Source organism: Abramis brama, assembly GCF_963993115.1.
Source record: "Abramis brama genome assembly, chromosome: 22".
NCBI lineage: Eukaryota > Metazoa > Chordata > Actinopteri > Cypriniformes > Leuciscidae > Abramis > Abramis brama.
The window spans coordinates 24,429,899-24,574,077 of record NC_139984.1 but is presented as its reverse complement, the minus strand read 5'-3'; the positions used below and the strand labels follow the sequence as shown (position 1 = coordinate 24,574,077).

Genomic DNA, 144,179 nt, shown 5'->3' with positions numbered 1-144,179 from the left:
ACCAGTGACGTTAGTATGCACTGATTGGGCGAACGCACGCAAAACACCAGTACCCACCATTTTTAAAAACGCAGTGTAAACACACAGATTATAGCCTATAAATTTACTCGATAGACTAAGTCTAAAAACATGGAAAACAGTGATAGATGGGCCTCTCAGCCTTTACGCTAAGGAGAAAATCCAACGCAACCAAGCGAAACATCATTATGTATTTCTGCTCAGCTAGCAACACTGGACATCAACCACACAGCATACGCTAATATGCGAATACGCTAATATACTTTCTAAGTATTATAGTTCTATTTAATAACATATTAGACAGGACTGTTAGATAGATCGTAAACTAATGAACACGGAGAATGCGAGCACTGTGTGCTCTGGCTGGCATTCTCAGCGCCATCAAAATAAAGGTCCGCTGCGCTGTCAAAATAAAAGTCACAACAACAAGCTCGGCTTACATCACTTCAGAGTTCCTACTGGCGAATGCAACCAGGAAAATGTTCATGGGGAATCATCCTGGTGGCTAGTTCCTAGAACTACACGGTGCAAAAGCCCCTTTTGTGAATGACGGCGTTTCACTTCCATAACCTTTCTGCGGAGTTCTTTGTACATAGATTCCATGTGAGCCTGATCACTGCTGGCCTAAATGCCTTTGCATAATGAATAATGGAGGTAAAATTTATATAATTTAATTACTTCTAGACTGAAGAAATAAGTATAAAAAGTGTCAAAGAACTTTCAACAGGTGGTCTGTTTGGAATTTAGTTAAATTTGCGGGGGAGAATAGCAAGGGAGGATAACTTATTTCTTAATTTTACAGACATAAACTTTGTCATGAAATGTAAGTGTCTGTTCTCCAACAGTTTTCCAAGGCACTGCCATGACTGAAGAGAATTTCCCACAGAAATGCAAGGCCTCATTATATTAGACCTGGACATCCTCCAAGGGATGTGAGCATTTAAGCTGACATTCACACCCTCCCTGAATTTGTGAAACGGACTATGGCATTCACATGCTCTCACGTAAGAAAACATTGTTTTTTTCTTTCCCCATTCACATAGACATTGCACAGATTGATTTGGTCAGTGCTTCCTCATTATCATATGACCTCAGCAGACATACTCAGACAGACAGCAAGCAGATCCTATCTCTTCCAAACACATACACACTTTGTCAGCCTCGTTTTTCTCGACACTCATTCCCAGGAGCAATGTCTCACAGTCATTTCTGTAGAAGACCCGTCACTAGCATGAACATGTGGACACTGCATTATTCTGAGCGTGTGTGTGTGTGTGTGTGTGTGTGTGTGTGTGAGAGAGAGAGAGAGAGAGAGAGAGAGAGAGAGAGAGAGAGAGTAACTAACCAGTTTCCTTCATCAATAGGAGTCTGTCTCCAGCATGGGGAGGTGGTGATGGCTTGGGCAGTAGGGTTGTAACGTCACTCGAAACGGCACCAGAAAGATTGTGGGAACTCTTTTTTTCTTTTTCCCTACAGTTGAGTCGGTCATTGTAAAGCAAGCTAAATCAGGTCTCGTGCCGACTCCCCAGGTAAGGGTCTCATTAACTCAGCTGGAAACTCGAGAACTAGACTCGAGAATTACTCAAGAACAAAATGACTTTGCTCAGGTTTACACAATGGAAAAGACATACCCACCCCTAACCAGTCAGGTCAGGGTTATGCTCCCTCCCCAAAGGAGGTGAAACAGTGGTTCTGCTTACATGCTCTTGCTCAATGTTTAGCAGTGGGACAGAGCTTTAACAACTTAATGGCATGCAGGGACCTCTAATGGGGTAATTTAAGGATAATGTAGCAATCTGAATATTTCAGCCATGCAGCCACTGTTCCCCTACTCACCTATCCTTATGTCACCCCTCCTTAATTCATATCAAAGAAACATGTGTTCAGGACACACCTGGAGAACAGTAGGGCTTAGATAAAGCACACCTGTGGAATTCAACATCTTCACCTGCTGGGAGAGACTCAGGAGCAGCTACCTTCTAATTCCCTTTTCTTTCGATCGGTCCTGATACAAAAAGAAAGAAAGAGAGCATTCATACAGCTCAGTGTGTTTTCTGTGTAGACTTTTTAAAAAGAGTTTTTAATAAAGAAATATTGCTGGTGGTGTGGGTGGAAATCATCTGGGTTTAAGGGTGTTGTTGTTATTTAAACATTCTCCATAGCAATTATCCTAACTACATAAAAAGTGAAGAACTCCATGAAAGCAGCAACTTAAGTTCAACGAGATTCAGCTTAGAGTACTAAGAGCTTCTTATCAAACGAGTAGGGACATCTCGATATTTGAGTGCGTGGTTTCGCCATGCGCAATGTGTTTTCAATCAAAAGCTCCTATTTCTCGTTCTCCTATTCAGCAAGTTGCTGAAGTAGAAGTGAGAATCTGTCTCCGTCTTGTATGTTTTTTCTTTAATTTGTCTTATTTTTCTTGCCTATCTTAAGATTTGGCTCATGTTGCATTCCTTAAGTTTTTGGGACACTACCCACATTTAGTTCTTAATATGTGAACAAGTCCTGCATACACTTTCTTAGCTCCTCTAGGCAGCGACTACATTCAAAGGTGTAGGATCCAATGCAAATAATAAGAAATAACAACTAGGTGACCTAATCCTCCCCACCGTCGCGTTCTCCAGCCTTCCCATGCGTTAATTCTGTAGCAGTCAGCACTGAGTGCACCACAACTGAGAGAGATGGAAGCAATTAGGGCCATAGGAAATCACGGAACATTTTAAAAGACTGAGCTCTCAAACGGTGGGATCAAAGCAACTCCGTCTCGTGCCTGCCAAACCATTGATCAACCGTTTGAGACTCTGTGACACATGTGAGATGGGAGGTGATGTGAACTTGAGCATGGATGAGAGGATAGATTGCTTTACTGTGGTGTGATCTGCTGTTTGGGTGGGGAACCATAAATGCCAGATGATATTACAGATGATGGAAGAACCTAAAAGACATGAATTCGAAGACTTAATGTAGATGTTATTGGAGGACAAACTACTCTGAGCTGAACAGGACAAAGGCGTACCTAGTTCTTGTGGTTGCCTGTAGTGACATGAGTAAACCTGGCTGGCCACCAGGTTTATAAACTCCCTGATTCAGATCTCCCCAAGTCCCTGAGTTATTGTTGCAATGAGCTTTACATCATGCATCATATCTCTCTCTGTAAAATTCTTCCCTGAGTTGGCCCTATCTTTTACAGTTTCCAATACTGTTCACGTCATAAATGAGTACTCTGGGCCTTCCCAAAATCCCCAGCCTCAGCTCAGGGTCTACAGCCAGAACATGGACAGGATGGGTTAGCCAAGAGTGTGTGAACGTGTACTCACACCTCACAGATTCCAGCTTAGCAACCAGCTTGCTTACACACCAAACTTCCAGCTCACTCACACGTTCCGAGCTCAGGCCAAGAGTCTAAATATTCTGTTGGGAAAAAGGGAGGGTGGTGTGTGTAACTGTAGGGGGCTGGGAGGCTTCAATTGGTGGATGAGACAGAAACAGGCGGGGTCTAAGCAATGACGGATCTCGTGGCAGTGTGAACCGCCCCAAGGGGCGCTATGCCAAATCATTAATGTAAGCCAGACCTCTGGCAAATGGGGGAGCATGACTTTTCACAGCAGAGGAAAAGAAATGAAGGATATACATAGAGGAGAGAGGAATAGTAATATGGGGTTCCTCTTGCTGTTTGCCATTTCTGAGTGGAAATCACATGCTCTAAAAGGTCATGTGGCGAGAGATCTTTACCCTAAAGTTTATTTCTCTACCTAATCCAAAGTTTTTCCAGACAATGTCACAGCTTGCCTACTCTTTTATGGCTGGAACAGTTGAACCTTTGGAAGGGAAATATGAGGTTGGTGGGATGTAGATAGGATGGCAGCCAAGTCCACTCTCTCATGAAGTGGGACCTTACATGATGTTATGCTGTCAGGCTCAGACGTTGGCTAGTACTTTAGACACCCAGTTTGAGAGCTATTTAAATCTTATCTGCCATTGTGCCAAGGTGACTGTGTGGAAGTTGAAATGAAGGGAAGTGGGTTCATAGTATACTGGCCGAAAGTAGTCATACTCAGGGCAAGGAACGGAAAGACATAGTATGTGAGAGACAAGCAGTGGGTTTGTAAATATTTCAAGCCGTAAATCATATGATTCATAATCATTTGTTTGTGACTCATATTTCCCAAGATGTTTAAGGGGATAGAACCCCCTCTCTCTCTGAACTACCCTGAACTATTATAGTCAGCTGTCATACCAGATAAAGCACAGCATTCAACTTCCAAACAACTTCATGTGATCCTGTCTGAATGGCTCCAGTTACACAGGCCTGTTATCAGCAGATCTGGGATTGCTTTCCTTTTCTGCTATTGAGATCATGTCAGAACAGACCCCACATCAACTTCTCTGGTAACCTTTATATTAGCTCTTTTGTGTTGATGGGGGGGATGATGCTACCACAGGATCACTTGATACTAGCGGTCAGGAATTATATAGATAAGCTGAGAACCATGCCTGTGTTCTGTTTGAACCTCACACTCATTGCAGTCATCATTAAGGGCACTTGAATCAGCAGTCTTAATAGCCACAGGCCTCTGGGTAATATTCAGTCCAGTGTTTGTGAGAACACAGATGGCCATACAAGGTGTTTTCTTGGTCGGTCTAGTCTAAACCGTCAGATGTTAGTGTGTTTCCCTGATGAAGGACGACGAGATGATTCACTCGTAAGAATAGATGTCTCACATCCTGTGCTTAAAAGCGAAGAGCTTTTCTGTTTGCACGAGACTTTTCATATAAAGGTTATGTTTGGCAATAAAATGATACAATAATGACCCTTCAAATGAATTACACATACAGCATGCAGTGAGTTTACAATAATTTAAAAACAAACACTCACAAAACTGCGCATGTAAACAGTCGTAAAGCATACAGACCTCATTTATAATCTCTCAAGGTTTACATGCTAAAGCAAAAATGCAATATCTAATACAAAAACAGCTCTCTCACCTAAGCAAATAATCTTAAAATATCTTTCGTACTGCATTAAAAAGTGCTCTTGTTCTTACTCAGTTTACATTAGCTGCCAATGGAACCCCTGTTACACATAGGCCTTTGTTAGGCCTAAATATACTGAGAAAGTCTACTTCTTGTTCCTTGTTCATGGCTTGTGCTGTTACAATTCTCCATACAAGGAATTAAGGTACAAAGATTTGAGAAGTTGTCATCTTTTCTGCTATGATTTTGTGTACTGGTGGATGTCTTCAGGTTTATTTGTCTTCTAATAAGGTGTCATTATCTCTAAAGTAACTGTGGTGTATTCTCACTGGCTACCAGCTGGTCTTGTTTATTCTAAATCTCTAAAGTCAAATAAACGTAAAGAGAGCATTTAAGGTGAACCGGTCCTCTTTGAAAGCCTTGATGATTTCAGCAGGTTTCGAATTTACCAGGGTTTTTTAAACTGGTGTCTGCAGAAAATGTAATATAATAAATTGTGCCAACATTGTGAATTAAAATAGCAAACAAGTTAACCTGTGTAGATCTTTCGGTTGGTCTCTTGGTCTTCTTGGGTGTTTTAGTGCAGCAGAAAACACTAAAAGACAAAATTAGTATAGTAGAGCAGCACATGCCACAGTGTTAAAGAAACAACACACATTGGGTTCACTATAGTCTATCTCTCAGCAGGAAAATCAACTGTCTCATCATTTTCCAGCTGCCTGTCAGTGGCTAAACACATTCATCAGAATTGTTTGTTTTGTTTTACGTGACATTCCTCTCTCCGATCTGTCACAAACACAAACTTTTCTCAGTCAGTCCTTCTTCTGGGAAACATGAAGATGAGCAGATGAGATTCTCATAGTAGCAGATGTTTGCATGCATCTTAGAGTCCCGTGTGGTGTCAGACTCCCTGCGGCAATCCACTGAGCTGTAAACCAAAGCCGTGTGTCATGAGAAATGGTCAGCAAACATTGTGGAAAGGAAATATGCCTTAAAGAGGGTGATTATTTAAATATAATATTTGAGTAGCTTTCAAATGATTGAAACACATTAGTTTATAGACAGGCAGCCATAAACAAGCTTCACCCCATGCTGCTCAAATCTGTACATCATGTATCATAATTTTCAACAGGGCACCATATAAAATATGCCTTTCATTGTAAGCACTGGTGATACATCACACTCTCCACAAAAAAACAAAAACAGCAACATTCCTTTCCACAATAGCAGGAAGTGATGTTCCTGTAACAACACATATAGTCCGGATTGAATGCCATAAATGGTCCACACACAATATCCCAACGGGAAACTAAGGGTACGTTTACACGACAACGATGTACTAAAAACGAAAAGTTTTGCGTACATCCAACTCCATTGTCAAAACAATCCCTGTTCATAAGGATCCGCTAAAACGACTAAAAACGTTGTACTATTCATGCCAGGCCAGTAGTTGGCAATGTCACTTTGTAAATAGAAACTACCCGCCTATAGACTAAACACGTAAAACGCATGCACATGACGTCACCGTTTTCACAAATTCGTGTTTTTGTAGTCTACACAGAGGCGATAATGGTACCGTTTTCAAAAACTTTGCACTTTGAAACCCGTTTTCAAAAGTTTGCGTTTTCAGGCCCCCAAAACGCCATTGTCGTGTAAATGAACGGCCAAAACAGATAAAAAATGTTCCTTTTTTGTTGAAAATGGTGTCGCGTAAACAGCCCCTTATTCAGCAAATCTTTCTTGGTCCACCAGCTTGATCGGCACTAAACCAGTGCTTACTAGCATAAACCAGCTTGGACCAGCATGTAAAAGGCCCTTCAAATCCAATGTTTTTGTATGTTCTATACAGACAAGAAGCTGTTATGGATGACAGCTTTGCCGTCACAGGAATAAATTAAATTTGAAAATATATTCAAATAGAAAAGAGGTATTTTAATAATACTTCTCAATATTACTGTTTTTACTATATTTTTTATTTAAAAAATGCAGCCGTGGTGAACATAAGTATCTTCTTTCACAAACAAAACTTTTTGAACTTCTTTCAAAATGTAATTATTTGTTTAATTATCAATTTTTTTTAATCAAAATAATTGTAGGTTTGTCCTTGTAGTAATAATCAACTATTATCAGGCAATTATGTTGACAATTATCCTATAAATTGCATGCATGAATATGGGAACTTCTCAACAGGTGGAGATGCCATGACAAATGGAAAATGAGCTGGCAATATTAAGGGTCAGAATATCTCAAATTACCAGCTCAACTCCAACGGTCAGCATGCCTTGGACTTCTCCATTAAAAGTAACATCTCACCCCTGCCACAAGGTTGTTTGTGAAGACAACTGTGGTTTATTTTCACAGAAACCCGACCCTGCGAAAGAGAAGAAGTGTAAACCATGCTTCATCAGTCCTGCATTTAAGAGCCACTCCAAAGTGACTCAGTTTAACTGTCTAACTGAATAAACAGTCCTCTCCACCCAACAGATATGCAAATATTGTGATCACATTCACAACCTTTATACCATCTATATAAGGTACTCTTCTGTATGTCACCTTATTTTCCCTGGAGAGTTTTATTGTGAGCATAGTCTTATAAGGAAGATCCTGTCATATTCTGGATGTCAGAGAGCGTGTTACAGGACTATTAGAAAATGCAGTGAGTCACTCCAGAGAACACTGTGTTTCATTACAGTTGGGCTGTTATGATGCTCCAGACTATGGACATTTTTATGTGAGTGCCAACAATCTAGCTCACCAAAAATGGCAGAACCATGACTGCAGGATCCAAGGAACTGGTTTCATGCAAAGGAAATGGTTTCATGTTCATGATACTTTTTGAAAATTATTTAGATACATTTTTACACAAATATGATTATCCCAGTTTCCACCACAACAAACAATTTTGCCACTAATAAAGTTTTATTCTAGTATATGGTTCAAGGCAACAGGATCAGTGGAGAGCTTGAGATGAAATTTGAGATGTCATGTGTGAAGAAAACAAAGACACAAATCTTGTGAACAGAATATTTATATTGTGCGTAATTTCAACCCGATCTCACGGGAAAACGTACAGATTCTACGAGGTGGCTAATTCGTACGAATTCATACGACCTCACTTGTACGAATTAGTACGATTTTTGCAAAATTGTACATATTTTACGAATTGCCCAATTCGTAGGAATTCATACGAATGACCTACCCCTGACCCCGCCCCTAAACCTACCCATCACGTGGGTTTAGACAAATCGTACAAATTCGTACGAGTGAGGTCGTACGAGTGAGGTCGTACGAATTCGTACGAATTAGCCAACTTTTTATCATTCGTACGAATTCGTACGAATTGGTCGTGAGATAGTGTTGGTAATTTCCAATCATTCCAAATGTAATTTCTTTTTGTAAAATTATACAAATTTTTTTATATTGCTTCACCCAGAAATGAAAATTCTGTCATTATTTACTCACTCTCAAGTTGTTCCAAACCTATATGAATTTCTTTCTTCTGCTGAACTCAAAATATGTTATTTTGAAGAATATGGGTAACCAAACAGTTGAGGGGCCCCATTGACTTCCATAGTATTTTTGTTTCCATACTATAGAAGTAAATGGGGCCCATCAACTGTTTTTCATACAGGTTTGGAACAACTTGAGGGTGAGTAAATGATGACAGAATTTTCATTTTTGGGTGAATTATCCCTTTAATATGCAGAAGTCAGCCATTTCATTCCAAAAATGCTTAAAAAGCCATTTCCGCCATTGTCATTTCCATCCATATCATGTTGTGAAAATGACTCATGGCAATCTTTCGTAGTATTTTGAATATCTTTATGTGTTAAAAATCATTTAGTTTGACCTAATCGTATTAAGATGCCTCCATAATTGGCGTTTTGAGGACTCTGAATGGCAATTAATTGAGTGTGGAGAGATGTATGGGCTACAGCAAGCAATACTTTTGAGCATAATGCTTCTATGTTTAGAAGCCCATGAATGTGGAATAACTGCACTTGTGATTTGTTTATTTATGTGTGCATGAGTATGTGTGTCGGGGGTTCAAGATAGAGGGAACAGAGTTCCCCTGTGGCATCCCCCTAAAAGCCTGATTTACTGCCTGTCTGTTCTGTGGACGCACACACCCACCAACACAAACACATTCACCCATACTCTATATTTTTTCCCCGTTGGGCCTCATGCCTGCCCCCGACTTGGTTTAACCCAATGAGAAAACACAGGAGGGGGTCAGAGGGCCACCGTTACTCTAAGAGACCAATGGACAGAGTATAAGTAAATATTAAATTGCACGCTTGGTAGAAGAACGTCAAGAGCCCATGGAAGCTGCTTCTGTATTGTTCTCTGTCAGTGCATAAAAATACCGTTTGCAAAATGAATAAATGTAAATATCACAAAAAAGGTTTAAGAGAATTTTGTTTCATTCAAACGAACCCTGTTTAAAGTAAGAATTTGGAAAATGCCAACTATGCCATTAAGTGTTTGACTCAATTGCACAAATTCAAAGGAGCTCATTAGCAAGTGACCAGAGATCGTTATAAGATTAACAGAAACTTTACAGGACAAATGTTCTCATCTTTAGCTTAAAGAGAAAAGTAAACACTAAAATGAGAAAAAAAAAGAAAAAAAGCTTTGTTCCAAAACCTAGCGTACTTCCTTTCTGGAGACTCAACAACTAAAAAAGTGATTCTAATGGATTTTGCCATTAACATGTTAATCTAACTACGCACTTTTTACAATAAAAACAGAACAAATATTGGGTAAACAGTCCATTTTTAATTATACTTAACTACCTTCAGAATTGAGTATTTTTTTTATTAAATAAATATGAATAAAGTAAATACTATTACTGCTTAAAAGTTTTGGGTCTCTAAGATTTTTTAATGTTTATAAATGAATTCTCACTGAGGCTGCATTTTCTTGACCAAAACACAGTAAAAGCAGCAGTACTGTGAAATATTATTACAATCTATAATATTTATTTTAACATATTTTAAGATTTAATTTATATTTATATTTACTCCAGTCTTCAGTGTCACATGATCCTTCAGAAATCATTTTATTATGCTGATTTAGTGCTCAAGAAATTTGTTTTATTGCTATCAATGTTGAAAACAGTTTTGCTGCTTAATAGTTTTATGGAAACCATGATTATTATTTTTTTTAGGATTATTTGATGAATAGAAAGTTTAAAAGAATAACATTTTATAAACTTCTGTATACAAAACAAATAACTTTTGTAACATTGTAAATGTCTATACTGTCACTTTTGATCATCTGAATGTATCCTCCTTACTGAATAAAAGTATATAAAAAACATTCTTTTGAACTGTTGTGTATATTTATCAATTATATTTCTCTCACTTCGTACTCCATCTTGAATTGCACAATGCATTCTTGCCTTCATTACTTAAAGTCCCCCTGTAGTCAATAATTGTATCCCTTAAAACTCATATTTGCTCACTAAAATGACATATTTAAACTTTTTGTCCTTGAAAAATATTTCTTCATGCCTTAAAATAGATTGAATGTAACTCTACACCCTTGCCTCATTTAGTATACATGGTTCTATGAATACACAAATTAGCCCCGCCTCCACTCACTCACACCAGCTCAGAGATCCACTCGGTGATGATCACACGTTGACCTGATTGGTTACAAGGTAGTTTGTGACGTCAGAAACACCAGCGATTTCAAACTGCGTTTTTTAATCTGTCTTTGGTTCACTGCAGTTTTAAGGAGAAAATACTCAGCAATGGTGTTAACCATAGACTGTAAAAAAATATGGACGTAGTGTCCGTGACGTCACCCGTAGGTTTCTGAAGAGCATTTTTGAAGCCTAAAGTAGGCGGAGCCGGCCGTCGCCATCTTGGCCTCGCGTCACTCCCGGATAACAGAAAATAGGCAATAGGCAAACAGGCGGGGCGTGAGTGGAGCTGAGGAGCCGAAATCACCTAGCTCGACGTCATAGATATAAACACTGTTTTATATCTATGATATAAAACTGTTTTATATCTATGATATAAAACTGTTTTATATCTATGATATATCTATAAACACTGTTTATATCTATGGCTCGACGTGATCGAGGTAGCTGATGATGTAAGCCAATTAAAAGTTCCTGTTTTTGTCCTTCGAAATATTATATTATAATATTTAAAAGACACGGCTACAAGTGAGACTGTGTATCGTGATTCTGTACTATTCTGCTAACGTTAGTTGAAAATGTATTATGCAGTAACTTAATATTACTCTGAGAGTGTGTGTGTGACAGTGATTTATGTGCACGTCAGTCACTCTTTATGGTCCGTCAGCACGGCATCGCTCGTCAAGTTCGTAGAGAGCTTATTCAGTCCATTTTAAATTCTGATTTTGGCCGCCTCTCAAATGGGTTATAGATATATTGCCTATGAAGTTCAAGTAAATGCGCTAGAAAATCCGCGCTCATTCATGGATGTGCATTTATAGCATGGACGGAGAAAGCGCCGACGCCTGCATGATTTCATCTGACGGTACATAAGCATATTATAATCTATATCTGTTCCGTGAGAGCAGAACGAACGAGCCTTTACTGACGTTTTTAAATCTGAAAACTCCAAAAAGCAACGAAATTGTCAGACATCCATTAGTGCATGTTCACAGAGGAAAACTGAAATACAGCGCTGGTTGTTCTCTCGAACGATACTCGACGACAACAATCCTAAGCCGTGGGCGAAGTTAACGTTACTTAATGGGTGTATTCAATTGTATGAAATAATCCCGAAAAAAAAAGCAAAAACACTGCAGAGAAAGCAAGTTCAACAGCTAACACTTGCTGAGGTGAAGTGACGGCTAGTAACAACAGACAAGCAGCTAGCATTGACATCAGCGACAACCCACCTGTCACTCAAGTGGCCACACCCTTAATTGTGCAGAACTTTAAATATTAATCAACTAAACGGATGAGTTATAAAAAAATTCACCCCCCTCACAGTTGTCATGAAGGGCAAAAATAGCTGTATAGACCAAAGCCACATACAGACACCAGGCTGTAAACACGTTTTTTTCTGCTGTAAAATTTGGCATTTTAACATGGGGGAGATACAGATTTGACTCACTTTTGACAACAGCCTCAAGCGGCCAGTCAACGAATTGCAGTTTAACTCACTTCCGTGTTGGTTTCAAGAGAGAGACGGGGAGGTTGCCGCTTGGTGTTAACTTATGAATTTGCACATGGTTTGTCTTAAAGCATATTAAAAACACCACATAGGACATATAAACAACATTAAAGGTGATGATACACAGGGCAACCTTTTGAGCAATGTTGCAGTCAACTGGCAACCAGATGAGACACAGGGCCCACGACCGATCTAAATCATCCAGATAGAAATGTATTGCCCATTTTCAATGGGAAAGTGCCCAAGCAACAATCGCTCGGCAAGATTGCCCAGCAACATTGCTCAAAAAGTTGCCCTGTGTATCATCACCTTAAAAGCTGGATTTTCACCACAGGGGGACTTTAAGATACATATGCTGCCTTCCAAGATACATGTAAATCAGCATCAGCATATTTATCCTTTGTGATGGAAGACAATCCCAGAATGCATTGCACAAGCTAAGTGAACTTACTACGTTTTGGAAAAGACTTTGCATCAGGAGAGCACTCATGGGTGATTGTGAGTGATTGTTAGGTTTGGGAACAGTTTATGTTAAACTGACGTTAACTTAAATGTTTGCTCTAAACATGCTCACCCTCTCACCTCTGCTGTCTTGTGGATTTTAGGTGACCCTGAAGGCCTTCACGTAGATCTTTTTACACTTTCTGTCAACATACCCGCTCTGCTCCTGACTCTGTCCAACCTCCCATACCTCTTCTGTGAAGTGATGTCGCACATTTTATGTGATCCCTAAACATGCATGTAAAATGGGTGCCCTGCTCAAAATGATGGTAAAATCTTAATCATACTTTCATGAAGTTGCATCTAAAATGTAGCCATTTTCATCACCTAACATGAAATTGAAAAGAATATATATATGAACAGTATTTGCATGAATGACAACTGATCCTATGCTAAGGCAACATAAGTGCGTTGTAAATGGCATGGTGGGATGTTTATGTGACTCATTAGTTGTCTGGCGAACTCTGAGCTGGAGTTCAGTGCAGAATACTACGCCTCATGTCTCAGTGTGGGATCCTAGCGGATGTGCATTAAACACAAGCACGCGTCGTGAAGCATTTTGTGGCTCTTTAAGGAAGGTTTCGGAACAATACAATCTTAGGTGTCGTCTTTGAGCGGTTTCCTGTGGTGCCAGCCTGTGTTTGGAAAAGAAAATAGCACAGTGAAACTTTAGACACAACAGATGAGAGTTAGAGTACTTTAAGACAAGGGGTCAACTGCATGTAAACACTGTATTTTCTGTTTTCTAAATTTACAACTTCTGAACTTGACCCCTAGCCTGACAAGCCAGACCTACATCAAGATGTTGGGTCTGGGAACACACCATTGGCAGGGCTCAATCCGAAGGGCGAGATAAACGGTTGTCTTTCAAATTCCCTCTGCACGCAATAGGATAGCGCTACAACCCAACCAGAGCGTTTTCCCACCAGCGGAGCTAGTTGATAGATTAAACTTTTGCCGTATCCGGTCGGCAAAACTCCGAACACATCCTCCTTTTTCAAGAATGACTTTAGTGCCGTTCTTTGGACTCCAAGTCTTCCAGAGACGCGGCCAAAGCCAATCCGCTGTTTGCCAGCAGCAGCAGCCATCTTTGTTTTCAAGTAGCTAGGAATTCACGCGGAACCGTCACAACTCTGCCATCATTATGTTAAGCCCGCCCACCGACTCTGTACACGATGTGATTGGCCTGACTAGAGTTTGTTTTTTTCAGCTCGCAAGCCAACGGAGAGTTGCTAGACGACACTGGCTGCAAAATTAAATTTAGGGCTTTAAGTAAGGCTACTTGACCCCAACTCTTGGGACAAATGCCACCACAAGGACTTTATTTTTCTCAGAATGAACAATATTCTCCTCTGTCTCCCTTAAAATAAACTTGGATGATGTGAAATGAATTCAATTAAAGTTATGTTTACTATATGCAGACAAAACAAAGCTAAATGCAAATAATAAAATGCAACTAACCATTTAATAAAAATAAATAAAAAAGGCCTATCCATTTATTTTATTGACTGATGGATTTAATGGGATAGTTCACCCAAAAATGTGTCACCAAAAAAGTGTTGTCATCACTTACTCACCCTCAAGTTGTCGTAAACCTGTATAAGTTTCTTTCTTCTGTTGAACTCAGTCATTGACTTCCATAGTAGGAAAAAAAAAGTCAATGGCTACCATCAACTGTCTGGTTACCAACATTGGCCCAGTGTTTGTTCCAGATTTAAGCTAGTAAACGTTGTTAGTAATTTTGCATATTGTGGGGTAGTTACATTTAAAGGACATATTTTGTTTTTCTTTTGCATGAGATGCAATTTTGATGCTGCATTCATCAATTCTGTCTAATTTAAAATGTAAATCTTAAAAGCAAAGCCAGTTGAGAGCCACTGCCCTAGCCTGTAATGTAATGAGGTAATGCAATAATAACACTTGGCAGGGAAATATTTTGTTAGAAATGAAAATATGACTTAAGAAGCCAGCTCTGAATTTCTCCATATCTTGGTTTCTCAAATTACCTTTCGTGACTTATGTTCTCCAAGTACCAAAGAAACATACAAGGCCGTGTTAATACCATACCTATCACCAGTAAGAAAACAACAGTGATTTCGGTGACCTTCTTTTAGACCAGAGTAATGAAATTACACAGTGTGAGAATTTATGGAGTCTGCAATGTTTCTCCAGGAGGACATAATTCTAATGAGCCTTTGAAGAGCAATGTAGTTCTGGAGCAAGTTACTCAGGGAATCTGAAAGAGATCCAAGCAACACAAACTAAACATAAAAAAACTGAGATCAGAGCACCATCTGCAACATATGCTAAATTTTATCACGAACAAGTAAAAGGACTGAAAAAATGTTTCTCGTTCACAAAACGAGATTCACATTCATAAAATTGAGATACTTTAAGATGTTTTGAAGAAAACGCAAGCAAAACTCACCACTAAGTCAGGGTGTTGCTACACTCTAAAAAATGCTGGGTTATTTTAACCCAATGTTGGGTCAAATATGGACTAACCCAACGTTGGGTTAAAAATGCAATTTAAAAATGGACAAACCCAGACGTTGGGTTACATTTTTAATGTAACCACTGCAATTTGTCCATTTTTAAATTGCATTTTTGTCCATTTTTGATTTTGTCCAAAATGCAATTTGTCCATTTTTAAACTGCATTTTTTAACCCAACGTTGGGTTAGTCCATATTTGACTCAACATTGGGTTAAAACAACCCAGCATTTTTTAGAGTGTATGCAGTTGCTAGGGCGTCCTGGGTGGTTTCCAGGTGGTTGCTTACTGGGCCAAGTCAAAACTTATTTTTGCTTTGGAGGTCATGCATCCAAAGTCAAAAAACATTTTTTTTTTTATATACAGTGACTGCAAAGTTTGGGTCTCTCTAAACTACTCCTTTCCGTAAGCCTGCTCTGCCCTGATTAGTCAGACGGCCCAGTCTGTTGCGATGGGTCAACCGCTTACAGCGCGTGTTGGAAACGAAACGCCTATTACCATATCTGAATTTCAGCTCAAGAAGTTTTCTCAGTACTTGATACAGTAATACGAACAGGAACGATGCCTTCTTTTTTCCCCCAGTATCAATTCCATCACAGGTCCTGATTCATTTGCACATCAAAGTGGATTTGCAGCGCTGAAAACAGCATCTTCTCAACATGTTGATAACACGAACCAAACTCTTTCAGTCTCAGCTACAACTACAGTTTTGAGGGCGGTTCAAAGAAGACGTTGTTCGCGGGTAGCCAATGAAGTCCATAGTTTTTACTCATTTTATCATCAGCCAGACTGTACATCAGATCACTTTAAGTAATAGTACACCTCTTCTCAGCAAACCATGTGATTTGAGATATCATTCATGTAGCTAGCACAAATGATTTATGCTTTAAAGTTTAATAATTCTGATTTGGTGAGGCAGTGTAGAGAAAAAAAATCTCTGATAGCCGAGGCACTCCTTAATTAAAATGTCTTTATTGCAAAAATGACATGTCCTAAATGGACAACTTTAAAATGCCCACGCGTAGCGGCATGGGGCCTTCTTCAGGGCATAGTGAAGCAGATAAAAAACTGATCTTATAATGACAAAGACACACAGGTAGAAGCAAACACACAGGTGCTGACAATCAGTATTGAAGGTCTGCAGGTAATTGCTAGGACACGCCTCTCACACGGTTCTCAGCACTAAAGCTATTAGTCACAATAATAAACAGAAACACAGGCAACAGATAACATGCATATATATTCATGCATACCTCTCACATGGTTCTCAACACTGAAGCTGTTGGTCACAATAATAAACAAAGAAGCAACAGATACATTCATGCATATATTACTAGGGCACGCCTCTCACATGATTCTCAGCACTAAAGCTGTTGGTCACAATGTAAGCAAAAACACAAGCAACAGGTAGCATGCATATATATGCATACACATATACATATACAATACATATGAAAAGTGAGTAGTCACAGGAAAGAACAATGTTCCAAAATCACAGAAAAGGTCTTTAATCTATCTCCTCATTTAATCCTGGATAGTCCATTGCTTTGAAACTCCATATCCAAAAGGTTTCACTTTGCAATAACTGTTTTAAAATATCACCTCCACGTATTGATTTTTTAATAATTTCAATGCCCTGAATTCTCAAAGATGAAGGGTCACTATGGTGTATTTCTTTATAGTGTTTGGCCATAGGGTAATCTTCGTTATTGACTCGAATTGCGTATTTGTGTTCATAAAACCATAGAACCTTTTAGTTCTGCCCACATAGAAACACCCACATGGGCATTGTAGGCGGTAGACCACATATTCAGAGTTACAGTTAATAAAACCATTAGTCTTAAATTCTCTCTGCGTTCTCAGATCACAAAAAGTCTTACTTTGAATGACACCCTCACAATGACTGCAAAATCCACACCTATAGGTTCCCCACAACCCTTTTTCTAGCCATGTTTTTTGTCTAGGACCTGGAAGGTAACTTCTTACAAGTTTGTCCCTTATGGATGGTGCCTTCTTGAACACAGTCATAGGCGGCTCTGGAAAAACGTCTTTCAGAATAGAATCACTTTGATTTAACCCCCAATTGGACTTAATTATTTGTTTCATTTCAGAGGCACTACTACTATATTGGGTAACAAAGACAGGTCTAGAGTTGTTTTTAGCCATGTCTTTCCTCCGCTTTTTTTTCTTTAGTAGATCAGAGCGTGTTGTGGAGCGTGCTTTCATTATTGCTTTTTCTATTATCATTGGTGAGTAGCCCCTAGCCCTGAACCTTAATGTCATATCTTGAGCCTGCATTTCGAAATCAGAGTCATTATTGCAGATTATTATTATTATTATCCTTTATTTTTCCAGGAAGGTCCCAATGAGATTAAAGAAATCTCTTCCTCCAGGGAGTCCTGGCCAAGATGACCATACTACAAGTCACACATTTACAAACATATGACACATATAAAACATTCTAGACAGTCAAAGTACAACATTCATCATAAATCAATAAATTAAGTAAAACAGCAACATGATTCATTCATTTTAGACTGCAGTAAATTTTTAAATATATTCAAAGGATGAATTGTTTCTAGTGGAACAATAGCTTGAAATTCATTCCACAGCCATGGGGCATAGTAAGCGAAAGATGATTTTCCATGCTCTGAATGTACCCTAGGTACTACTAATTTAATCCCATTAGATGATCTGGTGCTATAGTTCTTTCTACATAAACATAGAAGACTAGTGATGTAATTTGGAAGCATACCCATCAATGTCTTTACAATAAATACTAACATATGTGATTTCCTCCTTTGAAATAAAGAGGACCAACCCAAATAGTTGTACAACAAACAATGATGATGCGTCTAAGACGCTGAAATTGTCCAAAAGGAATGTTATCTTTCAGGCTCCTTAGATGGAAGCTGTCAGCCCTCAATAAAGTGTTTCTATCTGTGCTTTTCCTATATATTGTTGTGTGCAAAAGATTATTGTCATCTATGGAGATAGTCAAGTCCAAAAAATTAATAGATGTTTTTGAATGTTCAATTGATAGTTTTATATTAGGGTTAGTTGTATTGATGTACTCATGAAACGTTGAGTTATGCATATAACTACTGTTCCCAGAAGGAGGGAAACGAGGTACAACACATAAGACTATGGGATATCGCGCTCTAGCGCCATCTGCTGAAGACACCTTTATTCACGCCTGAAAGGCAAATGACGCATGACGACGTGGGCGGGGCCACCTGTCCACAGCATATAAATGTAGTCGTATGCGTCATATCCTTTGTTCAGTCCAGCTCTTCACCGAGCCTCCGACTGCGCGGGGCCCAGAGGTGTTGTACCTCGTTTCCCTCCTTCTGGGAACAGTAGTTATATGCATAACTCAACGTTCCCATTCAGTCGGTCAACTCGGTACAACACATAAGACTATGGGACATATATTCACGCCCTGCCAAGTCGCTGAACTAAACATAAGGGGCCAGCACCGCCACATGAGCCCTTTTCAAGAGAGCGAGGGTCCTTGGTCTAATGTCCCTGCAGTAAGCACAGACCGAGCCACCGTCAAAGCAGTGACATCTAGTCGGTAAAACCGAACAAATGTGTGTGGTGATGCCCAACTGGCTGCCGCACAAATATCTTCTACTGACACCCCTCTAAACAACGCCCACGACGTTGCCATGCCTCTCGTAGAATGCGCTCGCACTCCTGCTGGTGGAGCTAACCCTTTACTTTTGTATGCAATTGAAATCGCCTCTACGATCCAATGTGACAGACGCTGTTTAGACAGCGGTTTCCCACGAACTGGGTTGGCAAAACATACAAAAAGTTGGTCGGATGAACGCATTGCTTGCGTCTGCTCGATATACCTGCGTAAAATTCGCACAGGGCATAACGCATGGAGGCTCCTGTCTTCCTCCGAATCAATCGAGAGGTTTGACAGGGCTGGCAGCTCGAACGAGAGCGAACTATATGTCCCTGACATGACTTTTGGTGTATACGCCGCGTTTGGGCGCAACAGCACTTTAGACCCATCCAGTGCAAACTGGATGCATGAGGGATGCACCGATAGCGCATGAAGATCACCAACGCGCTTTGCTGACGCTAGCGCGAGCAATAGGGCTGTTTTATAAGACAGCATCCTTAGATCCAATGATTCTAAGGGCTCAAATGGAGGTTCAGACAAAGCCTCCAAGACCACAGTTAGGTCCCACGATGGTATCATCGACTTTGTGACGGGCTTCAGCCGCTTCGCTCCTTTAAGGAACCGAACGGCCAGCGGGTGCGCGCTCGGCGCGGCCCCATTAATACCCACGTGGCAGGCCGAAATGGCTGCTAAGTAAACCTTTAGTGTGGAATGTGAGCGACCTTCCTCGAACAATTCCTGCAGAAAAGTTAAAATTCCTGCGATCGGGCATTGAAAAGGTGATAATGACTTTTGTCCGCACCACTGTTCAAATATGCGCCATTTCGATGCGTAAAGCCCCCTTGTTGATGGTGCTCTAGCACTTTGTATTGTGGCCACGACATTAATTGGGAGCCCTGCTGCCAGTAGATTCACCCTCTCAGCGGGTAGGCCCAAAGACGCCATAGTTCTGGCCGGGGGTGTAGAATCTGTCCTTCTGCCTGGGACAGCAGGTCCCTGCATTGGGGAAGACACCACGGTGTTCCGGACAGTAATGTCATGATACATGCGTACCATGTTTTCGTTGGCCAGCGTGGGGCCACTAAAATTAGTGACAGACCCTCCTGACGTACTCTGTCCAGAGTGGGCTGTATCAGGTCTACCGGCGGAAATGCATACAGTAGAGTCCTGGGCCATACATGAGACAGCGCGTCCACCCCCAGCGGGGCGCTGCTGTTTATTATTGAAAAAAACAGCGGGCAGTGCGTGTTCTCCCTGGACGCAAAAAGATCGACCTCGGCCCTGCCGAACCGATCCCAAATCTGCGCCACTATTCTCGGGTGCAAACGCCATTCCCTGACCTGTGGTCCTCCCCGGGATAACAGGTCTGCTCCGCCATTCAGGTGGCCCGGGACATGCACTGCCCTGAGCGACGCTAAGTGTTCGCTGGCCCATATTAGGAGTGTCTGTGTCAGTTGCAGCAGTGGAAGAGAGCGTGTGCCCCCTTGTCTGTTTATATATGACATTACCGTCGTGTTGTCCGTTCTGACTAACACATGTTCGCCGTGCAGATGCTGCACAAAGTATTTCAGCGCCAGAAGAACTGCCCGCAGTTCCAAATAATTTATATGGCGCTCCTTCTGTGTTGACGACCATTCTCCTCTCACAGAATTCCCCCTGCATAGGGCTCCCCATCCATGTAGGGATGCATCTGTCGTCACTACCACACGTGACGTAATTCTGCCTAGAGGGATTCCCTCTGTCAATAGACTCGGGGATCCCCAAGGAACCAGAGCTCGAACGCACGTTGGCGTTATCGTTACTTGTCTGTTTAAATGCCGTGTGATATTCAGACCAGTGCTCAGTGCCCATCTCTGGAACGCACGCATAAAGAGGAGACCGAGTCGAACGACTGTTATTATTGAGGCCATCAACCCCAGCAGCCTCAACACTGTGTGAAAACGTATTCGCCTTCCTAGTTGGAAGAGGCTCAGGCAGTTGCGAAAATTCTCGGCTCTTTGAAGTGACAGCATAGCTGTGTTCTTTACCGAATCTATCTCTAAACCGAGATATGAAATCCGTTGACACGGAACTAGGGAGCTCTTCTTGAGATTTATTAAAAATCCCAGATCTCGTAGGTGGGAGACAAGGGTCTGTGTTTGCAATACTGCTTGTTCCCTGGTATCGGCGGCCAGGAGTAGATCGTCCAAATAGGCGAACACTCTCATGCCTTGATGACGAAGCGGAGTCAGTGCCGCTTCCGCACACTTCGTGAAAGTGCGCGGTGCCAGGGACAACCCAAACGGCAGGACTTGAAATTCGTATACAGTCCCCTCGAAGGAGAACCTCAGAAATTTTCTGTGATCTGGGTGGATTGTGACATGGAAGTATGCATCGGTCAAATCCACCGATGTGTACCACTCCCGGGGACGCAGAGAGGATAGCAGATGACATACTGTGAGCATTTTGAATTTGTAACGTCTGAGGTGCTTGTTCAACTGCCGTAAATCCAAAATCGGGCGTAAACCCCCACTTTTCTTTGGGAGGAGGAAGTAACGACTGTAAAATCCTTCCTCCGTTTTTCCCTGTGGAACCACCTGAATTGCAGCTTTGCTGAGAAGAACCCGAATTTCTTCCCTTAATACTGGGGAAACCTCCCCCGACACTGATGTCGTAATTACCCCGCCGAAACGGGGGGGGGCGTGAGAGGAACTGCAGCCGATAACCGCACTGAATCGTGCGAAGAACCCACGCCACCGATCCAGACTGACAGCAAGGATTCCCGGCATCACCGGGGAAACCCCCACCTCTCTTATTGAGCATTGCTGGATATTGGATATCCCTGCCTTTTCTACTTTTGACAACACATGGTCTATTTGTGAGTTTGGTGGTTTTAACACATTTTGATTGTCCTGACAAATCAATACATGAGGCATTGCATGATTGTTTTGACAAATCATAACAGGAGGCACTGAATGCTGAACACAAAGTTTCTTTATTGAAATTGAACTTAAAACTGAACCTGCTCTTTTGCAAGGTCTCTTTTTCACTGAGAGAAGAATGCGGCTGCCTCTGGGCCGATGATCCTCCCTCGTCTGCAAGCTAGGAATTCGGCCGACCCCTCCTTTCTGCGGAGAAAAATTTCCCTTTCGCTGGGGGCGGGTCTTTCTTCCCCGACCCCGCCTGCTGTTTAGGTTGTGGATACGTTCGCCTAGGTCTAGCCTCCCAAGCATTGTGTCTCGGCGCTGTTACCTCAGCCGGTCTCTTAGCTGGCTGTGGTCGAGACGACCCCCTAAACCCTGGCTGAGCAGCCGACTGTGTTGGTCTGTTAAACCTTCTAGGCATCGAACCCCTGAGAGATTCTGCCTGTTTCTTTGAATTTTCAAATCGCGCTTGAAACGCGTCAAGACCCTCTCCAAATAGACCCGTTGTAGAGATTGGTGCGCCAAGGAACGCATTCCGATCTCGTTCCGGCAGGTTCGCCAGAGTCAACCATAGATGGCGCTGAGCCACCACCGTACTGGCCATCGCATGACCTAACGATACCAACGCGCAACGTGTTGTACGCAGTATATAATCCGCTGTGGATCTTACCTCCCCCATGAGCTCATCATACGGTCTTCCCTCTGACACAGCCTCACTTAGCTCCCCCAAGCAAATAGCCTGATACGTTTGTAGCAGGGACATAGTGCTCAAGGCTCTAGCTGTGCAGGCCTGATCACTATAAATCCTGCTAAGCTGTCTGTACGAGAACCTACACGGTCCCGACGGGAGCGTGGGGATGCCCGCGATACCGCTATTTTGCATTGGAGCCAAGTAAGTTGCAAGCGAATGCTCCATTGGCGGAGCTGATATTAACCCTGCTTCTTGTGCTCCTTCGAGGTCGGTGAACTTACTCACCCCCGGCACCGGGGGAAGAGAAGACAAGGGTTTCGCCCATGAAGCTGTAAGCTCTGCCATACAATCTGGGTAAATCGGCAGATGTGTCCTTACCACCGTTTGAACCTGAGATAAATAGAACCCGCCGAAACGCGAGCTCTTTTGAACCGGGGGAGGGGCAGGCCACTCCACCGACAGCTTTGTCGCCGCCCTTCGATATAGTTCAAGGAAGGGCTCCTCCATAAACTCGCTTCCCCCCGTCGCCTCGGAGAGTGAGGGTGAAGCCGCGACCTGCTCCGGTTGAAAATTATCGCCAAAGAACTCCTCGCCCGCTTCCAGCGAGACAGAGTCCTCCTCCCGACACTCCGACGAAGCCATCAGGGGAACATTACTAAAATCCTCCACAGCCTCCCCGGCTTCCATGCGGTCGCCCCAAGTATCTGTAGCTTCCCCGAAATCGGCTAGTGCCGTATCTGGAACAGTACCTGAGGATAGAAGCGGACCGTGTCTATCCGCTGTACTCTCGAGCACTCGTTCAACAAACGCTACACGTCGCTCGAGTGTCGAACGACGAAGCTGTCGACAGTGTATACATGTCACCGTGTTGGAGAGAGCCAGCTTAGCGTGGACAATCCCCAAACATACCGGGCAGTGCTCGTGTGTATCTTTTTCAGACAACAAGTACCCACATGACATTGGGCATGTACGAGAATTCTTGTTGCTAGCCATTTTTTCCCCGAGAAAAAGACTTATTAGCTTTTAGTTAGCAATGCTAAACTTGTGCTTTTAACTTTTCTCTGTTGTGCCTTTCAATAGGAATCACCACCGTGGGCTTTTTCCTATGAAGATTGTGGCGTGATGGCGTTCTAGCAGCACGGTGAAGAGCTGAAGAACAAAGGATATGACGCATACGACTACATTTATATGCTGTGGACAGGTGGCCCCGCCCACGTCGTCATGCGTCATTTGCCTTTCAGGCGTGAATAAAGGTGTCTTCAGCAGATGGCGCTAGAGCGCGATATCCCATAGTCTTATGTGTTGTACCGAGTTGACCGACTGAATGGGAACTGCAAAAGTTCTTCCTCATTCCCAGACCAAACAAAAAGGATATCATCAATAAAGCGTCCCCAAAATACTATCTTGTCACAGAATTTGTTACTAGATCGATTATATATGTATTGCTCTTCCCAGTGACCTAAAAATATATTGGCATAATTAGGAGCAAAACATGCACCCATCGCTGTGCCCTTGAGCTGTCTAAAGAAATCGTCTTGGAAGAGGAACACATTATTGTGTAAAATCCATTCTGTGAGAGAAAGTAAAAAATGGTTGGGTGGTGACGTCTCCGACCTATGTAACAAATAATGTTGTAAGGCTGATAGGCCTTCCTGGTGGTCAATATTGGTATATAGGGAGGCTACATCTAGAGTCACCAAATAACAATTTTTGACATTTGTGATATTCATAAGTTTACATAGCACATCAGTAGTGTCTTCAATGAAAGAAGGGAGATCCCGCACTAGAGGTTTTATAAAAAAGTCCACAAATTGGGAGCAGGGCTCAGTCAAAGATCCATTGCCTGAAATAATGGGTCTACCCTCAGGTTGTTCTAAATTCTTATGGATCTTAGGCAACATGTAGAAACATGTAGAATTAAGATGTTCTACCTTGGACCGAAGAGCACCCAAATCCAGAGGCGGACAGAGTACACAGCTTCATTACTTGAGTAAAAGTACAGATACCCCTTGCTAAATTTTACTCAAGTACAAGTAAAAGTACTACAGTCAGATGTCTACTTAAGTAAAAGTACTAAAGTACTTGTTTTTAAAAGTACTTGAGTATCAAGAGTACAAGAGTACATTTTTTAAATATTGCATTACTACTGCCACAGTGCTTACATTGGTAAACACAGCAAACACTTGAAGCGAAAACTATCATTAACTTGTTCAGAAAATTGAAATAGTCTGGCGAGGTGGGGCCACGGGTTGGCACATTCCCGGGATGGACCTGCTGCGTCTTCATCCATTGTTTCGTCCATGGTTTCGTCTCTTATCTAAATCTGACCATGGAGTTGACTTTGGCGGAAAGCTGAAGGTGATTGCTGATAGGCTGTCCCAATAAGTGGCGCCTGCACAATCCAATCACGTTTGAGAGGGAAACAACAAATTGAGGGTTTCCGAGATTTTTCTTTTTTCTTTTTTCCTTTTTTTTTTAGAAGAAGTAACAGGTACTCACGGTTATGGATAGAAATGTAGTGGAGTAAAGAGTACAGTATTTGCCTCTCAAATGTACTTGAGTAAAGTCATGAGTACTCCCCAAAAATGATACTCGAGTAAAGTACAGATCCCTCAAAATTGTACTTAAGTACTGTACTCAAGTAAATGTACTCCGTTACTGTCCGGCTCTGCCCAAATCAAACTTAAAAGGAATTGAGCACGCCATTCATCTTGAATCTAAACAATTCTGATTTGGTGTTTGTTGAGATATTGATCCTTTTCTTAGCATCACAAAAACTCTATAATAATTTCACTCTGCTTCTACAGTACAATGAGAAGCCCAACTGTCCCACTAGCCAAAATCCCATTCCTTAAACTTGCATCCATCTGCTAACTCAAAATTTAACAGGTAGTCTGGAGCTATCAGCAAAATCAGCTCCCAAAACTTCCTCCCTTTCATAGTAAAAATGTTAAAGAAACACAGAATGAGGGAAAGACATTCCACGGGGTCTTTATACGTGAGAGAGGCAATAAGTTGAAGTAGCAGGAAGTGAAGGCAGGTCTTTACGTTGGTGGCATTTCCTGTCCGAGTGATGCATATCAGTTTTCTGAAGTTAGGTGAAGGGCTGTGTGACAGAGAAGGAGAAGGAACAAGAAAGCACACTTGATTGTGTATTTAGATGCTGATAAGAGATTGAGAGATTAAGGCATTCTGCCAACACAAATGTGAACAACTTCACTCTCTCAGAAAAAAAAAAGAACCTTTTCTTGTTATAACATCAAATCACTACCACATAAGAGTAATCGAGTGTGGTAGTAAAAGGGTCTCAGTTTCTTGTTCTTGCTTTTGAATTTTAAAATATCTGAACACAAGGGATTTTCTGTCTCTTTCACTTTTTTCTTTACTAAAAACTAATAAATAATTAAATTATAGATTTATGGAATGTTCAGGGTCATGAGGAAGCTGTCAAAAACAAAATCCTTGACTACAAAATACTAAAACACTAAAAAAATAAAAACTAAATTGCATTTACACTAATGCATTTATAATGGAAATCCATGGGGCAATAAATTACTTTGGGATATAATAGCTCACTAAATTACTAATACATTATTTTTCTAAATTTTTCAACCTGAACTGCAGGAAATTATATAAATGCACTCATACATAAATAAATAAATATATTTTCTGACAAAAGGAAAAAATGAGACAACTTCACTGTTTAAATAAGCACATTTTTGTACAGAAGTTTGCTTCAAAATGATTCAAATGAATCAAAATTATTGTTTGTGGTTATTGACAGCATAGCATGATAATGCTTAATTTATTCATTTAACTTAAATTAATGCATATATTTAATCTATGTAACATACATGCTAAGATCAACAATTGAAACGAAACATCACAATGTTAAATGACCTTGCAAGCGGTTATGCATTAAAGCCGTGAAATTAACCACACGTGATTTTGGCACCATGTGATTTTGAATGTCACACCTGTGTGTATATATATCCATAAATGCAAATGAGTATAATAATATTTATATGCTCTGTCTTAAAACAGCTCCCCAGCTGTTTGGAGTACAGCATGCGCCACTTACTCTATTTTTGTTGTGCTCACTATTGGTTGCCATGGCAGCATTTCACAATGTCACAATGTAAGAATGTCCCCCATCTAGAAATTTGTCCTAGTTTAAAAAAATATACAAGGTATTCATGGGCCACAATGGAAAAAAGTACTCAATTTTGAAGTGGAATCAATTCGTCCTTTTTTTGTTTAAAACCTCACAAGAAATCTTAACCTAATGTTGTTGTTTCACTGGAAACTTTAGTCTTTTTTTTTTCTGTGCTCAGTTCAATTCATGTGATTTAAAAACTTGTCATATTATTCAACTTTATCCTGTCAGATAAAGTTTTAATGAGAAGTGCTTTTTTTTTCTGTAGTGTGACAAACCTCAAGAGATGGTCTAGTGAGACACAGACATTTTGTAGTGTTTAAACTCAAAGACTCCTTGAGTGTTGTCTAGACTCCAGTCATGCATGACAAACCTCTTGACTCAGAAGAACCAACTAGGACAGCAAATTTCCACAAGTCACTTAGCTACCAAATAGTGATCCATCACTTTCTGTATAGACACATACTCCCAGCTCTTTAAATATACCCATGGCATGGTGAAAACTTAAAGGCATAGTTCACTCAAAAGAAATTCTTTTTGAAACATGTACGACTTTCTTTCATCCCTGGAAATTTGCATCTTCTATATAATGAAAGTGCGTGGGGGCTGACAAGCTCTTAAAACGACAAAAAGCAAATCATACGACTCAATATTAAAAGTCTTCTGAAGCCATATGATACCTCTGTTTGAGGAATAGACTGAAATTTAAGTTTAATCTTTGTGTTAAATCCTGCTTGACTGGCCTGTGGTCCCCATTGACTTTCACTGTATTGAGCTTGGACATTCTGCTATAAATATCTCATTTTGTGTTCCACAAAAGAAAGAAAGAAAATTTAAATTTTTGGGTGAACTATACCTTTAAGCCATCAAACCCTGTGGAAAAAGAGCACATATGTTCAAAGTAGCCTATTTGTGTTCTCTTTAGCTATTGCTGGAGGGCTTTGGAAAAAAAAGGCAGCATACCAACCTTGCATATGTAGCACCGCTTGTTAAGACATTTTTTGGCTACCACCGCCTCTTGTTAATGCCCCTTCATGTATGACAACATCCAAGCAATATCCTACAGACATAACACCCCTTTGCAGAGCCCATGAAAAGAAAAGCTGACCCACATCCAGTCCCATTACCTAATCTTTTCCTGTTATTCTAACTCAATATTTGCTATAGCAGATCTGGACAAAGGCCTCTCATACCATGGATTTAAAATAACTCCTTTACATTACCAATAAGACTTTCCTTTTTCATTTCTCTGGATGCTTTGATTTGTGGTGTGATTTGTGAAATGTACACCATGCATCCTCTTTATGTTGCCAGATGTTCAGGTGCACAGCTGATTTAATGTGTTTAGTGTCAAGAATTTAGAGTCTCTCAGGTAATAGGGAGGATAACCATCAGGCGTGGAGGGCCGACTCACAGCATGACTTACAGATCATGTAACCATTTATCTCTCTCTAAACTGTATATGTTAAAGTCTCTCTGAGGTCCTCAAACTTTTGACCCTTGTAGTGTCAGCAGGATACATAGTATATGTAAGCATCACTCTGCATCAGTATCTACATATGACAGAAATCAAGTAGGTGTAAAAAAAGGGCAGGACAAAATAAACCCAAATTACAGGTGGTGTAACTTTAGGGGTTATTTCATGAGAAAAAAACTTCATTCACCCCAATGGAAATCATGTTTACACTGTCTGAATCGTTCCCTATCCCCTAAATAGTGCACTATCTGCCATTCACCATGTAGAAAATAGTAATTGTTTGAACAAGTGACCGTTTTTATCCGCAAGTTCAGCGTCTGTTTATAATGTAGGGGGCGGGACGCTTTAGATTCTAGAGAGCATTTGATTGGACAGAAAATCTGATGAGAAGCTGAAGTGCAGCATGATGTCATCAAAATTGTTGATCCATATTGACAGAAGTGAGAGATTAAGTTTTGAATGCTCATATTTTATGCAAATTTTGTCATTGTTTTGGAGCACACTAGCTTATAGATAAAAGTAACGCTAACATACTAAAAGCCAAAAAAACTTAAATTTTGATTTCATGGGGACTTTAAAATCTAATTAACTATTACTCCCAGCAAACACAGAATGTTGGCACAACTTACCCAACCTTCTAACAACGTTTTAAAAACATGGGTTGCTATAACTACATTGTGTGGTGAAGGTTGTTACAGCATTGCGCAGTGTAGTTTGAGAACCATTCAAATCAGTGATGGGATGGGAATAATTTCCACGAATGCAGTTCTTCAGAAAGAACCGTTTCATATATTGATTCAGTGTTTATTTTAATTTTATTTTATTTAATGTCAGTCACATACAAATAATAAACATGACAATAATCCAACATATAGTGTAAAAATATTAAACAAATATAGACTACAACAAATAGAAAAAAAGAAGATTCAGTTGTTGTTTGGGCCATGACCATAAAACAAGGCCATGATGCAATTATGTGGTCCCTATCAGCGTACATGATCTAAACATAAAGCATAAAGGGATTTATGAAACATAAAAAAAAATAATTAAAAAAAACAACTTTTCAAGTTTTTAATAAAATGTTATTAACCACATCTGTTTCGTATGTATGTGTTGATAACTCAAGGTTTTGTGCATAATCGTATAGGTTTGAAAGAGATTCATTGATTCAGTGAGTTGACTCGAGCATCGCTCTCGTGAACGAATTGTTGAGATTCGTTTAGTGAACTGGTTATTTGAAAGTTCTTTGAGTTCTCGAATCGGGCATCGTTTAAAGAAATGGACAATTATTTTTTGAAATACAGATTATTGCAGCAACTGAGTTTGAGCAAGAGGAAGAAATTGTTTGAAAGTGTTGCAACGGTCCGACAGCTGTGAGCTCCCCCCTTCACACCCTACTTTCCCAAATAGAAAGCTTCTCACGGCGAGTTCCCTGTAGCCATACAGCCAAATTTGGCTCCCCATTTCAATCCCTTGGGCAGAGGCTGAATCAACTAAAACAACATTCTAATTCCAGTCTGGAGTGGCTTTTTACAGCTCGCGAAATTTCCCAGCTCCGTGAGTCCTGACGGTGTCAGATCTATAAATGGAGATTGCTCAGTGTACACGCTATTATAAACATCATTTCTCCAAATTAAAACACAGACTCACATGCGGAATTTCTAGTAGGCTATTGCTTCAATACTTCTGTGATGCTTTCGTTGTTTAAAGGGTTAATCATTTATTTAGCTATCTTTGACAACTATGCAAATAGTCCTTCAAGTGGACAGATGAACTGTTGAACATTTCACAAGTCTCACTTTTCTCCGTTTCTTGTTTAGTATTCTTTTTATTTTATTTGTAAAATTATTTTTATTTAATTTATTTATTTTTTATTTTTTATTTTAGTGAACATGATATTGTATCAGTATAAAAAAGTAGGCTACACAAGAAAATAGGCTATATATATATATATATATATTTGTGTAGCCTACTTTTTTATACTGATACAATATCATGTTATATATATATATATATATATATATATATATATAGGCCTATATATATATATATATATATATATATATATATATATATATATATTTTATTTTTTTTACAAAACCATAAATACCCTAATAAAAAAAATAAAAAAATTGTAATGCGTTTGTATAGTTCACTATTTGTCTCTTTGCTGTAGCCTATAGCCATTTTATCCTGCTGCTTTTGCAATGTATTTCCCTTCATTTGATGAAGTTATCAGTCTCAATATTGTACCGCTCTATTTCCCCACTTTGTGAATTGTGCTTAGCTCCACCTCTATGGGAGTTTGTCACGAGTGGAAGAACTGAACCTCCTCCTTCTAATACCCCTTCAATTAAGCTTGAGGGAGGACGCAGAAAGGAGAGAAGGGGACAGATAGACGGAGGCGCGTATAGAGCGCTTGGAAAAATAAGGATCAAGCTGATACACTTCATCCGAGGCATGAGATTTGCGTGAGGCAGCATCTTCAGGAGGATTCCGTTCAAGTGCCCCCTTTTGTTCTGAAAGAAGTTTAATAAAGAAGTGGATTGTGACATAACGATTACAATGGGCTCCAAAAGGCACCGTTCAAAGATTTCAGCGTCTTCACACAACCCGAAATGCTCTCCAATGGGACTTTCACTCTTGATTCTTCTACCTTTGTCTGTTGCCTTCAACTTGGATGTGGAGAACCCAGCGGTGTATAACGGACCCAACGGTAGTTACTTCGGGTACTCGGTGGACTTTTATATGACTGGGTCAAGGTAGGTTTCCTTCTTTGATTTCACATATTGAATTTGAAGAGGTTTGGCGTGCATTCAAAGAAAATTACAGCTAGACCAAGTTCACTGATCATTGCCCACCATAGAACTGTTTAATATACGAAATGTACTACCATTTAAATGCTATTTAATAACTTTAAATGCCAAACATCACTGTTGATAGGTGTTTTGTCCTCCCTGATATTGCTGCTGTACATCCTGATATTACTGTATGTATGTAATTTTTGACTCGTATGCACTTTTATCTTAAAGAATTAGAATGGGAATTAGAAATTATAATGTAGTGACACCTTTGTGTCCTCAGAACAGAGTGTTTTACCACAGTATGAAGTACAATACCATAGTATGAAGGGTTATTGTCATTCAAATCCAAGAAATGTAGCCTACTGTCTTATTTATCAATGTGATGAAAAAGACTAGGCTTTCTCTGAATGTAGCCTACTCCATGGGTCCATAGAGAAGATATAGTATGTCATAGATGGATATTTTTAACAGTTAATTGATTTATAACTTTCTAACCAATGTTTTTTGATATATTTATTATAGTAATGTTAGCTAATGTCCATAAGAAGAAGAATTCATTTGGTCCCTGGGTTGGCTGAGAGTTTGGGTTGGTGGTCTGGGTCTGTAAAGGTTGAAAACCATTGTCCTAAATTTAACCTACTTCATTCATTGATTCAATGCGTTTCTCTTACATCATGTACTACAGTCTTCTAGAGCTCAGTGTTAACACTGACCAGTCCAAGGGGCAATGAAACCAGGGGTATCCCCCAACTGTTGTTTACAATCCCAACCCAGTCTGTGCACTGCCATTTAGGTTACATCAAAGCACATCACCACAGTTGGGGAACGACAGTCCTAAAAGTGTGGTTTAGTGTTTGTGTAGTGCAAGCCTGAAGTGTTTGTGCACGTTTACATGTGAGCGGATGACAACACATGTACCTGTCAGTGGCATCGCTGGTGGTTTTTCCATTTATAGGACGTCACCAGTGGTTATTATGATGAAGTCACAGTAAGGTACCAGCTCTTCTCAAAAGGAATGCAAAGATTGCCCCCCATAATTATCTCTGATTGCACATGTTATGGTCACTTAAAGTCTTCTGAATAATCTAGCATGAGAATCTCCAACCATTCAAAGATGACCTTTGCTAGATTATGTGGGAGAAAAAGCCAAAAGTTAAATATCTCTGATCTGTAGTCATCTGCTATGTGTTCGTTTTAAACTTTTTTTTTTTTTTATGTCACACAACTCACTTTTAGAGTTTCAAAGACAAATTTAAAGTGATGCTTCATTACTCAAGCTAATATCCTGATTAACTGCTGATTCTGGGTGAGATCTTTCATGTTAAAGGAATAGTTTTTAAAATTCTGTAATTTACTCATGTTGGCAAAAATATGTATGACTTTATTTCTTCAGTAGAACACAAAATAAGATATTTCGAATAATGTTTTAACTGTTTTTGCCTATATGATAAAACCTGAAGGCATCCAAAAATAACATTGGGCCCCATTAACCTTTAATATATGGAAAGTACACACACATTTTTCATAATATCTTTTTTTGTTATCCACAGAGGAAATTAAGTGCCATGAGTAAATGACAGATTCATCAGAACTATCCCTTAAGTGCTTACTGATTAGTAATATTACCCTAGAAGTCAGTATGAGGTATACGGTGCTTTTATATGTACCCCCAAATACCGGCAGTCTGCCTTCGGCACAGTTTTGAATGGAGAATTTTGTTGAATGGAGCAGCAGTAACCGTAAATATAATCTAGCTGTGATTGAAAGACCATATGATTACCTTCAACCCATAGATATTATCTTGGCATATGAGGTGATAAATCCAAGGGGAAATCACAGAGTATGAGGCATGCCATTCAATCACACTGCTGATCTGTTGGGTTTCCCTGCCCTTTGGCTGCATTACTCTCTTTTCAAGCTGTAGACAGCTGCGCAGCACTGTTCGGACTCGGAGGTATGATTGCAGTAATAATCAACTCACTCATGCCCTGACTAGAACACGCCACAATCAGCCATCTCCATCTGTGTTTGTCTGCTGGACTGTGTCTGGCCGTGCACAGCTGTAGAGGGGCTTTAGTCAGAGTGGGCTAACGCTGGCTCTGGTTTCTCGGGGGCGTCGTTTTCAGGGAGTTGCTCACCTTCTCTAAAGCAGACCCTCCAGCTTTTGTTTAAGTCTGCCATAGGGTGTCTGTCTGGCATAGATGAATTTCAGAAGCAGCGGATGATTTAGAGCATGACGCATGGTTGAATGAGTCAGAGGAGTGTGTGTGCATCTATAAGCGTGTGGGTCTCTGATGATGTAATTCGGCATGGTATTTAAACTCCTCACCCTCTATTCCAGTCTAATACTCTAGACTGTACGACCCCCCCCCCCCCCCCCACCCACTCCTATACGCAGTATATTGGCCTCATTCTTATGAACTGTGAAGTCATGGCAAGAGGCAGCTCTCTCAGCAATGACTTCATCTGAACTTTTCACTCCCGAGATGTCGTTGTGGAGGAGGATGGATGGGCCTCAAAGTGGAGGCTGAGTGAAGGGGTGAAAGAATGCACAATATCAAGAGTTTTCTTCCCAGGCGTTTGATAGAATGTGTATTTCTAAGTTTTCCGGTGCTGTATGTGATAGATGGTTGACTAGTCGGCCATTCTGCCCAATAGCTGTCTATGGGCTATTGAAAATGACTAACTGATCCAGATTTTTATTTTTAGCTTAAATTTTTACCAGAGAAAATTTGATTTAATTAAAAATAATAAGTGAGTCATATTATTTCATCCAATTTAAAGCACCGCTGCTATCAAATGCATCTTTTATAACAATTTCACCAAATTCACTAATACAAGACAATTAGTCTACAAGACTTCAGATCATCTATGCAGTAAGAATTATTTCATTGCATTCTATTTGAGGTATTTGGTTTATTTATTTGTTGAATTTTAGCCTACTGAATGGCTATGCATTTATTGATTTTAATTATTTGTTTTAAATGTTAGTGTATGTAAACATGTAGACGATCATCTTTGACCCATGATTCCATCCTTTTGTCTTCCAGCTAGTTGTGAACATAAGAACATGTCCTTTATGGAAAACCTCATTAGAACCTTTTTCCTGGCTGCGTTTCCCAAAAGCATTGTTAGCTTAAACAGATTGGTGCCAAATGCATGGTTTCTACAATCTATTTAGACTAACAATGTTTTTGGGAAACGCAGTCCTGAAGTGCATCCATATTGTGTGTTTCAAAAAGTAGTGGTTTGATTAACGTGTATTTTGGTAAAATCATTGTCAAATTGGGGCAAAAAAAGCTTTGTCTAAAAAAAAGAATCTGGTGACAGAAATAAACTCTCTGACTTGCATGTTCTCTCTCATTCTCTTGCTCTCTATATCTTCCTTTCTGACAAAACATTCACTCCTCGCTTCGTTCACAGACTCCCTGATAGTCTGGCCTCAAAGGGGCATGTATAGGTCTGAGGAGAATAGTGCTCCTTGGCACGCACTAATAGAATTAGCTAGTGTGCAGACCACCACAGTGAACTGCCCGAGGACAGGGTTCACGATCTTGGTGTCAGGGGGCTCTACAGCTATATACATGGAAGAGAAATTTATGGTTCTTGAACGTTGAGAGAAGAACAGCACAAGTCCTATGTTGGGGCCTCCTCCGGTTGGTCTGGTATATAAACCTAATTTGTCCTGAAGAATTGTGACTCGATGTTTAAAGTCCCATTTGTTCACTAGACTTGAGCTGAATTGAAATGTCTTCTAGTTGATTATTGCAACAAGTGTCTCCTTGTATATGTTTTCATCCAACAGTTCTGTCAGTGAAGTTAAAACTCTTCTACCACCACAAATGGTGATGTGCACCACATTCCTCAGTCTCTGTATTCTTTACCTTTGGATAAGAAGATGATCCTCTGTACTGTGAAAGGGCAAAGATCAGGGTCTGGATGTAGGGTTGAATGTCAGAAAACTAAATAGCTTTATTTGAAATGTTTATATTGCAGAAACAATAGAAACCGAATACCACCCTCTCTGTTCCTGCTGGGATTTGCGTGGCTCCGGATGATGAGTGTTGTTTTCAGAGAATAATGTGTGACTATGCATAAATTCCTTTAGTGTTTATGATGTTCAAAAAGATGTTTTTGGTGTTTGATGATTGTTGGCGAGCGTTTGAAGCTTGTGGTTGAATCCAAGGAGCTGGACTGTCTGCATTAGCAGCCAAAGGCAACAAATTTACAGCCACAATGGCAGGAATATTACTGTAAAAACATAAAAAACTTTCTCACCTGCCTCAGTGTATTTTATTACCCGAATATTCACAAAGTTGAGGTTTACCAAGTTGCGTTGGCTATCAAAACCACAGGGTTTTCTCTGATAGTGAGGGAAAAAAAGAATTTAAGTTCTTGAGATAAATTATATAAAAAAAAAAAAAATTAAGAATATACCTAAGTGCAATTCTTGAAAAAAATTCTAAAGTCCTGATTGCATACCATCTTATTTGTGAGGTTGCCTTGTCTAATACAACAAATTCGAAACTTTACACTGGTAAGTTTTAACAATATATTTGTCCATCTATTAACCTTTAAGTAACAATCACCTCACAATCTTTTGTTTCTTTTTAATTTTGTAGTAGTAATGTGTTTTATATGTAGCTAGTGTTATGCTGACATTCTTAATATTTGAAACAACCCAATCAATTAATTAAACATCTTGCCTTTGAGGATTTAAGACAAGTTGAAGGTTATCCGAATCTAAAGTTATGTACGATTATTTTAAGAGCATTCCTTTCAAGAATTTGAATTCTTCTGAAATTTAGTCTTAAGAACAAACTTAAGGAGAAAGATAAGAACATTCTTAAAGGATTAGTTCACTTTCAAATGAAAATTAGCCCATGATTCACTCACCCTCAAGCCATCCTAGGTCTATATGACTTTATTCTTTAAGACGAATACAATCGGAGTTATATTAAAAAATGTCCTGGCTCTTCCTAGTTTTATAATGGCGGTGGATTGAAACCAACAGATTAAAGCTTGTGCATCCAACCATCGTAAACAAACTCCAAACGGCTCCAGGGGTTAATAAAGGCCTTCTGGAGAAAAACAATGAGTTTCTGTAAGAAAAATGTTAATATTTATAAAGGAAAATAACTAGCTTCCGGCCAAACGAACATTCGGATTCCACTTAAGTGTAAAGCGTAACTTATGCGAGTAATGCGACATATTTCTGATATTTACGCTACGCCATGACGCACTACACTACTTCTGATGTCATAAATTTCATAAGTTGCGCATTAGGGGCAAGTAGACTGCGTATGACCGTTTGGCCGGAAGCTAGAATTTTACTTTGTAACATGTTAAATATGAATAGTTTTCTTACACAAACTCATCGTTTTGCTTCAGAAGGCCTTTATTAACCCACATAAGCTGTTTGGAGTTCACTTACGATGGATGGATGCACGTTTTTGAGCTTCAATCTGTTGGTTGCAGTCCACGGCCATTGTAAAACTTGGAAGAGCCAGGATATATTTTAATCCGATTGTAGTCGTCTGAAAGAAGAAAGTCATATACACATAGGATGGCTTGAGGGTGAGTAAATCATGGGCTAATTTTCATTTTAAAGTGAACTAATCCTTTAAGTAGTATTTTGGGGAATACACTCTTTTTTTGTGTTAAAAAATAGTTAAAGAAGAATCTTGTTCTTAAGAATGTTTCATGAATCTGTCCCTGGTCTTGTATAAATAGAATGGCATATTGGAATTGCAAGATGGTTAGGCCGTGATATAGAGTAAAGTAGGTCATCCTCAGCTGTGGTCATCATTCTCACAAAGTTTACCCTCTATAAGAAGGTCATTGATAGATCAATATTTACCTCAGACCTTGAGCTCAGTTTGCCTTTGCTAAATACAGAGGACCCACTTTAGCTAAACCAGGGTTTCGTCTGCTGTTTATCATTTCTACTCTTCCTCCTTGGATTAGGCTGTCTGTTGTCCATAGTCTTGCATCCAGCTGGATATGGGTGTGTGTACATTGGCTGCCAAGCTATTCTTCACCCAGGTTCTCCCTACGACGACTAGTGTTTTCCATGGAGTCGGTACAATAGAGGCCTTTGTGCATTGGTTGAAAGGTTTGCTGTTTTCAGTAGCAAAACTTTTCCATGTGACTTAAATCTCTATTTATTTATTCATGTTTTGGGCTCGTTTGCTTCATGATAAAGCCTTGTTTAGCTCTTTTGGCTTCATGACATTTGGCTCTGATGGTGGTGTCAATCAGATTGGCCTGTTGTAAAATTATAGTCCTCTATTTTGCAGGTTAATGGGTGCAACCTTAGCTGATTGGGACTGTGGGTTAGGTTGTCTTTACCATTGACAAGTTGTCTGCTTTTTATGACCTCATGGGACCTGGCAGACTCGTATAATAGGCTCTTGTGTGCAATGGTGTACATGTGCTCTGGTGGAAAAACAGACATGTGTTCGATCACGGTAGAACAAATGCCCCAGTCAACTTTGCAGACATTTAGCCATTGGGCTCCACAATTGCCTTGGGTTGCCGCCTGGAGTACTGCAGATCTCCATTGTTCCTGATGTACATTTTGGGTAGATCATTATCATCTTGATCTGTTCTGTTCTGGTTTACCAGGCCCCTGCTGGGCTGGCAACGACAATGAATGTCCAATCATCCGGCATTTAGATGGCCTGTTTATTGCCTGCAGGATTACAAACAAAGGACGTGAGGCATAGCATGCAAAGGTGAGCGATTGATGCTAATTGTTTGGACCTGATGATGGCCCCTTTTACTCTTTTCAAGTGTGAAGATGGGACTCCATGCTGAGAAAGCTCCCTCGGAGGTGTCGACGACCAACAGTTGCAACTCGCTATGGGATGTTTTTTGGTCTGTGTGAATGTGTGAATTATAGCTCTTTGGGGGCTGGGGTTACAATTTGGTATCGAGAGATTTAAGAGGTAAAACCACACTCTGTGTTTATGTAAATGTCATGGGGTGCTTTAAATGTTGTCGTGTCACATACAAAATGTGGTGTGCCGTTGAATGACAAGGCTTGTGCTTTCTTAGATTCATTTTACAGACTGTTTTCTCCTAAAAGAGGTGTAGTTTGTTCTTTAAAGTGAGAACTTTTGTCCATTGTTAATGTGGGGACATCAAATCCGTGCTTAAAATCAGCTTAATGCCTGCATCCGAAGTCACATACTTCCCTATTAAATAGTAGGTGAAAAACATTGTTAAAAAAAGAGTAGTATGTCCGAATTTACAGTATTCATAAACAGTAGACGAAAAGTACCTGGATGACCTACCACTTTCGCCAAGATTCTGAACTGCGTATCCGATGGATATTTTACAATCCTATTAGGGGATTTGTGAATGGCAGTGAAGCGACTCAACTGACGATGTAGGTCACATGACAACGATAACATGGTGAATGTAATACGTCCAGATAACTTTCTGGTTTCATAGCTAGTACATTAATTAGCATAGCAGGTAGGGCAATTTTTCAGATTTATTTTTTTCTATTAATTTGAATGTAATGTTTTGCCATGATTTTATTATGTTTTAATCGAGAAATCACGTTTTTAATAAAAATGTTAGCAAATGTTACAATTAGACATGTTGACAATTCAGCAACAGTTAACTGTTAAGACAAGAAAATGATCCGACCATATGATGCGTTGAAAAAAACGAGACACGGGCAGTGGAATGGGAAAAAAGAGACATGAGTGCAATAGCCAAACACGTCCACCAAACATAAAAACAATAGGGAAAATAGCACAGTGGAATACAAAAACCTGTAAAGAACTAGGCCTACTACTGTATGTTTAATATTTCATGTTTGCATGATGGTGACAGGCTAAAAGGTGCTGTTATTTTCTGTTTTTACAAAGCATTTGCTTTTAATAATAGCCTCTTACTGGTGATATTTATTGCTAATAATTTTTGGCTAAGAAATATAGGTATGTATAGGATATGTTTAAGATAAGTTTGTACAATATTTGCCTTCATATTTTCTGCAAAGATATTTAACAAAATTTAACAAAGTTGTTTGTTTTACATTTACACAATGTCGATCACTTCAGGTGTGGTGCACTTGGAATATCATTTTTTGAAAGATAATGTTACTTGAATCATATTGTAGTTATGTTTTTAAGTTGACTAGTTAAACATTCAAAAAATCTAAATCGTGAATCGGTCAATCATTCTGAAAAGAATGACGATTTTTTTTTTCTTGCCATATCGCCCAGGCCTAATAGCAGGTAATGCAGAGTTGGCTCTTTGTGAGTCAAGCCAAGTGCTCTATATCTGGCTGACATCTCAGCACCTGGTATATTATGTTCATTTAAACCATATCCTTTGAGAGGAAATGTTTTTGTGATGACATTTAAAATCTGCCTGTGTAAAACAGGGTGGGGTGTTTATCAGATCAACAGTCGAGGGCATGTGCGCAGATTTAACGGTCATTCCAGACCAGCACAACACTTCAGCAGACTTTGCACGAGTGCACTTTTTCACAAGGCCGTGATGTTTTACTGTTGGAACTGTAGATGGTTGTCGCATCTTGAATGCATTTTGCATTTTTCAAACAGTTTGACTATGAATGAATCAGTTAATTGTTTTCATTTACATCAACAGTCTTGAGTGTGTTTCATTTTCTTGCATTATATCATGTGAGCCGGTTTCATTTTTGAGCGGTGACCGCTTTCTGTTGTCTTCCTCCATTACTATGCAGTTCTCCTCAGGGCTCTTGGCGCGGCAGCTGTGTGAGTGAGCTGTCGTCCCTCAGTGCCAGCTGACCCAGCGGTCACTGCTTTGCTCATCATCTTTGGGCCACAGCTCCCAGACAGCAGAATAGAGCACGTGCAGATCAGGTCTACCGAGCAGACGAGGGGCCGCAGACAGAGCTTCTTCGGCCCACTTTTATCCGTCTCATTATTAGCTGCTTCCATCGCAACCGCTTAGCTGCTTAACGATCCAGAGACAGGCTGGCATCCCAGTTAAAGCTCGCTGGCGTCGCACAAAGAGCAAAAGACCCAAAAACGAACCGTCCGGGCCTTGAATTTCACTTTGGCCTTTCTTTGATTTTGAGAATGTTAGTTCATTGAGATCATTGAGATGCAAGAGTTGCAACAGTGAATGCTTTGTTTTGGATCCATTCCACATCTTCTGGGAGGACGTGGCATGCTATCACTGTAACCGTTTTTTGCTAATAACAACATGCCTCTGAATAGCCGGATAATTGTTCGACTTTGTTTGCATAGATTTTCAGAAATGTTTCTAAGGCCACAAACTGCAATCAGTGAATATACATCTGTTTGGCATGGGAAAAGTGGGATAATCACAAATAAAGTTACTTACAGAAGTGACTGATGGTAATGAATTGTTCTTGGCACACACATTGAGTTGCAGTTAGCTTGATTTATTTTGTTGTTTTTGTTGTACAATCTTTTTTAAGCTTTCTCAAGCTCACCAAGGCTGCATTTATTTGAATGAAATTCAGCAAAAAGAGTAATATTGTGAAATATTATTACATTTAAAGTATCTTAAAGTATTTTAATATATTTAATATGTATATGTCTGTGATGACAAAGCTGTATTTTCAGCATCATTACTCCAGTCTTCAGTGTCACATGATCCTTCAGAAATCATTATAATATGCTGATTTGTTAATCAAGACACATTTCTTATTATTGTCAATGTTGAAAACATCAATATTTTTGGATGTTTTGATGAAAAGAAAGTTCAAAAGAACAGCATTTATTTTAAATGCATGTTTTATATATAAAAGGCTTTACTGTTACTTTTGATGCATTCAATACATCCTTGCTGAATAAAAGTATTAATCTTAAAGTATTAAAAAATCTTACTGACCCCAAACTTTTTGCAACTGTAGGCATGTAACTTCTAATGTTGTATATAAAGTTTCCCAGAAAATTCCCTGATTCTGGATTTTTTTATGTGCTTTTAACACATGCAGATTTCTGTGCCATTCATAATGGAGGCAGATGGTGGATTTGTGTGTTTTGTCTGATTGTGATTTTCTTGCACCTTCATTAGCAACCATTGTGGTTTCTTGGCAAGCTCAAGCTTTTATACCAGCATTCAAGTGACATAAGTTAAACAGCTGGATGATAATGAAGTGTGAAATGGCTGGGAGAATGTTTTAAGCAGAAGATGTTGGAAATTAAGGCATTTGCCATCTAATGGCCTCTAACCATTCGTTGCCATTAGTTTTGCGCTATCAGCGTCTTTCACCCAGTATTTTCTTGCCACAACTTAAGTAGATGACATGTGGCACACCAATTTATTTTTATAGCTTTAATTCTGGTCTGATTACCAAACCTCAGAAGTGATGGGTTAAATGTTAAGACGTACTTTGCCTCAGTGGTGACTATCTAGCAAGCTTAGCATTTTAGTGGTAACACATTCAAGCCTGATTTTCAGACTAACTCAATTAGCTTAATTAGAGCCACACTGAGAATGCAGTTTGCATCTTGGTTAGAGTCAGCGGTTGTCTGTTTTTGAGATACCACAAAGGGTGTTAATGTTGTTTTTACTCTTAAAAATCAATGTAAAATCAAACTAACTCTATTTACTTTATGCATGTTCCTTGCATCATTGAGTGAATGATTCTTTGATGTTTCGCTTCTGAAATGCCTTTCAAAAAATCTATTTTGAAGAATGTTTCAAAGTGTTTTTTGTCTATATGAAAGTGAAATGGGCCCAAAACAAGACCAAGCCCTATTTTTTTCATTGATGGACAGAAATCGGAGACAAATTTCGAAATATAGTCTTTTGTGTTCCGCAGAGGAAAGAAAGCCATACTGGTTTGCCATTTCATGAGTGTGAGTAAATGGTGACAGAATTGGTTGAGTTTTGGCTGAAATATCCCTTTAAAGGGATACTCCACTTTAAAATGAAAATTCTGTCATCATATACTCACCCTCATGTTGTTTCAAACCTGTATGAATTTCTTTCTTCTGCTGAACAGAAAGGAAGATATTTAGAAGAATGTCAGTAACCAGACAGTTTCTGGTCTCATTGACTTCCATAGTAGGAAAAAAGTATACTATGGAAGTCAATGAGACTTTTAAAGTGGAGTATCCCTTTAAGACAACAGCCTCCAAAGACAATAACCTGACCTACGAAATAATTCTAATCACCAACTACTTACAGATGCTAATAACAGTTAAAGCCAAATTTGTTCTCCATATAACTGCATTGAAACAGCATTCTGTTGTTCTCTTACAAGGCCAGATTGTTTTAATTAAAGTGAGCTTCACTTTGGCAATCCCTCTGCTGGAAGGCCTCCTGAAGTCCTTCTCATTTTATGTGGAGCCGTTACAAAAAGCTAGCATCTAAGCCAAGAGCAATCTGGCTCTTATCATTATGCTAATGTTAACCCAACGTTTAAGCATTCAGTGCATGGAGAAAAGGACATTTAGGAGAGATGAGATCCTCCCCATAAGATAAACCCCCATTACATGCTAATTGTTTCTTATTTACAGTTCTTTCAGATCATTATCAAAATGGTACGGTTTAGGCTACATTAGTTTGAGTGTTAGGCGGAAGACACAGTTATTTCCACTTGTTGATGAAAGCAATTTTATGTTTCTAAAATTCCTTTTATGTGTTTGATGGTGAGTTTTGTATATTATAATTTTACATCAATTTAAGTGGCACATTTGACTGTGTATTTAGGTCTTAATGTACCGAACATAATGTGTGCCATGTAATTAGCTTTTTGTTTTGCATGTGAAGGCGGTTACTTGTTTTATCTCTAGTCTTGTCTCTAGTTTTCTTTTTAATGAATGAATATGTAAAACATTAACTTGTACTGGTTTTGCATTGCTTGGAAACTACCAATGGCATTCAAGATAAAACTCATCTATAGTGAGAATTCATCATAACAAAAGTGGAACGTTTGTAGCTTTACTGTAACTGTACACTTGTGAGCAGTCAGCCAAAGCGGTAGTGTAAGTGTACAGCATTCCAGGAACTCGAGGAAAAGAGTGAAAGTGCTTGGGAAAGTTAGTGAATTTGCAGCTGTTAGACACACTTCACATGCATCATAGCAACATAACATTTCATCAGACTAGTGCACTTGAGTTCATTCATAGTGTGCTTGGGTTCAAATGAGGTGGTGGACCAGCCTGTTCTGTTCACATTTTAGTTTTAGACATCCCTAAGGTATTATCGATGGTATCTAGAGTAGGAATATTGCAAGATGTACCATTTAATTCTAAATTCCCTGGAGGAGAAAGCCATCGTGGGAATCTGGGATTGACATTACACCTCAGCTAGTGCTCTGTAACACCTCTGGGACTCTCCCTCTGTCCATACACACATATGGCGGAAAAACTGGATACTCTCTCCAAGCCGGAAGAGGTCTTTGTTTTGGTTTCCCCTTTATAAAAACAAATGGAACGTCTGCTTTTTTATGTGTGTGTTTGTGCTCCACTTGTAGTGGCCTTGAAACAAACGGACCCTAACAAACATTTCCACATTTAATGTCCTGCCTATTTATTGGTCAGTCAATTGTTCAGGCCTTTTCCTTTTTGTCTGGTGTTCCTCTCAGTGCAGAATTTGGAAACTGTCCATGACTCCAAAGGCATAGCAAAAACAGCAAAAATAAAAAGCGATTAAAGTCAATTTCCAAATATTTTTATTTTATTTTATTTTTTAGTAAATGTGTTATTTTCTTAGTAATGCTTGTCCTTTTTATTAGTTTTAGTTTTGCTTTTTTGTGCTTAAACCTATTTATTTCAAATACTTGCCATTTTTTCATCAAACAGTTCAGTTTACTTAAAATATATCAGTTCTGTGAATTTGAAAGCAAAAGAAAGTGCTAAATACTCATAAAAGTTAATTTGACTGAACTAATTAGTTTAATTTAAGTTTGTCCTACTCAAACCAATTAATTATTTTGAGCGTTAGGGTTTACAGTGAACTTTGTTCAACTCTTTGACTCCAGACACATTGTTTTTTGTAAATAACAGCTGAGAAAATCCAGCCCTCTCATTTAGGATGCGGTCAACTGTCTGTCTTCTGTTTGCTCTGTTGTTTTTGACCTAAATGGTCATCTGGTCCTACCTATATGACTCTATCTCGACAGTCCATCTAAAGTGGGCTTGAGTCTCCATGGCTGACCGGAGGGTTTTCTGAATGCAGCCTTTGTAAGGAAGTCCTCTGTTCCGCGTCACTGAGACCAGCCCAGGGGGCAGGAAAGGGTGTTCTCTTCCTGTACCTTAACCCCCCCCCCCCTGGAGATGTCCTCAGTGCCCTCTCACAAACACCTCCACCACACCCCCATCCCCCATCTCTCAATGGACCGGCCTTAATGACAGGAAAGATGATAGTAAGTTTACAGACAATGAGGTCATGGCGGCACTGCACCAATCCATGCCGGCTCTTGGAAAATTAGACACAGATTAGAAGAGCAGGGACTGTGGGAGTGGCTGTCTAACTGTTGGGTACTTTTCAGAGAGCTTGTTTCAAATGTCAAATCTCAAGATGCCATGTGTTATTACCTTTCTAAATGATCATTCTTACAGTTTTCACCCAGTAGATATAAGAATGGGTGGAAAAAATCCCATAAATTTACACTACCGTTCAAAAGACTGCTCACCAAGACTGCATTTATTTGATCAAAAATACAGTAAAAACAGTGATATTGTTGAGTGTTTAAAATTAGTGTTTTCTATTTTAATATATTTTAAATGTAATTTATTCCTGTGACGGCAAAGCTGAATTTTATGCATCATTACTCCAGTCTTCAATGTCACATGATCCTTCAGCTTAAGATGTTGAAAACAGTTGTGTGCTGCTTAATATTTTTGTGGAAACGTGATCATTTTTTTCCCCTGAATTCTTTAAAGAGACCTTTCAAAAGAACAGCATTCTTTTAAAATTGTAATAATGATACATTTCTTTAACATAACTGTTGATGAATTTGATGCATCCTTGCAATAAAAGTTTTTATTGACCCCAAACTTTTTAATGGTAATGTACATAAAAGGAGGGAATTTAGCCATATTTAGAGACCAGAATCTCATACAGACATACAACCGCCTTGCAACCACATGGCATCCTGCTAAAGACCAATCAGAACACCTTAGAAACCACATAGCGATGTCCTGGCACTCACATTTTCTTCAGAGAATGTAAAAATGCAGTTTTAAACAGCTGTTCCACCTCCTTTCTCTCGTCCTGTCCAACTACAATTGTTTATTCTCTCTGTTTAGAAGTTTGTTTAGTTTGTGAAGTTTTAACATGTACATTAATTAGAGAACATGCTTTTAGATGTGTGGCTGTGTTTGTCTGTATGTGTTCATATATTTGCAGCTCATGTGTTTATAATAACCCTGGGGGAAAAACAGCTGTAGGAGCAGAGCTAACTCGACTTTAGCAGGCTTGGCTCTTGTTTTCTCATTGACTTGTTACCCAGTGGGACTGGTGTGTGTGGTTGTGTGTTGGTGGTCACATGTCGCCAAACAAGTTATTAACCATTGCACATGGCCACGCTGTTACATAATTTCTCTCTTTATGGTAGGAGACAGTCCATTTCCTCAAAGATTATATTTTAATTTTAAAGGGATAGTTCACCCAAAAATGAAAGTTCTGCCATTTGCCAAACCTGTATGAATTTCTTTCTTCTGCTGAATACAAAAGAAGATATTTTGAAGAATGTCAGTAACCAAACAGTTGATGGACCCCATTGACTTCCATAGTATTTCTTCCCATACCCATCAACTGTTTGGTTACCGACATTCTTCAGAATATCTTCTTTTGTGTTCAGCAGAACTAATTCGTACAGGTTTGGAACAACTTGAGGATGAGTAAATTATGACAGAATTTTCAGTTTGGGTGAACTATCCCTTTAATAAAATCTGAAAATGTGAGTAATATCACACTTTTTTTAATTCTAGGCAAACTAAGCTAACTTCAAGTAATAATTCTAATAATATAACTACATTTTTAATAATGTATAATATTGTAACTTCTCCAGTAACAAGCAAATTTTCATTAGCCTGACTACGTCAGACTTCGTACTTCCGCTCAATTTCATTTCGCTTCTGTACTCAGTCTGAGACAGCTTCAGAGCTTTCTGTTTGCCACCGGTCTGGAAACAGCCGGGCCAATCAACGAACAGAGGGCGGGCTGAGAGCCGTGACGTACACGCTGATTGTACCGTGGATGCGTAGATTTACTTCACATAATCTGCAAAAGTCGTTCACAGCCATGTTCACTCCGGTATTTCGCTCGATGGTTTTGTTTTCGCATCATACATGTGTTTACAGTGAAAGTTAAATGCGGCTGAGCATGCGCATAACACACGCCATAACCAAACGTTATGTGATTGGCTTACAGGTAACCAATGATTTTAAACTTCAGACAAGCACCCCCTAGCAAGAGAGAAAACACTTCTCTGTTATGCCATTCCAGACTCTGTCTACGAAGCAAAGTGAAGTAGCAGAGTCTGGTATTACCAGGCTAAATTTTCATAGCGATGTAGCATAACATGTTTTCAATGACTTGTTGAATTCTGTTTGGTTCAGTTTTCAATTTTGACTGTAGCTTAAACAAGCCACTGTTATAAAATGGCTTCTCAACACTGATGGTTTTTATCTTTCTTCTTTAACATAGAAGGATTGTTTCTTTACAGCTCTGATGTTTGAATCCAAACCTTTTGACAAATTGTCCCATAGACTTTTTGTGAATTGGAACACTGTACTTCCTACTCTTATAAATATTCATCAGTCTTGTTAGTATGCTAACATCTTCCCTCATCTTTTTTTCCTCCTTGAACAGTGTGAGTATTATAGTTGGAGCACCCAAAGCCAACACCAGTCAGCCCAACATCAGAGAAGGAGGATCAGTCTTCTACTGTCCATGGAGCCTCAGCCAATCACAATGCAGCAGCATAGAGTTCGATAAACAGGGTAAGTCTCACTAACCAGTTGCTGTGCTCTGTTTAAACAATGAAACCTTTTAAACACCAATATTACACATGTGATGTGGGTTCACTAAAAGATGTATTGAGACTAAATTATATGCACCAAATTGAATTTTTAGTGAAATTTGTCAAAATATTGGTGCATCACTAGAATACATACTATGGTTTTGTTCCTCAAATCAAGTTTTTCAAGCTTGCGCAGCTAAATTAGCGCACAATGTACCCTGCTAATTGTTTACCGGAACTTAAAGTGGATCCAGTATTTTGACTTAAGTTTCTACATCCTCTCCAAAACAATCCCTGTGTTGATTGATACCTGCTTCTTCCATTATGTGGCTTCCTCAAAGCTAGCAACTTTTTGGGTGCACATCTCTCTGCCTTTCTTTGTGTAGACTTTGCTCTGAGAGGGTGATGGAAGAGGAAGAGAAGGCAGACAAGTGCTCGAGCAGACTTCCTGATGTATATGCAGGCTCAGATTTTCTTAAAATGTTTGATTTTTCTCAACATGGAAGGCAGAACATGATAGCTAGAAACTGCTAAATGGCTAAATAGAGATGGTTTTATGTCATTTGTTTCTGGAAGTCATATATTCACATCTAGAGCAAAAATATATCTGGAATGGTATCACGTGAATGAAAAAATCTGATGTTATTGGTCCATGAAAAAAAAAAAAAAACTACCTACAGGAAGAAAAAATGTCACAGGAAGAATTTAAGAATTTTAAAATCTTGATATGAACTGTCTGTTTTGTGGCTGTCTTGTTAGTGCCTGCATGTTAACATTGCTCGCATTGTTGGTCGTTGATCTACTCACCATGCCAGAATAATTTCTGTTGTGGCGGTGACGTAAAACATAAAAAATGCTTTTTATTAGGATTCAGATTTCTGTGCACTGTAGCAACCAGGAAAAAGAATAAGCAGAGACCACAACAAACACTCTAACAATTGTGAATTGTCCCTTGCTTGAATCAGACAGAGTTTTAATAGCTGATCCAAGTTGCTGAGTATGTAGAACACATGTCAAGGGACAATGAAATGTTCACAATCTCAGCGAGAGACTCTTGGCTTCCTTCCTGCGGAATCAGTCTCCTCTGAACATCCAAGCTATGATTTACTGCATATTACTCAAACACAGGGAGAAAAGTTCCAGCAAAAACTTTTTACAAATTCATTTTTATAATTATTTTTCTCTCATGATGCACTGCATATGCCAGCGACGTCGTCACAGATTTTGCTTTTTAGGGCTGCAAGTATGCCGTGTGCTTATGAGTCATGTAAAACGTCATGCTCTTCTTTTTATTACGTTTGACTTTAATTAAAACATAATTTTGTTTTGGTTTAACTCAATAGCCTAGAAGAAGAGCGTAATTGAGTTACGCTAATACCCTGTGACGTGTGATGCATGGCAGGGGCTGGTTTAGCCTTGGAGGTTAATGCTTATCCAATGATCATTCAATTAGATGTCAATACATCCTGACAGATCCAAAATGGTTGATATTTTGACAAGTGGTTTTTATGCAATTTTCTTTAGTCTCAGCAGTCAGGCAATAACCTGAAATAAAGTAGCACCTTTTTGAGCCTTTTTTATTTTATTTTATTTTATTTTATTTTATTTTATTTTATTTTATTTTATTTTATTTTATTTTATTTTATTTTATTTTATTTTATTTTATTTTATTTTGAAAGCAAATATATAATTTCTTAAGAGGTTGTGTTAGGTCTTTCTAGTCTCAGAAGTTAGGAGACTAGGTTAATTTTCCCTTTATTTTCCTGTTTTGTTTTGTTTTGTTTTGTTTTGTTTTCCTTATTTATTTATATATATTTTTTTACAGTTGAAAGCATATGTCATTGTTTAAGAGCTCATGTTAGGTCTTTCTAGGTTTATATGTTATTATTAAAAATCAAATTTGCTGTGGAGAAAATAAATGACTGTTGTACTCTATTAACAGTTTACCCATTTAGTTTACGGCCATTTAGTCACTGCAAATACTGTATATCAAATAAAGATCTCACCACTTAAATCTGGGCTTGACCCTGCGGCCACTGATGCGTCATTGTGAACCTATTGTGGGCCACTTAGAAAAGCCATAGTACCGTCTTTCCTCCTGCCTAACATCCCTCAATCAGAGAGAGTATTAGCTAATCGTGTCTTCAGATCTGACCTCTTTCCTCTTCCTCCCTGATAAGAAAATAACAGAGAATAATGAGAAAACGAGAAAAGAGAGTGGGTGGGAATCGGAGGAGAGAGAGCGTTGACTCTTGTCTATTCTCATTTCCCCGTCTCTCGGCGTCTCCCCAGAGACGCTTGATGTGATGACTGAATTTAGCCATGTGGCTCGTGCCTTCCGCTACCCCTTCCTGACCCTCCCTTTCTCTTACACAGATCTAGATACTCCACTAATGGGGTGGTTCTCTCATCGCTGAAAGAGAGAGGTGTGTGTGTGTGACCTCCTCACCTCCACTATCCCACGAGAGAGTCGGCCAGGTCATCTTGGCCTGACTCCAGGATCTGAGAGCACTCATAGGATTAGCAATCAGGGGAATTTTGATTAAAATGGCTGTATATCACAGCAGAGGTGTCTCCTAAGGTGCCTTAATTGTTGGAATACTTCCTCTTAAATCCTCTAGGTTACATCAGAATTTGTCTCATGTTACCAGACTAAAGTCTGGTCTAAATTGCAGAATATTCTGGCCAAGAACCACCCACTCAGACATGTAAAGTAGTTTCACGTTTTATGTGACATTTAAGATGAAATTGGATTGAACCTTGAGCAAAACAGAATGTCTGGTTTAATTTCCACAATTAAAATGCTTGAATATCTGTCAAAGATTCAGTTCAATGAATCATTAACCAAATCCAGTTACTAATTCTTTCACAGAAGCACTCATTGCTGCGCAAGAACTTTTAGTTTTCAAACGTCATTCAATTTTTGTGTGTAAAACATGTGAAAAATGCCTAGATTCAATCCCCAACTGCTGTAACTCTACGGTATCTTGCATCCAAGTCTTAAATAATCATCAAATCTCATCCAGTTTTGGGTAGTTCTCCCCTAACTGTAACCAAACAACACCATTTTCCCCACCTTCCCCACTGAGCTTTATCTTCCCACCTCACCCATGATGTGGAAAGTGAGATAATTGTTAGTTTTAACGGTCCACTTCCATTGACGTTGACTGATTCTCGTCCCACAAACTGTCCTCCCCAACTGCGCGCCAGGAGGACACGGCGTCTTCCATACACCCTGTCTTGGAGCGCAGTACACACACTTGAGTTTTCAGTTGTAAGGAATCTCACAGGGGCAGGACTGCTGGTTTTCTTTACTTTGGCAGTGAGAGAGGGAAAGACGGGGAGGAAAAGAAAGAGAAAACCATCACCCTGGAGGTGACCATAAGGCATATATCCTCTAATGTTATTAGAGGGCTCTAATCCCCACTGCTTTGCTACTGGGGTACCAAACATCCTTGAGAGAAGGAAACAAAAGATGTCTGGGGAAAAGGAGGTGTGTGTGCGTGTATGTGTGTGTGTGTGTGTTTATATGGGTTAAGGGGTGGTTTGGAAAGGAATAGGACAAGTCTACAGAGATGACAAGTAGAGGGAGATAAAGAAACCATACAAGATAGTAAAAGAATGAGTGGGAGTTGGTGACTTAAACAGAGAAAATAATAAATTAGAATTCCTAGAAAGGGATGACAGACTTTGAGAAAGGGAAGAGGAAGGTGAGGGGTGCTATTAACTGAAAGACAGAGAGAGAGTGAGTCTGAGAGAGTGTGTGTGTTTGTATCTGTAGGAGTGTATCTGACAGATAGCTTGAGCTCCTGTTTTGCTTGGATGAGGATTCCTGGCACTGTTCCTCACTCAGAATGAGACAAAGTCATTTAGACCGTAAAATTGGGTCTTACCAATTGGATGAATCACGCAAAGCAATGTTTGGGTTATATTTCAAATAATATTGGGTTATTATTTATATTTTTTTATTATGACATTATTTTAATGACAACTATGCATATTTTTCCTGGATTTTTTTTTTTCATTACTGTTATATGAAAAAATTGAATGATGATGCCTAATTATGAAAATAAAATTTTGGCTAATTTAATTATAGACTTATAATTTCCTGTTCTTCTTTTAATTTGGGGCTGCACTATGATCCAGACATTTCTTGACAGTTTTCACAATATTAACCCACACAACTTGAGCTCCTGTTTTGTTTGGATGAAGGTTCCTGGCACAGTTTCTTCTCTCCGAATGAGACCAGCCCCGAATGAGAGCCAGCTGAGAATTGTGTTACCGCCAGTTGTACCTTTCACTCATTTCTCCTCTTCCTCAATCTCTCATTCCCCCTTCCCCTCCATCACACCACAGAACCCTGTTGCATCATGGTTGTAATTATGGTGCAACTGGAGAAATGTCTGTGGCCCAGTTCAGTTTGGCAGTCAGGGATGGGAACGGAGTGTTTTGAAGGCGTTTGGATGTTCTGGCCTAGTGACTCCTCTGGCAGTTGAACCTGAGCTCTGATGGTCTTGGTCTAGTGATCTTATTGTTGAATCCCCACCACTCTCATTGGTCAGGACATGTCACCTTTGTTTTGATTTCAGCCCATATGTGACCATCTGTCTTTTCTCCTTCTTGTGCCTTCTTCGTGATATGACCCTTAACCTCAGTGGACACCTGAGCCTGCTTTGTACAGTCTGTTCTTTTTTTTTCACCTTGGACTTTTTTTTATTTTATTATGGGTCTTAATGCACTTAAAATCAACATGGAACTGCATTCACAACACATTTAACTTCAGTGATGTGACATTTCTGAGTGCAACAGAATTGTGAAATGTGATTTGATATTCATAGTTAATATTTTTTCTTGCCCACACGACTGTTTCAGAGGAGGTTTATAAATTGCTGAAACATTATTACTATTATTATTATTATTATTATTATAACATATTATTTCTTTATAATGACAATTAATGATGGATTGTGCACAATAACAACATTCACATTTATTACATTTGTGTTTTTGTAAATAAACTGAGCAACAAAATTAATTGATCATTTATTTTATTTATCCTTTCATTCTATTGTTCATAAGTGGTATCATCATCATCATCATCATCATCATCATATTCATTTGTATCATGTATATTAATATTATATAATATATTAATATGTATATTTTTATAAAAAAAAATTCTTGCTGTAGGAGATCTAAACGTGACTGTAAATGGAACAATGTATCAAGGAGAGTTCAAATCCCATCAGTGGTTTGGAGCAACAGTACGAGTGCATGAAGATAGTGTGCTGGTAAGATCTTTTTACTTTTATTTTTGACTGTGTGAAAAATAGTCAGTATAATATTCAATTTGGACTCATTAAAAAAAAAATTGTGATTGCATTGCCTTCAATCACACGGTCTTGAAGAAATAATGGTTGGTGACTCAAGTCTAAAAATGCTCTTAAATTGTCTGTGTTAGTTTCAAATGATAAACCAATCAGATCCAGCTCTATTTATTCCTTATAATTCCTTGATTTCGAACTTTGGCTTGTGGATAATGTAGGATTACTGTCTGTAACGTCAAAAGCCCAGGTGCTGTTCTTCATGGATTATCAAACAGTGACCTGGATTTATGGTCACGGTTGCTTTACTCCAGAACTACTGTTGACCTCTCTTAGTGTCTTCTCTGCACTCTGCTAGCATGTGGGTTTTGTGTTTATAGAGTTGACCTTTAACTTCTAGCATTATCCATTCCATAGGCTTGTGCCCCCCTTTACTCATGGAGAATCATGGAATCAATACCTCGTGCTAATACTACTGGCTCGTGTTTTCTGGCCGTCGAAAACTTCACCAAGTTTGTGGAATACGCTCCGTGTCGCACAGGTGGGCTTGAAGTCAGCGATGATTTGTTAAGGCACTGTCCAATATAAGTCGTTTTGAAGTGAGAGTAACATAACTTGCTGTCCGTTGCAGAATTTCATGGAAGAAGAGGACAAGGCTACTGTCAAGGTGGATTCAGTGCTGATTTTACTCAGGTGAGACATTGTTAGAACTGAATAGAACATATCATTTCAAAATGTAATGCATATCTTCTGTTTTCTTCTTCTGATCTCACCTTGATACTGTTGCTATGTTACAGGAAGGAAAGGTGGTGCTTGGAGGACCTGGCAGTTACTTCTGGCAAGGTTTGGCATTCAACATTTAAACACTAGTTTGAGAATACAGTCTTTTAAAAGCTCATCAGTATGTGGCATTTATATTAAGTATGGTATGACCACTTTAATTGAAAAATTTGGGATCAGTAAGATTCTTTTTTTTTTCTTCATGGAAAGGATCTTTTTATCCAGGTAAGGATGCATTAAATCAAAGGTGACAGTAAAAGAAATGTATAAAGGCAGAAGAATGAACTGATTTGATGTAATTTCGAAAATCAGGCCAAAACGAGCTTCGTTTGGAGTTCGTTTTGGGAGTTCAAAACAGCTTGCCAAAGCGAACCTTCCGGAAAAGTTCGCTACGGCTGGTAAACACCTTTGTACTACCATTGGTCCGTGGCGATTACGTAATCGGTATGTGTGCGCAGATGTTCCGCCTTCTTTCACTTGGAAATCTTTTCTGGTTCATTTCCTCTAGTTAAGTCCGTCCAGGTCGGACATCCGTGAGTAAAAATATGAACACACTGGAGTAATAAATGAACGTGATGTGACTTTACTAGAGTGCCGAAATGCAGAGCTCATCCATGGTGCCATGATCAGATGCTTTTCTTATGCTTTACTTAAAAAATGCTTGCATTTTTCTCAAGTTTGTTGTAATTTTTAATCATTTTCTGCTCTGAAAATGTGAATATTTACATTTATTATTTGCATCGACTGTGACCTTTAGCTCAATGCAAGTGCAATTAAAAGATCAGTTTCTCCTTACAATCTCTAGGCCAATTGATCACTGCAGCTAAACAAGAAATCGTCAACGCCTATTACCCGGGATACTTCTTGACATCAGTGAATGGCCAGATTCAGACCAAACAGATAAAAGAGATCACATTTGATGACAACTACATGGGTGAGTCTTTCCATCCCCCTTTTATTAGTTGTTGAGTAGTTTTTATTATTGCCTTATCACAGGGTGTTTCCTGTTTGTCACCTTCCACATTTTCTTTTTTCCACATTCATTTGTTTAACAGGTTACTCATTGGCTGTGGGCGAGTTCAGTGGTGATGATAATGAAGGTGGGTGTCGTAAATCTAAAAAATAAAACCTCTACATCATAGTGCTCGATTAGGTTACAGTTTCACTAGATTATTTTGGTGTCATTTTTAATTTACCCATTAAAAATGGAAATAGAATGACGGTGACAGTGTTTTACCACAGATAATGATTTAAGATCCTCATCTGCTGTTTGAATAACCATAGACAGAAGCATTAAATCGGAGCACTGTATGTAGAACCTTTCAAAGGAAGTGTTATGATTATACCCTATTATATTCATTTCACTTAAACAAACTTGAAAACAGAGCACTTGGAGTGGCTCTGATCACCAGAATTCTCCGAGTTCCTGAGGAACCAACACATTTCCATGTTTCCACTACTAAATCTTTCTCTTTTTCCTCCTTTTTTTTTTGGCTTGCCTGCTCTCAGACTTTGTGACTGGAGTTCCCAGGGGAGTCAGACTCCATGGACAGGTGAGAAGAAGCAGTAACGTTATCAACTGTGACATTTAGCCAGAGAACTTTTTGCTCAAATTGTGGGTTACAGCAACTTTTCAGTGTGATACATGTGACAAAATCCCTTACACATCCCCTAAAGTAACCCAGAGATTGATATGATGGTACTTAATGGAACGAAAATTATAGTGTGTTGCCTTTTCTCTTCAGGTTTCCATTTTCAATGGCTCTCTGGATTTGCTGAAGACTTTTACTGGAGAGCAAGTAAGTTTGATCCCATTTATTTATTTTCCAGTATGACAAACATTAAACAAGTGCAACATTCGGATTATAGTAGTATTAAACTGTTGGTACATACCATATTCCACACAGTCTAAGGTGAAATATGCATTGGTGCATTGATGTTTAATTATCAGAGAGGCTTAGTTATGGATTATTGTGGCCAGTAAGAAACCACCTAGTAAACTTGAACATTTTAGCAACCGTATAGAGATGCATAGTTACCATACAGAGCATCTCTTATCATCAACAAGTTTTGTATGGGCATGCACCACTGATATTTTCAAATCTAGTTTCTAATTTGTTGTATTGGCTTTTGTGGTGCAATACTAATAATATATGACTGCAGCTATATTTGGACGTGGCATTTAAACAGAAGTTATGTCATTCTTACTGCTTTGCAAAGCTTCATCCCACCATGATATTCAAACTGTTGCACACTGATGATATAAGCAAAAATAATTTCCTTTAACAAGTCTCTTTAAACTGGGCTAGAGTGCTCTGTGGTAAGCAGTAAAGAACGGATTATGTGAGGCGAGAGCTTACGGGCAATTTTCCTAAACTAGCGCCACAGTTTTGCAAATGGAAATTGTTGGAGGCCTTTAACTGCTCTGATTGCCTCAGCTGAGTAAATACAATCAAAAAGCATTTGTGTGTGTGCCCACCTCAGGGGGGCTAGAAAAAGAGCCACATCTGAATCATCAAAGAGCTCTTTTCATGTACTCACACCACAAACTGGAGTAAATGTCAATGAAGGCCTTTAGGCGAAAAGTAATTGTTCATGTGACATTCATAAGATCCTACATGCTGTTTGCATGTGCAGTGTAAAAATGTGTAGTTTGTATCTGTGATGATTCAGATCAATTACAGTTTTTAGATTTTAAATCACCAGATGTTCCCAAATTTTTCAGATGGGTTCCTACTATGGCTACTCGGTGGCTGTTACTGACATCAACAATGACGGGTAGGTAGTCATAACCAGGTTTAGACAAGAATGCGCCACAGGAATGTTATCAGTGTTTAAGTTTGTGGTTCGTATCACCTTCAGAATGACAGACCTGCTAGTTGGCGCTCCCATGTTCATGGTTCGTGACTCTGATGGGAGGTTAGAGGAGTTGGGTCGGGTCTACGTGTACTTGCAGAATGGACCTCTGGATCTCACACCTCAGCTACCTCACCTCACCGGCACACAGACGTTCGGCCGGTTTGGCAGCTCCATTACCTCTCTTGGAGATCTCAACCAAGATGGTTACAACGGTGAGAGATTTGTCTAGATTTTTGCATTGTTTATCTGACAGTCTTTAAATGTGACCCTGGATCACAAAACCAGTCTTATGTTGCACGGGTATATTTGTGGCAATAGCCAACAAAACATTGTATGGGTCAAAATTATCGATTTTTCTTTTATGCCAAAAATCATTAGGATATTAAGTAAAGATCATGTTCCATGAAGATATTTTGTAAATTTCCCACCTTAAATATATAAAACATTTATTTTTGTGAATGGATGCAGCACTATCGCCAATAGAAATGGACAACTTTAAAGGCGATTTTCTCAATATTTCGATTTTTCTGTACCCTCAGATTCCAGATTTTCAAATAGTTGTATCTCGGCCAAATATCGTCCTATCCTAACAAACCATACATCAATGGAAAGATTATGTATTCAGCTTTCAGATGATGTATACATCTCAATTAAAAAAAACAAAAAAAAACATAAGACTGGTTTTGTGGTCCAGGGTCACAAATAACCATATCGGTTATCGGCCGATATTGGAGTTTCTTTGTCAGTTTTGGTTGTTATTAGATCTATATCGGACGATATTTAATTGTGCAAGTTTACATTTAGATTACCTTTCTAGTCATCTAACACTCATTTAAGTTATTTTTTAAAAATAGAACACTGTGAAATGTAATATTTAGCAAATCTAAATATCAAATTAATATCATTCATATTGTACATTCTAATGTTATGATGCCTAAATTTATTTAAAGCATTTAAAATTATTTATTTTAATGAAGTGTTTAGTTTTGAATTTATTTAGACAAAATAATATAGAATTTTAATATCTGTCACTTATCGGTTAATGCGAAATAATTATTTAATTTTTTTGTGTTTTATTTTTGACTTATTTAGACAAAATTATATAGAATTTTAATATCTGTCACTTATCGGTTAATTTAAAATAATTATAAAAAAAATTTGTGTGTGTTTCATTATTAACTTTAGACAAAATTATATAGAATTTTAACATCTGTCATTTATCGCTTGTTGCTTTTAGTTTTTAGTGTTTTATTTTAAATTTATTTAGAGAATATTATATTATAATATGGAATTTTAATATCTGTCATTTATCAGTTAATTTAAAATAATATTTTTTGTTTTATTTTTTATTTATTTAGACAAAATTAAATAGAATTTTAATGTCTGTCATCGATCTGTTCATTTAAAATGATTACTTTAAAAATAAAACAATAACAACTCATTTCTTTAGACAAAATAATATGGACTTTTAATATCTGTTGTTTATCATTTATCATGATCACACATTTCTTTTAGTAGCCAGAAATGTAACATCGGTGCACCCCTAATTCTGCAATCTGCTCTTAACAGATGTGGCCATCAGCTGTCCGTTTGGTGGGGAAAACAAACAAGGATTGGTGCTCATCTATAACGGACATGCTGGAGGACTCGGGGAAAAGCCCTCTCAGGTGATCGCTGGCCAATGGGCTTCTGCCGCACCGTCAGCTCTACCTGCAAGTTTTGGTTACGCCCTTCGTGGAGGCAAAGACCTGGATAACAATGGCTACCCAGGTGAGAAAGCTTGTCGAGCTCTGTTGAGTTACCATAAACCACCACCATTACTTTTGAAATCTAGTCTGATATCATGTTTTTGTTGTTGCAGATCTCATTGTTGGTGCATTTGGTCAGGACACAGCTTTTCTTTACCGGTCAGTCAAAGACATTTTTTATATTTTAAATTTCAATTATATTTCTATTCATCAAAGAATCCTAAAAATGTAAACAAAAATTAAGCAGCACAACAGTTTTCAACATCGAAAATCATGAGAATGTTTCTTGAGCTCCAAATCAGAATTTAAGAATGATTTCTGAAGGATCATGTGACACTGAAGACTGGAGTAATGATGCTGAGAATTCAGCTTTGCCATCACATTAATAAATTGCATTTTAAAATATATAATGAAATAGAAAACAGTTATTTTAAATTGTAATAATATTTCACAATTTAATTGTTTTTACTGTATTTATGATTAAATAAATACAGCATCTGTGAGCAGACGAGACTACTTTCATAAACTTTTGAAGGGTAGTGTAGCTATGGAAAGCTATTTAAATTTGAATCATAAAACTGTTTAAAATGCTAAATACTGATGTTATGTCATTTCCAGGTCTCGTCCTATTGTGAACACCAGTGCCACCTTGACTGTCTACCCAACTATGATTAATCCTGAGGAGAAAGTTTGCCCCATAAGCCGTGGGAACGAGACCCTGCATGTGTCCTGGTATGTCTGCCATCTTGTTTTGGCCAGAATTTGTTGTATTTCTGGTTCAATGCAGTAAATAGGCCTTTAAATTGTCAGGCCTTATAAATTCTGAGCATTCAACAAGTAATAAAATGGTATAACATCATGATCTTTCACATTTAACATCAGTTGAGCGGCATTGAAGTTCACTTATGTAGGAATTTTACAAATCTAATTTAGTAAATGAAGGTTACTTCATTACGTCTACAGTCGGGCTTCGTGTGTCCGGCCGAGCATATGGAAAGGTGTAGTTATGCTGTCGGCAGATGCTTTTCCAAATGGTTTGGACACGCTATGCTGGTTGAGAACGAGCCAGGAAGGTGGCGAGAAGCGTAAAAAATGGCCGTTTCCCACCTCCATTATGTATGTTTTTGAAATATGCATCCTATCTGTGGAAGGAAAGGAAACTCCACGGGGCTGGTCTCCATCTGACGTAAAACGTCTGTGTCTCCGCCTGTTCTGTTTTATACAGGGAAAGTTTGTATACGTATGTCATGATTACAAGTCGTTGCCTAGACACAGAGGCTTTTGGGAGAATTTAGAGAGCGAGAGAGAGAGGTCTAGCAGTGGCTTTGAATGAGATATTGTTAAGTGGTGGAACAGCTGGGAAACATCAGGACGCACTGAGCTGCGCACACACACACACACACGTGCGCACACACATACACTGAGGCTTAGAAACACACATGGGAACACACTGCGTTTATTGCACAGGTCAGAAGTAGCCTGGATTGTGATTTTTCTTTTTTTCTTCACTCTTTCACTCTTTTCACCCTTCTGAATCTTGTTTCTTTTGTGTTCTTTGTTTTGTGTATCCTTTTTATTCTTATATCTTTATTATAGCATCCTTTCCTTTGTTATAGTATCCTTTCCTTTGTTACTATTTCTCTCTTTTTTTGGGAAACTTGACTTTTTTAAACTTTTTCAGACCTTTTTTAAACTTGTTAACTTTTTCAATCCTTTTTTAAAAGGTTTTCATTCTTTCATTGAACTGTCGTTCAAAAAAAATCATTTTTTTCTTTCTTGCTTGCTTTCAGTTGCACCATCATTTATTACTCTCGAATAGATGGATACATTTCTAATAACTTAATTAGATAATCATCTATTCTTTGGGGTCAGTTTTTTTAAATGAATACTTTTATTTAGCAAGGATGTATTCAATTTATCAAAACTAAAACTAAAGACATTTATAATATTGTAATATTGCAAAAGATTTCTATTTCAAATAAATAACTTTTTAAATAACAAATTACTATTCATCAAAGAATCCTGACAAAAATGTATCACAGTTTCCGCAAAAATATTAAGCAGCTCAATAAATAGAAATATTTCTTGAGCAGCAAATCAGCATATTAAAATCATTTCTGAAGGATCATGTGGCACTGAAGACTGGAGTAATGATGCGGAAAAATGCTGGAATGAATTGAAATATTTAATAAATTTAAATGTAATAATATGTCACAATATTATAGTTTTTTACTGTATTTTTGATCAATTAAATGCACACTTAGTGAGCATAAGTGACTTTTTTCAAAAACATGAAAAAATCGTACCGACTCCAAACTTTTGAAGGGTACATTACATCAGTTAAATCACCTTTCCTCCCTTCCTTTCTTCAAGCTGTCAAGCCATTTGGCCTGAGGAAATGATAATAGCAAATATTTCATAGCCAAAGCGATGCAAACAATGTGCCTCATTGTAATAAGTCCACTTCATCTCTCATCATTTGTCTGCTGTGCTTCTTACAGTGTCAACCTGAGCTTTTGCCTAACAGCCAATGGGAAGCACCTACCAAAAGATCTCGGTAAGCCACATCTGCTCCCGTTTACATACCTGTAGGATCCCCTTTGCAAAGAGATCTTAATAATATTCCTTTTTAGATAAGCAACCACCTGCAACACCCAAGCATTGCAGTGGAAATGTATTCCAGGTTCAATTTTTGCTTAATTTCTTCACAACCTAAAATAAATGTTTTTTTTGCAGAGCTTTGCTTAATATTTCTGTTTCCCATCCCATCCATAAGCATATCTTTGTCCATACGCAACCTTTACAATGTATTTATTCAGTAATTGCTTACCTCTATATGGAAGGCATTTTATGCCAATTTTAAATAAATCAATTAAATAATAAAAATGAAAACTTAAACCAGATTAACAATTTCGTTATAGAAAACTCTATGCAAAATATGTGACAAAATTGAAACAGTGACAATGCATCATCCCTGTCAAATCACCAATTGCGTTTTATTTTTCAATTTGACAGGGATGATGCATTGTCACCTTAAAAATCATTTAATTTAATTTTCAATTTTGTCACATATTTTGCATGCAGTTTTCTATAATTAAATAGTTAATCTGGTTTTAGTTTTGGTTTTAATTGGTTTATTTAAAATTGGCAGAAAATGCCTTCCATACCTCTATTCCCCCCGGGCTAATGACACCACCATATGCCCTGGCATTAGGCCTAGACTATGTGTGAAGAATAACACCTACACACACTCAGATAACTGAGCACAGGTGCCCAACATACATCTGAATGGCATGCACATTCCTTCATGCCCATCAAAAGCATTATGGCTTTTCTTAGAGTCTTTCTCTTCAGGTTTTGGATGATGATAAAACCTAAATGTTTGGGAGAACTTTCCACTCTTGCCAAAGCAGAAAGTTCTGATCTGACCAATTGGCTTTGAGATTTAGTGCCGTGTCAGCATGGCGCCGTCCTGCACCTGTGTGTGGAGCCAATACTTAAAAGCGCTGTGCCCAAAAGACTTCTAAATATATCTGTTAATGGGCCTGTGTTGTAGAGTTTAACGTTGAAGTTCAGCTGGACCGTCTGAAGCAGCAGCAGAAGGGGTCCATACGGAGAGCTCTGTTTTTAGACACCCATCTTCCCACACAGAAGAGGACTATGACTGTGCCAAATGGAGGCAGAGTCTGCAGCGACACTAAGATCTACTTGCGGGTGAGTTTTACTTACAAAACTTACTGGTATTACTAGAAATATAACAATACACTTATGTCATGTTTCGGTTCGATACACAATACTGATCTCACGATACAATACTCTCAACAACTTAAAGGGATAGTTCACCCAAAAATTACAATTCTGTCATCATTTACTCACCCTCAAGTTGTTCCAATGTATACTGAATGAATTTCTTTGTTCTGCTGAACACAATGGAAGATATTTGGAAGAATGGAAAGCAGATCTCGCCCCCCATTGATTACCATATTATTATTTTTTTGGTATTTTTTCCTTCTGGGATTACCATATTTGATGTGGCATTGCCATATTTGATGCTAAATTAAATCTTTCATTTCTATACATGATGCATATTGTTTTCATCCACGATATATATTGTTGCATTTTTGCATTGCGATGTGTTGTGACACTCCTACTATTGCTAATATATTAAATTTAGGCATGTAATCATGTCCTAATGTGGCATTCAGAAGATATTTGTTGTTTAATGTACATTTTATAAGCAAGGAGATTGTGAGCCAATGAGAATTAAGAGTAGGTGGGGTTAACCAATGGAAATTTGCTGTGGAAAAATGACCTACACCGTTAAAGTGATTTATTTTTTTTATTTTTTTTATTAGTACAAGATAAGTGTTATAAGTGAAGTTAAGTGTGGCAACACACAAAAACATGCAGCGAGGGATTAAGGGTGTCATTTCATCCTGCTTTCTGACCTTTCTCACAAACTCCCACTCTGTTTTCCTCGGAGTGTAGGATGAGAAGGACTTCAGGGATAAGTTGTCTCCCATCTTCGTTGCGCTCAACTTCAGCCTGAACCCTCAATCCGCGGCAGACAGACACGGCCTGCGGCCCATCCTCAACTACCAGACGGCGGAGCTCATCGAACAGAAAGTACGTATATTTGCTGCTGCAGATATCCCACAATGCTTTGCAGGAGTATCGCATGGTGCGGTGTGTTCTTCTCTCCCTTCATGATGAGATTATCAAAACATACATCTGGGATGTTCTCCAAATTGTCTGGAAAGCCGTTTGAGAGCCGGAGGAAATGTGTAGCGTGTACAGCGGAGAACTTTTCACTGTCCCACCAGGAGAAGCTCTCTGGGCATTGTGGAAACTCCACCGTAGAGGTGTTTGTGTGTATAAAGGGTTAATAGATTTGTGTTTTTTTTCCGGGCGGGCCCTCACAGGCCATATGCCGTCTGTTTAGGTTTAACGTTTTGGGTGGCAGTTTTCTCTCGGTAGTCATTGAGACTGTGCCGAACACATGGGCCGCTGTGTTTCTGCATATGGTCATTCTAATCAGAGATCTTGGAAACATTGCAGATGGAGCGATCTTCTAAAACGTTCGCTTATTTGGGCCAAGTGGAAGTGTATCCATGATAATCAAAAGGAAAATTCTTTTTCATGTTGGTTTCATATGATTTAAAAAAATAAACATAAACTGTTAAACTGTTTTCAATTAAACAATTTTATACTATAAAAATATCATTTTCTAATCATTTATTATTATTTATAATAATTATTATTAGGAGTACTATTAATAATATTACACTATTATTATGAATATTGCATATGTTTAACAAAAATACTGTGAAAAAAAAAAAAAAAAAAAAAAAAAAAAAAATATATATATATATATATATATATATATATATAAAATATATTATTTTATTTTTATTTACTTTAAAATAATGTGGATATAATTATATAGTAAAAAATATAATTATCATTATTATTATTATTATTGTTGTTGTTACCGCAATCATTTTTTATAGAGTATAAACATTATATAAATATCCACAATGTTTTAGAGTACTTAACTTAGTACTTAACAAAAAAAATGTTGTTGTTGTAACCACAATATATTTTTATAGAGTATAAATACAAATATTGTTGGTAACCTATTTACAATATTTATACTCTATAAAAATATACTGTGGTAACAACAATATTATTAAAATCAATTATTAATATTAATTACTCTAAAACATTATGGATATTTATATAATAATTACATTTATACAGCATAATAAAATACTTCTTTATTAAATCATATTTTCCTAATAAAAAATAAGAGATTATGCCGAACTTCTAAGGCTTTTCTTTTCAAGAATTAATGGAATAAATGAATAGATCTGACAAAAAGCTTGTATGTGGTTTTTATTTGCATGGGACCATTAATGTGAGGCTCCATATTCGTCTTGCCTTTTGATGAGAGATGTTTCGGACCTCCTTTGATAAATGTTGTGAGTGATCTCGCTTGGCGCCCTCCAGTTTGCTGACCCAGTCATGCTGTTTGCGGACCCTGACACTTCCGTAAACACTTGATGGTGGTTTTGGCTGAGGGTCGGCTTGGACATATGCACATGTGACCTTCTCTTGTATCTCCTCTTGGTCTTCGAATTGTTTGGTTGCTGCAGTGAAACCCAAACAACCCTCTCCAGGAGGTTCAGAGTTGTGGAAAGGGGTGGGTTGTAATTAGAGCTCGGCGATTGCTGATTACAGGGAAGCCACTTCGCCCTTTCTAATCTCCCATTCTATTTTTTTATCCTCATCGTCATGTTGCGTCATCCTCGCACATGTTGGAAATACGGCATCAGGTGGTAGCAATTAGCCGTGGCACGACTTTCCCCTTTTCTTGATGTTTTAGATTCATTCATAAATTGTATATGGATATGGATTCTCTCTCATTAATGTGTGTGTGTGCTTTGGGATATATTTGTGTGTGTGGTGAGAGTTGGGTGGTGTCGCGTGCAGCTAGCATGCGGTTTAGGGGTGGCAGCCTCTGATGTGGATGTTGGTGGCAGATAGAACAGCCATAGCTCTTTATTCCTTTAAATAAGTTCTATACATTTTTTGAAGCCAATACACATCTGCTCTTCAGCCCAGAATTCATTCAGCGTTGTTTACTATTCTAAAACTTGTTATTTCAGGCGGCTGAGAAGTGATGTTTACCAATGCAAAGATGTTTAATTGCATTATTGGTTATAGGATTTGTATTATATGCCTGTTTGAATGACATTGGAGTCATTCTGTGTCCGATGAGGGAAAAAATCGAGCTTGAGAATCTTTTTTTTTTTTTTTTTTTTTTTTTGATCTCAATCTTAATAAATGAATGAATAAGTTTCTACTTTTAACTTTAAAGTCAACATGGAATTGAAATGGACCCTATGTATTGATTATTTTTATTTTTTCTACAATAATAATAGTTATAATAATAAAGATTATGCCAAATTCAAAGTTGGAAAAAAATAATAATTTTTTATTCAGATAAAGGTTTATTTGACTGAAATGCTTGTATTGAGATATTTTACCCATTTTGCATGTTACATTCTAACAGTGATACAACTGTGCTAGATAATGAGTTTTGTGAGGAAGGGCACTGATAGGGCACTGACTTTTAACAGACTTAAAACAGCGTTTGATTATTGCTATATAGTGATTTTCAAGTTGAATTGTGTATAACGCATACAGTAACTGTAAAATATGCATTCTAGGTATGGGAGTGGCATATTTTGAGTTTTAATATTTGGGGAAGGGTCACTGGGCTAGTTTTGGGCTACTTTGATTAAACTTTGGGATAGTTTTGTTACGCAGACCTGGCAACCCTGCAGCCTGACTTCATTCTGGTTGCCCAATATTCATCATCCAAACAATTTCTGAAAGACCAAATCAGGTCCTTTTTTTTCATGTAATACCTTGTTTCACTCAGAAATAAGTCACATTACAAAAGTAAAATGGGTTGCAAATTGACAATACAATAATCTCTCTCTGACATTAAGTAACTGACCTTGACTTTTTTCTGGCTTCTGCTCTAGGCCCAGATTTTATTGGACTGTGGAGAGGACAACATTTGCGTCCCTGACCTGAAACTCTCCGTGCACGGGTAAGCTGATTAGCAAGAAATGGAAAAAAATCAATAAAGGCCTGGGGTTTAGTTTGCTTGTTGCAAAGTTTGCAGAAACGCATATAAAGTAGAACAATTTTAGGCTTGAGAAATGAGTAATTGGACTTGGACATCTCCACGGCCCCCTTTTCTCTGCAGTTACGATGGCAGTTCCCTGCAGTTGATTTGTGAAATCTGTGGGTATTTTCTCTGTCTTTTATACATAGATTTGTTTGCATTTGCTGTTATTCTTCGACCGCAAAAAATGCGCCTTACCAAAAACATTACAGATTTGTTGCATTTGTCTTAGGTCACGTATTTACGAAACTGCGTAGGGCATTAATTCTCTCCGCAGAGTGATTTGGATTATCTTGACATTCAACAAGCAGAGGGAATATTACGACTTGGAAATTCACTGGAGGGGTTATTCTTTAGGAGAAAATGTGAAACTACATCTAGACAGCTTCCCAGAGAATGCCTGGGACAACATGGCTTATCTTTGGTACCACTGTCAGCATCTGCTTCCCAGGTCCATGTTGAGGAAACCCAGCCAAGTTCTCCGTTTCACTCAAATTAACTTTTTGCACAGAATCACTTCCATGTGATTATTAGAGCTCACTGGTGTTAATTTGTTGTGAGGATCGTGATATTTATTTTGATTAGCAATTGAATGTAAATCTTGACCTTCTTGTGATATGACCCCAACCTCATATGTGCCATCTGAAGGGGTTTGTTATGAAAGTGCAGCAAGCGACGGCTTCCATGTAGGTTGGAGTCTCCCGCCAGCCGAGTGCCAGTGTTTGAATTCAGTATGTGCCGCTTCCCCAGCATGGCTTTACGAGGCCAGGCGGTAATTGGAAGCGTCTGTGTGGCCCTCGCATGGAATTTCTCATTGTGTCTGAGATGTAGAGAGAAAAGAAAGGGGGGGGGGGGTGGGAGAGAGAGAGAGAGGGAACATGTAGGAATAGAAAAAGGGAACTTTGCGGAATGTTTCACAGTCTTTGTCGTTGCATGTTGAACTTTATTGCTACAATGGAAATTAGGGGTTTTAATAGGAAATGTGTGTGTAATGCAGGAGGAAGGGCTTCCTGTTGGAAAGAGTTGGGTGATTTTTCACCGCTGGATCAGCAGAATTACACTTTCTTTTCTGAAAGAAATTAATGCTTTTATTCAGCACGGATTGATCAAAAATAACACATTTATTATGTTACAGGAGATTTCTATTATGAACTTTGTTCATTAAAAAATCCTGAAGAAAATGTATCATGGTTTCACAAAATATTTATGCAGCACAACTGTTTTTTTTTTTACATTGATAATAATAATAAGACATGTTTTTTGTGCACCAAATCAGCATATTAGAATGATTTCTGAAGGATCATGTGACACTGAAGACTGGAGTAATGATGCTGAAAATTCAGCTTTGCCATCACTGGAATAAATTACATTTTAAAATATTTTCAAATAGAAAACAGGTATTTTAGATGCAATAATATTCTACATCTTTTACTGTATTTTTGATCAGATAAATGCAGCCTTGGTGAGCATAATAAACTTATTTCACTTTTTTTTTTTTTTAATCATACCGACCCCAAACTTTTGAATGGTAATTTCATCCATGGTTTATACTTTACAACAAAATTTCAAAATGGAGGTGCATATCTATCTATCTACTTTTTAATTGATTAATTGGTGCTTGTTAAAATACTAAAGCAATTGCTTATATTCTGGGTTAGAGATTTGAACCTGTATAAATAAACATTGGCCAATAACTCCTCCCACAACGTTTGTACTATTGCTCTAAGATCAAATCAGCACTTGATAAACTCTATAGAAGACCCAGACCCTATAGAAGGTAAATTAGCTGCCAAGGCAAGAGTTTAATGTTTTGTTCGTGTTTTGGGTACTGCAGGGACAGGAAGGAAGTGTACATGGGCGATGACAACTCTCTGACCCTGACTTTCAACGCGAAGAACGATGGAGGCGGAGCTTATGAAGCCGAGCTGTATGTGGTCTTGCCACCAGAGGCCGACTACAGCGGAATAGCCCGCAATAATGAGGTGAGATATGGAGACCCTCCCTCCAGGTGCTGCCTATTACACGGACGTGTGCCAGATCCCGTCCATTAACTCCTACATGTGTTCAGCATTTCAGCTGAGAAAGACCTTTGTTCTGTTACTTTGATACTCAAGAAAAGATGTGTTTTTTATTAATGAAGACATGTGATGAGAAATCCCGTAGTGAGGCAAAACTTGACAGCGGTCGGTGTTTTAATGCGGTGGTTTTCAAACTGGTGGTTAGGGAAATGATAAAATGTAATAAATTCAAATGTTCAAATAAAATATTGTAACAATTTGAATAATTATTTTTGCTTTAGTACAATGACAATAAAGTTATCAATTATTTGATTTGGTAAACAACATGTCTTTCGAATATAAAACTATTATTTTCTTACACAGAATAAATGGGTCTTTATACATGAATATATATAGATGACTATTCAAGGAAGGAGTGTCTCTCACAAGAGGATCATGGGCATCAAAAAGGGCTTACACCAGTTTTAATGAATTACTTGAACATATTTTCATCCCTGAGGATAATTTAGAGCAAACATGTAACATTCAACATTAGTACCAGAACTGGTCTAAACAGTCAAGACATGAGTCAGGAGTATGGTGTGTGTGTGTGTGTTTTCCGAAATGACTGGTCTTTTTCTCTATTTCTCTGGACAGAGTCTGACCCAGCTGACCTGCAGTTATGAGACGGAGAATCAGACCCGTTACCTTAGCTGTGACCTGGGGAACCCCATGAAATCAGGCACCAGCGTAAGCACACTTACACTCTTCTTTCTGTTTGTGTGTGTTTACACACTAGAGTGACTTGAGGTTTCACGTTGTTATTGAAAAAGCACCTTTTATCAAATGCGACTGAATGTTATTAATTTCCCAGTGTGTCTGAAAATTGTAAAATTGTTATTTTGACAGTCATGGAAATGTGTAGAATCTAATGTTGTCATAGATAGATAGATAACAAGCCTTTAGATAGATAACAGCCCTTAACAAGACCCCCGGACAGCACTACGAGCTGACTAACAGGTTAGGTGACTAATAAAGGTTACATGACTAACAGGACACACAATTATGGTTGCTGGAGGTCTGGATTTTATTTGGTAGAATGCTAGTTGTCAGTAATCAGAATTGCCACTTTTCCAGATGTTTTTGATTACTGGATAAGGATAACTGGATTGTTAAAAAATAATTTTATAGAAATTGCACACACAAAAAGCAATTTCTAGCCAAGGAAAAATGTTATAGTTGAGAATAAATAACTATATTTAACTATATATATATATATATATTAGTTATATATATATATATATATATATATATATATATATAGTTTTATATAGTTATATATATATATATATAGTTTTATATAGTTATATATATATATATATATATATATATATAGTTATATAGTTTTATATAGTTTTATATATATATATATATATATATATATATATATATATAGTTATATAGTTATATAGTTATAGTTATATAGTTATATATATATAGTAAAATATAGTTATTTATTCTCAACTATAACATTTTTCCTTGGCTAGAAATTGCTTTTTGTGTGTGCAATTTCTATAAAATTATTTTTTAACAATCCAGTTATCCTTATCCAGTAATCAAAAACATCTGGAAAAGTGGCAATTCTGATTACTGACAACTAGCATTCTACCAAATAAAATCCAGACCTCTAGCAACCATAATTGTGTGTCCTGTTAGTCATGTAACCTTTATTAGTCACCTAACCTGTTAGTCAGCTCGTAGTGCTGTCCGGGGGTCTTGTTAAGGGCTGTGTTAGATCAAGTTTGGACAGGCAGGAAGTTCCCACCAGCGATGCAGGAAGTGACAGTCATTTAGGCTCTACCCTCTTAGACAGTGGAGTTCCCCTTTCTAAAATGCCACTGTGTGAAGATGGAGGGATTTATGGCTTTTTAATGTGTCTGCAGAGATGGAGTATAATTGGATGATTGTTCAAACTGCTCCATGTCAATATGTGTTTCCAGACACCTCTGTATGTTTCAGCCAGCGCAGCAACACTGCTCATTAGTTCAAGGCAGGTTATCTGGGTGGTTTATTCAGCAATTTTATTATTAACGTTATTTTAGGTCATTATTTTTAGATTCCAGGACCACCAAAGAGGTTCCTCGCAACAACTAGTCTGTATCTGTAATCGTATCTTATTTAATGAGATATTCAGAAATCACACCTACCCCCACGCGCACGGACACCCACACGCAAACTCTCACGCATGGAGAAGAGTGAAAACAAGAGCCGCTCGTATAGGGTCTTATATAGTTTGTGTGCGTGCGGTGGGAGCATAAAACCACAATTATAAAAGGGAGGCTGGAACTCCCATGCAGTCTGGGGTTGTGTAGTTGACTTCAGCACTTTAGGGATGAGGGTAGTAACTAACTGGAGTGCTTTTGACAGTGCAGCTAAACATGACATCACTAAGATGAATGAGAGAGGATACATTTTAGTGTTTCCACTTGTGTTTTTTGGATGGAGTACAGGAAAGAAACATTCCACCAACATCAACATCCATTCTGTTGCTATGGTAGACAGTGCATTATGGGTGATTTGTATGTTCTGTGTGCTGTAGAGAATTCTCTGGGGTAATCTGTGGACAGCTGCAATTCAGTATTGTGACATTACAAATATTGTTGGCTCCTTTATGAAAAATTGCTTGTGTTTTCTCTAATTTTTTGGTCGTTTTAGCTCAAATTTTCTGATGAATGAAATGTACGTGTGTGTGTGTGTGTGTGTGTGTGTGTATAAATATAAATGGAGGAATAAAGTTCACATTACCTTATGGGATAATATGATTTAGAAATGTATTTTTTTGTTTAAATTTTTGCAGCTATGGGCCGGACTGCGATTCACAGTACCACGTCTCAAGGACACACACAAATTTGTGCAGTTTGACCTACAGATCCGTAGGTATGAAACTTGAGAATATACACAAATAAACACAGCTTATTTTTATTTATTTATTTGTTTTCGAAAATAAACATTCACATTATACTGTACAGTAAATAAAATCTATACAGTAGCAAGCATGGATAATATATATATATATATATATATATATTATCCATGCTTGCTACTGTATAGATAGATTTCATATAATGTATACGTATATATGAAATCTATATATATATATATACGTGTATATATATATATATATATATATGAAGAGTTCAGATGCAGTTCAGCATCTGAGAGTTCAGATCATTTTTATCAAGCTCGTATGTTTAAGTTCAATAATTTCACTTAAATGGCAATAATTTTCATTGCCATTTAAGTGAAATTACTACGAGCTTGATAAAAATGATCATTCTTGATGAAAATTTCAGATGGCACATAGAGGCTTTTGCATCTGAACTCTTCATATTAGGGCTGTGAAACGATTAATTGCGATTAATAGCATCCAAAATAGAAGTTTGTGTGGACTGTGTTTAATTATTTTGTATACATGAATCCACACACACATGCATGTATATATTTAAGGAATAAAATAAATGCACATTTTTATTAATATTTTAAAAATATATGATTGACAACATTAAATAAATTAATGTAATGATTTATTTAAAAATACAATTAATACTGGCCATATGTTTTTTTTAAATATTATTAAAAAAATAAATCAGACTGTTATGGTCACTGATATATCATGCATCTGTAATATACGGTCAGGTTAGTTGCACATGCCCTTAAATATGCTCTTTATTAAGCTCTCCATCTGTCCATCTGCAGTAAGAATGAGAATAACTCCCAGAGTGAAGTCGTCCCCTACAAGCTGGAGGTGGTGGTCCAGTCTGATGTTATTTTGCAGGGGTGAGTTCACATGCAGAACCCATTTAGAAGTGCTTCACAAGACCATTGCTCTTCTGGAACTCTCACTACGAAGCTCTCCCTGTTCCCTCACCTTCTCATTTTCTCTTTATCTCTCGTTTTACAGTGTTTCCAGACCAGACAAGGTCTTCTTTCCCCCACCGAACTGGAAGTTGACCAAGAATGTAATGGTTGAACAGGATGTTGGACCCTCCATCCAGCACACTTACGAGGTAAAGACCTTGTCTGAGTCCTTCAGTTGGACTTGAAGCCAGAGTGGCCTGTCATTGATAGGAATCCAGAGTAATGGCTATAAATCACCATGGTAAAATTTTGGGATGTATGGCTGCCTAGAAACTAGCAGTTACATTTGCAGGATTTAAAATGTCTGCCCTTCTACTTTTTTGACCTTAAAGGCAGGGTAGGTAGGAATGGTCTAAAAAACTTCTTTTTCAAATTTGTTTAAACTTTATGTACATATCAATACATAATTAAAATGTAAGTACTCTGAAAAAGAAAGTATAAAAATCGAGTGTCTGTAGACCTCTCACGACTGTTTTAAAGACAGTTCATTATTTCCATTCACTCCACCCCCTCCCTTCTGGGCTCCTTCCAAAGCCACGCCCCCAAAACACATGAACGCGTGACTCCAACCGCTGAGCTGAAGACGCATTATTTACCTGAGACAAGCAGAGAGGAAGGAGCACAGTGCATGTAGTGACATCATGTCAGAATCACATGTAATAAAAAAATCTAACGCTAATTGCTTATGAATATAAACAAATAAGATGTATTTTAGTACTCACTATCAAGCTAGCATATTGATATTGGTAAATTTAAAATATATATTTTTTGATTCGCTAACGAGCTAGTTATATAAGCTAAAAACAGGTTGCATTGATACACTTTTTTACATTACCATCAGTTACATTGTGATGAAGATGAATTTCGTGTAAGATTCATAACATATATGGTGTTCTGCATGTAGGGGTGGGAGATATTGACAAAAATGAATATCTCGATTTTTTTTTTTCCAATATCTAGATATCGATATTCAGGCGATATTTTTGCCATCCTTCAAAGAAATGTGAGCAAACTGGCAAAGAAGGTCCAGTTGGTCTTTTGACTTGCTGCATTTGACCTATATTATTCTAGGCTATAGAAAAAAACAATAAAGGAGCTAACTAAACAGAATCTGTGGCAGCCCCTACTTTTTCCACTTACAAAAAAAACAAAAAAAAAACTTAACTAGGCACTTCTTGCAACAGTGATTATTAAATCAAACAACAATATTGTTGATGATCAATTCAAAGTAAAAAAAAAAAAAAACATTTTCAAAACGGTATAAATCCATTCATTTTTTCCCCCAAAACGCTATAAATCCATCTTCTTTTTTTTTTTTTTTTTTAATTTATGGTTTGTCTTTTTAAAAAAGTTTTTGTCTTTTATTTTTCGTGTTTGCATTTATGAGGAAAAAACAATATTACTTGACAGTTCTCCATTATGGACGCGAGCGCTCTGAAAGCTGCACTAAGACTTTCAAACTTTCACAGAGACCTCAAAACAGAAAGCACAAAGCCTTTCTTTAAAACGAATTTCGTTTTGTATTAATTGTATCTTAATTTTAATTTTTTTTTTTTCATTAATTCATTAATATTTTCATTCCTGGATTAAATACATAAAGTAAATATAGGCTATCAATCACAACATAAGGTGCTTGAACTGATTATATCATCGTGAACCGAACCGTAGCCTCGCCTCACAGGCCTAAAAAATGTGGAATATATTTACAGAAATCTGGTTCTAAACAAAACCATCCAAAACAAAATAAAACTATGTAGCCTAATAAATGTGCATTTCTCCGGTGCATGCGTTCACTAGCCTACTGCGAAGATCGCGAGTCAAATATCGTCAACTTCATCTTTGCAGCCGACACAGAAATTAATAAACAATTAAAATGTCTTATTGCAATATTTTACACATTCATAATCATTACTTTTGCTGGTTCTTTGAGGCAGCTTTTTAGGTTTATGGCGTTTTGGAAAAGAGCTCTTCACGTACAAACACCGTTTCACCAAGGCACAGCAGCCCTTCAGCACATAAGAACAAAAAGAGAAAAAGCACGGACTTACTAATTACGAAACTTTGATGTGGTTGAACAGGTGAAACAGTCACAAATTCCTTTGCAACTCAAACCTTCTCAGTACGAGTTATGAAGGAAGAGAACAGCATTACAGTTTTCAGCGCGTCCTCCTTTGACTGCTGTGTTGTGACTGGAAAAGTGCATGCAGGAGCACATGCGCAAAATGTAGGTTTGTAAAATGTCCTTTTGTAAAATAAAAATAATTTTAGGGCGAAGCAGAGGAGGTCGTGCAAGAGGCCGTGGCGTGCAACTAGGGTCTGAGGAAGTAGAGGCCGAGGACGGGGTGGTCGCTGGAAAGCTACGCCGATATTGACACACGTTTTATTTCTTTGTTTATCCAAAGACTTTTTGTTCATTACCTTTTCTTGTACTGTCTTCTTTTTTTGCCTTGTTTGCCTTCACTAACTGCATGCCGGTAATGTGAATTTTGATTGCTCTTTCTCTGCCATTGTTTTGCTATTCCTAGGTTCCGTGCCTCTTTAATTCCTCAAATCAAACGTGCGCGCGCAAGTGGGCAGATCCCGTGGCAAAAGGGTGGTTGCCATGGTTGCGAGAGAGAGTGACAGTCGCCTAAGCCAATCCTTTGATTCGTCCCGAATCGAAATAATGAGCTGTGTTTAATACAGATTAAACGGTCTAGAGTCACTTGATTTTTATACTCTTTTTTTCAGAGTTCTTACATTTTAATTATGTATTGATATATATAGAAAGTTTTAACAAATTTGGATCTTTTATTTTTATAAAGTCCTACCTACCCTGCCTTTAAGACTTCAAATCATTTAATAATTTTATTTCATAATTTATATATATATATGTGTATATATATATATATATATATATATATATATATATATATATACACATATATATATATATATATATATATATATATATATATATATATACACATATATATATATATATATATATATATATATATATATATATATATACACATATATATATATATATATATATATATATATATATATATATATATATATATATATATATATATACATACATATACATAATTTTATTTTTTATTTTAGGTTATTTTATTTAATATTAAAAAATAATATAAATTGAACTTATATTTTTTTTATTGGATTTCATTTCAAGTCCATTTCATATATATCTTTTTTTTTTAATGTCAGTGAGTGCCGCTGTAATTGCTGCTTGCAGTTTGGTTTCCTTATACATACTTTCTGCCAGGATTCTGCAGATGAGTCATGCAAACAACTTGTACATAGAGAAGTTGTCATGGAGAATCTCCAACAGTTAGACATAGGTCCTGAAATAGCACAAGGCATCAAGTCATCCTTTTATGATGACCAGAGAGTACAGAAACACCTGTGGAGCACGACTTTAATCTGTGGTTGTGATGGCGTACGTGTAATCATGAAAATAACAAAGCCGCAACCTTGATGTTAAACCAATGCGGTATAGAGGGTTTATTATGACAACATACACTTGACTCATCTCTCTCTCTCTCTCTCTTCTCTCTCTCTCTCTCTCTCTCTCTCTCTCTCTCTCTCTCTCTCTCTCTCTCTCTCTCTCTCTCTCTCTCTCTCAGTTGGTGAACAACGGGCCGAGCCGCATCAGTCACACTCAACTTCAGCTCAGATGCCCCATGATACTTCAAAGTAACAGGTTCATTTACCCACTGGAGGTCACGACAGAGGGGCCTGTTAACTGCACCACCCACAACATAGTCAACCCCTTGAACCTCAAGGTAAGACGCCCAGGGTTAACTGCAGGTTAGAGATTTGATCAGGGTTCACCTGATGAAGTAAATAATACTGGAGTGCTGTCTGTCATTATGTGCATGACTTTGATCTATCAGGCTTTTCTTTTAAAGCACTGTTTACGTGTGAATCAAATGAAAATTATCAGGAACTTGTCTGGGTCATATATCACCCAAAATGAAAAATGAAGCCTATTAGTAGACCCTTAGGCTTGAATACATTATTTTCATGAGAATTCTCATTAACGCAATGGAAAAATGTCATTCTCATTATTATAATATGAAAAAAATAATAATAAATCTTTGCAAAATTGTGCAAAATTGTAATGAAAATAGTCATGTAAAAAGCCTTAGTTGAAATAAAATGTTTAATTTTCTTCATTGAAAAAAAAAATAAATTTAGTTTTTTTTTTTTTTGAGAAATATTTTTGAGATTTTCTTAAGATGTAAATCTGTAGAAATGCTGTAAAGATATTAGACAGGAGACTCACGTGCAGTCGTGAGGAGAGAACAGAAGCTCTTAAAGGGATAGTTCACCAAAAAATGAAAATTCTGTCAGTAATTACTCACCCTCATGTTGTTCCAACCCCGTAAGACTTTCGTTCATCTTCGGAACACAAATTAAGATATTTTTGATGAAATCTGAGAGCTGTCTCACTCCTTCATAGGCTTCTATGTAATCGATATCTGCCACCCCAGAAAAGTTAGTAAAGACATTGTTAAAATAGTCCAAGTGACTACAGTGGCTCAACCATAAGTTTATCAAGCGTCGAGAATACTTTTTGTGCGCAAAAAAACACACAAAAATAACGACTTTATTCAACTATTCATTTTATTCTGTGTGGGCCTGTGTGTGATGCTGGCCAATAGTGAGCCTACATTTCAGATTTCATCAAAAATATTTTAATATGTGTTTCGAAGATGAACGAAAGTCTTATGGGGGTGGAACAACATGAGGGTGAGTAATTACTGACATAATTTTCATTCTTGGGAGAACTAACCCTTTAAAGGGGACAGAGCTTGTTGATGACAAGCTAAATTTAAACTCAAGGGACATCCGCTGTCAGTAACACCCAGTATGTCCCAATACAGTCTCAAATCCATATGCCAAACATGTGAACACACCACCCATCTATCCATATTTCCTAATATGTCCACCCTGTCCCTTGAACAGCCCCACCCAAGGGCATTAAACCAGCCTTTGATCCTCCTGCCATACTCTCTTCTCAATCTGCTTCCCTTCGTTCTTCACGTCCCACTGCTGTCTATATAAACACAGCCATCAGCTTAATCAGAGCTTCTTATGAAAGACCCCTCAACAACACTTCCCTCTCCAAGAGCTCACAAATGATCTGAACAAATGAGGGATCTCGCGTTAAAAAAAGGAATTTGAATCTCCATAAATGTAATGATTATTTCCCAACAAGTTGGGGACATATTTCTATTCTCTACAAGTTATAAGTTTCTACACCCCTGTCTCTCTATTCTGTCCCATCTGATGGGCGTTTGGATGATTCGTAACACAAAACTGCTGTTACATCTGGGATTTTACAGAACTCTTCTACGAAGTGGTTGTTTGTTCAGTTTCTCATGTTGTTTTAGGGTGTTTTCTTGGTTTTGAGGAGAGTATGAGTCTACACAATGGAGAAGTTGAGTAAAATTCAGACATCTGTTGCAAAATACCCCTTGTGTCCTGCACGTTGTGTCCCTCCCGTTGAGCTCACGGCTGAATGTCAGTGTTGAGTCAGAGGGCGTCAGTACAGATTGAACCGTGATGTCAGAGTCCACAATGTCCAAAAGGGTGGCGACATTTCCATTCAATGTTCTGTTCCCTTTTTCTCACTCTGTGTTTAGCTCCAGCAGTCTTCTACCGAGCAGCCCCCTTTGCGAGACGCGGCACGGGAACACCACATCGAGAAGAGGGAAACGCACAAGGGGGAGCTGTCTCAGCTGACCAATCTGGTGAGATTTCTTCAATGTGAAGAGGGAAAAAGTTTATAAAAAAGGCAAAACACAAAGAAAGCGAGTGAAACATTAGCTCTGTTCAGAAACTTAGAGAGCTGCCTAAATAGGGAGACAACATCCTAACTGAACCAGAACCTCATAAGTGAGTCATTTGAAACACTCTGCATAGTCAGCAACTCAAATAACCCACTTAGGACTTCTTGCAATTGATTCCAGTAGAGTTAGTAAGCTAATGACTTCCCTGCTGAAAAGACATCTTATACCATCATGAACTGGCTTGCTGGTCTTAGTTGGTGTCCTAGCCTTGTCAGGCTGGTCTGTTGGCTGATTTTGGAGTGGGTTTTGGAAACTTTTCAGTTGGTCAGGCTGGGAGACTAGCTAAACACCAGCTCGGCCATGCTGAGAGACCTTCTTAACCCTTAAACGCATACCTCGGGTCTTTAGTGACCCGGGATGTCATTCACTACCCTCCTCCTCATTCATTTTTTTAAAATTAGACATCAACCTTCTTAGTATTCCTCAATCAATTTATTATGAACAATATAACAAGAAAAAAATAATAATGTTTTCCTATCCATTTTTTTGGGGTAAAAATTGTATTGGGTCGCTAACAACCTGAGGTGTGTAACAGTGTAAATATTTTCTGCTCAACAATAATTGAATCTTTGATGACTAAATAAGAGCAATTCACCTTCACAAGGTTGCAATGTCTGATACACAATGATGAAGTGACGTTTCACTTATAGTTATCGCAGGCAGAAAACAAAAGAGTAGGAAGTATCATCAGCAAAACTTTAAATGGCTCAGTGATTTACTGCAGAGCAAGTACTGAACACAAACAAATATTAGTGTTACTGTCACTTGATGGTGGATCTGGTGAAGAAGCTCAAAATAATGATTTTGAAGATGTTGAAAATGATAGTTTTGAGAATATGATCACGAATATGAGCCAGATGCTGAATGTACTGGGAAATGAGCTCTGACGAGGACAGTGATGATGGTATAAAACATCTGTTCAAACTGAACCCTTCCAAGCTCCAAAAGGTAACAAAACATGCTTATATAAATAATATCAGAAAAGTTTTATATTATCGCGACAGGTTGAGATCCATCCGTGTGAGATATAGATCCGGGTCGCTAAAGACCCGAATATGTCAAAACGATTGGCGAAACATTCATGCATTTAAGGGTTACACCAGCTAAGAACAACAAACCAGGGCTGCATTTCCCAAAAGCATCGTGAGCTAAGTTGATGGTAGAGAACATCGGTGGCAATGGTCTCCGCCGAACATGGTTGGGTCTTTTCAGCTGGGATTTTACTCTAATTTGGAAAAAAAATACGTAACCCACAAATATATTGGGTAAAATGGTCAATTTCTTTAATTAAAATGAACTTTTTTTAATCCGTGCTTTTCAGTATTAAATGTACGGAGATCCCAAAGTGACATAGTGATGAAAAAAATTAAATGGGAGGAAAAACCTTTCAATGCTTCTGCGTTCACTCACAAAACTTTAGCGTTTCTAAATATTTTACCACCATTTTGGATGCATACATTCGGGATTACCTTCACTGAGAGATGCAAATGTTGAACAAACACATCCAATATGGCGTCTGAGGTCATGAGAATGCAGCGAGACCTTACGTTCACTAGTGTAGTAACTCAGAAGAAGGTCAAGTCATACAGGGTCAAAGATCTACTCTGACTGATTGGCCGCCATTAAAGATGTTTTGCTTGGTCGGTCTAGGTGCATGTGTGCGTATTTGTGTGCTTGCGTATGTGCGTGACCAGTAATGACCTCATTACTCTCCAGAGTGATGGGTCTGCTGAAATGTCCTCGCTCTACCCTCTAATTCCCCGTTGTTCTCTGCGTCATTAACCGCTCCAGCTACCAGCTCTCTCAGACAGCAGCTGGTTGTGTAGTCCAGCTGTAGGTAGCTGTACCTGACCAAATGAAAGAGGGCTTTGTCGCCTGTTGCGCTCAATCGCCCACATTTATCATCTCTTGCTTGATGAAGTGTTCCTAGAGGGCTATTTATTTCTTCGCCTGTTCCCTTGTGCTAATTTTGTTGAGGGAGAGCAAGAGTCTCTGTTGACATGTTCTGTTAGTGAACAGTGGAGATGTGTTACAGGACTCAAAAGATCCAACCTAGGTTTGACATCTCTCGACTAGGATGAGGTGTTAATAGACGGCAACACTTTACAATAAGGCTTCATTTGTTAACATTAGTTAACATGAACTATCAATGAAAAAAAGCATTTACTAATCTTACTTAATTTAAACATTTACTTGTATGTTTTTAAAATCAAAAGTTGTACCTGTTCATATTATGTAATGGACCTGAACTTACATGAACTAACAATGAATAGTTATACTTTTACTTACTAACCTTAACAAAGATGAATAAATACTGAAACATGAATTGCTTATTGTAAGTTAATATTAGTTAATTCATTAACTAATGTTAACTTATGGAAACTTATTGTAAAGTGTTACCAAATAGACGTACAAATATTGAAACAGATAAATGTACTTGACCTTTTTGCATATATTATATTATATTATATTATATTATATTATATTATATTATATTATATTATATTATATTATATTATATTATATTATATTATATTCTTTTCTTATTGGCTTTTAAAAAATAGTTTTTCTTGTTTTAACCATTAATTAACTTAAATAATTAATGAACATAATGATTTAAAATATATAAAAATAAACTTTATAATTATACTATATGTGTGTGTGTGTGTATATATATATATATATATATATATATATATATATATATATATATATATATATAATTATTATTATTATTATTATTATTATTATTATTATTATTATTATTATTATTATTATATATTTTTTTTTTTTGTTTTTTTGTTTGTTTTTTTGTTTGTTTTTTTGTTTGTTTTTTTACAGTTTTTTTTAAAATCAAGTTTATTTTTCTTAACTATTTGTAATATATATATATAGTATAAATATTATATGCAGTACAAGAGCTGGGGGGCCCCATGTAAAGTTGGGGTGGTACCACTATAGGAAAATATGTATGTTCTGTGATAATTTTTTTCCCCACCCTCTTAATGAAACAAATTTGATGTTACAAGGATCCGTTGATGAACGTGGTAATGCACAGCTTGTAAAAACCATTGAGTTACATGTTATTGCATCTGTGGGTTGGAATTTGACTTCAGGCAACTGTAGGCAGGGTTTTACAGTCCTGTGACTCTTCTAGTGATTTCCCACTAATTTAAAGCAGTCTGTGCACAAAACGCCAACATTAGGTCCTTTGTCACTGCCGTTGGCTCGTGACGCTAATGTCTTTCCCATGGTCCCATCTCTCCATCCAGATCTTCACATTCATAATTATTGTTGGGTTTTTAATTAATGCTTGTGTCTCAAATGACAGCCAGGCATGCTTTTATGGTGAAATTGAACTTGCATGATCTGTGTTTGTTTAAAGGGCACATCTTTTATAGCATCATTACAGTTCAGTGCCAATTGTTTATTTGAATATCTGCAATTATGAAGGGTTTGTAATGAGTTATGACATGAGCTAAAATGCACTGTGATGAAATAGTTCTGTAAACTTCCATAAACTGATTATTAACTCTCTGTTTTTCTGATGTGCTAGTCTTGCTCCAGTGTGGATTGCTGGACTCTTACTTGTAACGTTGGCCTGTTGGAGCGAGGGACGAGTGCCATACTGCATGTTCGCTCGCGAATCTGGGCAGAAACATTTATGGAGGTGAGCGGAAAACCTTGGTGCAAGCAGTCCAAAGCTGTCGTCTCTCTAGATTATTACTAATACTGCAATAAAAGCATCTACAAGCTTATTAGTCTTATTTTAGACTCAAATAAGAGCTTGCATACCTCTCAAAGTCTGTCCCATGATTATACCGGTTAAATTGATTATACTTTATAGTTTTTAATGTAAAGTGTGACTGCTTCCTGTGCGAGTGTCTGTTCATGTATGTTAAAGAGAGTCAGATGATGTCTCCAAACAGGAGCTCTTTTGAGAGACGCCTTACATGCTCTCTGCAGTTCTAGCCAATACAAAGCTTATAAGTGAGTGCATTGAAAATACATTAGGAGAAATCCTGAGAGCTCAGCGGATTGGAATGTCAGAGGGGTTTTGTGAGAACCAAAGCCAGAAACACTGGGATTCAGTGAAGCAATACCGCCCCCATCTGGATGCAAGTGGGATTGTTACATAAATGAAACTAGGCACATTCAAATTAATGCACAGACAGTTTTACATGGTTACCAATTTTTGTGTGTGTGTAATTTGAAGTTGTATTTTCTCTTAAATTGTAATGTTTACATATTTGCTTTTAAAAACTGTATTGAATTAAATTTAAATTTAAATAAAAAGATTATATTATAGTAAAAAATACGCAATTATAGTTGTACAATATACAAAATAAAACATTATTATTATTATTATTATTATTATTATCTTCTTATTTCAAAACATTAAGATTACTGATATTATCCAAAATGTATATTTATTTTCTATAAACCTAGGCTTTTTTAAAGTTTCTTTCCTATATTGGTGTTACAAATGTAGTTTGTGTGCGTGTGTGTGTGTTTGTCTTATTTCAAAACAAAGATTACTAATATTATCCATAATTTTTATTTATTTTCTGTAAAACCTAGACTTTAATTTTCGATTTCTTTCACATATTGAGGTTACAAATGTCGTTTTTTTGGCTTTTATTTGCAGAATCCTTATAAAAACGTTATTCTGGAGTGCCTTGCTAGTTACAAAGTGGAAAAGATGCCATATGCCATTTTGCCCAAGGTGACTCCTAGCGGTGCTAAAAAGGTAAACTTTCTCATCTAATCTCATTCATGTTCATCACCAGACATAATCTATGTAGTTCTCATCCAGTGATGGTCATCTTTTCTCTGTTAACTAGTTGGTGACTCCTGTGGTCTGGAATAAGCCAGACAGTACATACGCCGTTCCTCTGTGGATCATCATTCTGGCTATTCTAGCCGGCCTTCTGCTGCTCGCACTGCTGATCTACGTCCTCTACAAGGTCAGTGTCTGCCATTTTGATTTCTAGTTCAAGATGGCTAATCATAAACAAATTATTTTCCTTTGCAGTCAGACAGGTCATTTTAAAACTTACAACTAATCATAAATGAACATGTAACTCTTATAAAGGGACTAACTTGTTGCTAATTCTAAAATAAATCTTATCCTTCATCCTAGAAGTAGATTGTTACTAATTGTAAAATAATTTGTATCCATTGTTGCCAGACTAGTTGACAATCATGAACAAATCTTAATCTTTGTAGTTAGGCAAGTTAGTAATAATAATAATAATTATAAGTTAAATATTATCCTATACATTAAGAAACACTTGTAACTAATCAACGTAAATCTTGTTCTTAGTCAGACTATCTTTTAACTAATCGTGAACCTATTCTTCACAGTCGAATCGAATCTTTTGTAGTCAGGCTATTTTGTAACTAATCGTAAATCTTGTTCTTAGACTATTATGACTAAGCATAAACAAATTCTTATCAGTTATAGTAGGGCTAATTTGTAAATAAATGTGAAAAACTTCTAATCCTTCTTTGCAGGGTTATTATAGTTAACTAAAACTGAAAATAAAAATAAACTTTACTTACTTGAAATAAAGTAAACGCGTTAACTGAAATAAAATAAAATATAAAAAAAATAATTTTACTAAAATAACTAAAACTAAAATAAAAATTAATTAAAAACTATATAGACATTTAAAAAAACAAAAACTTATAAAAAATGACAAAAATACACAACAAAATCTATCTAAAATTAAATGAAAATGGAAAATATAAAAATAAAAACGGATTCAAAATATTAATAAAAACTACAATAGTATCTCAATTATATTAAAATAATGCTGCTTTGTTGGGCCAGCTAGTAACTAGTTGTAAATTATTTTGTTATTCTTCGCAATAGGAATATAATTTAACTGTGTGTATGTGTGTATGTGTGTGTATGTGTGTGTGTGTGTGTGTGTGTGTGTGTGTGTGTGTATGTATGTGTATATATATATATATATATATATATATATATATATATACATATACATATACATATACATATACATATACATACATACATACATACACACACACACACACACACACACACACACACACACACACACACACACACACACACACACACACACACATATATATATATATAATTCAATTTTTATTTTTATATATTAAAATGGGTTTTTTTTTGCACATATTATATATTTACACATTTTATGTTAGATGTGATTAATCGCGATTAATTGATTTGACAGCACTCAATGTAGCCAATCATAAATAATTTTCTCGTCTTCTTGATTCCTGTAGCTCGGCTTCTTCAAGAGAACTCCGTACGGCACCGCCATGGAAAAAGCCCAGCTCAAACCTCAGGCTGCGTCCGAGGCCTAAACTACCCAAGAGCATTCGGAGAACACGTCCCAAAAGAATGTTCTTAACCAGAGCTCATCCAAAGAGAAGATTACTTGCTGTTTAACAAAGACAAAGACTAGACTGCAGTAGAGGAATATGGAGGAAAGATCACTGGATCTTCACTGTACTGCACTAGATGACGAGACCCTGAGGACTTAAAGCCAAATGAATGTTGACATAGTTTATTTTATCTTATTGAATTTCCTTGATGTGGGTTTCGATTTTTAACCACCACTTATAGCCAACCACTTACAAACAGTTTGGGTTGATCTTAACCAAAGCTCAGGTTCACTTGCCTTGCCCGGCAGCAAATGCTCAAGACAGACACAGCCTGCACTAACATTACGAGTATGTTTCAGTTTTTAACAATTTCACTTATTTTTAAATCTGCAGTGTAGCATTTTTCATTTTTAGCGTGTTATTTCACTAAACACACACACACACACACACGTTTAAACCAAAAAAAGGTCTATGCAGTATTTCACAATCAACCAAAGATACTGATACAGGTTTTGTTCATTTATTGTGTTTTGAAAGTGAGAATGAACCCTCATCTCCATTTACCTGCTGTCTTTTATTTCTTCTTTTTTTTTTCTTTTTTTTTTATGAAGACATTTTAAATGTTTTTATGTTTTGTCATGTGATTTCTATTGGAATGGGTTTTCACTTCGAATGAGATGTTTTCAGCTCAGTCACCTCTGTATCTTCCAAAGAAAACAAGCCAAGCTGGTTTCACTCTCAGGTGATGGTGATCGAGTGACGCGTTTCCGCGGAAAATATCGTCAGGATCCATCGCGGAAGGCGTCCGTTCTTCCCTACTGAATGTCAGCCGTTTCTGTCCCGTTATCTCAGTGGCAGCGAGTGGCAACGTCGCCTTAAAAGTCATCTGGGACACAACTGGATCCGCACCGAGCCTGTGAAACCTCACCAATGCCTTGAAGCAGAGCTGTGCTTTGCCATTACTCTAACAGACTCTTGGGCCAAAGAGCGGAAGGGTCGTCCCTCCAAACGTATGTGGGTGAACGGAGAACCACTGTGGACTTGAACGGAGATTTCCGCAAATGTTGGTGCAAAACGAACTGAAAGCAAACCTCTTCCAAGACAGCAGGCCTCATCCAGGGACTGAATGTTGAAATACACCTGTATACCTTTTTTGTTTTGTCCGTTTTGTGCGCGTATGGATGTGAGGATACGAGAGATTTTTGTGGAGCGCCACAGTCAGTGTAGAAATGCCTCCGTACATCATGGTGCTGAAGTGGCGGAATCGGACCGGAAGTAACTGCAATCGCCCATCGTGAATCTCCTGTTTCAGCGAGCCACCTAGAAAGGGAAAGCAGCTGGAACTGTGGGATGCGTAGGAAATCTGTATGGAAGTGCAATATTGTTGTATTTTTTTTTTTTTTTTTTTTTGTCGTGTATGTTAATACTATATTTTAGTAAGTTCTCAGAAATAAGGTTATTTGAAGACAACACCCAGTTCGAGGGTTGAAATTAGCCCAGATGTTTAAAAAAACAGTGTAATGCTGTAGTCTAAAGATACAGAAGCATGACTTAATTGCCAAAAAAGTCTAGATTTTATTAGTAAAATGTCAATATTTCAGTCTTTTGTCAAATCTAAACTGCATTTATTGTATATGCAGGTTTTAGCAACCAAATATAGTTGTTTGAATTGGTACACAACCAAAAACTGACACAGACACCACTTGAATCCTTCATTGTTTTTGAATCTCTTTTTGTACATTTTCAAAAATTATTTATTCCTCCAAAAGTTTGATTTTAGCCTTGAGATTTTTGTATTTTAGGCGGGAGGAAACACTGGGTATGTCTTCATTTTTTGTTTTCTATTTTTAAAAACTGCCCCAAACCCCGTTTGTGTTTTTTTGAGTTGTAAATATGTTTGGTGAGGAGATTATTTTAATTTTCAGCTGATACTGATTTGACGTATTTCATCGCCCCATATTGGGGAGAATCAGAGGGATGTTCAAGTAATTATTTGTATTTACAGTTTGCTTTTTAAATAAATCTTTCAGTTTTTTGTTTTTTTTTACAACTTCTGATTGAATTGTTTTTTTAGATGATTTGGCATGATGGGGAAAATAATTTGTATGTGGGTTTTGATAGTGAATACTTGGTGCATAAACGCACAATATATTTTAAACCAAAAAAAGAAATAGCAACACAAATGTTCAATAATTTATTTATAAAAAATAAACACTTCATTAGAAAAAATGCATAAGATATATATTTTCATATATAATGTCTACAAAACTGTGCTCTCTTCATAGTATTTTGGTGTTATTTGGCTTTTATATACAGCAGCTAGTGATAATCTGTACATTATGTCCGCCAGTGCTTGCTTGCTATGAAATTCAAAGATTAATATTCAAAACAGGCAATAATACTGTTAATAGGGAATGAGTGCTGACAGACCACAGATTTATTGAAAATCAATGCATTTATGTGCATAAACTTTCTATGATCCAGTGATTTAGTCTATTATTCCGCTTACACCATAGTTAGCGCATATAAATGTATATATAATTATTATTTACAAGACATTTTTCAGGGTTTTGTCCCTAAAACAACTTATTTACACCACTTTATGCATCTACAACACAGCCTAAGCCAGTGTTGCTAGTTTGGAAAGAATGTGGCGAAGAGAAGTAGTCAGAATCAACATGGTCATACTATATATATATATATATATATTAATAAATAACAGTTAATGCCAGCAGTATAATGTGTCAGATACGGCCCAAACGGTCACAGCAGTCAGATCAGAACACTTCTGATAAGGCATCAAAAGGAAATGTCAGCATTTTCCCAGCCAATGTACGGCTTATCACAGTCCACACAGCACTGACTTGACAAAGTGTGTGATAATTTACACCAATTAACCACACATAAAGTGATCATGGATTCCCTCAGTTATTTTTTCTCCAATATGGAGCAGGACGGACTGAAGAAAAGCAGTCTTTGCGGTGCGTCAGCGCTCTATGGCTCTGGAGAGCTGAGTTAGTTTCTTCTGATTGTCGATCACTTTAAGGTTCTGGATGTACAGTCTTACATTGGTTGCATTGCGCAGGGTCAAGGACTGCTCTGAATCTATAAGATATGAGAGGGGGAAATTAAATTTATGCTGATTTATTCCACTCTGTTTTTAAAATCATTTTTGAGGAAAAATAAACAACATACATGTTGATATTCGTATAGCTTGGGCATCCAAGAACATTCTCTCGGTCAAGCCTTTCTGTGGAGATGAAGGCACTGCAAAAGCACAAAAATGACAGAATATCTCTTAGTTGCAGAGTTCAGAGAAGAATTATTTGTTAAACGACATGAGGGAGTTAAAGGGATAGTTCACCCAAAATGAAAATTCTGTCATCATTTACTCTCCCTCATGTTGTTCCAAACCTGTATGAGTTTTTTTTTATTCTGTTGAACACAAAAGTAGATATTTTAAAGAATGTTTAACAATAACCAGACAGTTGACTGTAGCCATTGACTTTTCCAATCAACTATTTGATTACCGGCACTCTTCAAAGTATCTTCTTTTGTGTTCAACAGAAGAAACTCGTACAGGTTTGGAGCAACTTGAGGCCGAGTAAGTCATGACAAAATTTTCATTTTTAGGTGAACTATCTCTTTAAACTGTGGCGTCCTGTGATCCACTCCACTAGGGGGAGCCGTACCGTAAGGCTGGCTTCGACACTCTCGAATCATCTTCAATGTCCTGGCTATCATGCGCTGAAAATAAGGTAGAAAGCACATGTTAAAAGTTTTTCTCTAAGACATGGAGTTTAAATTTACAGCATCATTTCAATTAAATGCAATACTCTCACCACAAACTCACCATTTTCTCAAAATTGACCAGTTTATCAGTGTAGTTCTGGTTTCCCTCATGGATAAACGTCATATCTGTACAGGGAGGTAGATTAAGTTGATGATTAAGTTGACTGCTATCCACCAAATAGTCATGACATACATAGTAAGTAATGTGAATGAGATTCAGTACCTTTAAGCAGCAGAGGCATGAAGGGAATGTACGGAGGGCTGAGTTTGGCTACAGCCAGCCTGTAGGCCCTGTGGTTACGAGATGGATCCTACAACACATAGATGATTACTTTCAAATAGTACATAGACATATCTTGACAAAACCATGTAAACATTTGCTCTTACCATCAGTCTTTCATATGCACAGTAGACCCTCTTGGTTTTGTTTGGGAGTCTCTGATCATTAAGATAAAATAAACAGCAATATTTTAAGTCAAGTCATTGATTTGCATAGAGCTTCTCACACTACACACGGTTTCAAAGCAGCTTTACAGAAAATCGTGATGTTAATGCTCATAACATCTTCATGTCTATCTTCTAGCCACATTTAGCAGATTAGAGCTGGTTGGTAATAATTTACATTTTGCAACGATACAATCAAGTTGAGATTTGCTGTATATCGGCATAATCGAGTACACTGTATGTTTGTGGATAAAGTTGGACATACATATTCAAGAGCTGGGTGATAATATAGTATAGTTACATTTGTGAATGCAAAGTCTTTTAAATGATATGTGTTAGTGATGAAAAAATGTTGATGCTGGTATTTTACACAGAAATAAAACAACAAAAGATTAGTTATCTAGTCTAAGAGAGCATACTTGTCCTTACCTCCCATGTCTTATTGAGCCGCTGTACTGCACTGTTACTGAGGCCGAACATCACTGCAAAAAATGAGTTCAGGTTCTTCTGCTCTTTTAAACTGAAAACAGATCAAATCAGACGCCCATGAGCTCATACTGTACTCCCTCAAATGTGTTTGTTTCACTGTAAATTATTGGTGGTATGATATTACAAAACTCGTTATTTGTGAATAAGTCATGTGAACGGCTGGAACAATCGAATATTTTGGCTACCCCTAGTAGTCACAAATGGGCATGCACAATAAAAATGGTCATGATTTTACATGAATTAAAGTCACCTTAAAATGGATTTTTTTTTTTTTATGGAATATTGGAGTATTTCTTTTTTAATGATTCATCTGTGCACACAACATACATCATTTTTATTTAGTTATGCATCCTCATAATCTAATCAAAATAACTTCCCCTCCCTCTTGCATCATATCTTCTCTTTGCGTTTACTAGAGTGAGGGGGAGGGGGAGGGGGAGGGGGAGGGGGAGGGGGGGAGGGGGGAGGGGGGGGGGACGGACATCTGTCACTCACATGACATCACAGAAATAGCAAACCACAACCATCAAATCAAGTCCAGCCCTACATTTTTTTTCTTGTTCTAGAAGCAAAATATTCTCGGATATTCATAACAATATGGAAGGAAAGTCTATTGCAACTTCAGTTTCATGCTGACTTTAACACTAGTTTTTTTGTTGTTGTTGTTTTTACAAATAAATATAATGTATTCAGAATTTGGAGTAATTTTTTAGGCTTTTTAACATAACCAATCGTAAAAAATAAATAATAATAAATAAATAAAAAAAACCTGTAAATGTTATGTTTTATGCTGTAAATAGCAGCATATTGTATTTTTTTTTTGTAGCATTTATTACTAACATATATTGGTGTAATTTGTACATTCTCTTCTACAAGTGCTTTAGCTGTAGAGCTGCAAAATGAACACAAAAAGTTTGTTTAAAGATTATGTGAATTAATGGATACAGTGGATAGAGTGAGTCAAATTGATGTCGTAAAGCTGAACTTATGCAATAGTATGACTATGACGTAAAGAGACTATTGTAATAGCATTAATGATTAAATTACTGATAGATGTGGAATATCCTCCACTGGTGTGTATGCTGTACTGTACGGCAGCTGACCGTCTTGTGAATTGCTATTGTACTCACACAACAGCCATCTTGATGAACTTCTTCAGTAGTATGGCTCTCTTGAGCAGGTCCTCACAGAGACACAGCTCAGTCACCACCCAGTACTGAACCTCGTTGAAGCGACGGACAAACCGCTCAAGGTTAGCCGTAGTGGCTCCTGGGAACTTTTCCCGGCCGAAAACGTAGTAGACCAGCTCCACCTGTAGTACAGCAAATTAAAATGTCCAATTTAATGATTTTTATTTAATTTTTTTTAGAGTACATAGTATGTCGATAAACATTCTATATTTGTATGTGGCAAGTTGAGACTTCGCTTGGCAACCACTGTTTATTCATATTATTAAAATGTATAAAAATATATATTTTCATTTAATTGATAACTTTTTAAATAACTTTTTATTACTGTCCCAACCAATTTTTCCACTTTGCGTTGTGCCTAGTTTTATAATATCGTATGTAAATTTATTATGAATAAATATAGAATTATATAATAATAATATACCATACCATCTTCTTCCGCTTTAATAATAATATATATTATGTTAATCTATTTATTCAGCAAGGATGCATTAAATTGATCAAAAGTGACAGTAATTTTAAATTTTTACAAAAAATTATAATTCAAATAAATGCTGTTCTTTCTATTCATCAATGAATCCTGAAAAAAATTGTCACGGTTTCCACAAAAACAGCACAAGTGTTTTCAAAATTGATATTCATAATAATAAGAAATATTTCTTGAGCACCAAGTCAGCATATAGAATGTTTTCTGAAGGATCATGTGACACTGAAGACTGGAGTAATGATGCTGAAAAATCAGCTTTTCCATCACAGGAATTAATTACATTTTAAAAAACATAATAAAAAAAAAGATTAAGTGTAATAATATTACACAATATTATTGTTTTTACTGTATTTTTGATCAAATAAATGCAGCCTTGATAAGCATTAGATACTCTTTTTTTCAAAAACATTAATAAAATCTTACTGACCCCAAACTTTTGATTAATAATTGTCTTTTTTCCCCATTCATGAACTATTTGTTCTTTAAATAAACTATTAGCATAACTCTACAAGATGAGAGTTGCTTTTATCTATGCTCTGTACTTGTTTCAGGTGAACTTTGGATGTTTTTGATTGTTCTGATGTAAAACAAATAGTAATTGAAATGACACTTCACTTCCTTCTTGCATTCATCTGATATGCACTTATGCAGACGTGAGATATTTGTTTACCCAGCAGGTGTAAGTCAGGCGTGTGATTCAGACGCCTCGGCTGTAAAATGTTTCAATGACTCGTTCTCTCTGACATGTTTGATTCTCGAACAGATACCGTGGACATTTGTGTCTGTGTGAGATGCCAAGTACACACTGATTTTTACAGCATTATGTCATAGAAGCATCACACTGATGTTATGCTCTAACTGTGATTAGCAATGCTGCTGATTAGATTTTAGTATTAGTATTTAGTCATGTTGTTGAATGTTCCTTCTTTATCTGGTAACTGCCATGAAAGAATGAAATGAATTTTGTTGTGCCAGTGACGAATTTGTGTGTTGGTTTGGCTGTTACCTCATGCATGGCCATGAAGAGCTCCCAGTCGTAGCTGGTGTGCTGACTGGCCATGTCCTTGGAGCACATCTGCTCCAGAGTGTCCATGGTGCTCTTCTCTGGCACCAGCTGCTCGCTCACGGGGGTCTGTCAGGGGTAAAACACACACAAACACACACACTTATGTTGTGTTTTCATGTTTTATGGGGACTTTCCATAGATTTAATGATTTTTATACTGTACAAACTGTATATTCTATCCCCTTACACTCATCACAGAAAACTTTCTGCACTTTTATATTTTCAAAAAACATCACTTAGTATGATTTATAAGCTGTTTTCCTCATGGGGATCAAAAAATGTCCTCACAAGGACAAGGATTTTGGATATTGCCATCTTTGTGGGGACATATTGTAATGTAGGGTTTACTAGGCCACACACACACACACGCACACACACACACACACACACACACACACACACACGCACACGCACACGCACACGCACACGCACATCGTTTTGTTTGTTTTTTTATTCATGTGCCCTCATAATCTTTAATCAAAATAACTTCCCCTCCCTATTGCAGCAACATCTCTTCTCTGATGAGGTTTACTGGCGTGAGGGCGAGACCATGACATGAGATCGACCAATAGCAAATCACAACAATCCAACTATTTTATCAATTCCCGGTGGACCAAATTAAGTCCCGCCCTACATTTTTTCTTGTTTACGAAGCAGTTTCACTTGGATATATGCCACAATAGGGAATAAAAGACTATCACAACTTGCGTTTCATGCCGATTTTAAAAGGTTTAGTCCCCACTCATTATAATTGCATATCATAAACAAATATTACATGAAAAAAAAGTTCCTTTGGATGAACTAATTATTTAAATCTCTAAAAAAAAAAAAAATCCAAAAACATTTTATAACTAGTTTTGCAAAGTTTCAAACTATGTAAATGTACAGAACAATAAATTTGTCACAGTTTATGTATATTTACAGTTGACTTGTATGACTAGAGTGAGGATCTTTTACTGTGAATCAGCAATAATTCTGCTGGCATCTCTCACCAGTTGTTCCACTTGGCTGGCAGAGCAGAGGAAAAGCCTCTCGTTCACTCCTAAAGAGGCAGACACTGCCGTGGTCTCCAGCTTGAGCTGGACTCTGTCTGCAAGAAGTAAAGCAGAAGAAACTTTGATCACATGAAAATTCTGAACTCTTACAGTAGGTAGGACAAAAACTAATATTGACTTCAATCTGAAACTGTAACAGTTCTGGCACGGTCAGAGCAAACTCTGAAGCCAAATCATCTGAATCTCATAGCTTACCTCCCGAGGAATTCATCTTGACCAGCACATAGTTTCTCTCAGGATCCACTAATGTAGTCAAGATGTCATTCACTGAAGCATCGACTGGCAGCATCACAGTGACAGCCTGATGATTCGGTTTAAAGATCTCATACAAGACTGCAAACGGACAATTGGACAAATTTCATTAGGTAAATTCCCTTTTGATTAATGCGAGCAATTTCACATGGATATTATCCTTATTTTATTTTATTTATCATGGGTTTGTACTTTTACAAACCTTTATCTTGAGCTTTAATCGACCTTAATTTTCCCACTGGCTCTTCGTAAGCAGAAAACCAATCAAACTTTTGGTTTAGCTGAAACAAACAGATGATGATATTGGATATTAGAGTTTTCAACATGTATAGAAAGACTGTTTGCTTGAAGTACATGGACAGCATTGATGATCTCGGGTATGATGGATTTTCTGTGCCTGAGAAAATAAGTGCGGTTATTATTCCAAGAATGTGAGGAATCAGACACAAGATCAGGTATCAGTGAAGGATGGTCAATATGGCATTTTAAAACTATTTGTTAGGATGCCTTCCTACTAGTTCCTACTAGTATGTTTCACAGTACAGCTCTACAGTGTTTCCTACAGAATTGTTTTACATACACACACTATATATAAACACAATACCACATCACACAGGTGGTGGCAAGTAAGTCTTAATGATGAAACTGATGTGTTTAAAAACGATGATTCATTTAGCAACGGAACAAGTAAGTGATTTAATCAATACTTCGCTCAAAAGAGATTTTTTTTCCAAAGTACTTATTCGTTCAGGAACAAAAAATGCTGTAAACCCTAACGCTCAAAACTTGGTTTGAGTAGGGTAAACTTAAATTAAACAAATTAGTTCAAACAAATTAACATTTATGAGAACTTTTTTTTTTTTTGAGTTCACAAAATGACACATTTCAAGTAATCTGAATTTTTTAATTGTTTTGAGTATTATGAACTTGTTTATTTTAATTTAGACAAACTTAAAGTAAACTGAAACTGGCCTGGGATTTTAGCATTTACTGAATTAGCTAGTTAAACATAGCCAAGTTTCCTCTGCTAAAAATAAGTTGAGACAATAATAAGTTAAATGAATGAATGACTAGCTTACTCAAATATTTCAAGTTAAGAGCAATTAAAATGTTTGAGTACAAAATTCAGCTTACTTAAACTTTTCTTAAACTTTTTAAGTGCTTTCTTTTGCATAACATTGCAACTCACATTCACAACTAAGGTAATATGCGATTTTATTTTTCTTAATGCTGTTTTTTTTTAAAGTTTAAGCAGTGGGGAAAAGCGGTGCAAGAAACAGTGTTGCACTATATGTATTGTTGTACATATATGTAATTGTTATTTAAACACCTGTTCCCAAATACAGTGCAAACTATGAAACGGATGGCTGGGTTTTATGTGACCATGGATACAGCTGACCTACTTTTAGTGTACAATTCAATGCTCTGTCAGAAAGGGATTTACTTTTGTTTAGTTCTCTGAATTTGTCTAAAGACCTCTGGCCACAGAGATGTTGACTTTTCCACTGGAGAGTCTGTTTATTATGCTGTGTCATAAAGTAAGTAGGATTTATTGGTTGGTCGCTTAACGCTGCAAGTTTCACATTAGACTAAGAAACCAGTGCCTCTTACCTTCGTCAGAGTGTGACATCCATTCTCGGTTCTGTAAGGAGTATAAAAGGGAGTAGCTATAAATGTAGGATTAAGTAGAGGTTTGATGACATACAGTAGAAGACTCAAGAGTAAAGGTGTGGACTTTAAAAAAGCAGGTCAAATAAAGATTAAGTATGGTATTTATTTTATTATTTGATGACATCAACTTCAAACTGTGAAGTGCAATATTTATTCAAACACTGGAAAAATAACGTTTTACTTGAATTACTTGACTTTGAAGCACAGTCGAACCATAATTGTCTGTCAGAGGTCAAATCATAATGTGAGAGACCTGATTGTGGTCATTTTGACTAAATATATTTCTGTCATGACAACTCTTGGAGTGTTTGGCATGGTAATGGATATGACAATGTTGATATGTTTGGTCTTGGCGGAATAGATCTGCTGCTGCTGGTTATTGCTGCTGCAGAGCAAATACGGCACTTGCTACTTGCAATACATACATGACACGCCGCTGTGAGCAAGTAAGAGACGCTGATGCTGTACAAAATAGCAAACATGAATTACCCACAGTATATACAGGTGGAGCTGGGGAAGGTGGAGGGTTTCTGAAAGCGTGCTGCACTGCTACAGAAAATGCTCACCCAGGCTGCATTTACACTGCAAGTCTTATTGCACTGATCCGATCTTTTGACCATATCTGATTTTTGGCCCGCCTATTTACACTCACTTTAGACAGGACTTGTATCCGATAGCTGTGTTTACATTAATTCCCACCCAATTTGATTTTCGGTGATCGTTTTACTCTCCACAGAGTTACATTCCTGGTTTTGAATGGCCGTGAAATGAAAATTATTTATATAATTCATGTCAGGTGGTCATGATTATTTTCCAGCACGGACAAGATAACAGCTGTCATGACTCATGAATGTTTTGCAGCGCAAAATATATAGTCAATAAAAACGAAATAATTTTCGTATAAATAAAGTATCCCTGTAAAAAAATTTTTTTTTAGGGATTCGAATGAATTAACCAGAGAGCGAGAGAGAGAGAGCACGCGAATAAGAAACCTACAGTAATAGTGAAGCTTGTTGGTCATTGCTGAGAAATATATTGTAGCTTTCAGTAGTGAAGCTGTTTTATTTCAGTAGTGAAGCTGTTTTATTTCAGTAGTGAAGCTGTTTTATTTCAGTAGTGAAGCTGTTTTATTTTAAGTCACAGGCAGAGGTTGAAAACCAGCTCCTGATTTCTTTTCTTTGTGAATAAACGTGTCTTCCTCGCCTTGTGGAATTTGAATTCAAAGGGGAATTTGGATATGCGTGTTTAGACGTAGGTCGGATGTACAGATATCGGATATGTATCTGATTTAAAACCACATTAGGAAGTGGCAGATTTTTGTGTTTACACGTGTGCAACAATTTCCGATCGGTGTCAGATGTGAGTAAAAGATCAGATTTTTTGTGCCAGTGTAAACGCAGCCTAAGCATTTGAAGGTTGAGCAAGAGAAGGATGGCTACTGATACAGCTGTGCCCTATAGAGATTGATGTGATTGCAAGCAGCCTGCACCATCTAGAGCAGGGGTCTCCAACCTTTTTTCATTTGAGAGCTACTTTTTAAAAATGAAAGTGGTCGAGAGCTACTCATGTAATGCAATACTTAAATCTCTTAAATAATGTCTCATAACTCTCATATTAACAACTATGCTAACTGTTTTAGACCTAAAAGAGTTATTGTAGGCCTATATATGTCACCCTTAATTGTCAGAGATAAAAAAAAATTATACTGTAAAAACACATAATTATTGTTGATTTTATAGTGCATCATAACTAGAGATGAAATGGTATGTAAATGTAATTTCATGATTATAGTGACCAAAATGATCATGGTTATCACAGAATCCTGTTCAAAAAGTACTAATACTAAACAATAAAATCAATTCACCAAGTTTTATGTCGAAAACCAGCAAATAACAAATAAACTTAGCATCAATATGCACTTTTTGTTTACATAAACATTAAAATAATAACATTAAAAATGATGGCCAAATTTGAAAGGAGTGTCTTGCAACATGTTATCTACTAACATGTACAAGTTCAAATAAAGTTTTGACAAAAAAGTTTTTATAAAAAGATAAACCTCGCATATTTCAGCCTTTAAATCATTTTTATAAAAAGAATGAGTCAAAAAAGATAAATTACTGACATTTACAATGCACATTAGCTTATCTTTTATTATTAATAGTAAAATTCGGTACGATTTTCCCGTGGAGTCTGTCGTTGCTATGCAACCATGTACTGCACTCTCCACAACGACAAAGAAGTTTTAATAGCTAATGGATTTCCACCATCGAAAAACGCTTGCTGTAGCTCTGCTACTAGATTTATTTACGGAGAAGAAAAAAACACCCGTAGTTTGGGTGCACCCCCATCCTTCATGTTGACTCGCTGCGCCTGGAAAAAATGAGCGCGTCGCTTCAATTATTTGAAATAACGAACTTGAGCGCGCAAAAGACGCGATATGTGAACGGCCCTTGGCGAGCTACCACCAATCAGGCCGCGAGCGACGTGTTGGAGACCCCTGCTCTAGAGTTTCATGACAGAACTGTATATGTGCAGGTGTACAAATGTAGGCTACATTGGCAAATGTTTTACTTACATTTTTGTCTTCCTCCTGTCCCTCAGCTGTTCTTTGAGCATGCTGGAAAGTCTTGAGTCAGCCATCACCCCCTCCCTGAATTTCTATCATAAAGTCATAAAGATGAGCCATTTCACTTCAGGATCAACATTTTTGGTTATGACATTGTTGATTAATATTTTTCCAGCATTATGTTACCAGAAAAGCCATTTCAGAGGCAAAAAATGTTTAATGAAGGGAATGTACCGTACTATCAAAATCTAAACTTGTGAAACGTAAAAGACATGAAAAATGGTACTACAGCATTTAACCCATTTTTACCTCTAGGAATTCAAAGGCCACAGGATTGTCCCTCAGTAAGAAACCATACAGAGCCACCCACTGACCCACCAGTTTCACGACCTTTTGCTTGGTGTTGAGAGCATACGCTGCCTTCTCCAGGTCTGAGCCTTCTGATGGCTCCGCTTGGTAGGTGCAAATGCAGGTTAAGGAGTGAAATTTGACCAAAAACTAATAATAAATATAACAATCACAACACAGAAATATCAAAATGCAGCAGATTATCAGTGTTTCCTGTAGTAGAAGGATATTGATGCTGGAGGGCCGCACAGAGCTGACTGTAGGGCATGAAGACTGGATGCGTTAGGAGGAAGTCACTTACACTGGGATCTGTAGAAGCACAAAACAGACTCATAAACTTCATTAACAAGGACTTGTTTACTTGGCAGAGCTGTGCTCAGAAAAACCCAGAACATCATCTGACTGCTGGTTTTAAATGGATGCGTAAACACCAAATGAACAGGAATGTTTTGGTCTCTCCCTCAGTCCGTTCTTCTGCAATGCGCCTGGGGTACATAACTGAACTCAAACAAACAAATACTAGATTTCTAAAGTATTTTTTGTTAAGTTTTATTTAGCTTAAATGTTACACAAGTTACAAACCATGGATCTGCCATACCTATAAAATCACTGGTTTCCAGTTTAATCGTCTCCAGCATGTGTTCGAGGATCTTCTCTGGCGTTCCTGACATTACTGTGTACCTGCGAGAGGTGGATAATTCAAATCGATGATTAGGTGTCCTCCATTTCCATCATTCATAATTGGTTTAATGCACTTGAAATCAAATAATAGTGATGACTAATGATTTAGCTAGCATTTCATTGTACAATAGCACTTCTGTAGGTGAAGTATTTGCATGAATCACCTACAGTGGTTGCTGCAGACTGCAGACGTTTTTAAAAATGAACTGCTTTACCTAATCTGGATATTTATTATTCAGGGCTCGTTTCACTTGCTGATTTCCTATAAATGGTTTATGAAGATGCATTTGAATTGGCTGATTTAATATACTCACATGCATGCTAAAATGGGCTTAATGCTGTGAGTAGATATTATCATAAATTAAATAAATGCAGTTCAATTTAGTAATTAATTGTTTTTATTAAATCATCTGTGCGAGCTAAAATCTGTTATTTTTTTAAGTTGAAAGGGCCTCTGGCTTGGGCTAAAACATGGACACAGTTTTATGAACTATCGTTAAAAAGTTTGGGGACAGTAAGATATATATTTTTTAAGAAATTAATACTTTTATTCAGCAAGGATGCATTAAAATGATCAAAAGTGACAGTAAAGACACGTATAATGTTACAAAATATATATTTCTAATAAATGCTGTTCTTTTGGACTTTATTCATCAAAAAATCCTGAAACAAAAATATTAATCAGCATTAATATTGATAATGATAATAATAAGAAATATTTCTTGAACAGCAAATCAGCATATTAGAATGATTTCTGAAGGATCATGTGACAGCTTTGCCTTAACAGGAATAAATAACATTTTAAAACTTCACAATATAATTTTTTACTGTATTTTGATCAAATAAATGCAGCCTTGGTGAGCATAAGAGACTTCTTAAAGTTAAAAAAACATTTAAAAACATCAAACTTTTGAATGGTAGTGTATGCTGTAATAAGAATAAAAAATGAAGTGTATAATTCTTTATGCTCAAATAGTTTTTACATAAAATTTTAATCATTGAGATGTGCAATTTAGTACATAATTTGACAGAATCATTTACTTGTTGCTGCTTGCTGATCCTCCCTGATAGGTGGACTCCTGCGCCGAGCTCTTCTCAAGGACCAGAACCACTTTACCATGTTCCTCCAGGCGGACGGTGTTGGCCTCGACATCCTGCAGTTACATTCAGGTTATAGATTACCATAGACACACATCCGCACATGCAGATGCTAGGCTATGCACACAAAACCTACCTTAAGGATACGTATAAAGTCCTGCTTGTCCACCCGCAGGAAGTGGCAGTTGTCCTCTCTTAGGATGATGGTGGCAGAACGAGGGGCGTCGTTCACTAAGGCCAACTGCCCAAAGTCGTCTCCCTCATGGAGCGTGGTCACCAAGCCCTGTGTGACACACATACACAAGATCATCTTTCCTTAAGAGGAACAGTATGAATAACCTTCAAACAATGTAAGTATCTATATTTAAACTCAGTGGCTTTTTAAGGTCACTCAGCTGAAGTTAAATGGTTCTACCTTGCCGTGTGTGATGACATTAACAGAGCCTCTCCAGATGATGTACCAGGAAGTCCCTTTGTCCCCCTGACTGAACACTGACATAAACACAAACACATTACATTGTATTTTTATAATAAACACAATCTTATCCAAAATTGCAGCGGAGCAGAGCGAGCGTTTTCCGTTCATTCCATAGGAATGACGCACCGTCACTCGTCTCATTCGCTCCGATTAAATAATTCCCACAGGTTTCATGCTCACACCAAAAGCACGCGCACCAATGAACTATATTAGTGGCGCTCACATACAGCTGCCTCTCAAACAGCTCACGAGTATCAAATTGACTTCTTTTTCATGGCTTAATGCGCTTAAATGGTCAAATACATTCATTATGTCAAAATGCCCGTCTTGCCGAGTATTCAGGTAAATAGAGTCGGTTTGTAGCGTAGTAGAGAAAGAAAACGCATGTTCTGTGTAACATTACATTGGATCCGTGCTTAAGCTCTTAAAGTGACAGGAGATAATAATAAGGAGTCTGTCCTGTTAATCAGAGAACAAAAGACAAAGAGAAATTCACTCTTTGCTCTTGACTGAATAACTTTTGTAACTTTAATTGTAAGCATTAATCTGTATTTCATTTTTACAATGAAGACTATCTAGTGTTATTTCACATTTGATTACTTTAATTTCTGTAGTATTTCTTACATGAATACTACTGTTAGACTCACCTGAAAAACTTAAAGATGTGTTTATTTCATTTGTCTCTTGATTCTACTGTATTTATTTGTCCTATCATTTGCGATTTGTTGATTTTTCTTATTTTATTACTGTCTGTTTACTTGTCTTTTGTGTCAATTTAGTTCAATGATTCAAATAAAGCACGCCTGTAATGTGTGTAAGCTGTATGTTGCAAAATTACCCAAAGTATCAAGATTATGAGATAATAACAAATATCTGCATGGCAGTATATATGGCAGTTTTCCCTGTGGTATCGAAAAATCAATATTTTTCAAGGTATCGTTTCGAAGTTGAAAAGTCCAGTACATAAAATCAAGACTCATCCTTTCCATGTCTGAGTCCACTGGATCCATTTAAAAGTAATTTTATCTTAATATTAGAATAAAACATGCAGCATTAATATGCTTTCAAAAATAAAAAATGAATCCAAATAAAATAATCTCCAATAATATGAGTTTATGAAACTTGACAGATTTTAAAAGTGAGAATAAACTACCCTATTAGATATTCATCAGTGTCTCGGCTTCCTACTCGTGCTATTCACTACGCATGAATGACACGCCAGACGCGCTGTAAATGCTTTCCGTTTTACCTTTGTCTCTCAGTTTGCCGATATTATGATGTCAATCATCCAATTCATCACGTAACAATGGAATTACACAATAAAATGATTTAATCATCTCATTCACATGCTGTTTGCTATGGTGCCTAACCAGAAAGTTTGCTGCTCATTTTTACTCTGGCTATGCGCTAATTCAATATTAGCAACGTTCCTTCATCCCGCCCACCATTAATGAAATGTCATCATTGCTTTCACACTCACAGACTGTTCCTGCCTTGGCATGGCTTTCAAAAACCAGCACTGCTGCCAGCTCCTTCCGAACCTACGGGAAAGAGTGAAGGATAAAAGAAACGAGGGATGAATGAAGATTTTTTGCGCAAACACACTTGACGGGTGTCAGCGAGTGTTAACTCACAGATGTAGATAAGTGGGCCACAGCTTTGATGTGCAGAAGTTCTTCGTAAATAACTTCCAGATCATCAGGGGTTCTCTGGTTCGGGCTAAGACATGGACACACAAATTATTACACACAGAAATCTTATGCTGTTTATAATAGAGATTAAATGTGAAGTGTGTCTCCTAGAATTCTCCTATCCCAGCGTAATATGTAGAAACAACTATAACTGTCACAAAATTTGGCATGGGAAACTTAATTTGTCATTGATTTTTAAAGGAGTCTGACATTAGCATGGTGCTAAGCTAACGGACACTTTATATAACACTTTATTTTAATGGTCCACTTTAGACATTCTAACTATAAGTAACTTTGCAACTACATGTCAAATAACTTTCAGAGTATTAGTAGACTGTCCTCCTAATATCTGGTAACTATATTTTGATGGTTCCCCAACAGACATTCCACTAACTATAAGTAACTTTTCAACTTCATGTAAATCTTTTCCACTAACTCGAACCCTAACACTTAAAACTAACGGCCTACTAACAGCAATCTAAGGGTTAATTGACATGTAATTGCAAAGTTACATATAGTTAGTAGAGTGTCTAAAGTGGACCATCGAAATAAAGTGTAACCTTAAATGCATATTGGGTATTTAAATTTGCATTAAACTAAACAATTTTAATTTTAAGGTTATTTATAATCAGCAAACAAATATAAACTGTTTATGAATGTTATTTTTTAGGCTGTTTTAGCACAATTTCTTGTGTCTCACCATTTACGCAGTATCATAGTCAGAAGAGCATCTGGACCCATTTGGACTAGTAGCGATAAACTCTCTTGGAGTTCATCGTCTTTGGAGTCTTTCTCATTAGTTGTGTGGTTAAGGTCAAAGTCGGCCTCCATAAAGCGGTAAAACTGTGTGTCTTTGTCATGGAAGTTTAACTCCTGTTTCACTGTTCATTTTGACAGAGACATTGGTTGTCAGTTAGTCAATATATTCAGACATCATGGTACTATGACATGCACCATTGTGGTAAATACAACTTACATAAATGATGTAATCACTATGGTAAATCAAAGTGCTATAGTATTACCTCCTGATGCATCACTGTACCATTTTTTTATTATTATTTGTTGCACACAAACATGTGTAGACATCTAAAGAAATTGTTGTTAATACTCACCATGAACCAGAATGCCCTCATCCACCAAAACTTGCAACATTCCGACTGCCTGACTCCGTAACTGGAAACAGTCATTGAGTTTCATTAGCCAATCCACAAGTTCCTTCCCACTGCTGCACTGTCTGTGGGACAAACCGGAGAAGCTGTCAAAAAGCTGAGTAGTGACTTTAAAGTGTTACATGTTTTTATCTGCATGTCTTTGTGGTTGATTGAATCATGCAAGTTGATTTTTTTGTTTCTCCAAAGGATGCTGAGTGGGAATGCTTAGATGCATTTCCGTCACAATGAGAAGTATAACAAGTTTGGCTCAAGCACATGACATACGGAGTGAAAGCTGCACCTGTAGGTCTTAAGATGGTGTTTTCTGTCTCTTATCAAGCCTGGATTACGCTCCAACAGAGTGATGTAAACCACCCGTGCAGCCTTCAGGATTCGTTCGGACAAAAACTGACAGAGAGAAAAAGAAAAAAGGTAATGAACATTTTTACTGTCATTATTTTGTCATTTTGTTTGGTGACACTAAGCCATATCTTTACTTTTTTAATGTTTTACATGTCTTTTAATACTATTTAAATATTTAAAATTGCCACCTTTCACTTTCTTGAGGTTTTAGAAATGGTTCAAATATGTTTTGAATGTCTTTGCATACTATTTAAAGACATGTGAAATGACAATTGACACCATTTACCTTCTTAAAGACTCGATAATGATAATTATATTATTTGATCCTATTAAACAACATCAACCCAATCAATCAGTCTCATCAAAACCTAAACCCAAAAAACCTGCAATAATTATTTCCCACTGAATATTCAGAAATATGCCACATTATGCAAGTTAACTCTTTCCCCACCAGTTTTTTTTTTTTTAAAGTTGCCAACCACCACCAGCGTTTTTGACCATTTTCATACTTTGTTGTATGAATACCTGAACAGGCAATATATCAAAAGAAAGAACAGACCCTCTGCTTTTAAACAAAAAAAGCAGTTTTATTCTTTCATACATTCTTTTAACACTTGAATGTGGGTAAGTTTCATTAAAAAAACATTTTGAAATTTTTTTTATCAAAGACTACAGGATCAGATTCAGAATGATGATCAAAACATAGATGGAGTAGATTGAGTCCATCAACACCCCTAATGCTTGCACAGTCCTATAGCTCGTCCTGGGTCGACATTTCATTCAGTAACATTATGGCAGTTTTGATTTATATGTGGTCAAATGTTGATAATCGCGTTGTTTTACATATGCATCTCCTTACATATGATATCGCTTGTTTCTGCTTCTTCTTCGCATGTGTTTTGATCAGGAGATTCAGTAGGCCTACTCTTTCAGAAGTTGCGTAATAGCGCCCCTTAACGTATAACAGTGAAAACAAGGAAGCCCGGAAAATTCCTCTCAATGGTGGGGAAGCGTTTTCTCACAAATGACGGAAATTTTCGCTAATAGCAGGGAAAGAATTAAATACAGTGCAATTGCGGTTTCATGTTGTCTTTGAATTGGATGACAGTTTGCTCATTTCCATACACTGTTAAAAAAATCTGTAGAAATTACAGTATTATTGGCAGCTACTTGCCAGTAACTTACTGTAGATTTAAATTGATGTTATTTACTGGCAACAGTTTGTTCAAAGTTAAATGAACATTAAACATTAACAAGTCTTTATCTTTACAGAATAAAACTAAAATAACAGCCTCATGCAAAGCATTCTGGGAACCAAAATCTGAAGGAAAAAAACAGAAAAAGGTTGATGAAGATTTCTGGTTCCCAGAATGCTTTGCATTAGGTTGTTATTTTATAGTTTTATTCTGTAAAGACAAAGACTTGTTAATGTTTAATGTTCATTTAACTTTGAGCAAACTGTTGCCAGTAAATAACATCGATTTAAATCTACAGTAAGTTACTGGCAAACAGCTGCAAAACTACAGCAAATTTTTTACAGTGTAGGAAGACTGGGAAAGTTTACTCTTGTCTTCATTCATACATAAAAATTCCTTTACAATTATTTGAGCTGTATAGAAACACAGTCGAGTTGGGTGTTTTACTGAACAGGTGAGTGGCGGTTGAGAATGTGCCACATCTTTTCCAACACCTCCTCCTCCGCCGCCGAGTTGAATTTACCAAACCAAACATCGCTACCGTTCACACTCCTCCCCCGTATGAAAGCTGTTTCTCTGCTCGTCTGTTTTCCTTCTAATAACTTGCTCTGTTTTCATCCATCCCTCCCTTTCAGGACTTCTGTTTTCATTCCACGTCTCCTCCTTTCCAACCCTTAGCTCTGTTGGACCCCCCGCAGATGGCACGTCCCGCTCCAACTCCCAAACAGACTGAGAAAACTGGAGTGTAAGAACTCGACCTCATTGATTGAGGCTACGGTTTATTGAACTACTGAAGCATGCCACCGTTGTTGCTACGCAGCCTTCATTTTTTTTTCTGCATGCCTGCCAAGACCAACTCACATTATGATAAAACTGGTTTGGCGCATTGACAGTGTAAAAACTGTCGAAGTGGAGTCAAACACAGGAGACAAACGAGTAGGGACGGCAAGCATCGCATTAGAAGCTAAATATTGAAGATTTTCATGCTAAAAAGGCATCAAGTTCCAAGCTGGTTTTAGTGCTTGGTGAAAGAAGGCTTGGTGGTTTAGTTAGTTAAGAATATTTTAGGGACACCGGCATCCAAAACGCAACATATCCTGGTCTTTTCACTATGTAAGTGATTGAAGTGGTTTTAGTAGAGATCACACACACCAAAATACACCTAATTTTAACATTTATGCTTCAGAACATCAAAAGCTGCAAGTTCAAAGCCAAACGCCTCAAGCTGTTGCATGAGGCCGAAAACAGCATTGCATCCAAAGTAAATCTGATAACTGTGCATTTACTGAAGAAAATGAGGGTTGTGATGGCCACACAACTAGCTGTCATGATGTTAGGGTGTTGTGTGGCTGTGAGTGGTTGCTAGGGCATAGCTGAGTGGTTGCTAGGGCATAGCTATGTGGTTGCTAAGGTGTTGTGTATGGTTGCTTATTGGTCCAAAATTGAAAGTACCGGTACATACACTACTGTTCAAAAGATTGGGGTCAATATGTTTTTTAAAAAAAATTTTTTTTATGCATTTATTTGATCATAAATGCAGTAAAAAAACAGTAGTGTTGTTAAATATTTCTACATTTAAAAAAATAAATGTTTTCTATTTTAATATATTTTAAAATGTAATTTATTCCTGTGATGGCAAAGCTGAATTTTCAGCATCATTACTCCTGTCTTCAGTGTCACATGATCCTTTAGAAATCATTCTTATATTCTGATTTGGTGTTTAAGAAATATTTCTTATTATTATCAATGTTGTGCTGCTTAATATTCTTGCGGAAACTGTGATTCATTTTTTTTTGCTGAATAGAAAGTTTACAGCAAATAATTCAAACAGAAATCTTTAGTTACATTGTAAATGTCGTTACCATCACTTTTGATCAATTTAATACATCTTTGTTGAATAAAAGTATTAATTTCTTTTAAAAAATCGTATTGACCCAACCTTTTAAAAGGTAGTGTATTTTTAGTGAGCAGTACAGTGTATCAAGTAGTGAGACATACTAGCATTTTGTCTTAACATCTGCTAAATTCATTTAGCTTATGATTACTAGATTTGGATTAATATTTAAAAATAATTATATATCCAATCACTGTGGCACTCAGAGTTGCCTTGCTAGCAATTTCTCTACAACTGAAAAGTCAAAAGACAACAGTCACAAACTCATTGTGGCAATATTAGCCCAAAAAGCATAAGCACCTTAAAAATCTTCAGGAAATATACAAGCAATATCCTAAAAACACTTATTGCAATCTTGCATACTATTTAGGATGGATAGTATGTGATTCGGGACACACGCTTCTGCTCCACCCTAGCATTCTTCATGTGATTTTCTGGAAAGTTTGAACCTTTATTTGTTTGTTCTGTATCCTCTGCAGAACAGTTTGTCCCAGTATGAGGTCTTAAACTTGAATCGCCTTCATTTCTCACACTTTATTTGTTGTGGTTGTTGCTGAGGGCGGTGACGTGTGCCTCTTCATGGAGGCCCCTGGCCTGGTCGCTCAGTCGCGGTGATGTTATTGGCTTCTGACCCGTGAGGGATCGGCTGACCCGTCTTTTCAGTCCAAAAGGAGGCCACATCTACAGTGCTGTTCTCACAAGTCCACTTCACTAAACGCTGCACAAGAACAGTGCTGTATACAACATTATTCTCTGCTCCACATTACCCAGGGGTGATTTCAGAATTATAATTCTCTTGATGCCTGTTAATGTAACTCATTTGATAATTAGTATTCAAGTTAAGCCAACTTAGCAGCAAAGTGCATGTGGTCAACCTCCATCTAGCCTGTATCCTCCGAGACGTACACAGCGCAGAGCTCTCCATCTAGCTCACTTTACACAGCGTGTGCCCAGACACTGTGTCTGCAGACCCTGAGCATGTAAATCTCTCCCCTGTCATCTCTGCTTCGTGATTCTGTCCCTGGAGATGAGGGTATAGATGGGAACTGGCAGCCTATTCCCAGCATTCTACAGTCTCCTTGGGAATAATTACTTCACTGTGGAGCACTGACACTGACTACTCTGCTGAACACCTGGGAATACATGGATCATAGAACACCTGTGACAACAAAGAGCTACACTTGAGTCAATCTCCTAAATATCATATATGTGACCCTGGACCCTGTCTTATGTTTTTTTTTTTTTTTTTTTTAATTGAGATTTATACATCATCTGAAAGCTAGGTAGGAAATTTACAAAATATCTTCATGGATCATGATCTTTACTTAATATCCTAATGATTTTTGGCATAAAAGAAAAATCGATAATTTTGACCCATACTATGTTTTGTTGGCTATTGCCACAAATAAACCCGTGCGACTTATGACTTATGGTTTTGTGATCCAGGGTCACATTTCTTAGGTTACTTTAGTGGATACACTATAAAGTTTGGGGTCTGTAGAAGCCTCTCAGGCTCACCAAGACTACATTTGTTTAATCACAAACACAGTAAAAACTAATATTGTGAAATATTATTACAATTTAAAATAACTATATTCTATTGTAATATATTTTAAATGTAATTTATTCATGGAACATAAAAAAAAGCGTCATTAATCTTAGTCTTCAGTGTCACATGATCCTTCAGAAATCATTCTAGTATGCTGATTTGGTGCTCAAGAAACATTTCTTATTATTATCAATGTTGAAAACACCTGTGCTGATTAATATTTGTGTGGAAATCATGATTCAAGATTATTTGATGACTAGAAAGTCAGCATTTAAAAAAAAATATATTTTGTAACAATATAAAAGTCTTCACTGTCAGATTTGATCATTTTAACGTATCCTTGCTGTTGCTGAAAGAAAGGATTTTTTATTTATTTTTTATCTTTATCTTACTGACTCTTGAAAGGTAGTATACATGTTCAACACATTAACTTTGGACATGTTCCACTGATGTTTGACAACCTGAAAGTGTGCAAACAAGTCTTATTTTTGTATTTAACTATTATTTCACTTTGCAAAATATTTGGCTTACAAAATGTGTTTCTGCTATATTAACATATATATATATACTTGCTTTTCTGATTCTCTCAGGTGTGCCTAAGGATCCCAGGAAAGCTCCAACCAAACAACACTGAACACTGCTAATGTGACATCTCCACGTGAGTAAGGGTTTGTCCAGAGGGAGAGGGTGGTATTGTCAGACTGCTATACAAACAGTCACCAAAAACAATGTAGAAAGGCAACATGATAGTATACTGTACAATATAGATGTGTAATAATGTTTCACCACAGAGGTTTCTAAACACAGTGTGAACTTTCCTAATGAAATGTCCTCAAACCAGGGCTCAAGTAGTTCTAGTTCAGTTAATGTGACAAAAATACTGTACACCACAACTACTGTACAGTACACCACCTGAACTGCTGGAAAAAATATGTATTGTTCAGCCCTGTTTGTATGAATATGAATAGCTGCTCAACAACACAACAGAGCCTCACCCTACTGAGCTTTGCAAACCTCTAACACAATACCTCATCTATAAAGTTTTTTTGGTGCTTCCTTTGTATACAAGTGTTAGTCACCCACATGCTCTGGGTTTTTGAAGTAGCAGCAGCGCAGACGCGTCCACCTCTGTTGTGTGGGGAGGAAACAGGCTGTGTTTTCCATCTGTGGGCGACGGTAACAGCGGAGGCAGTCGTGATGGTGTGACCTTGGTGAGCCATTCCGTACAATACACACTGCACTCACAATAGAGGTGGGCAGGAATCATATCAGAAACACTGAGGCCGCTCAGGATGCATTATGGTTATGAACATATCAGGAATGTTAGCATTAACTAAAAAAAAAAAAAAAAAAAAAAAAATGTGTTAATTGAAATCAAATCAAATAAAAATATTAGATGAAAAACTTATTTTATTTAGTTGCCAAAGAATAATTTCAAATGTTTTATTTAGTTTAAGTTGATTAAAGTTAATAAGTAATAAATAAAAACTAACGGAAATAAAATAAGCCTAAATTGTAGTGGTTCAACGGATCACAAAACGGATCATATTAAGGTTTTTGAGTCATGGATCAGACCGTTTTTCAGATCAGCAAGAAAAAATATAATATTTTGGGGGTGAGGGGGTAACACTTCTTATTGCTTCTTAAGTTCAAACAATATTAAAGGTAAGTGAACAACAAAATACAACAAAAAACAAACCATTATTTAATTATATTTCAACATAAACATGCATCTCTAGACAGGTAATGAACATAACCTAGCTAAGATTTATAATTTATTTACAGCTGAAATGTTGCACGTATATGAAACAAGCAAAGTATTTATCACAATATACTATGGATAACATAAAAAAAGAAAGATATCAGTTCTGCTGTTGTTCATAAATACCAATAGTTATGTTGTACCATGAGGACATTGCCATGTCATTGGAAATAAAGCCATCAGTGACCCAATTTGTGGTGAGCCAGACCTTACGGTCCTTACCAGAGCTCGAATTCGTGAACACTATATACTGATTCACCGCTTTGGAAGCTAGGGAGCTTATTGAGACGCACACATTGTTATCTGGCTGCTAATGTGTTCTGCTTACAGGCCCAAGTCAAAAGAAACCCAACCTCAAATCTCTTACATTCTGGTCTTCAGAAATGTCTCAGGTTCCTCCTTATTTAATGTAAATCTACAATAAACCCTCATTTAGAAAGCCCTACTTATTGTCCTAAGTATGAACGATAATAACAGCGATGCTTGCCTTAAAAAGCCCAACTAATAACAGAAAAGATCAGAGGGCTCAGATGAATACAGCTTTCCTTGTTCTCTTTCTGTTCAGAGAAACACACTCCAGGAATCACTTGTGCCCACAAAACAAAACAAAAAAACACTCCAGGACCTGAGAGCATTCCACAGATGAAACGTCCTTCCAGAGCCCTGATAAACCACATTCAAATCCTTGGCAATATTGCCTTTTCTCCCATTGGACACAACCAATACCCAAAATATCCAAGCCCAGATGTCTGCTTAAAATCATCTACTGAAAAACAAACGGCAAGCTCAGGTTTATACATTTTTCCCCTTTTGTGTTCAATACAGAATCACACAAGTGAAGAATAGAAAGGTGTGCGCAAAGAAAATAGGTGTTTATGGTAATTAAGTGCATGCTTTCAAGTCACAAAACAGACTCATTTGAGGGTTAAAATGGGTTAGGCAGCTGCTCATAAGATAAGCTGCATAAAAACAATAGCTTTCCAGATGGACCCTCAAATAAGTCTCACTTATCACTGGCTATACTTTAAGGAATTATAGATAGGCCTAAGCCTGAATGAACTAAGTTAGGGTTTGGGTGTAGCGTAAAGAAGGGTTTAGCCTCTGGACCTTACATGGAATTTGTTTGAGATCTCAAAAATGTCTGAAAATATGCTCAGATTTGTTAAGATATCAAAGTCGGCAAACAAAAGTCAAAGGATTTAATTAGAACTCAAACAATTCTCATTAAATTCTTCAAACGATAAAAATCATCTGAGCTCTCAACAACTGTTTGATTTGGTATTATAGACCTCCTTTGAAAAACAGGACGAAGTTGATACTCACATGAAGTTGATACTGAGCTACTGACCTAGTTAATCAAGATTTTGAAGATGTACTGTATTCGAGATAGGCAGAGCCAGTACAACAACATATTTACAGTGGTTTCCTCCCTCAGGGCCTCACATGATGATACTGAAGGGACATGTATCATATGAGCAGAGAGAAGTGACACTGCATTACTAGAACCATCTGGGGTAATGAAATAGCTGTGAAGGATCAGTAAAATATGTATGCAGTCATACTACTTTACTTTTAAATTGAGTTTGAAAACATTACATATGCATTATAATTGCACAAAATATTGCAAATTAAGGCTTGAAACAGGCATTCCATTTGCAGTCCACTTGAAATTAAATGACAGACCTCTGTTTTGATCACTATCATAGGAGTAATTGTGGTGGTTTGTCAAAAACAGCAACAAAATGTGTTTAAAATGAAACTATTTTATCTATTTATTGTGGCCTCGCACATTCTGGAGGAATGCTGTGACATATGGGTGAGTAGGGAGAGAAAAATTGCACCAGAAGATGTGTAATATATTTTGCATGTGTTTTAAACCATATTTAGAGTTTCATCAGCCCTTTTATATCCTTAACAAAATTGTACAGAGCGCCACCCTCTACAATCTCTGTGAGCATGATATTATAAACACACAGAGGTCAGAGGTGTGAAGATAAAAGCATGCTTTCTGTTAAAGAGATACAGTATGCAATGCCACACATCCCTATGAACACACTGGAACATAGTAGAGCTTATTTAAAGAGATAGATCACCTAATAATTCCATTACCATTTAGCTCTGTGTAAGTCTAAAAGTATTTTAAAAATGATCCATATGACTAATGCAACTTCAATGTTCCTCACAAAGCTATCATTTGGCTTCAGAAGACTTGGATTATGGTGAATGAGTTATATGGGCTGCTTTTACGCTATTTATGTGGTGCTTTTGTCTACCCTTTGAAGTTTCATGCATTTATTGTAAATGCATGAAAATGTTTTAAAATGATCCTTTTGTGTTCCACAGAAGAAAGTCAAATGGTTTGGAACGACATGAGGGTGACTAAGGGTACATTTACATGACAGCAATGTACTAAAAATGGAAAAAATTGCATTTGCGTACAGGCGACAACGTTGTTGAAACGATCTCCGTTCACACAGATCTGCGAAAACTATTAAAAATGCTGTATTTTAGTCAGGCCAGTAGTTATCAAAGTCAATTTGAAAAGAAACACTATGTGCCTATAGACTGAACACATAATAAGAGTCACCGTTTTCACAAATTCAAAGTCACCGTTTTCACAAATTCATGTTTTTGCAGTTTACACTGAGACAATAACGATATCATTTTCAAAAACTTGCACTTTGAAAGGCCTTTTCAAAAGTTTGCATTTGGCCCGCAAAAGGGCGTTGTGTAAATGAATGGCTATAAAAAGTTTTCAGTTTTTACTAGTTGAACACAGTGTCATGTAAACGGCCCCTAAGTGATGACAAACATATTTTTGGGTGAGCTTTCCCTTTAAGGCTTGTTAACATATACTAAACCCAGGCCGCTGTTCAAAGACCGTCATACCTGTTTGATGGTGTCTTGTGTATCCACAGCTTCTGGCAGAGGTGTCTGTGAGGAGAAAAACAGAGAGAAAAAGTGTTAAAGATAAGAGTTGACACTGCAGTGCAGACTACAGCGTTGTGGCGGCCTATTTTGCACAGACAAGCACCAGTCACAACATGTCAAAATCTAGTTTCAAAGTATTATAGAGGTTATTAAATCAGTCTGTCACTGGCAAAATGCCATTTTGTTCATCACGTACAGCGTCAAAAATATTAAAACACAACACAACAAAGGCACAGAAGGCTAAAGAATGTCAGAAGACATGCCATACTAATGCCGTCATGTATGGTATTTGACACTAGCCCTGCACATGATCTTTGCCACCTGCCTCCCTCTCAGCAAGACTAATTAACAGCAATAATGTAATTAAGGTTTACACAAGAATTCAAGAGGAATGTTTGGCTCTATAAGTTTGTGATGTGGAGGAAGGACAGAAGTTGAGCCTTTGTCTTTACAATACAACTTGCTTGACTTGACTGAGTGCTGTGCAAAATGCAAAACATTAAAGAATGGGGTAGATAAGGGCATTATTTTACACTACAGAAGACTAATTAAATACGGATCATTTTCATTTTGTGGAAATATTAAATATTTAAAAATTAAATCAAAATATTGTATAATACAATGTTTGCAAGTAATATAAAAATAATAGCCTATTATGTATATGTGACCCTGGATCACAAAACCAGTCACATGTCGGTATATTTGTGGCAATAGCCAACAATACATTGTGTGGGTCAAAATTATCGATTTTTCTTTTATGCCAAAAATCATTAGGATATTAAGTAAAGATCATGTTCCATGAAGATATTTTGTAAATTTCCTACCGTAAATATATAAAACATTTATTTTTGTGAGTGAATGAAGCACAATTGCAAACATAAATGAACAACTTTAAAGTCGATTTTCTCAATGTTTCGATTTTTTTGCACCCTCAGATTCCAGATTTTCAAATAGTTGTATCTCGGCCAAATATGGTCCTATCCTAACAAACCATACATCAATGGAAAGCTTATTTATTCAGCTTGCAGGTGATGTATACATCTCAGTTTCAACAAACTGACCCATGTGACGGAAGTCACATATTAATAACTAAATGTCTCAATTATATAATATATATATATATAAAAAAAATATTAGTGTGTATTCATCAGAACTGTGTAATGTCTGGTCAATAATGTATTACTTTTGGACTGTCAGACAAACGACAATGACAATGCTGCTATACAAGAATAATAATGACAATTTTCTGCAACAACTGTTCCTTTAATGCCCATTATGTCATTGAAAATACAAGTCACTGAAATGACACTTTAAAAAGAGGACATTCAAGTGATTTCAACCAGCTGAACTGGACCACATACTTGAGAATGAACAGGTTGTAATCATGCATATCTGATGGGATTCCTGCTCAAGAGGCACTCAAGTTTTTGGTTCTCTGTCTAACTAACAATCGTCATCAGCTCTGATCTCTGTCTGCAATCAAGAGGCAAGAAAAGCATCTCTCTCCTTTACATGATGAAATTAGAGCATCAATACTGAAGAGAGAATTATGGATGAACTGCGTTTAAATATTTATTGGTAAGCTGTTAACCACTAGTGATTTAGATGGCCAGATGCATTTTAGCTATTGATTCTGAAATGATCTGACCTATAGGGTTATCTCTGGATAATGCATCATATCATATTTCATTGTACAGGTGGATAACCAGGATCACATGGATTCTGCGTGCCGCAGAATTGGCACGTCATTCACAATGCCATAAACAGCTCTTTCCAAGCAAGTTTATTAAATATTCCGGTCAAACGATTTTATTTTGCTATCAGCTATCAACCAGAGTGTAGTATTCTCAGCTCTGTTTAACTGTCAAAACCTCACTATTGCATATGTTTAGTATTGTATGGAAAAAAATCTCTCTGCCTAAACCCTTGACACATTTGGAAAGAACCAAATCATATACCATTAATGACCAATGCAATTACATAAAAAAAAAGAATCACTAATGAAACTGAGCCGTTTTAGCCTGGTTATTTTATGATACCATTGTTGTCAGATTTCATCTCTGATTTACTGAAATGCAAGCTTGGAGATTTCAGTCTTATTCAAACAGACGCAAGCTGTACTTGCGCGACTAGAAAATAGCTGCAGGGGGTATTACCATGATGTCCAGGTGAACCGACTTGAACTACCAGTTGAGATGCTGCTAGCATTAGACTTCAGACAAAGAGAAAATCTCACAGTCTTGAACTGCCCAAATTCCACCTAATTCCCTTCTGCTCATATGGCAGAGAGTTCATAACTCCGTTTTTATGAGGCATTGTCAGCCTCTGTTCCCATGGCAGGTGTTACTCAGCATCAGCTGACTAATTCTGTGAAGCATTAAGAAGCATATCCTGCTCTTTCTGGGCTTGCCCTGATAATGTATCTTTATAGGTTTTGTGAAAACTAATCTTTTTGCTTTCTCCTGCTTGAAAGGTCGCTTACAATTACAATGGCTCATGGTTATTATGATAATACTTAAGGCGTTCTCCTTTCTTGCTCTGTTCAGGACAGTTCATGATTTAGTAACGCTAATGTCATTCAAAACCAATAGGATTCCACTAAACGAGACCAGTTTGAGCTAAACATCACCTTTGGTGTTCCACAGAGGAAAGTCATCCATGCGGGTTTGGAACGACATTCGGGTGAGTAAATGATTTTTTACTATTCTTATAAACACTACACTACACCACACCATGCAGGGAGGTAATACAGCAGACGCCTACAGAAAACGCATCAGCTTTGAGTCAACAGTGCCAACATTTAAGGCCGATGTATCATTTCTCAAAAAGATCTTATGAGGATAAGCTGATTTGTTTTGTTTTTTTTCCCCTCAGCATTTTCCCTGCTTGGTTTCCCTCTCAACTGCAGCAATAGACAGTAAAAATGGTTGGATGATCCTCAGGTGGTTAGGTTCACTGCATCCTCATGCTTGATTTACCTTTGTATAAGGTTAGCCAGCGTGGAGATCTCTCCACCCTGTGGCTCTGTTGACTGAGTAAACTGTGTCGAGTGAAACTACAGCCGGTACGATCACATGCTCCGGTACGAGAGGGAAATTACACAAAGATATTGACTCTAAGTCTAATGACGGTGTTGGGAAGTGTCTGAGATCACCTGATCGTCAAATCCTATTGACAAGTGCCTTCATTTCTTAGATAGATAGATAGATAGATAGATAAAACAACCCTGCATTTTTTTGAGTGTATCATTGCTGTCAAACATGCATTTAATTTGCTTTACATTATTCAAAGTCTTATAAGATTTAGTTAAAATGACTGCATCTCAAGCTTCATGGCAGTAAAAACAAATCATAAATAAATTAAATACGGCTTGCCATTTATCTTAGAAACTCTTATAAGAATCCTACTTATGTGGTCGACACAAATATATTATAGTATGATGAATGCAGGATGGTCTTAGACAGATGTTTCAGGCTGAGGTTCGGTGGTTTTCAATTAAACTCTGGGACCAAATATACTACAGAAATTTCAGGTAGGAAAAAAATACCCATTCCAACCCTGATAGAGTGCAGACCGTGGCACATTGACATAACACATTCTCTTTAAATGAGCCTCTTTATCTCTTTCTTAGGGGGTCCTTGTGCAATGTGAGGTATTTCATCCTGAGTCATGACCCTTATTGCTGGAATGTATAGGACAGGGACATTTGGGTCTCGACATAAAAGACCACTGCTCCACGACAACTAACAATCATCAGTGCAGAAACAGTTTCCTGATTGGAGCATCTGTTTAAAGTGCATTTGAATAAGTATGAAGTGTATGTTCAAGTTAACTGTTTAATATGGAAATGGGAAATCACCCGTAAGGTTTACACAGTGCCCTATGTTTCCTGATCTCGTGTTTTGAGTATTTTCTTTTTGATATTGACATGAAAGCCAAATGATCAAAACCAGAAATGAATGTAATCTAAAAGAGATCAGTGTCTTTTTGAATTTAGATCCTTCATTTTGGGAAAACATGCTCATTATATGAGATTTACTCTGTAGTTCACTAAAGTTCACTATTGTTCACTAAGGTCTATAGTGGTGTGGGTCTTCCTGTGCACATTCTTTTCCAAACCGTAAGGGAACAAACCTTAAGATGGACAATGAACAATACACTATAAATAACTCATTCTTGATTAACCCATTAACAACATGTAAACACAAAAACATATACAACAAAAATTCAAAGCTCTGGCTGTTTGGGGTCATGTTCAATGTCTGGGGGACTCTAAGTGTCTCTGGATTTACATCATTTGGCATTGAGTTTCAATGCCATCAACACTTCACACATCCTGACACAAACTAATGCACTTTATTAGCTATAGTACACAGTTAATATAGTGCTATGAGAAAACTGCACCATAACATTCAAAAATAGAAAATATTTTTTCAGTTATTTCAAGAAACTTTTTTTTTTTTAAATAAGTAAACAAAAATGTTTTCCATATTCTTTCTCCATGGCGATAACTTTTGCCATTTTAAATCAAAATTGAAAGGTTTTCAAAGCAACATATTCACACGCTATAATTGATTAACATTTAAAAAATATTTGAAAGAATGTTTCAAATCGTTTCAAACAAGCACATATTTCGTTGAATAACCTGATAATAGCCTAGAAGTTTTCATAACCTCTCTCTCTCTTGAATAACAATTCTGCATGTTTATTATTATTTATGCTATATGCCCACTTACCCAGCTGATTCCCCGGATCTGAGGTGTTTTTTCATTGGAACAGCGATCGGGAAAGATTCGGTAATTACAACTCCGAAAGAGATGCATGTTTCAGTCAAGTCCGATGTCTCACAAATTATTTTACTTTGAGATCATCTGTTGCAGCAACACATGGCAAAAACTACATCTCCAATATGGATTTGACAGTCCCTGCTTAAAGACAACCCGACCTGCACGCTGCATTCCTACGTGTGTGTGAGTCCAGGCTGCGAATGCCATTAAAAAACCTGCTGTTCGCTGTCAGAGACGAGCCTGCGCGCTCCCGCTCCCGCTCCCGCCCCTGAGGGCGCGCGCCTCATACTTCACTAAACTAATCAGCGTCCGCTTTGATTTCCACAGGTGTTTACATCAAAATGTATCTAACGAACTTTACTATCGTATATATATAGCCTTTTGTTTTCGCCTGGTGTTTATTCTTTGTGTGAAATAATCATGGAAAAACCTCCTAATGACATCACTTCGTGGGAAACGTGGGCACAATTCTAAATGCGAATTTTGTCATTGTTTTGGAGCACACTAGCTTATAGATTACAGTAAGGTTAACATATTCATACTAAAAGCACAAAAACTTCTTTAACTAAAACCATTAAATACATTTTGTTACATGAAATAAATGTAGGCCTAATGTTAACTTTGAAATATATAATGAAATATAAACTTATTTTATTTCAGCTAGTTTCCATGGCAATATTTCTTGTTTTCATGTAGTTTATGTACTAAAATAATTAAAAATTCTATATATAGGGATAAAAACACAAACTAATAAAAATGTCAAAAACACAACAAATAACTTTAACTAAAATTAAATTAAAATAAAATAAAACCCAAATCAAAATACTAATAAAAAATGTAACAATAGTATCTAAATGATGCTAAAATAACAATGTATTGAATATGGTTGTACCATAGTCGTTACAGTGACTAAATCAGTTAAAATATGATATTTGAAACTGTACTCTTGCATATAATGCTTAACAGATCAGTAAATTATGTACATTAAAATATGAATGTGAATTATACACTCAGAAAAAAGGGTACAAAAGCTGTCACTGGGGCCCTTACTGTACCCTTAAGGGGTAAATAAGGTACAAATGCAGTGACAGCTTTCATATTTTTCATATTGTACAGACTGTACATTAAAATATACAAGACATATTTTGTGAGATATCTAAACATTTGAATGTGCATGAATGAATAATATCTTAAGCATAATAAAATGTCTGGACATTATAGCAATAAACATTTTAAGAGACAGAAAAGAAGGTTATGAAGTGGAACAAAACACAGCTTCCCATTTACGTAGTCTCACAGACTGAAGGATTATTCCGTCTGCATCCAGATATGTAAAACTTAGCATTACAGACCTCTGCATCAAGCAGTAAAAGAAACGCTAGAGCAGGAAAAATAATGCGTTTGACTCAATAACACACTCCGTCTCTCCTTCAGCTCTCTTATCTGTGTGTTCCAGCTGCATGATAAACCTTGAGGGGTTGAGGATCAGGGGGGCGTGTCCATAACCCACCTTACTTACTGATGCAGGTGCCAAGGTTGGAGTGAAACAGTAAATTAAAAGTAAATGGTAGCACTAGATTGGATTAAAATCCTTTTGAACTTTGAATAGGACACATTTTCCCAGCTTTGCTTAAAATCCTTTTGAAATTTGAACACACTTCCCCCTTTTCAAAATGAGTTTTGAATGTTTACAATGGGGTTGCTGTGTTTGATTTAGAGTTGGTGCATGAGATAACCATGAATTATCCCAATGCAAAGTAAAAAAGCAATTTGAGTTTATGTTTGATAAAGATACTCTGACCCCACATAAGACACATATACCAAGTTAGCAATCTTTATTCTGTACCTGTTCCAGGGACGAGCGCAGAGACGACCGGAAGATTGTGTCTGCCGAACACATGACTGCTGCTGGAGCCTCTGAGGAGACAAAAGTAAAGAAAGAAAGGAAGTCAGTGCTGTTTGATTCAGTCTGCTCTCCTTTTACTGTTACATCATGTTATGAATTGTGAGATCTCATGACTCCCACAAAACCCAGTGGATGGATATTGTGAACTCTGATGGAAAGTATTTGCTTACTGTTTATTGTAAGCTGTTCCCAAATATAGAAACTCTAGCTCTGTTCCAAAATCTAGTGCACTGCCTCACTGTCTAGACTCACATCTCACATAAGGATTGAAACAGCACTTATACTAAACCAGGTGTCCAATACTAAAGATTTGTATTAAAGGGGTGGTTTATTATGATTTCACTTTTTTAACTTTAGTTAGTGTGTAATGTTTCTGTTTGAGCATAAACAACATCTGCAAAGTTACAACAATCAAAGTTCAAAGCAAAGGAAGATATTTTCTTTTAAAGAAATCATTTTTTAAGGACTACAACAAACGGCTGGTAAGGACTACACGACATTCCTCCCGGGTTAGTGACATCACTAACTCTAAAATTTACATAAACCCCGCCTCTGGGAACGTGATTTATAGATTATCAAGACGGAATATGCTAATCAATGACTAGAAGATAACGACTCATAAGCTACATAAATTCCCCAACTAACCATTCAGAAATGTTGTCTACATGTCACTTCTTCTCGCGTCTCTCCATCTTTCTGACTCCGGTTTGAACATAAAAGACTAAACGTTTTTGAAATTTTCAGTGCGTGTCTGTGTGAGGTAAAAGGACACAAGCTCTTGAAACTCCGCCCTCTGTGCGGGAAGCAGCAGCTCATTTGCATTTAAAGGGACAGACACAAAAACGGTGCGTTTTTGCTCACCCTCAAAAAGTGACAATTTTAACATGCTATATAAAAATATCTGTGGGGTATTTTGAGATAAAACTTCACATAGGCCTACACATTCTGGGGACATCAAAGACTTATTTTACATCTTGTGAAAAGCGCATTATACCACCCCTTTAATACAAAATGTATTACTTTTTTGAGGAATGAGTGTCATTCGCTTCAATAGGTATCATCCCAACGTGGGCGTACGTCCTCCCTATACCCACAGGTCACGTTGGGGGCGATCTTAAAACCTGTCCCAATCTGAGAATGCCCATGTGGCTGGAGGTCAGGGAACATTACATAATATTTGTTTAGACCCCGGCTATTGTTTCAGGAGTATCTTCCCTTCCTGGAGAAGTGAAATATAACAACACAGAGTCACTAGACTGTTTTTGGGAGTTTTTCAGTTCCACTCCTCAATCCAAAATAGTGGAATACCATTATGTTGCTGCTATTTTTCATATACATGTTAATTGGGCATTACAATGATATGTGAAGCTTTGGAGAAACACACACAGCAACAGAAAAGTTGTGTATTAGGTCTCACAGTTTTTTGCGCTAAATTAGTTAGGAACATTGGTTTAACACTAACCGCTTTAATTATGTGATAATGTGTTAAGCTAAACTCCTGGCTGTGAGTAATGAATGATTATGTGTGATATGTTGTAACTGAGTGGTTGCAAAGATTCCTTGAATTAGCACAGTTTTTGGAAGCTTGTCCCTGTTCTGTCTCTGTTCACCTGCCTTCTTCCACGAGGGCCTCAAAATATTTCTCAACTGTTGCCCTGAGTAATATTATCTCTGTCTGGCAGCACTGCACAAACAGACCCACAAAACCAACATCTTTCTCCAAAACTGCTGGAGCTAAAGCAGTCAGTGTTTCAACATGAGCTTGACAAAGTTGCGTGAGATGTAATTATATGGCACATTCCATGAATGATACATTTTGATGTTCTATGACTAAAAAGAATTAGAGGCTCAAATCCTAATAACCTGCCATGGAAAGTGGTTTGTTTTAAACATTAAATATCTGTACTATTTTTTTTAAATATGTTTTGCATGGACACGTCAAGAGTTAAAATCATGCCAAACATGATTTTGACACAATTTGTTTAACTGATGTTAAATGTCATAAAACATGTTTAATGACTGACGGATTAATAAGAATTTAGGTAGCACTTTATTTTACAGTCCTGTTCCCCATGTACATGTACTTATTATTACAATTGGGTAATAACTAGTTACTAACCCTGAACTTACCCCTAAACCTAACCTATCTAGTTACCTTATATTAACCAGTACTTTATCGGTAAGTACACTGTAAGTGTGTGCAAGTATTGAAGAAAAAGTGCAACCAAAATTTAATATTTAGTTAAAATTGTCCCATATTTTGCTTCCTACCTTGATTTTTATATAAGTAAATTGTTTAAGGATATAATATTGATTTTGCATATGAATATAAGTAACCTCATTTTGACCTTTTATTTACAGCATGACCAGAAGGCAAGTAAATTCCATTCCATTCAAATTCAGTTCATTCCAATTTATAATTTTTGACAAATATTTTCTAAGTCATTTGTAAATCAAGAAGTCATTTGTCAAGCTCAACCATTCAATCATGCTACCTATGCTATTAAAACATATATATACATTTCTTTAATTTACAGGACATATAGATAAACCCCAAACTAAATCCATCCAGATTTGAAACATTTAGTAAAATATTAAATATTTATTTATTTTTAAATCAGGGTTTTAAATGTCCTGAATTTTGGCAACATGATTGTAAAAATGTCAAACATCATATAAATTAAATAAGCATGAAAACATGCAGCCGCTTATATAATATTAGTTTGACTTTGTCAGGTTGGTGATCAGGATTCAATCAGGTTTAAGTACCTCCTTTTACTGACTATTTAATGACTTTTGTATTATTATTTTGAGTGTCAAGCCATATTCTGTACCGTTTGTGGAAAGTGCTATACAAGTACTCATTTGTGCACTCAAGTAAAAAACTCAACGCTATGTTCACACACTCTCACAACACTGATCATGAGTTCTACAGGCATCCACTTCAACAGAACAGTATCAGATTTGTCTTACCGAATCTGTTTTTCTTCTTAGGAGACAAGATCTGTTTAAAGAACGAAAACATTCTGGCATGTATATCCTCCATGTACTTCTCACTTCACAGCAAGTATATAAACCCTAAGGCCGCAGTAAATGAAAGTAAGACGATCCACAATCGCTCCTTTTAACTGTGTGCCTGACTATTTCTCTGCATATTTCAAAGTGTATTTCTGCATGTTTGTGTGTGTGTGTCAGTGGTTGCCTATGACAGGACTCAGAAATCCAGTTCTCCTGCATGTGACCCTCACAAGGCACTTGAACGTGGTAGTTTGTATCTGATAAAGAGTTAAAGAGAGATAAAGAGTTTTAACTCAGATCAGATAGAAAGAGACACTTTGTCTGCCATTGTTTTAGAGGGTCAAAATGTGTTTGTGTGCAGTGGAGATGTAAAGATGTGGATGTCTTTTCTAAATATGTAGTTGCTCACACATAGTACTTGAAGACAATAGGCTATTGACACCCAACTAGTTCACTTAGACAGGACAGCTGAAACAGAAGAAACATTTTTTTCGTCTCAAACCACTGTTTGAGCTGACCGTGATGTTACATATTTTATTTACATGTTTGCTGTTTTCATGTATCGTGTCTTATTTTTTGTAATGTCTTGGCCAGGACTCTTGTAAAAGACATTTTAAATATCGATAGTTTTTTATTTTCCTGGTAAAACACTCTTAAATATAAAGGTTCAGAAACGTGATGCCATAAAAGAACCATTATTTTCACAGCAACGCCATATAGAAGAACCATTTTTGATCAGTAATTTTTGAATAATCCAAAGAATCTTTTTTCCACTATAAAGAACCTTTTGTAAAATCAAAAGGTTCCATGGAAGTTAAAGGTTCTTTATGGAACCATATAGATGCCAATAAAGAACCTTTATTTTTAAGAGTGAATAAAGGTTAAAAATAGGCTATCTATTTTTATTTATAATTTTATTTGACTAAATACATTTATTTATTTAGTAAATTCAAATTAAATGTATTTCCATAGGCCTATGTATTTTATCTTAAATATAAATTTAATGTATATTTATTTTATTATAAATTTTAAATAATGTATTCAATTTTTACATTAATATTAATAATTTGTAATCTATATTTATTATTACAAATATATTTAAATACAAATTGTTTTACAATTATATTTTTGAAAATTTGATAATAACATTAAACCAGATAATCAATTTGAGGTTTTATTACTGTTGGTAGCATAAAAGGTTTTAAAAATTAGGCGGGTTAGGGGTTCGTTCAAATCAATAACCAAAAGAATGAGCAATAGTGATGCTTGCTTGAACAAGAACTTATTGTGCCCTCTAGTGTGTGTTTATAGCTAGTACATTTAACACACTTGATAGATAGGAGCCAATTTTGTGAAGATGTTTTACAGAATGTCTTAAGAATCTTAGTATTCTATATTTCCATAAAACACCCCACCCAGAATGCACACACACAGCTAGTTTTAACTGACAGACCAGTACTAGCCTACATATAGAACATTTCCCATCACAGAGAGTAAGAAAGCACACAGTTCCTATGGGAAAGGGTGTAGGTCTTCCTGCAACAAATCACAGCCTTTTGTAATCAGTCATCAGCTCCCTGTAGACACAATTTTAAAAAATGAAACAAAAATCACACACAATAATGTCCTGCACACTAGAATCTGGAGCTTTGCACATCATTTGCATGAAGATTGTTTCGGTTTCTTGCCCATCTGTAGTTCCAGAACACTGTGTGATTTTACATGCTCATAAATCCTGTCATTCCAAATCAGCCTTTCCTTCCCATACCAGCTCAGCGCCCATGGAGGAAGGAAATATTGTTTATATTGGAACTCCTTGATATATGACGCGATGAAAGCATTGGGAGGGAGATGGAGAAGAGACAGAGATGTTTTAAATGCACACCTTCTCCCCCGGCCACATCGTGTTGTTTCCTGTGAGCTATTTGGGGGCTTCTGCAAGTTCACAGCTTTCTCTCTCTCTCTCTCTCTCTCTCTCTCTCTCTCTCTCTCTCTCTCTCTCTCTCTCTCTCTCTCTCTGTCTCTCTCTGTCTCTCTCTCTCTCTCTCTCTCTCTCTCTCTCTCTCTCTCTCTCTCTCTCTCTCTCTCTCTCTCTCTGTCTCTCTCTCTCTCGTGCCCACTTGTCACCTACAGGCCGCTCAACTTTACCAGCATCACAATGAATCACTGACCCACAGAATTTCCAACAGTTATCTGATTGACGGAAGTTTTTAAATACACATACTCGGGCAACATTTAACCACATGTCGTAAAACAGCTACTTTTGGACTGCGGTCTGTTTCGTGTTTCAGGATAAATGTAGGCAAATCTACCTATTTTCTTCTATCAGCACTGTAAAATATTTTGTAGTCAGGTACCCGTGTGTCATGCGTACACCTTTAAATGAACTTTATTCTAAATGTGTTTGAAATTAGTCAAAAACACTGGTAACACTTTACAATAAGGTTTCATTTGTTAACGCATTAACTAACATGAACTAACAGTTACTCTTTATATTTAGGGCGATATAGTTACATTGTACTCAAATAAGTATGTAATATTAATTAACTACATAGAGTTAGGGTTTTGTTTAGGGTCAGTTACCTGTAATCATGCCTAATTTACTGTTATTACTATAGTACAGTGTAACTGTCCCCTTAAAATAAAGGTTTACCAAACTAACTATGAGCAATACATTTGTTACAGTATTTATTCATCTTTGTTAACATTAATAATAATACAGCTGTTCATTGTTTGTTCATGTTACTTTACGGTGCATTAGCTAATGTTAAAAAAACACAACTTTTGATTTTAAAAATGTATTAGTAAATGTTGAAATTAACATTAAAGATTAAGTACAGTTCATTATTAGTTCATGTTAACTAATGTAGTTAACTAATGAAACCTTACATATAACACTAATCAAAAAATATGATGATCTAATTATTATCTAACTAAAGTCAGGATCAGTAAGGTATTAATATCTCCTTACACTCTTAAAATGGGTCTTTCAAAGCAATCAAAAACCATTTTAGGTTTCCTAAAGAACATTTCAGTAAACAGTTCTTAAAAGAACAATTTCTGTCTTAGTGTGAAGAACATTTGAATAATCTAAAGAACCCTTTTCCACTATAAAGAACCTTTTGTGGAATGAAAAGGGATGTTAAAGCTTCTTCATGAAACCATCAATGCCAATAAAGAACCTTTATCTAAGAGTGCAAAGTTACACATAATCACAAAGTAAATGTGGTTGCATCTTTCAGTGATATATTTCAAAAACACACTTACCTGTATGTCTGGTATATCTGATGTTGGCAGTGTGTTTATTTCTCCAAATAGTTTTCTTTAATGCCAGTCTGGACAATCTTGTCTTTCTTGTCTTTCAGGCGAGCGCTAAATACTAATTTGTCTTGCGATGTCTCTGCCTCTGTATGACTTTTTGTTGCTCTTGATCTTGATATCTTTGTGTCTCTGTTGCCTGTGAAGCAGACAGAGGAAACCACTGAGTTTTGATGTCATTGGAATCACTGAAGCCACGCGGGTTACCGGCTTCCTGCTGCACTCTCATTGGTGATATAAAATTTGGCCTGGCGTTTATTTCACAAAGGTTGACTTAAGAAGGTGTGTCTACAAGCTTGATGACACTTGTTGTCTTCCATTTCCTCGAATTAGAAGTAAAAGCCATAACATTTCAATTATCAACGGTGACTGGGGGAAATGAGGTCAAAGTACATCTGTGACCCCTTGATTTATTCACTTCTGGACTTTCATTCTGCATCAGCATCTTCACTAAAATGTTGTGCTCATGGTTAACACATGAGATTTTGAGAATCTGAATGGATCTGACTCTGTTCTGTTTCTGTTCTGTTTATACTGTTGGGTTGCACTTTATTTGAACGTATTGGGTAAAATAAGGTACAGTAACAACAGAAGTTTGGGTTTAGGGGTAAGTTCAGGGTTAGTACCTAGTTATTACCCAGTTATCATAATTATAAGTAGTATGTACATGGGGAATAGGACTGTAAAATAAAGTGCTACTGTCTTATATGCCATATTGTCTGTGCTGCTAATGAATTAATAATCTCAGTTTTTATATAATCACTTTTTGTTTAATTACTCATTTTTTAATTGACTGTGTGTCATTCTGTTCCTTGTGTATGCATATGATTGATGGACAATAGAGAGAAGGTCGCAAGGGAAAATTTGTGAATGATGTCAGCAGTGATAAATTCTGGGTATAGCGTTTCTTATTCTACAGATAAATTCTGGGTATAGCGTTTCTTATTCTACAATGGAATAATGATGATCACTTCCAGCAGGTTTTATAACCTACTTTTGCAATTGAGTTTGTGGCACGATAACTATCGAGCTCTGAGAATGAGTTTCAGGTGAAAACCACTAGATCAAACCGATTGAAACCACCATCTTCCGTGCTGCACAAACAACAAGAGAATTGTGTGACATTGTCTAATGCAGTGATTCTCAAACACAATTTTCAAATAAAAGTATTTTTGGTATAATTATGAATACCCCCCCCAGGGGACATAAGGAATATTATGTCTCCATTTTATGTTACTGTTTTTTTATTATTAATTTATTCATTAAATTAATTGAATTAATTATTTGAATCATTTATGTCATCCTTCGGTCCCCTAGTGGTTCCCTGCCCACCGGTTGAGAAACACTATTGGCTCTAACGCAGCATTTATTGGTAAATTAATAAAAAATTTCTACACACTTTTCCTCAGTTTTAGATTATCACCTTTTGTTTGTTTATTCTGCATTAGGCCTAGAAAGAAAATAAAGTTATAGGCTGGCTGTCTTATGCATTCATACAATTAAACATGAAAAAAATAATAAAAAAAATAGGTGCATACCACATTTCATAAATATTTTATTATTTTGCAATACTATTTATTAGGTTATATTATTCTGCAACCTTCGGTCACATTTCATACCCATGTTATTATAGCCTGTAATTATGCATAGCCTGTAAATTAAATTTTATACTATATTCTCAGTAATGAACAAACATACACTTAATGCGTAATTGGAGCACATTGTGAGTTGCCAATGTTGACTAATGAAATGACAGTAATGAGTAAGGAGAACTATTTATATACAATTCTAAATGTATTACATAAAGTTATGACTCCGTGATATGATATAGCAAATATTTTGTTGGTTTAAATGCATATTTAAATCTAATAAAACGTTTTGTTGAACTACACATCCGGGACTGCGAGGTTGTTGATGGTTGCTTTGGTGATAGGCGGAGCTCTTCCGGGTCTTAAAGTCGTGTTTACGAATAAGCAGCGGTGAGTTGCATAATCCCTCATCGATGGTGTAACCGTTCTGTCCAGCCTCTTCCTACAGCTTTATTGCGGTACTTTATACATCTTTAATGGGTCCAAAAAGAATTTACATTAGTGTAGGTTATGCCACATTCGGCATGTTGGTGGGGTTTTCGGCGTTTATCGTGTGGAATGTGGTTTATAAACAACCGTGGACGGCGGCGATGGGCGGATTATCAGGTCTGTAAATAAACTCAAGGCCACAGCCTTCACACATCCACTGTCAAATATAAAGATTTCACATCGTGTTTCTTTTACTGTCATGATTTTTAAATCTGGTGAATTGCGTATTGTGTGATCTTGCGGTTAACACGATCTGCTGTCACATTGTGTGAAATAATTCTGCTGTGGAAGGTTTGCCTTTCCAATATAGATACAACTGGTGATTATATTTCCTTTAAAAAATCAGCCTGCTATATTCTTAGATTGAGTTTGGAAATAATAACCCATAAATATGCAGATATTTGACCATTTGTACGCAGACAGAGAGACGAATAAGAAACAGAAAGTAGGCTAACGTAACGTACATGCAGTGCGCTGCAAAAGTCATTGAATAAACAGAAAATGTTAAAAAATAATAAGTTAATATTAAAGTAATCAACAATATTTAATAATGTATATTTAAGTATTTAACACCAACGAATCAAATAAGTGTTTGTGCACTTGATTTTGTTTTCATTTTTTGAATTTTATTTTAATTTTCACTCAAATTGTTATGCTGATATGAATATTATTTACAATTTATTTATTTTGTATAAAAATGGAAATAGCTAAATATTTTTGTTAATGTTTTATAACCTTTGGTAGATACTTTATTAACCTCATGATGTGCGTATGTTATGTGTTTAAATCCACAGGCGTTCTGGCACTCTGGGCATTGGTCACTCACATTATGTACATTCAGGACTACTGGCGCACATGGCTGAAGGGACTCAAGTTCTTCATGTTTGTTAGTTCTGTCTTCTCCCTCCTGGCTGTTGCTGCTTTTGCCACCTTCATAACTCTAGGCGTTTTAGAAAAGCAGTGTAAGTACCTTCACATGGACAGCTTTGTCGAATGAAATATTCCCCCGCACGAAATCTGTAATAATGGAATAGTGTAATTTGCAAGATTAAAGTGTTGTCTGTAATCCGTTCTGTATGTTTTTGTCTTCAGCATTAACTGACCCCAAGAGCTTCTATCTGTCGGCCGTGTGGAGCTTCATGACTCTTAAATGGGCCTTCCTTCTGGGCATGTACTCCTTTCGTTACCGCCAGGAGTTTGCTGACATCAGCATCCTCAGTGACTTTTGATTGGCTGCTTCAGCTGCAAAGGATTTGTAGTTGCAATCGGTGGCTTCACCTGCCAATGTGGAGATGAAGGATGGATTGATGGTTCTCCTTTTTTAATACCGTCTTAACGGCCTCCTTGCTTTCACAGAGAAGACTCAAATCTCAGCCCCTCCTTCCCCTCAGATCCGGGCCCTGGAGTAAGAAGTTGGTGAATGTCTGTGATCTGCTTCTTTCCTGTCTTTTTGAGTTAACAGGGGGTTTTATATTGACATTGGGTCAAAGTGTTTCGAAGGCAGTGGATACACTAGGATGTGTTCACAGGTAGTTGTTACTTTACTCAGGGCAACTTCTCTACAAATGTCAGATGTGAAGTGATGGCTCCCCTTCACTGTCAGAAAAAAAGTGCAAAAGTTGTACATTTAGGGGTGCAAAAACTTGTCACTGGGTCAGTACCCTTAAAGAGACACCTTTATTTACCCCTTAATAAGGATGCATATTGGAAAAGTCCCTTGAAGGCTAGTCATTTCACACATGGTGGCCATCTGAAGATTATTCACGTGTCCATCCATATACATACATAGATTCCTCATTAGCGGCTGTTTCTGTGGGCTGCTATATGTAAGCCGTCCGCCATATTGGAATGGCCAAAGCCAGTCCGTGAACACTCGAGAGCAAGTTGACTGTGGGTCAGCAATCGTAGTTATATGCGCATATGATTATCTATATCTGCAAAGGACAGCAGATGATTTTGCTAAACAAACACAAGACGCAAATGTCAGCTAACATGACATTAAAAAGTTACCATATTTGCCAAGTTACCATAAAAACCTGTAATATTGAGCATATAAAAACACAAACCAACACATTCTCACCTGTGAAAGGTTATCCCATTTCTTCAGGAATTTTAATCTCAGCAGTTTTTACAACAAGGCTGCGCAGTGTGGTGGCATTTTGGAAAACTCATTAGCTGCGTCTGAAAAACAGTAGGCCTATGTCAAAAGAGTAGTATGTAGTATACATAGTATACTATTGAATGGCAGTGAAGCGACCCACCTGACCCTGGTAGGTCACGTGACAGTAACAACATGGCGGATGTAGTACATCCAAATTTCATTCATAATACCCATATTCATACTATATAGAGCATCCGTTTTTTAAAGGGGTGGTTGATTATGATTTCACTTTTCTAACTTTAGTTAGTGTGTAATGTTTCTGTTTGAGCATAAACAACATCTGCAAAGTTCCAACGCTCAAAGTTCAAAGCAAAGGAAGATATTTGATTTGAAAGAAATCGTTTTTTTAAGGACTACAACAAACGGCTGGTAGGGACTACACGACATTCCTCCCGGGTTAGTGACATCACTAACCCTAAAATTTACATAAACCCCGCCCCCGGGAACACGATTTATAGATTATCAAGACAGAATATGCTAATCAATGACTAGAAGATAACGACACATCAGCAGCATAAATTCTTCAACTAACCATTCAGAAACGTCCAGTTGCATTCTACATGTTGTCACTTCTTCTTGAGTCTCTCCATCTTTGTCTCTCCAAATTTTCAGTGCGTGTCTTTGTGAGGTAAAAGGACACAAGCTGTTGAAGCTCCGCCTTCTGTGCCGGGAGCAGCAGCTCATTTGCATTTAAAGGAACAGACACAAAAAGGGTGCGTTTTTGCTCGCCCTCAAAAAGTGACAGTTTTAACATGTTATATAAAAATATCCGTGGGGTATTTTGAGCTAAAACACCACCCCTTTAATAATCACAAAGTAAATTTAAATGTAGTACCTACTCGGACAGTACGTGATTTCGGACACAGCGTTTGATTGCTTACTGTGAGTGACAACAGCATCTGAAATGTTGACTGTTCCAATATGGCGGACATCAATGTGTCTTTGGATGGGTCGAATGTGGCGTACAAGTATACATATCTATGGTGATTTTGCTATGTGTTTTCTATGTCTATGCGTTTTACCCAAATATTTTTCAAATCTCTGCGACGAGAAAAAATCCCCCGCCTCGTCACGCTGCAGGCTTTCTTAAATTTGCAGTGCTCCCTTTGAAAAGAATTGAAAAAAAACACTGGCCTTAGGAAACAACACAAATAATATGCAGTCTTTAAGTACTACTGTGAACCCATTTGGGGCAGATATAATATATAAAAAAAGTTGCTTTGAGGGGACTGCTGTTGTGACAAGTTGTTGTAACTGTAAAGGTACAATTTTATGTGCAGAGCTGTAGGCCATCTAGGAGCTTCAGTCAGCGATGGTGAAATTGACTTTAATGTTGGTTTTAATGTTGCTATAGATTCCAGACATAGACAGTGTTCTTTATTGTTTGCCGTTTGTCATTGCTTTTTAAATGTTGTTTATACTTAGTTTTATTTATGATTGGAAGTTGAGAATTATTTGTGACTGTGAGCGGAACAGCATACTACCGTACTACTATTTCTACAGTATGTACACTACCATTTAAAATTTTGGGGGCGGTAATATGTTTTTAAAAAATTATGAAAGAAGTCTCTTATCCTGAACAAGGCAGTTAAAGAGTAAAACATATTTTAAAATGTAATTTAATCCAGATTTTTCAGGAATCATTCTTAAATGCTGATTTTGTTGCCTTTTTTAGGATTCTTTGATGAATAGAAAGTTCAAGAGAACAGCATTTTTTTTTATATATATAATTTTTTTAATCAATTTTAAAAACTTTACGGTCACTTTTGATCGTTTTAATGCATCCTTGCTGAAGAACAAAATAAATAAATGTTTTTTAAAGTACTATAAAAAATGTAAAAGTATTTAATAATTTCTTACCGACCCCATACTTTTGAACAGTACTGTAAACTATGCTGTCTGAACAACCTACAACATTTACTAAAAAGTGCAGTATACAACTGCACAGAATTTTAGACATTTTTAACATCTTGACTCATTATTTGATCAGATTACTAAAAGGCAAGGCATGCAAAAATGAAAATTATGCATTATTTATTACTCGCTCATGTAAGACAATGTAGCATTTCAAGCTGATTATTGCATCATGCCCTCTGTTTCGCATACTACCTTTATATGCATAGTACTGTAAATATTTGGCAGTATGACTAGTATTCCGTTCCCGAACGTTGTGCTCGTTGCATTATTACTATTATGCAGTTCCTCTCTTTGCCACTAGTGGGGGTGATGGAGAAATTGAATGAAGGACTAACTGGTGCTTAGGCATCTGCAGATATTGTTTTTAGTTACATATAATCACTAAATTGTAGCTGAATTCACAATATTGTTGAATACTAAATATCTGTGCTATGTCATCTGAAATGTTACTTTTCTTGTATGTTCTGCCAGACAAAACAAGTATGTGGGTTTTTTTTTTTTAATTCATGTGCTTTGAAAGATGAGTGTTCTGTTTCTCTGTATTTTGAGCAGATAATAAGTGTATGCTTGAGTCTGATTTTAGATGTTAAAGGTCAATTTTAATTTAGTTGTAGTTTTAATTTAGATGTAAAATTCAGTCATTTATTCACTGTCATGTCATTCAAATCCAAAGTACAGTATTTTATACAGCCCTCATATAGCTTTGTATGAGAAACAGACCAACATTTAATTTGTTATCCACTGATAATCTTCTCAGTTGTGTCCAATGAGAGGAAAAAACATGGTTTTGAATGACATGATGAAGGTGAGAAAATAATTTTTGAACTGACTATTTAAGTCTTTTGAAAAATAATTCATTTTTTTAAGAGCCAAAAAGTAACAAAACACGATCACATTGCACTAGGTCACATAGAAATGTTAAATGTATTATTTGTTTAAACAAATAGAAAAGGTCACCTTCAAAACAAACTTTTACAGACAATATTTCACTCTATAGCATGTATGTGAAGCAGTTTTGTATCACGTTTGCTTTTAACCAGATGTATGCAAATTTATCCCTGATTACAGTTAAACTACATGCAGTTTAAAACTTTGCACAGTACATGTTACGTTGGGACATTGGGGATTAAAGTACTGTTTTATTCTCTCCCACAAATCCTGTGTGTTGCCTCATTTTTTTCCACTTGTACAAAGTGATCTGAAGCCATGCATTTTGTAGTAGTAATTTTGGTTACACTTCATTTCGATAGTCCACTTTAGGTGTTCTACTAAACTATAAGTAACTACATGTCAACTAATTTGCAACTACATGAGCTAACTCTTATTAGAGTAAAAGTAGACTGTTAGGTTAAGGTTATAGAATAAATTGACGTACTTGGCTGCAAAGTTACTTACAGTCAGTCAAATATCTAAAGTGGGCTGAATTACAGTTACTGTAATTTTTTGCAAGTTTGAGCATATTACACTTCTTACCAGCAGGGAGCAGTAGCCTGGTTCATAATATTATTTTACTTCAGCTTCCACATGAGTCCTGACAAATTAGTTAGTAATTAAATTAGTATTAAATAAAAAAGTGGTTTGTGGTAAGTGTTTTCCATTTTAAGTTTAGCATTCGAACATTTTAAATAACTTTACATTGTGGCTTATATCTGCGGACTCATTGACTAAACAGATGTAGCCTATAGCTCTGTAGGACTGACTCACCATTGTGACTCAAATGTAAACCTTAAATACAAATGGTTAAATTAAGGATGTATACATAGGATGTATACAGGCTGAAACAGACCATCACTCCTTTTCAAGAGGTGGCGATATGCTGCTCTTCGAGCTGGTTAAAAACACAAAACTTAATCTGGAGTGAAGAAGGGGATCACAGTCTTTAAGCCATAGACCAGGGATAGGCAACTCCGGTCCTGGAGGGCCACTGTCCTGCAGAGTTTAGCTTCAGCCCTGATAAAAACTCACCTGCCTGTATCTATCTAGTAATCCTGAAAACATTGATTGCCTTGTTCAGGTGTGTTTAATTAGGGTTGGAGCTAAACTCTGCAGGACAGTGGCCCTCCAGGACCGGAGTTGCCTATCCCTGCCATAGACTGTAAAGCCCATCAGCAGGGTTGCCAAACCCGCGTTTATCCCGCGGAATTGGGCGAATCGCCGCGGGTTAAAGGTTTGACATGATACATAAATTATATTCGACTAAAATGCTTGTATTGAAAGGTTTTATATTCTACCAAAGATAAAACTGTGCCTGATGTTAAGTTTTGTGAAGGAGCGCCACCGGGAGCCCTAATTTGAGTTGTGTAGTTGGGATACTTGTGGTCTGTTTTTGTTCGGCCATTGGGCTAGTTTTGTTACGCAGACCTGGCAATCCCTGTCCATCTGATTCAACAGGCGTCCTTGAATGTGAAATCTCACTTAAACCACACGAAATGTGCTAAATTTCAGAAGCTACATGTAAGTACTCTTTAAAGAATCATGGGTAACACTTTATTTTGCAGTGTCCTTGTTACACATGTTACATGTAGTTACTGTAGTAATAACTATAAATTATACATAATTGCATGCAACTAACCCTAAAACAAACCCAAATCCTAACCCTAATGTAGTACATTATTACACAGTACACTATAACACAGACACCTTCAAATAAATGGTTACACTTTATTTTAAGGTGTCATTGTTACAGTGTAATTATATATTTAAGTACTGAGTAATATTAAGCAACTACATATACTTACTATAGGGTCAGGGTAGGGTTAGGATTTGGTTGGGTTAGTTGCATGGAATTATGCATAATTTACTGTTATTACTATGGTAAGTACATGTAACATATGTAACAAGGACACTGTAAAATAAAGTGTTACCAAATAAAGTGTAATCAATCATGCCGTAATTTATAAATATACCTAGCCTACATTTGTAAAACTGTTATGAAATTGCTGCGTGTGGATCACTTTAAGGTTTTTTTTATTTTTATGTAATCACATAATACATTAACTCTGAATACATGGGAAGAGAATGCAGACCTAATAGAATTAATCAGAAATCAATTGGCAGAAATTAATGCTTACTTAATAAATACAATCATCATATTGTTTTAACATAAATGTAGCATGTGTAGAAAGAAACAACGCAGGCCTGTTGTACAACACTAGTCTTCAGGATGTGGGCTTGTTGTCATCAGCAAAGTGTAAAAGCTGAAGGGAAACTGTTGGGACAAGTGTTGAAAGGAAGTGGTTTCTGTATGTTTATTATGTACAGTTTGTCTTTATCAGACCATACACCAGATGACTGCTTCAGGCACAATGCAGCTCAACAGAGGCAAGTTTTGTATTTTAAATGTCATTTTGAAACTGTTATTTTTGATCTTCAAACCATTGTGCGTTTGATATTTAAATGTTGTTATTAAACCAGTATTTTCAGCAGATGATAGTTTTTCATGTTTTACTAAGCTTAGAAAAATTAATCATTTTTCTTTTAACATATTTTAAATTCACTATACCGTTCAAAAGTTTGGGGTCAGTAAGATTTTTTTATTTAATACATTACATTTATCATTTATAACAATTATAACAACCAGCACTGTTTTTTAAGCAAATCTTCATATTAGAATGATTTCTGAAGGATCATGTGACACTGAAGACTGGAGTAATGATGCTGAAAATTCAGCTTTGCCATCACAAGAATAAAAGTACATTTTAAAATATATTATATAGAAAATAGTTACATTCAATTTTAATAATATTTAACAATATTTCTTTTACTGTAAAAATATATACAGCAAATACTTATTTTTTTTATACATGCTTATTTTTTTAAATGAGAGACTACAAAATTCTTACCAACCACAACATTTTGAACAGTGCAGTATATTAATATCTAAACTAGCTATTCGATGATGTTGAATTTGAATCTGTCAAAAAATAACAGATTCTTATGTCACATACCACAAAATATAATTAAACACCATAAAATTACTTAGTATGTAATACCTCTTAAAGGTATTGTATCTAATATGTTGTATCTTTTTTTGCCATTCGTTGCTACAAAATTGTGCAGTTGACTATTTTCTGTAAAAACACTTACACAGACATCAGGAAGTGGTTTTTAATGCAGGTTTCCGGAACACTGGAACAGCCACAGGCCTTCTAACTTGCTCTAAAAAACAACTGTTGCAAACTACTTTTTAACATCTTTCATAAAAAAATCTTGATGAATGTATCAGGTTATTAATAATTATAAATATTTAAAAAAGTTATAAATAATTTTCCTATGTTGTTTTTTTTTCCAGCTTTTGCATTCCTTTGCTTGGTGATTTCAGTGGGTAAGTGCACTACCTGTTTAAAATGTCATTCAACCACCTCTCAAGGAGAACGTTGTATTTGTTACAAGCACACCGCTGCTAGATTAGAGAGTACTCGAGAGGGACACTTTTGAGAGGCAGAACAAGCTTTAACTGAAATAATAACCTTAGGCTGCTGCTGAGGGCATTCAGAGTGATGATAATAATAACAAGTTCTGCTTCAATCGTCCATCTCAGGTGCGCAGAGGAATCACAGACTGACCTGTTATCTGGATGTTTTAACACACCGCACACGTGAGGGTCCATGCACTCATATCATTCTCCCCTCGATCTCCAGCGATGAAGACCTTTACCGCCAAAGCTTGTCGGAAGATGACCGCATTATTCTTAGAAAGATGAAGGAGAGGTCTGATTATTGATATCTCTTTCTAGACTCATTATTTGACTGGTGTTCTGACATTTTTACAAATTGACAATAAAACAACCACTTGTTCAATTCCACATGCAACATGATCATACTGTATATCCATCCATCCATCCATCCATCCATCCATCCATCCATCCATCCATCCATCCATCCATCCATCCATCCATCCATCTATCCATTTTGCATGTTGTCCATTTTGACCACAGCTAATGTCATTTCAGACTTTTACACAGACTTTTATTCAAATAATATATATAATATATTATATATGTATGTATATTCATAGAAATATATAACTTTCCCCAGAAATCCAACTTTGAAGATTTTGCTTGGATTGGAAGTCAGATCATCAAGGTACCAAAAATTTCAGCCTAAAATCACACCATTAATGATAACTATAACGGTAACTATATTAGCGTCAACACCAGCGCCCAATATTGTTGTTTATAATTAGTGTGTGCTTGTTAAAAGTTAGATTAATTCTGATTGGCTCTCTGTTTTTATCGTTCATCAGGTCATTGTGAAAGTGAGTTTAGTTTAGTTTAGTTTAGTTTAGTTTAGTTATCTAGTTTTTATTTTATTTTAAATGAGTTTAAAACTATCTTTATTGTTATCATTATAGTTCTTGTCCTTGGTGTGAACAGGCCTTAACATTGAAAACAGTTTTTTGGACAACTTTAAATGTACTTACTGATAAAGAAAAACGGAATAACTGAGTAAAAAAAAAAAAAAAAATGAATTGGATGAAATATTCAGAGTTCACATTAGCATCACCTGACACCAACTCAATTTGCTGTTGTTTAGGTTGGAGCTGATGTCTGCTAATGAGGGCAGTGTTGAGAATTTCACTCAAACGGTATTGACATTCTTGAAGGACACGAGTTTAGACGGTCTAGACGTGATTTGGCAGGACAGCCTCACTTCTGACGCATCTACCAGAAGCAAAGAGCTGTTCTCAAATTTCCTGAAGGCAAGGACTACTATTTTCATACAAATCACCATTTAATGAGTTTTACTTTAGAAACAACAAATATATAAATCTTATTTTAATCACAAACTTCCATGTTGTCTGCAGAGTCTAAAAGGCACTATTGATGAAGAAGCGGCTCCTCTACTTTTGTCAGTGTCTGTACTAGAGCCCACTGACAACAGTGCGGTCAGTTATGATGAACGAACACTTTCACAGTGAGTCTCGTTCTTATGCACCATTCATATTTCACTTCTGCTCAGTTATTATTATTGATTTTTTTGTACTTAATAGTTTCTCTCTTTTTTATAGGTATGTGGACTTCATCTCCATTCTGCCTGCTCATCTTGAAAATGATGGACTATACATTGTAAATTGCTCACATTTATTACAATTTGCTATGACATTCATTTATTTGTTGGGTTTAAAATATACTCTATTGCATACCGCGTGATGTAAACGAACAATAGGTCAAACACCATTTCTATCACTAAAACCATTTCCCAAAAGGAAAAATTAGCATTTGTAGCATTTATAACTCTGTTTATACACGCTGTGAGAGTGTGTGTTACAAATCAGGAATGGCGAGAGAACATTGTGCTTGGTACATTTTTCATCTTCAAACCAAACTTGGGTCTTCAGCCGATTTTTAAATCCCATCTGGCTAGCGCGCTTCCCATAATGTTTACGCATTAAGTCAGTAGGCGGAGAGGAGGCGGTCTTTTGTGGTTGTTCGACCACATGAGCGTTTACACTATGAAAGCAATGTGGTCAAATGCGTTTGGCTACCTCTGGAAGTGGTCGAAAGTGGACAAGCTCAAAATGTTTCGACCTTGTTTCCACCTGTATGTAGCGTCGTGAACTTGTGATCCGATCGACCAAAGCGCATCTTAATACCAGGTGGAAAGAGGGCCTAAATGTTGTTGAAGGATCAAGTAGAATGAAGATCTGTAATATTCATGTAAATCATATGTAGTTGTTACCCAGCTAACAAAAATATGTTCTAAGAGTGTTTTGCTAACGTTCCCATTAAATTATGAAAATGCTATTTCTAATAGTTCAAAATGTCAATTTTTTCAAAAATGTATTAAAAACAACAAAGGGTTATGCAAATTTTAAAGGAACATTTAATTTTGTAATTTTTGTAAACATTATGGGAACGTTACTTTTAAATGATCTCTGAACGTTCTGAAACAAGTATAATATTAAAAATGTTAGAACATTTCAGAAAAAAGTTCCATGAATGATTTAAAAAATTATGTTTTTGCGTCAATTTTTTGAGAGCATTATTAAAGACCAGATAACTTTGAACTAATGTTCTATTAACATTAATGGAGGAACGTTTGTTCATAACTTTGAGAGAACCTTACCAGAACGTTAGCCAAAGTTCTGAGAACATTCCCTGTTTGCTGGTTAGCACATTAGCATTCTAACTCAGTGTTTAACTCATATTTCTTTTACTTTATAGAACAAATTAGTACAACACTGGGAGGATCAGCAAGTTGACCTGCAAAAGCTCAATCTAGTCATGCCCGGTTTTCTCCGGAGGTCACGTCGAAGGCATCATCATAGACATCATCCCACGCATGATGATGTGAATTCAGAGGAAGGAAGGAAGGATCACATCCATGTTTTGGGCTTACACATGGGTGGTCAGGTAGGCTATAACCATAGATGGCATTAGCTTAGCATTAATTATTAGCTTCCTCAGGGAGAGCTTAGGCAAAATTGTTTAATGATCTGAAACTCTTATCCTTTCAGGTGTGTCAGGTCATTAAAAGTGGACAAGAGCAGTTTATTACTTTAACAATTCTTTCAGATGAGCATAGTGTTGTTAAGGAGGTAAGTAAAGTATATTTTTAAATCAGTAACATAATGCAAACTACTAAACAGATAATCAGAAGATAAGTACAAGAAATGATATTGCGTTTATTAATGTCCAGGTGCTCCAGGAAGGCTTTGGTGGCATAGGGGTTGTCTTCATAGATCTAGACGTCTTCGTTAACTCCATATGTGTAAACATTAATCAAGATGAAAGGAAAATTGTTGAGTCAAAAGTGATTATGCATTCCCATCACGGGCGTGATGATCATCATCGCAGAAGGGACCACCACCACAGCCACCACAGCCACCACCATCATCGCTCTTCCCGTCTTCCTCATGGCAGCCATGATACTGGTCACCATCACCACAGACATCATCCCCACAGACATGGACATCATCACCATGGTCATCATCATCGCCATCACCCCCATCCAAGAACTCCTCAAAGCAACATGACCCGAGAAGAACAGCAGGGCCTGGAGTGAACTTGCATAGGATTTATGTTAATGAAATCCATGCAAATGTGGTGTTTTAAGTTTGGCAAGTTTAAGTAAGTTTAAATAATCAAACAATATATATGTATTATATAATACAAATATGATATTAATAATACAAAATTTAAACATTACTTTTTACACATTACAAGTTTAAGTTTGTAAGTTAAGTTTGGATTGTAGTTATGATTATAGTAATTAGAATCATTTTGTTTTGTTATTTTTGTTTTCATGTTTTCACTAATTGCTTATTATCAGTGGTGGAAATGGCAGAGATTCATTGGATGACCCTAGTTGGGGACATTTTGTATTTTTAAACCATAGATGCAGAAAATCCCTCTATATTTGTTTATGTATGAAATTTGGCACACACGCACACACATTTCCAGCGCTGCTTATTATGAGAACGTAACAATATAATCATGCTTTTTTTGTGTGTTAAAACACAGATATTGTGTTATTGTGTGTCAGAGAGCTTGATATATATTATAAGCTTGATAACAGATCAATACAGCATTATGAAATAAATATGTAACCCAAAAGTCTCAGGTTTCACATTCTTTTCTTGGACAGTAATGCAAAGCTGCGAGAGATTCATGCTTGTGCATGTGGATGTTCCTCAGCATCTGAGTTCATTAAGCTCCAAAGCTATAATTGTATGACCGAAATTACGGTTCCAGCAAAAGCTTATTAAAACCAGGCTTGGATGAACCAGAGCTCGAGCCTCTTGAGGGCGACTGGCTTCTGCGTTTTGAGCGGCAGGTGTAGGCATGGCTGGCCCAATGGCGGTGAGATCTGCTTTAGTTTATGCATGAGTAGATTTATGAGGCTATTACTTGGACGTCCTGGGGTACATCACACAAACACTCACACACACCTGGTTCTCCGGCTGCCTGTGGCTCAGAAGTGCAGTGGCACATTGGGTATGTACAAGGATCCTGCTGCTTCAGGCTTTAATTGGGAGCATTTGGAGACTCGTGTAAATTACAGGCCATTCTCTCCTTGTGTGAGAACACGTTCCTTAATGTCATCTCTGCATCACAGGCTGATGATTGTCATTTAGCATCTTTTAGAGAAGAATGTGTTTGTGTTAATGCACATTGCACATTTTTTAACTTTCACGTTCAACGTTTCAACGTTCAGTTTTCTCCCATAAAAACTGATGGCAAGTATTTAGTAGCATCTTGGCATGATTAATGTAACTTTTGTTCTTTATCTTCTTATTTTGGAACACTATAGAGGCAAATTATCATTAAAAAAAAATAAATAATCTAAGATGGTAATTGGAAAAAAATAAAAAAAGTAATTGGAAAAGTAATCTTAGAAAACATTCTAAGATTACTTTTCCAATTACTTTTTTTATTTTTAACACTGATCACAGAAATGACAGAAAAACAAAACAAAGGACAAACATTTTTTTTTATTTTATATTATTAATTATGAATAATATTATCTTTTTTTTGCACATTTATTAAACCTTACACTTATTTTTCACATGTGAAAACAAAATGTGTAATAGGGAGTCCATAAAGGGACATAGTGATGGAAAAAAATATGAGATGGTAGGAAAAATAATATGTCAATGCTTTTGCGTTCACTCGCAAAATGTTTTGCGTTCACCCGAGAAACTTTCCGATCGCTCGCAGTTTCTCGGGGGAAAACAAAAGCATTGAAATATATTTTTTCCTCCCATCTCATATTTTTCACCATGTAGTCTGTAGTTCGTTCAATCAATCAATCAATCAATCAATCAATCAATCAATCAATCAATCAATCAATCAATCAATCAATCAATCCATCCATCCATCCATCCATCCATCCACCCACCCACCCACCAATCTGGAGTCAAACCATTTAATATTATTTCATAAACTGTTTTAAATTATGTTTTTATTTTGAGTTTCCTGACTACTTGACATATATTCATAAACGAAAAATGACATGTTTGTCATCATATTTGAGAATAACCCTGCAGTACAGCATGCCTTTAAGAGTTTAATGTCAATTATTTCCCCTCATTTCTCACATCTGCATGACATTTGACTCAAAATGTCTTTAAAAAAAAGTTACAAGATTATTTAATCAATATCCAAGTGTGAGCAAGTGATCCATATCCCACTTTGGGCAGCTATTAAATTATAGTTCCTGCCAGGACACTGTGAAATGGCAAAACCAGGCAACAATTTAACTTCTTCTGAACCATTTGTCCGTTTTCTGTCAAGTCAATTAGAGAAGGGGAAATTGTAAGCACAAGATAATTGTCTTTTGGGACTGTTTTTGCCTAGTGCCATTTTGACAAAGATACAGTATACTTCCAATTTAATTGTCTTTGAGTGTTTGAAGTTTATTAATCTATAAAACTCATACGCAAGGCTGAAAACAAACCAACAGCACTGAGATATGTTCCTCTCTGTCCTTTCATTAAAATGGAAATTCCAATTTGCAGCACCCTAACAAGCAGCTGACAGCATAAATAAACCACTTCATTTTAGCCCGACTTAGAGATGACACACAAGTGCTTTTACAGAATCAAACAACCCTTGGACAGTGATCAACTAGTGTGATTAATCGTACAGATCTTCTCCTGACAAAATCTGTTGTTTACAGAATATGGTGCTATAAATCTCTGGCCAGCGCTGGCCATTACAAACCAATTCTGGACATTGCTGGTTGGCTAATATTAAAATGTATGTTGTCCATTGTCTCACTCCACTGGTCTGATTGCAAATAAATGTTCCATGAATGGTATTAGTAATTAATTTAGGCATAAAATTGCAAAGCCTCTGCATTTGGTTAGAGGATTTTTAATTGCTTAAAGTCCACTTGGGCAACAGGGCCATGCATCATATAGCATACAATTAACTATGTTGTCTGTGCTTGCTCCAATATGAGAAATGAAATTCTCTGAGAAAAGGAATTTATGCCAGGTTGTTTATGTGAAGTTGCTATGCTGTTCTGAGTGGCGTTTTACCACGTTATGTGGTGTTTTGGGGGTTACTTGGTCGAAAGAGACTCCTTCAGTGTACGTCTGGGAGACTTTTCACCTCTTTTACTGTCTAGCAGTCGAAAATCATAAGAATCACTTCCAAAAATCACGCCTCTCCTTATTAAGCTGAATGATTTTCATCATGTTTGTAGCCCAAACGATGAACGTGGTTTCAAGTAAAACATTCCTGTCCCTAACCCTACCCATAAGTTATCCCTAAAATCAGAGAGAAATGATGTGAATAACACTGATGTAGAACCACCTAACTCTGGTTGGAAGCTAAAACTGCGACATAAACTGTAAACGTGTCCCTCAAATCTGATTGGTTGATTGGAATGTTGTTCCAGAATCAACAAAGATGTTGATCCAGGAACATGTTGTACTTTGTGAAATCACGTTCAAAAGGCAGAAACACATGGTACGAGTTTGAAGGTTTCTTTAAGGTAAGTCAAACACCACCAGGTAACTGTTTCCAGTAATGCAACTATACAATTCCAATCTACTTGAATGGGGAAACATTTAGTATCAGTATATACAGATCTAGGTATATACTGTTCAGAGTTATAGCATACTTTGATATTTCACTCACTTTTTTTCCCCATTATATCACTGTAAAAAGAGATCAGTTGACCGAACTTAAAAAAGTGAGGAAAATGAGTTCACATAACTTATTTTTTTCAATTACGCATTAAGTTTATTACTTAATTTTAAGGCAATGGGTTTCCTCACATTTTTAAAGTTAAGACAACTGATCACTTTTTACGTAGTTATACACATAACAAATTCTCTGCAAAGTGCCATCTGCCTGATTATGCACACTGTCTCTCTCTTGACCTTTGTGTAAACAACAATAAACCCGTATTCTTAAGAAAAGCATTAAGAGAAAAGAACTCATCGCCGGAGAAGAAAGAGCTGGCAAGGAGCCTCTGTCTTTCTGAACTGAACCCATTTTTCTTCAGTTGAGCTGAAATGTTTGGCGGCATTCATGAAATTCAGATGTTAAAGATATCTTCTTCTAATTAATGCAAATGGTGGCCCGCGCTTTGTTCAGTGGCCGGACAGAAATTTAAACGGACTGTGTAAAGCTGTAAACATGCTCCCGAGGGATCTCATTACCAGCTATATGAAGAGGTCAATGCACACTCTGTCGCCTCCATGCATGTTAATATTGTAACATGCTTGTATGTGCTGAGTGGTTGATTATGTAGTGGGGTGATTTCCATTATTACACTGACTCCAAAAACCGGCTCCATGCTCATAACTGAGTTTACTGGGGTAATGAGTGCGGATAGCTGTGTGTTTGTTTGAATGGCTGTTTGATGCGTGATTCTGCTTTGGTGTATGTGCCGTTTTCCCCATCAGCAAATCTGAGCAGCACGCTTATCTTACACATGCACACACATATGGTGTCCACTTTTACTGTCAATCACAACTCCATCTGATTATATCGTTCAGCTAATATTTTGTGGTTGGCTGGATCCAATAGAGCGCATGCAGTGAGCACAGGAGGGAATGGAGGTGACCATGAGCCATGCAGCTATTTACTTTAAAAAATGATTTCAGTTGCATGTGAGGTCACGATGGCGGATTTTGTGGTTCACAATCCAATCTACTAAAACTAGCTGTTCAGAAACCTCATGTGGTAATCTCTGGCCTTTAGACCCGATAATGAGGCAGTTATTTGTGTGCTGCTATAGTGTTAAGTGATGTGAACCAGCAGTAGCAGAATATATATATTTAGGCTACATGATGGTGGTTACACCACCCTCAAATTTTTAGAGTTTGCAGAAAATGGTATAAACACAGGCCTATACAAAAATGAAAGCAAAGACTACATTTCTAAAAAGTGACACATCTCTTTATCATCTTAGGCTTTCTTGTTTGTGCCTTATTTTAATTCTTATTAAACTTATTAATTCTCCAGCGAGTGTAATAATAATAATAATAATAAAAAAAATGATAATAATAAAATAGATCAAATATGATCTGCAGTGTTTATCTGGACCACTGGAGGGCACTGTGGTTCTGTCAAGTCAACCTGGAGAGCTTGTGTAAAACTTCAATGAAGGGACTCGTTTGTGTTCTGAAGTAAGTCACAACTCACAACTTCGGAAACATACGGTTTAAAAAGTTTGCTTTTAAATCACAGATGTAATCTCAACAGTATACGTGAGTAGGAGATGGCTTACAGACGGTATCTGTCTGTGTTAATGCGAGTGGGTTCCCGAGAGATGTCAAAGATGCAAATGCACACATCAGGTAAAATCATCTAATGATACTGAACATTCCCTGGAGACCCGATCACTTTGGTGCATGTTGGGCTCGGGAGTGGGATGATCTAAGACTGAGGGGACTCAGGGGACTCAGGAGAGGGGGAGAATTAAAGCACAGGTAGCCTATTTGAAATCCCCTTTTATCCAATTAAAGTCGATGCGGACATTTAGATTTTTAAAAGGACACACACACACAAAAAAATTATGTTAA

General features: G+C 37.0%; 4 protein-coding genes across 5 annotated transcripts; 3 read left to right on the top strand and 1 right to left on the bottom strand.

Annotated features, from left to right (window-relative positions):
• Nucleotides 1-30,363: 30,363 nt before the first annotated feature.
• On the top strand, nucleotides 30,364-85,399 carry itga5 (integrin, alpha 5 (fibronectin receptor, alpha polypeptide)). Its single transcript, XM_084098198.1, has 30 exons — nucleotides 30,364-30,774; nucleotides 46,621-46,751; nucleotides 51,962-52,062; nucleotides 52,513-52,636; nucleotides 52,727-52,788; nucleotides 52,893-52,938; nucleotides 53,681-53,809; nucleotides 53,931-53,975; nucleotides 54,385-54,428; nucleotides 54,621-54,674; nucleotides 55,601-55,653; nucleotides 55,738-55,946; nucleotides 57,304-57,504; nucleotides 57,596-57,641; nucleotides 58,101-58,214; nucleotides 59,984-60,039; nucleotides 61,039-61,196; nucleotides 61,971-62,108; nucleotides 65,036-65,103; nucleotides 67,016-67,163; nucleotides 67,836-67,928; nucleotides 70,036-70,115; nucleotides 70,935-71,015; nucleotides 71,140-71,245; nucleotides 74,732-74,890; nucleotides 76,757-76,864; nucleotides 80,520-80,633; nucleotides 81,612-81,713; nucleotides 81,808-81,930; nucleotides 83,252-85,399. Exons 1-30 carry the CDS (start codon nucleotides 30,578-30,580, stop codon nucleotides 83,330-83,332), a joined length of 3,171 nt encoding a protein of 1,056 aa, XP_083954324.1. The 5' UTR covers nucleotides 30,364-30,577; the 3' UTR covers nucleotides 83,333-85,399.
• A 796-nt stretch (nucleotides 85,400-86,195) lies between these two features.
• rapgef3 (Rap guanine nucleotide exchange factor (GEF) 3) lies at nucleotides 86,196-124,681 on the bottom strand. 2 transcript variants are annotated; one of them, XM_084098200.1, is made up of 28 exons: nucleotides 124,488-124,681; nucleotides 118,143-118,213; nucleotides 111,468-111,512; nucleotides 102,116-102,222; nucleotides 101,776-101,897; nucleotides 101,364-101,544; nucleotides 100,607-100,691; nucleotides 100,453-100,513; nucleotides 98,910-98,986; nucleotides 98,631-98,777; nucleotides 98,438-98,550; nucleotides 97,314-97,396; nucleotides 96,946-97,024; nucleotides 96,677-96,827; nucleotides 96,377-96,459; nucleotides 93,739-93,769; nucleotides 92,330-92,408; nucleotides 92,071-92,208; nucleotides 91,813-91,910; nucleotides 90,762-90,887; nucleotides 89,209-89,390; nucleotides 88,019-88,109; nucleotides 87,533-87,583; nucleotides 87,369-87,456; nucleotides 87,207-87,271; nucleotides 87,046-87,100; nucleotides 86,549-86,620; nucleotides 86,196-86,458 (listed from the first exon to the last, which is right to left on the bottom strand). In XM_084098200.1, exons 2-28 carry the CDS (start codon nucleotides 118,194-118,196, stop codon nucleotides 86,340-86,342), a joined length of 2,583 nt encoding a protein of 860 aa, XP_083954326.1. In that variant the 5' UTR covers nucleotides 118,197-118,213; nucleotides 124,488-124,681; the 3' UTR covers nucleotides 86,196-86,339. The 2 variants fall into 2 exon arrangements, with proteins under 2 accessions (XP_083954326.1, XP_083954325.1); XM_084098199.1 differs by lacking the exons at nucleotides 118,143-118,213; nucleotides 124,488-124,681 and adding an exon at nucleotides 116,246-116,554.
• Nucleotides 124,682-126,497: 1,816 nt separating this feature from the next.
• On the top strand, nucleotides 126,498-131,850 carry slc48a1a (solute carrier family 48 member 1a). Its single transcript, XM_084100029.1, has 3 exons — nucleotides 126,498-126,733; nucleotides 127,411-127,578; nucleotides 127,709-131,850. Exons 1-3 carry the CDS (start codon nucleotides 126,604-126,606, stop codon nucleotides 127,843-127,845), a joined length of 435 nt encoding a protein of 144 aa, XP_083956155.1. The 5' UTR covers nucleotides 126,498-126,603; the 3' UTR covers nucleotides 127,846-131,850.
• Nucleotides 131,851-132,796: 946 nt separating this feature from the next.
• On the top strand, nucleotides 132,797-139,251 carry LOC311073818 (chitinase-like protein 3). The gene is made up of 12 exons (XM_084099828.1): nucleotides 132,797-132,861; nucleotides 133,086-133,148; nucleotides 133,970-134,015; nucleotides 134,986-135,018; nucleotides 135,235-135,403; nucleotides 135,731-135,778; nucleotides 136,229-136,394; nucleotides 136,500-136,609; nucleotides 136,704-136,761; nucleotides 137,860-138,048; nucleotides 138,153-138,233; nucleotides 138,335-139,251. The coding sequence occupies exons 3-12, from the start codon at nucleotides 133,982-133,984 to the stop codon at nucleotides 138,698-138,700; spliced, it is 1,254 nt and encodes a 417-aa protein (XP_083955954.1). The 5' UTR covers nucleotides 132,797-132,861; nucleotides 133,086-133,148; nucleotides 133,970-133,981; the 3' UTR covers nucleotides 138,701-139,251.
• The last annotated feature ends 4,928 nt before the right edge of the window (nucleotides 139,252-144,179 follow it).

What these genes read in the sequence shown, in the direction of transcription:
- itga5 (XM_084098198.1), top strand. Translation starts at nt 30,578, where the DNA reads ATGGGCTCCAAAAGGCACCGTTCAAAGATTTCAGCGTCTTCACACAAC. An exon ending in CCATGAAATCAGGCACCAGC is followed by an intron (nt 67,929 to 70,035) that starts GTAAGCACACTT and finishes AAATTTTTGCAG; the next exon opens with CTATGGGCCGGACTGCGATT. An exon ending in TTTGACCTACAGATCCGTAG is followed by an intron (nt 70,116 to 70,934) that starts GTATGAAACTTG and finishes GTCCATCTGCAG; the next exon opens with TAAGAATGAGAATAACTCCC.
- rapgef3 (XM_084098199.1), bottom strand. Translation starts at nt 116,332, where the DNA reads ATGCATCTCTTTCGGAGTTGTAATTACCGAATCTTTCCCGATCGCTGT. An exon ending in GGAAACCAGTGATTTTATAG is followed by an intron (nt 97,025 to 97,313) that starts GTATGGCAGATC and finishes GTGCTTCTACAG; the next exon opens with ATCCCAGTGTAAGTGACTTC. An exon ending in TGTGCGGCCCTCCAGCATCA is followed by an intron (nt 96,828 to 96,945) that starts ATATCCTTCTAC and finishes CTGCATTTGCAC; the next exon opens with CTACCAAGCGGAGCCATCAG.
- slc48a1a (XM_084100029.1), top strand. Translation starts at nt 126,604, where the DNA reads ATGGGTCCAAAAAGAATTTACATTAGTGTAGGTTATGCCACATTCGGC. An exon ending in GGCGATGGGCGGATTATCAG is followed by an intron (nt 126,734 to 127,410) that starts GTCTGTAAATAA and finishes TTAAATCCACAG; the next exon opens with GCGTTCTGGCACTCTGGGCA. An exon ending in AGGCGTTTTAGAAAAGCAGT is followed by an intron (nt 127,579 to 127,708) that starts GTAAGTACCTTC and finishes TTTTGTCTTCAG; the next exon opens with CATTAACTGACCCCAAGAGC.
- LOC311073818 (XM_084099828.1), top strand. Translation starts at nt 133,982, where the DNA reads ATGACTGCTTCAGGCACAATGCAGCTCAACAGAG. An exon ending in CACAATGCAGCTCAACAGAG is followed by an intron (nt 134,016 to 134,985) that starts GCAAGTTTTGTA and finishes TTTTTTTTCCAG; the next exon opens with CTTTTGCATTCCTTTGCTTG. An exon ending in AAAATGATGGACTATACATT is followed by an intron (nt 136,762 to 137,859) that starts GTAAATTGCTCA and finishes TTTACTTTATAG; the next exon opens with AACAAATTAGTACAACACTG.